The sequence below is a fragment of the Phocoena phocoena genome, chromosome 11, assembly GCF_963924675.1.
Source record: "Phocoena phocoena chromosome 11, mPhoPho1.1, whole genome shotgun sequence".
NCBI classification, from domain to species: domain Eukaryota; kingdom Metazoa; phylum Chordata; class Mammalia; order Artiodactyla; family Phocoenidae; genus Phocoena; species Phocoena phocoena.
In genome coordinates this window covers 61,925,620-62,063,985 of record NC_089229.1, presented here as the reverse complement: position 1 = coordinate 62,063,985, position 138,366 = coordinate 61,925,620, and the positions used below count along the sequence as shown (strand labels likewise).

Genomic DNA, 138,366 nt, shown 5'->3' with positions numbered 1-138,366 from the left:
GATGATAGGCTAGCTACGCCACGGCTCTCTGCCCGCGGGAGATGGGCGAGGGGATCTGGCAGAGGAAACGGCGTGCGTTCAAACGTCCCTCCTTGGGGCTACCTGAGTTCTGGCGTCCGCTAAGTAAGCGAGTCAGCACCCTACGGCGTGGGTGGAGCTTTGGCTCTAGTCTTATTGAACCCACACCCACACCCTGGCTGACTTACCTAAACGCTCCTAACAAGCGTTTGTTTGCTCGTGGAATACTGTCTCATTAAACTCACCTCTTAACGGGGTCAAGACTGCTTCAGTCCCACTTCCCTGGATAGTCTTTCTTTTTTTTTTTTTTGCGGTACGCGGGCCTCTCCCGTTGCGGAGAACGGGCTCCGGACGCGCAGGCTCAGCAGCCATGGCTCATGGGCCCAGCCGCTCCGCGGCATGTGGGAGACTCCCGGACCAGGGCACGAATCCGTGTCCCCTGCACCACCGGCAGGCGGTATCTCAACCACTGTGCCACCAGGGAATCCCTGTATCACATCTTATTTATCCATTCCTCTGTTGATGGACATTTAGGTTGCTTCCATGTCCTGGCTATTGTAAATAGTGCTGCAATGAACATTGGGGTGAATGTATCTTTTCAAATTATGGTTTTCTCCAGGTATATGCCCAGGAGTGGGATTGCTGGATCATATGGTAGTTATATTTTTAGTTTTTTAAGGAAACTCTATACTGTTCTCCATAATGGTTGTACCAATTTACATTCCCACCAACAGTGTAGGAGGGTTTCCTTTTCTCCACACACTCTCCAGTATTTATTGTTTGTAGATTTTTTGGTGATGGCCATTGTGACCGGTGTCAGGTGATACCTTACTGTAGTTTTAATTTGCATTTCTCTAATAATTAGTGATGTTGAGCATCTTTTCACGTGTGACTATCTAGTTTTAACTCTTCACATCTTCCTACACTCCAGACAGCAAGCCTTTGAGGCCCCGGTCTGGCTTTTTTGATGGACCCTGCAGTTAAGAGAAAAGGCATCTGAAGTATAGGGCAGTCTTTTGGGACTGAGCCCTTTACCTGTGGAATCTGATGCCATCTCTGGGTACGTAATGTCAGAATTGAACTGAGCTCTCAGACACACTGCTAGTGCCTGAGAAATGCTTTTTGGTGTGGGGAAGCCTGCACACACACCCATTGGAGTTGGGTTCGGGAGCCCAGAGGAACATCCCAGACTTGGGAATAGAAACTGCAGTCCCTCCACAAACCCACCCCTCTTCCTTTAAAGATTTCCTGGGCCAGTTTGCCAAGAACCACACTCAAACTGGTCTGAGCCAGTGGTAACAGCTTCCACTGACTCTTCTGCTGGGAGATTTTGGGAGATGCCTCTCTCCATTCAGGGCCAGTTGCGGCCCAGATTCCATTCACTCCCACACATCACAGTCCAAACCTTGCAGCGCTGATGCTGAAGCCTCTGTACCTGCTTTCTCCCAGTAGCTTGAAGTCAGGGACTCAGCTCCTATTGTTTCCTTGAAAGGGAGGGTACAAATGCGTTCAGTCACCTATCTGATATTTATCAAGCACCTGCTCTGTGCCCTTGGCCTCGGTCCTGAGGGGTTGCAGTCTAGTGTGGACAGACAATATTAGGGTTGTGAGATCTACGCAGAGGTAAGTGCTGGCTTCTGTGTCATTTTGGGCCTCATTATTTCAAGTGCTGTAAAGCTCCTCTGATCCCCAAGCCTGATGTCAGAGTCTTAGACATCTCTTGTCCCTTGGGTTGGGGAGGGGGGTGGAGCATGATCTAGAACCCAGCACAGTGCCTGGCCCAGGAATGCCGGTTGGGTGGAATCAAAGGTGATGCCTTGTCGTCACCAGTTTAGATTATGTAGCCCAGACCTCATCAGTACCGAGGAGGTGGAGGGGGGAGGAGGGAGGGTTGCAGGGGAACATGGCATGAACCCTACTCCTAGGAGGGAGAGACCCTTTTTACAGCCATGCTCTCCCAGCCCTGAGCTCAGGTGGCAGGCCTGCCCATAACATTTGCAGGCCTGGGGAAAAGCACAAAGGAAGACCCATTTACCATATATCTAAATTTTTATAAAGCATAATCAACCTAATTCTGACTGTTCTCGCCTCCTATCATGATAAGCATACCTTCATAATGACCGGGAAGGCCAGGTTTGAATTTGGACTTCTAAGACTCCTTGATGTTCTGTGCTAGAATGTGCCCCAGTCGTGGCACCCAGCCTGCAGCCTGCCTTCTCTTCCCCCTCGCAGCCCCCCCCTCACATTGCAAAGGGCTCTGTGTATATGTATCAGCATTCAGTCTGCACAGCCAAGCTCCATCCACCCAGCTTTCTGGCAAACAGCTGCCTCTTGGTCACCTCTTGGGCCAGGAGTGTATACACCAACAGCACAATCTATTATCAGGACCCAGGGAAGAGGGGCTAGAAAGTGGGCTTGGCAGGGAATTGTGGGATCCTAGGTATCAGGGGGTGATCTAGAAGGAAAAAGGGCACATCCCCGGGCTTCCCTGGTGGCGCAGTGGTTGAGAGTCCGCCTGCCGATGCAGGGGACACGGGTTCGGGCCCTGGTCCGGGAGGATCCCACATGCCGCGGAGCGGCTGGGCCCGTGAGCCATGGCCGCTGAGCCTGCGCGTCCGGAGCCTGTGCTCCGCAACGGGAGAGGCCACAACAGTGAGAGGCCCGCATACCGCAAAAAAAAAAAAAAAAAAAAAAAAAAAGGGCATATCCCCTTGACCCTGCACCCAATGAGGAGAGTCCCGGCTGGAGGGCCTGGGCGGGGAAGTAGGAGTTCAGGGCACTGATCCTCTTGCAATGGGATTTTCCCGGCCACAGACTCTGACAGCAAAGCCAGCTCCTCCCCTGGTCTCTGACACTGATTCCCTCACATCACCCTGAGAGGTAGAAGAGAAACAAGCAGACCAGTACAAAAGAAAAAATACTGTTTATTCCACACAACTACATCAAGTGCTTCTCCCCCATTCTCCCCTCCTGACCCCTCACTCCAGCTCTCAGCGGACTTTGTCCCACGTCTGGGATCAGTCAGAACCTCAGCGTCAGAGCCTGGCCTAGGAGACAGGAAGGGAATCTGGGCATCGGAAGGTGATTGGATTTCCAAGGACACAGAAATGTCAGGGTCTCTCATTCCAAAGTCAAATGGGTTCCTTAACCCATTGGACTGAATTCTTTCCCTGGACCCCACCTGGATAAAATGCCTTGATTAGTGCAGGGTCAAAGGCCCCAGCCAATTCATTAAGCCATAGAAAGTTTTGGTCTTTGAAACAATAACAAACAAAACACATGCAAACAGTTAAGCCATTTCTGCCCTTTCTCCTGCCTTTCCATGGTAAAGGAGCCACTGAGATCTGGCTGATAACCAGAAAGGTGCTTTCAAAACAAATTTGATATCAACTCCCTTCAGAACCTGATGCTACTCAAAACAAAAATATAAACAAAACAAAAAACCCACCTCAGGGCCACTGCTGCTCTCTGGGGGCCCTGTGGTAGGGGAAACAAGAGCAGAGATCAGGCCAGTGAGCTCTGGTTTGGGCACACTTCAGGGGCATCCTGTACCCCCCTGCCTGGGGAATTCAGCCTGCAAACATTCTGCCCCTGGACTTGTTCCTCTGAAAGACTCGTCATTCCAGCAGAGGAAAAAATGCTTTAGTTCTAGCCCAGCCTTGGGAAGACACATTTAGATGCGGGAGGAGCTAAGAAAGCATGGCCAGGTCTAATTTAGAGCAGCAGTGCATCAGCTTTTTCCCCCGCTGTGACACGGGACAGATGGTGTCCTCCTGCATATCCACTGCCACGGACACGCCCTGGGTTATATGCTACTCCCAGGGCACCAGCCACGACCCACTTGTCTCTCCCAAAAAAGAAAGCATCTGAACACAAGGGCTTGAGGGTAAAAACCCGTATCTGTCTAATTTATTGAACTATAAGTGATTGAATCCTTTACAAACTCTGGCACTACTTTATTCTTACTGAAAACTTGTTTACAACACCCCTCTCAAGTGAGCTCGTCATCTCATCGAGACAGGTTGATAACCCTGAACTTGAGTGCGGAGCCTTACCCTTGGAGACGTGGTCTCTCCCGGGAGGCTGGAGCAGACAAGGTGCCCACCTGCTTCCTCATCCTCCACCACACTCGAGCACGTTTCGTTGGTCAGGATGCAGTGGCGTGGGGTAGGCGGGAGCGGGCCATTGGACCCACAACTGCCTTCTCACTGGCAGAGCTACCAAGAGGCCGGCCACACTGGCTTTGTAGGGCCTGGGAGGGGGCAGCTGCAGGCAGGAAAGGAAACACAGCATGCCAGAGGAAGCGAGGCTAGGCTCTGCACCAGTGTCTGACAGAGGTGGTGATGAGCCCTCGCCTGGCAGTCACCTCTTCAGGGTTTACTGTAGAGACCTAGAGACCTGGCTCTGTAAGGAGAGGAGTTGTGAAAGGAGGGGGTGGCTCACCCGTGACTTGTGTGTGACCCTTTAAGTCTAGGCTACACAGCAAGTCTGGGCTCATCTCAGCAAACCTTGCAGTGCTCTCCTGATCCCCTACTGAACTCCAGGGGAGGCCCAGCCACAGTGAGGCTGGGAAACTCACTTAACAGCTCGGATGAGATGCCAACCCCCAATGTACCATAGCTACCCTCTCTGAAGGCAAAACCCAGCCTGCTCCAGGGGTATTCTTAGCTTAGAAGCGCACTGCGGGGATTGCTAACACAAACACGTGGTCTAAGACTCTGGACAAAGTTAGATTTCTCCTCCAGTATCCAAGACTTCAAGTTCCAAAGAAAATTAGAGTTAAGTCACTTTCCACAAAGAGACCTTCCAGGGCTGCCATCAGCTCTTTCTGGATCTTGGCTTTTTTTCCCCAGGGCCTTGCTGTCTGGCTTCTTGTTTAATTTGCTGCTTCTGAGAAGGGCCCAGGACTGGGGGTGGGGGGTGGGGGGGCGGTGAGTGTGAAGACAAGAGAGAGTCAGCATTCCTTTCCTCATTCCCCCCCACTCCCCCAGTGCCTGCTTAGCTGGGCCGGGGGATTTTCCAGGCTGCAAGCTCTCTTAACCACACCATTCTGATGTGGAGATGGCCAGGGACAGAGATCAGATTAAAATCTGGGCAGATGGCCTTATTTACTAAGTTCCCAACCTGCTATAGACCCAGGTCAACTCCAGGACAGCTAGAGTTCACTGTTGCTTCCTTCCAACATGATTTACAAAAGAAAAGATTCTGTTTTAGGGCAATTTTCTACCCTCCCAAAGGAACCAGGGAGAGATGAGGAGAAGAGATCACATGTTCTGGCCCCAGGGCTGTGGAAACCTTCTGACCTTGAGGTCGAGGCAGACATGGCATCTGACCTTCTGAGCAGCACATCACCCTTTTCAGAATTGTATGTGTTGGGTTCTTTCAGGGGACAGTGTACCTGCAGGCAGAGGGCGGGGGACGGGGGGGTGGGGTGTGAGGCTGTGTTTCTGCTGGACTAGCCACCGTACCTGCCAGAGGAGCAAAGGAGGAGGCAGAGTGGAAAGAGAATGCTGTCGGAAACAAGAGCTAATGGCCAGTGGTCCTCAGAGGCTGCTGCAGCCCTGCCCCAGAGAGGGGAGTTTCCGGTTCCCAACCAGAATTCACCCTTCAAAAACCACATTAGCAAAGTGCTTCTTCAAGTGACACCACAAATCCCCTCCCTTGGCGTGACCATGCCCAAGCCTGGAGGTCTCAGACGGGCCCCACTGCCCTCCCCAGGATGTGGACGATATGGGGAGGGGGAGGGGGCTGAAACACAGGCGCACCGTGTAGTCTCACGACCCAGGGCAAACACAGCCACGTGTGGCAGAATGACAGATGCCGCAGGGCGGTGGCTGCAGCCGGGTGCCAAGGGAAGGTACAAAGTGCTGGAACACAGGGCTGGGGGCTCAGCCCTAAGGGATCTGAAAGACATTCAGCTTGCTGGTGTTCTTGAGCGTCTGACGCCGGTTGCAGAACCAGACCCGCACGACCTCCCGGTCATAGTTGAGCTCCTTAGCAATCTCGGTGATCTCCTGGCCCGTGGGCAGTGGGTTCTTCTCGAAGTAGGCGTTAAGAGCCTCTATGGCCTGGGGGGTAAAGGAGGTGCGGCGCTTGCGTTTCTTGGAGGGCTCGCCTCCCACAAATTCCATCAGGTTCTGCTGGCCTTCCTGGTTCCGGAGTTCGGCTTCATTCAGCCACTTCTCCAGCACTGGCTTCAACTTCTGCGCACTCTTGGGCGTGATGTCCAGCTTCTCAAACCTGTAGGTGACCCAAGCCCAGGAAGGAACAGTGAGAGTGTCTTACTCCCCACACCGGGCGTGAGCGCTGTCCACAAGGGGCTGCTCCTCTTGGGGCCGGTGGGGCTGTGCTCAGTGTTCCCCTCACCACCCCCACTAAAACGCCCTGGCTCGGCCAAGCCCAGACTCCTCAGACTGTCCTGTATCCCAGGTCATAACAGGGAGACCATTCCCATGGCCTCGGTTCAGTAGTGCGATGATAACAGGGCAACTGCTTTAATGAGCACCATTCCAGAACTTTCATATCCAAATGGGTGAGGTCCTTTAAGGAGTCATCTTGAGAGGCCTCCAGAGATGCCAAACGGATGTCGTGAGTACTGTCCTCCTCCAACTGCAGCATCTCTAAGACAGAATACTCTTTCTGGCTGAGCCCCGATGTGACTACAGAATTCCCAACATGGCACGGTAGTCTAATAGTCACTCTAGTCTAATCTATATAATTGGCAGGCAGATGAAACCTTTTGGCCATCCCTGAACCGTGTGTTTTTTTCATGTTTGAAACCCTCGGCTATCCTGCATTTCTTTTCTTTGTTTGTTTGTTTGGTTCTGGCCATGTAACGTAGCTTGTGGGATCTTAGTTCCCCGAACAGGGATTGAACCTGGGACCCTAGCAGTGTCCTAACCACTAGACCGGCAGGGAATTCCCTACCCCTCCTTTGATACTGGCACCAGAACCAGTCTGTATGCTGCACCCAGAAAAATCAGCTACATCACTTTATAGTCATGCCTCAAAAGAGGGGGAGATGGGAGCACGATAGGGGTGATAGTGGGTCATCGTCGAGAACCAAGCCAGAACTGAAGTTCTCACTTTTGTGACTAATTTCATAAGCTGTTCTCCTGTCCCTCTAGGATTCCTAAATGGATTATGATCCTGGCTTTCCCATAAAAGACAATATAAAGGCTCAGGATTTGGGGCTAAACTTCAGAGGGCCCCCAGAAAGACTTTGGCTACTCGAGGTGTTCATGTCTACCCTTAGAACAGCTTTCCTTGTCCGGAAGAGGGCGGAAGCCAGGGAGAATATGGAAAAGGGCCGGATCACCTGGGCCCCTGTGAGTGCCCTGACAGTGTCCAAGGCAGCCTTACTCACCGGCAGATGGCTGACTGGCTGTAGGCTGGGCCTTCCGTCGCGGTCAGAGCCTGACCCACCTGGGTCTGCGTGAGGCCCAGGGATAGCCGCCGGATCTTAAAGTTCTTGGCAAACTCCCGGATCTCTTCTAAGTTGATCCCGTCCTCATCCAGACTCGGGGTATGTGGCTCTAGGCCAGAGGAAGGGGGCAGGGGTGTGTGTGAGACAGACAACCTTCACTGCTTACCTTGCCCATTGGCCTAGGCCGGTGCTGTAGTGAGGGATAAGGACATTTGACAAAAGACCTATGTACCCTTAAGACCCTCATCACCCCTGTCCCCAAGACATATAAAACTTGAGGGTAAGGGGCCAGGACCAACGTGTATAGAGGTAGAGGCCTATTTTCAAGTTCTTCCAGCTCTGTTGACCCTCCCCCATTCTCCCCAGCCTGGCCCCAAGCACACCTGTTGGCCATCCACATTCCTCAAATGCTGGGTGAGAGGCCATAGGGGAGACAGCCAATGGCTTGGCTTCTCAGAGAAGCAGCCAGACAGCTGGCTAAGCAACCTCCACCATCGTCATGCATAGAATCCAGCTCCACAGAATGAGAATAAGAAAGCCAGCTCCTGGCAATGGGCCTGTGCCCTTCCCCTGTGGACTCAAGGAAGTTTATTAAGGAGAACGTCATCTAATGAGGTCATCGTGTCCAAATAAATGCCTCTCCCCTTCTCCACAACCTCTCTAGAAGCCACTTACTGGACACCAGCTGGCTGACAGTAGGGGTCTCTGAGCAGGTGATCGGGATAGGAGCAGAGGCAGCTGGCTTGGCCGCTGGGGCTGGGCTGGCGATGACCACAGCTGGCTGGGGCATGGCTGCCGGGGGCTGGATGGGCTGCACCTGCGAGGAGAAGCGCCAACAAACCCCACTGCCCGCCTGCCTGTTTCCGGGGGGTGGAGTCTCTGGTGGGGCCAGAGGCAGGGCAAAAGTGGGCATGGAGGCACTTCCCTGGTGGAGCAGTGGTTAAGAACCCGGCTGCCAATGCAGGGGACACGGGTTTGAGCCCTGGTCCGGGAAGATCCCACATGCCGTGGAGCAACTAAGCCTGCGAGCCACACAACTACTGAGCCCGGGTGCCACAACTACTGAAGCCGCGCACCTACAGCCCGTGCCCCGCAACAAGAGAAGTCACCACAAGGAGAAGCCTGCGCACCGCAACGAAGAGTAGCCCCCGCTCGCCGCAACTAGAGAAAGCCCACACGCAGCAACGAAGACCCAACGCAGCCAAAAATAAATTAATTAATTAATTATTTTTAAAAAGTGGGCATGGAATCCTCACTCACCCAGCACACTCCTACCTGTGCCCCACCAAAAAGCAAGACTAGAAGCTACGCATTAGCACCCACCCAATGATAATGACCTCCAAAATAAGCACAGAACGTGCCCCACCAAGCTGGGGCGTTGTTGCTGCCTATGACCCGGGCAGGTCAGAGGCTCAGAAAGGTTCAGCACACCTGGTCAAAGCCCCAACAAGTGTCCGCCCTTGAGATAACTGCTCTCAAATCTCTGCCCTCAAAGGAGAAACCTCGGGGCTTCCCTGGTGGCGCAGTGGTTGAGAGTCCGCCTGCCGATGCAGGGTGTGCCCCGGTCCAGGAGGATCCCACATGCCACGGAGCGGCTGGGCCCGTGAGCCATGGCCGCCGAGCCTGCACGTCCGGAGCCTGTGCTCCGCAACGGGAGAGGCCACAACAGTGAGAGGCCCTCGTACTGCAAAAAAAAAAAAAAAAAAAAAAAAAAAAGGAGAAACCTAAACCTGATGCTAGAGCCTCCAGGCCCCAAATATCCATTAACAGGGAACTGGCAAATTACTCCTGAGACCTCTCTACATTAAGATACTGTGCAGCCATGACAAAGAATAAGGTTTCTCTCTTAACTGCTGCCATGCAAAGAGCTCTGAGTCACAGTGCTAAGGTGAAAGAAAAAAAGGTAAGGTGAAAAACAGTTTTTACGGAATAATTCCTTTAAAAAGACATGAATTACCCAGAAGAAAAAATCTTGAGGCATATAAAGCAGACTGTCAACAGAAATCATCTCTGGAAGTAGAGTTAGAAGGGATTTTTACCTTTTGACATCACACATAATGTTGGAATTTTTATAAATAACATGTATCGAATTTATAATCAGGAGAAACTATAAATATATGAAATTAGTATTTTTAGTATGATTCTTTTTTGTTTTGTTTTGTTTTTGCGGTATGTGGGCCTTTCACTGTTGTGGCCTCTCCCGTTGCAGAGCACAGGCTCCGGACGCGCAGGCTCAGCGGCCATGGCTCATGGGCCTAGCCGCTCCGTGGCATGTGGGATCTTCCCGGACCGGGGCACGAACCCGTGTCCCCTGCGTCATCGGTAGGCGGACTCTCAACCTCTGCGCCACCAGGGAAGCCCTAGTATGATTTTTTTAAAAGCTTCCTGAAAGTGCAGATTTCTTTAGGATGGGTCCTGTTCCCTGAATTCTACCTCCCGGTAGCTTCAAGTCATTCCCTCGTCATCCCCAGGGCCTTGTTCAGAGCTCCTTGTCTCTGGCTAGAATTGTTTAAGCTGTCTCCTAACAGGGACGATGACTCAAGTCTCACCACAGTCCAATTCTTGACTCCACCTGGATAACGGAGGGAATTTTTTAAATGCAAATCTAATCAGCCACTTCCCTGCTAAAAACCCTCCCGCGACTCCCCACTATCTAATATTAGTGATGACAATAAAAGCACCATTTTTCAAGTGCTCTCTGTGTACCAGAGTATAAACTGCCTTATGTGTAGTCTATCCTTTAACATTCATAACCTTGTGAAGTTGGTACTCTTATCACCTCCCTTTTATAGATGAGGCTAAGAGGTTATTCAATGAAGCTGGGAAGCTATATACCACTAACTTGTTAGGGATGTGAATTCTTGGACGCCACTCCAGACCTACTAAATCAGAGGCTCTGGGGTCGGGCCTGGGAATCTGCATCCCAGCAAGCCCTCCAGTTGGTTCTGCCGCACACTCACGTCTGAGAACCTCTGCTCTGGCACACTGTACTTCCTGCAGTTCTGTGGAGGTGGAACACCTCTCATCCAACTCATCCCTTTAGGGTAGTTCAGTGTCCTACTCTACGAAGCCTTGTCAAACTCCCCAGTCTGCGGAGAGCTCCCTTCTCCGGGTTCCCAAAGCACCTTATCCTGACCCTGTCACAGCCTTCGCCACGCTGACTTATAATTGTCTCTGATGCTGGGCTACCCAAGGTTAGGAAGGGCATCTTATTCAGCTCTACATCTTCAGCCCCTGGAATATAGTAGGCACTCAAAAACTGCTCCTAGAATGAATACATAAATGAATAATCAATGCCACAGTGCAGGGCGGAGGGGTGGAGGGATGAAGGGGTGAAGAGGGAGAGGGTACAGAACGAACCTCCCAGGGCCTTTCTAGCGATCTGTTCACCCTGGAGCTGACCGAGGCCCAGTTTACTTTGACCACCCCTGCCTGGCTTTCTCAGAGTGCTATTGACCTCTGAGGGCACATATACACATGCTCGGTGTGTGTAGGTAAGGGGTCAGGGGACGGTGGTGCTGCTTTCCCAGGCAGAGAATGCGTGGACTCGTGTGAACCTTCTACCCTGGAACCTCCCCCCGCTTTGGGGAGGTGCCCTGCTTTCCCAGGGGCTTCAGGAAATAGTGTCGTCCAGCTCACAGCCTGGAGGGAGGCCACCCATGCCAGACGGCACTGCCTGCCCCCATCCCCCAACCCAGCCCTTGTACCTCACTCTTAGCGGGGGACTCAGGAGTGCTTGGCTTCCGGACAGCCACGGGAGAAGGCAGAGGGCTGCTGGCCAGGGCTGCGATCACCTGGCCCTGGGCGTTCAACAACAGCTGGGGGGTCACAGCCTGGACCTGCAGGCTTTGGGCTGGTGCTGGGGCCGCCATGCTAGCCGAGTTCACTACCCACGGAAGTGTTCCAATAACCTGGGGGGAAACATAGGGACCCCAAGTGTGAGGGCAGCGTCCAGGTCCACCCCCAACCCAAATCCCCACATTGGCAGGAAGGGACTTAGACAAATCACTTAACCCCTCTGGGCCTGTTTCCTCACAAGAAAGTGAAGGATTCCCACTCTAGGGGCCGCTTCCTTTATTCTCTCTCCAGAGCCGTGGTGGGGCAGGAGTAGGTTTGCATGTGCATTCAGACAGATCTGGATGTGAATCCCTGCTCTGCCACATTTTAACGGTGTGGCTTAATTTCTCTGAACCTCAGCCTTCTCCCCTGTAAAACGGGAATAAAAATCTCCACCCAGTAGGTGTGTACTCAAAAAGAAGTGGGATAATGTATGAGAAAGCACCTAGCACAGAGGCTGGTCACAAAGTGAGTGTTCCGTAAACGAAAACCCCCAGCTAGAGTGAGTACCACCAGGGCTGGATGGGGGCTACGCCCCTGCCTGGCCTCAGCAGCAGCAGACAGCTGTCACACAAGAGGTATGAACAGCAGCTCGTCACCCTAGTTGAGTTCCCATGACCCTCAGCCCACGTCCTGCCCCTCGTCCACAGCCAGCATCTCCACCAGTCCCCACCCCTCAGCCTGGCTTTGACCACTTGCCTGTCCCTGAGCGTTGGTGAGGATCTGACTGCTGATCCCCGGCATGCTGGGAACGGCGTTGGCAATGACCGGAGTTGCAGTGAGGGAGCCCAGGATCTGGGTCTGTCCCCCGAGGGAAGCAGCACTGATCTGTGGGTGGAGGAAGAGCCTTGCTCAGAGGCGATGGGGCGAGAAAGAGCCCAAGGCAGAGGGAAGAGGGCCGAGGGTACTGGGGCAGGGGGGATGGATGCTGGGCAGAGGTAAATGTGGGCTGCAGGCCCAAGTCCACCAGCTGAACCGTGTCCAGGGCCAGGGGCTGCAGGGGGTGAGCAGGGAAGGGCGGGGTCGCAGTCATGGAGGAGTAACTCTGGCTGATCTTTCGGGCTAGCCCTGGGAGAGTAGAAAGGCCAGACTGGAGGGGCTGATGTGACTCTAGTCACATCGAACAGCCTCTAGCTCCACCTTAGCGACAGCTCACAAGTTTGCAATCCCCAGACATCGTCCCACCCTCCAAGGCTGGTCCAGTGGTTCAGGTGTTGGAGGATTTGCCCAGCCCTCTTGGCAGAGGTTGTCTGCTCTTGTCTGGGACGGATGGGCTGGCAGCTGCAGGGGAAGGCCTCAGAAGGAGCCCATCTGTGCCGAAGTGTTGCAAGAGAGCCGTGTTCAGGGGGCTGGTCCTCTACCTCCTTCCTCCCCCGAGGGAAGGGTCAGGTTCACCCTTGGCCAGAGATTCGGTCCATCCCCGTTTAGCCCCTGGTGAGGGCAGCAGCTTACGATTCCTGGGCTAAACGCGAAGCCTGCAGGCTGAACGGTGATCTGTGGGGGGCTGTCCACTGGCTTGGGGGTGGGGGCAGTCGCGGTGGCAGCAGTGGACTGCGGCAGAATGGCAGGTGTGGCGTGCAGCAGCGGCTGGGTATGGATCAGCGTCTGGGGCCGGGTGGGCGAGGAGGCCTGGGCCGGTGGGGCAGCTTGTACAGGTGCCGGGAGAGCGGCGTTCAGCACTGCAGCTGCTACGGAGCAAGGCAGAGACAGAGGTGCTCAAACGCCTAGCCGTAGCCCAGGGAGGCTCCAATCCCAAGGGATCTGGCACGAGAACGAGGGGGGGTTGGGGCAGGGGGGACAGGCAGCTGTGATTCACTTGATCTTGGCGGGGGCGGCACATGCCAACTTCTCTCATCCCCCCTCCCTTGGGCCTGGAGAGGAGTAGATTCAAAACCAGAAGTTGAATCTTCTTGCAGTCCTTCTCAGGAGGCTGGTCACGGGGTGAGTTCTGGCGTAGGGGGGAGGGGTAGTCTCAGACAGTTGGCTGAAGGAAGAGAGGCCTGCTGGGCCAGCATGGTGCCATGGCCTAGAGTCCCAAGGTGGTGCAGCAGCTCTGTGGCTGGGTGCCTGGGACACCAGATCCAGACTCCAGGGCTGTCGCCCTGGGAGGGCTGCGGGTTTGGAGTCCAACATGGCAAGCACGCGTGCAGGGATGGTAGTGTAAGGTGATGGGGAGCCTGGTGCAGTCCTGGGGAGAGTTGCCGTTACCTTGGAGACCGGCTAAAGGTGGCTTGAAAATTCCCCCCGTGGGAGAAGCAGCGGTCAGTCCTGGGAGGGCAGCCACGGTTGCTGTAGGAATTGTCCACACGGCCAGCCCCTGCTGACCAGCCACTTGACCTGCAATACTGATGGGGATAAGAAGAGGTTGAGTAACTGCCCCTGCTGGAACCATAACTCCTGTCAGAACTGTGGCTAAGTTTTCCTGAGTCAAGACCTGCAAAAGCAAACGAGATTTCAGAAAGAAAAGAAAAAATACAAAATCAACATCGACAGCGCAAACACTGGGTCTCTCAGACCCAGCTGAGCACACACAAAGCATTCTGAGGGCAGTGGGAAAAGGCCGCATGAGGGCGGGGAAGAGACAAGCCCTAGCTGGAGGCCCAACCCCGCCCGAGGGGGCACCTGGACTGGACTATACCGCCTTCAGAGAAGCAGCTCATATCAGGGACAAGGCCTAGCCCTGCTCAAGGGCCAGAAAGGGTCACAGGCCTCTCCCACCACGGTCTGGTGCCTCCCAAGCCTTCCCCGGGCCCTTGCCCACAGGACCAATGCTTTGTGGCCAGGAAGCAGGGGGCAGGGGCTGGTGGAACCAAGTGGTCAAGACCCACAGGGGCCTCCGGGAGGTTCTGATGGAGGACAATCCTGATGGATGCCTTGGAGAACTGTGCTTGCAGTGAAAGGTCACAGGGAGCTCAGCATGCCTGGAGGCCCCTGGAGACAGCTTCTCACTGAGCTGGGGCTGCCCCTGGCTCTAAATGAGGACCAAAAACCCATGAACTCTTCTAGGCATCCCCTAGAGGGGCTGACAAGGGTATTCACTCACTTAGTCATTAGATGACTTGAAGGAGTTAATGTAATCTCTATAATCCTTCCTGAATCCAAGGAGATTACCTGGCAAATGCAGATCTACTTTTCCCAGGGGGCCTGATCTGGGGCAGGGGAGAGACCAGGGGTACCTAGTAGGAGACTCCCTCCCTCAAGCCACAGCCCCTTCCCCATCCTGCCTCATGAAGTTCCCAGATCCCATGGCCAGCCCATGTTTGCTATCCCATGCCTTGCTCCTGCCCACTGCCCTCTGTCCAGCTCCCTGGGGTGGCCCTTACCTGGGGGGCAGCTTGTACAGCCAGTGGCGTCAGGGTCTGCGATGCCTGAGGCTGGCATGGGGCTTGGCTGAAGGTGGCAACGGCAGGGGCAGGGCTCGGAGGCATCCCCGGGAGTGACTTCACTTCAAGTGGCATTGGGACAAAGAGGGACAAGGAGTGAGCCTGGGTGAGTGTGACAACCCTCAGCCCTACACTGTATTTCTGCATAACCCGAGGCCAATCACTGGCCTTCCCTGGCCCACAGAGGCAGCTTCCCAAAAGCTACGGGTAGTGAGAATAGGAGGCTGGAGAACCCTGTGCCAGACCTGGAAAGTAGGCCACCCTCTTCTCAAAGGTGGATGAAGAAAATGCAGACCCAGGCACAGCTGGGTATCAGTCTCTCAGCTCCTGGCTCTGTAGGATGCTAGGACCTATCACATAATCAGTAGTGGAAAGGAACATGTGTCAGGGAGAGAAGGAGCTAGAATCAATGGGATCGACTGGCTCATCCAGCAACCGGATCATTGTTCAACCTTCAGGCTACTTTTTGGACGCAGGTGCTGGCTTGGGGAAGGGGCGGGACTCCTGTAGGGTGAAGTCTTGGAAGTGACATGTCTTGGATACACTCAGGATTAACGGGGCTCTCCAGGCCAGGCAGCTTTTCTTCTTGCCATTCCCTGAGGTCTGAAGTCTGGGTGAGCAGCTTCTAGGAAGTTCTAAAGGAACTTCCTATGCATTGGAGCTTTTCACCCAGGTGAGAGCTTCCTCTTGCCACCTGGATTTAGTTAGGTACTGGGACCCGTACCAGGAAACCTCTTTAAAGCCACACAACAATGCGGAGAGAGGTTATTATTTAATATATGGTGAGACATTAAAGAGAATCTAGGTGTTGTGTGTTTGACCAGATCAGTGGTTTCTTTTTTAATTTTTTTTTATACAGCAGGTTCTCATTAGTTATCCATTTTATACATATTAGTGTATATATGTCAATCCCGATCTCCCAATCATCACACCAGTGGCTTCTAAATACTGACTGGGTATAGGTTTCCAGGCCCTAGTCTAGGCCTACTGAGTCAGAACGTCCAGGAGTGGAGGCCAGGAACCTTTCATCTCTCTCTTTTTCTTTTAAGCTCCCTTGTGATACAGCACACAGACAAAGTGGGAACCACTGAACTAGATAACCTTCCAAGGCTGCATTCCCAGCCTGTGTTTTAATCTGGAAAGGCACCAACCTAACTAAGGACTAGACTGTTTACAGTATATAATTTAAAAATGCAGATTGCTTAAAGAATGAAAGAGACAAGCAACGACCACAAAAGCCTTATAAAATACTAAAGAAAACAAAATGGCAGATTTATCTCCACTGTGAAGGGGAGATACATTTCTAACTATTGAAAAAAAAAATCAGAGAAGGATAATCTGAACCTCTGGAAATTTAAAAAATATTTTGCTTGACAAAGTATAATGAAACCTAAAAAGGAAAGTGAGGAAATGGGAATGTGATAGACACGAGTGATGAAAGCTTACCATGTGTACAGTCATTTCATTAGGATATGCTATATTTCCAGAGTAGGACCATGGGCCCTAGAGTCTGCCTACATTTAGGGTTTTTGTAGCTTCCTGCTAGACTGCTTTTCAGGAAGACTGAACCAATGTACAGCGCCATCAACAATGTACCCGTTTCTCCACAGCACCACCCAATTTAGGTTTTATCACTGTTTATTTATTTTTCTGGCTTAATAGGCATAGGTGGTACCTCATAGCCAATTACTTTTTCCCTCATTGATGGCAAGGTTTTGTATTTTTCCGTGTGATGACTTCCTCCTATGTAAACAATCAGCTTCTCTTCAAAAGGAATTTGGGTGGACTACACCTCAAAGAAAAATTAAAATGAAAGGGCCATTCAAAGCAGCACTGTTTATGACAATGAAAAATCAGACAGTTTGATAACAGCCAAACCCAGAATCAGATGAGTGAATCTGTCAATAAAGGACATGGAATATGAAATAATATGGTGGTAAGTGTCATATGCTATTTAGCCTGCCCTCAGGGGCCACACCTATAAAAATGTGTAGGTGTGACAAGGTTTGGGTAATAATTTAGAGTGACACAAATCGCTAGATTCTTTTTTCATCCTGAAAGTTTCCTATTACTTAGTTTTATTTTGTTTTAAGAGGAAACACTTCTCAATATTGCATTACACAGAGACGTTCCATCAAAGCCACAGTTTAAGCTGGCAGCTCCTTAGGAGGTACCATCAACATACCACCCTTCCCTGCTTGACAATGACGGAAATCCCTTTATAAAGAAGACTTTGGCGAAAAGCTTAAGTATACAAACCTCTGGAAGAAGATACACACTACCATGAACACTCATGCTAAGGTGTAGATCACTGGTCTCTGATCAATTCCTGAGAGCAGGTTTTGGATAAGGAGCAGAATTAAGGCGCCAGAGATACGGAAGATGGATGAAAGGGTAAAAAAGGAAGTTAGGGCACTGTGGATAAACCGGGAAAGGGTGGCCGAGACGGAGAATCCTTGTCTTTCCTGTCTGCTCACCAGGGCACCGGCCCATGGAAGCAGGTGGTGGCCCATCCTGGCCTCAACAGGGAAGCAGAACATTTCCAGGCTAGGGGAAAATGATCACGTCTCTTGTCATTCCTTTACTCAAAAGGAGAAAAGATAACCCGGGTTACTAGGGTCCCAAATGGATCTGCACACTGATTTGCGAGTAGAACGAGGGAGGTGAGATCTGGCAGGGGTTTTGTTAAAGAGTTGCCTGTTCTCTTTGCTCTCTTCCTGTCTCCCCCTCTTGGCCCACACCCTCTCCCCCAACCACATCTCCAATCTAGGGAAGGGGCGAAGTTCAGCGGAAAGCAAGGGGAGATGAATCATGGCTTTCTGGGGGAATTGGCAAGAGAGGCCCCAGGCTTCCTGCAAAAGGTGTTAATAAGCTGTTAATGAGGAAAGTCAATGAAAGGGTGCCCTGTGCCCAGAGAGCAGTGCCTAGGACCAGCCCCAGCTTCCAGAACAGCCCAGGCGGTCTCACAGCTGTACTGCAGGGTCATTAGGGGAGACAGTGTGAGTCAATCAGCCATATACATTCCACATGCAGGAGAATCAAACTCATGCCCTGAAGTCATCTTTGGAGAATAAGAGCACAAATAAGCCCACCAGGCTAGACTCATGCCAGCCCAGCTGGGAGTGAGGGGCTGGGATTCTACAAGGCCCTCCCTAACACACACATCCTTAGTCCAAGGTGGGTATGATGGCCTCCCATCCCCAACTCCTGGCACCGCCCAGCTCTACCACAAAAGGTACTGATTTGGAAGGGCCGTCAGGATCCTGAAGGCTTAGTCCTCTCTGCCTTGAGCTTGAGGGTCTGGTTTAGACCTGGCAGCCCTCTCTGAGGTTAATTCAATCCCCTCACCCTGACCCATCCCAGTTTAGGTCTGTAAGTGACTGAAACCAGAGCTAAAGTTCCAGGGACAAGGAGTGGCCTAGGAGCTGACCAACAGTACAGACTGTGACCAGAGGCTGTCCAGTGGACAGGAAGAGAGTGAGACCCTAAAGCCACCTAGCCCGCTCCGGCTTCATGCTGGCTCTCCAGGGGGGAACACAGGAGGGAACTCAGGCGGAGCAATGCCACATGGGAGCAGGTAGCCTCATACCAGTTGCCTCTGCGGAGGAGTCTGGGTTGTCTGGCCCAGCTTCACCAGCAGCTTCACTGGCTTTGGTGGGGCCTCCGCTCTGGGAGCCCTCGGCGGCCACACCTTCCAGTGCTTTGCCCTCCTCCTCAGCAGGGATCTGGGCATCCACTCCAACCTCCAGAACTCGGATGGTCTCATGGCCTGACATCACGATGACCTGCAAACAGAGGACGGGGACACTGCTGGGGGGAGGGGCAGATCAGCCCTGGGGAACCGGAGCTCTAGGTATGGCTGAGGGAGAGAGGAGAGAGCATGTCAAGATGCAGACCTCCTGGCTCAAGGACTGTGTGCTCTGTGAGAATTCCAGAGCCTGGAGCAGACAGCAGCTCCCTGATTCCAGGGAAGGAGGTACTAGGAGAAAGTAGGCCCTGGTGACAGGGAGAAGGGCCTGACACAAGCTAGGAAAAGTCCCACAGAGCCAGACCACTTGGGGACATTTCTATTTGTTTCCTCTCTTGGATTCAGTTCAGGGAGTGGTAAATGGCCTCTCCCACAGCCTTGCAAGGTTGTCTTCTTGGCTGCTAGGATATTGGAGTGTGATTACGATGGCCCCTAACACCATATCCACAGCTTAAGCTGGGACAAGAAGCAAATCCCTCTTCACGTCCCTTGAGTTATTATAGGAGTGGAAAATGAATGCTCCACGATACTGAGTAACTTTTTAAGCTCATGGTTCTTTTATTTCCAAAACTCTGGGGTACGGGCCAAGATTTCCCTCCAAGCCAACTTCCTGAAGCGAGGGTCAGGAATCCTGAAGACGTGGCCTCTCGCTGGCCCTCCTGGACTGGAGCTTTGTACCCTGTGGGCCTGCAGCTCCAGTGTGCCTTCTGCTGTGGGCGTGCTCCGACCTGAAGCGGAGCCCCCATGCCCAGCAATGCAGGCAGCCCCTGGGCCTCCTCGGAACACTGGGTCCCCTTTCCTGCTGAAAGAGCCAGCACTCAGTGTTTTACCTCCAGCACTGACACGCTTCCAACTGGGCCATTCAAGAGTCAGGGACACCCGATACATTAAAAAGCTCTGTGTCAGGCCTTCCCTGAGCTCCCGCCTAGGCCTGAAGACACTCCCACAACACGCTCCTTAGGCCTGAAAACTGGATCCAGCCAGAGACTGCTGGAAAAAAGCAACACTGTGACCCATCAGGGGAGTAAGAGTGCAATAACCCCCCCAGCAGTTCCCTTTCTGACTCAGACTTGACCTGTGAAGGACTTTACTCCCATCACACTTTAAGAGAGGTTAGTTAGTCTTTTTTCTCCTTTTAAAAATTAAATAAGTCGGAAATTCCCTGGCGTCTCACTGCCAGGGACCTGGGTTCGATCCCTGGTTAGGGAACTAAGATTCCATAAGCCACGCTCTCAAAAGGAAAACAAAATTACATAAGTAATAAAAGGTCATTGCAAGAAAAGTTAGAAAATGATATATAAGCAAGAAAAAAAAATTAATTCCCTGATATCCAAATCTTTCCCCATGTTAACTTATACATATTTTCACATGTTAATTTCACTTTTTAAAGTCACAGCTTAAGTCCCCAAACCCAGCCCCTGAGAAATCCTAGCTGGCAACTACATCTGGATAGGTAAAGTGACGATCTGGACGGGTGTTTCTGGTAAGAAACAGATGAGGGGCTCTATGGAGTTTTCCTCCTTTCCCACACTCCTTGGTCCATTACCCTCACTCCCCCACCTCTTCCTGCCCCAGAAGATACCTGCTCATTGACAGTCAGAGATGAGTCTGGCCCGGCTCCAGGATCCATGGTCACTTGTCAGGGTGGGGTGGGGCTGGCCCACACCTACACATCCTGCAGGGTGAGATGGGATGGGAAAAGCAAAGGCTGATACGACATAGTCATAAAATTTCCATGCCATCTCAAAAAGTCAGAAGTAGAACGGAAGGAAGAGAGAGAAGCTAAGGTCTCCCAGGTATGTGTAGAAGTAAAGGAAATAGGATTCTAAGGATTTTAAAACTAAAGTGTCTCACTTCCTACAGCATCCTAGGAGAACCTACACTCAAGAGGAGCGAGTGTGACAAGAGGAAAGAGGGGGCCAGGCATCTTTCCCTGGGAGTTCCCCAGTCCAGTGGGAAAGAGCAGACCCAGTAGAACCCAAGGTGACTTTGACCCAGACTCTCAGAACCAGACACAAGTAAGGAGCACACTGGGTATCAGAGCATGTCTCAGGGGAGGGGTCTGAGTGGACTTCCTGGAAGAGATGGTAAAGACAGGAATAAATTAAAACAGTTGTCTCAAACGAATGTCTGATTATCACCTGGAACACATCAAAAATGCAGGACCCCCCCTACCCCGATTTCCCCAGACCAAACATCCCCAGAGTCTGATTTAGTAGGTGGGTGCCCCAAAATCAGCACTCAGGGGATTCTGTGGCAGTGGTCCGAGAACCACACTGGCCTTTAACATGGGAGGCAGGACAACATCCCAGATGGTGCAGCAGCTGCCACATGCAGTGAGACAGAGTGAAACAAGCCCTTGTGAGAAACAGGTGGTCTTGCTGGAGCCACAAACCACAGTCACAAGAAACAGAGGTAATAAAGGGGACAACTAGTTTTAGACACTGACATAGAAAAGAGTAAGTTCACCTCTACTCTGAGTGCCCGCTGTGCTAAGCGTTTTACGGAATACGAATTCACATTATTACTCACGCCAGCTGGGGGAAGGGAGCGTTAGCATCGCCATGTTATGGATGAGGACACTAAGCTCGGAGAAGTGTTCCGGATTCCTCACCTTCCTCTTCCTCTTCCTCTTCTACCCCTGGGTCCGCTTCGTTTGTTTTCCTTTTTTTTTTTTTTTTTTTTTTTTGTTATTTTATTAATTGAGGTAAAATTCACATAACAGCAAATTTACCGTTTTAACCATTTTAAAGTGTAGGACTCAATGGAATTCAGTACATTTACAATGTTGTGCCACGATCACCACTATTTAGTTCCAGAACATTTTCATCATCCAAAAGGAAATCCCATACCCATGAGCAGTCACTCCCTTCCCCTGCCAACCCCCAGCCCCTGGCAACCACGAATCTGCTTTGTCTCTGTGGATTTGCCTATTCCCAATATTTCATATAAATGGAATCATACAATATGGGGCCTTTTTGTGTCTGGCTTCTTTTCCTTTGCAGAAGGTTTTCAAGGTTCATCTGTGATGCAGCATGTATCAGTGCTTCATTTCTTTTCACAGAAAAGAACTGTGAAAAAATTCCATTGTATGGGCTCTCGCACTCTCTGGGGAAGGCGGAAGCACAGGTAAACCAAGATTTCACTTCCAAGATGGAAAGTCCATCAGGCTCAGCTGTGACTTTACCCAGCGCTCCACAGGTCTGTGCCAATCCATCACCTCCCCCACACGAATAGTTCAAGAAAACAATCTGTGAGTGAAACACTTAGAGAACGATTAAGGAAAACAAGATCTTCATTTAATTCCCATAATTAAATGGCGTGGTAAAGTGTCTTAAAGTCAAGAATGAAAAAAACAATCATTTTGACCCACCTCCTAGAGTAATGGAAATAAAACCAAAAATAAACAAATGGAACCTAATGAAACTTAAAAGCTTTTCCACAGCAAATGAAACTATAAACAAGATGAAAAGACAGCCCTCAGAATGGGAGAAAATATTTGCAAATGAATCAACAGACAAAGGATTAATCTCCAAAATATATAAACAGCCCATGCAGCTCAATATTAAAAAAACAAACAACCCAATCAAAAAATAGGCAGAAGACCTAAATAGACATTTCTCCAAAGAAGACATACAGATGGCCAAGAGACACATGAAAAGCTGCTCAACATCACTAATTATCAGAGAAATGCAAATCAAAACTACAATGAGGTATCACCTCACACCGGTTAGAATGGGCATCACCAGAAAATCTACAACAACAAATGCTGGAGATGGTGTGGAGAAAAGGGAACCCTCTTGCACTGTTGGTGGGAATGTAAATTTACACGGCCACTATAGAGAACAGTATGGAGGCTCCTTAAAAAACTAAAAATAGGGCTTCCCTTGTGGCACAGTGGTTAAGAATCTGCCTGCCAATGCAGGGGACACAGGTTCTAGCCCTGGTCCGGGAAGATCTCACATGCCTTGGAGCAACTAAGCCCGTGTGCCACAACTACCGAAGCCCGTGTGCCTAGAGCCTGTGCTCCGCAACAAGAGAAGCCACTGCTATGAGAAGCCCACGCACCGCAAAGAAGAGTAGCTCCTGCTCGCCACAACTAGAGAAAGCCTGTGTGCAGCAACAAAGACCCAACGCAGCCAAAAATAAAATAAATAAATTTAAAAAGAGTTCCACTATTAAAAAAAACAAACGAACAAAAAACTAAAAATAGAATTACCATATGACCCAGCAATCCCACTACTGGGCATATACCCAGAGAAAACCATAATTCAAAAAGACACATACACCCCAATGTTCATTGCAGCACTATTTACAATAGCCAGGTCATGGAAGCAACCTAAATGCCCATCGACTGATGAATGGATATAGAAGATGTGGTACATATATACACAATGGAATATTACTCAGCCATAAAAAGGAATGAAATTGCATCATTTGTAGAGACGTGGATGGACTTAGAGACTGTCATACAGAGTGAAGTAAGTCAGAAAGAGAAAAACAAATATCGCATATTAACGCATATATGTGGAACCTAGAAAAATGGTACAGATGAACTGGTTTGCAGGGCAGAAATAGAGACACAGATGTAGAGAACAAATGTATGGACACCAAGTGGGGAAAGTGTGGGGGGGGGGATGAAATGGGAGATTGGGATTGACATGGATACACTAATATGTATAAAATGGATAACTAATAAGAACCTGCTGTATAAAAATAAATAAATAAATAAAATTTTTAAAAATTCAGATCTTTTCAGAGAATCCATCATCTTTAGCAGAAGAAAACTGGAATTTCAAGAAAATTTTAAACACATAGTGAGGTAGAAGAAAATACACATTTGAAAAATACTTTTAAGAATATCGATGCAAGTGAATCTAAATCACTGGATACTGGGTCACGCAGAGGTCTCCAAAATGATTTTGTGAATGAGAATTCTTCCCAAACAAGGATTAAATGAAGAAAAAGCAAAATAGGTGGAGATTCAGGAGAAAGAAGACCTTCTTCACAGGCTAAAACTAGTCAAAATGAATCACTCAAAGAATGACCTGTCCCAGTTACAGCTGTTAATAAGGAAGTGAAGAAGTTGTAGGCAGGTGTTACTCTGTGAGCTGTAATCAACTATGTCTGAAAAGAACAAGAAACTGAGCCTCACCCATCTGATAGATCACTATGTATAAGATGATAAATTGCTACACTCTAACAGAAATGAAGAATTCGTACGAGTTTCATTCATATTTTTTTCTCCAGAGTATCTTTGAGAATGACAACATAATAAAAAAGATGCTTATATATTTTAAAGAGAAGGTATCAACCACTAGAGCTTAGAGAAAGGTATCCTGATGAAAGCCAATTTGGGAACTCTGTTATTATCTAAATATAAACCAAGTTCTAAAATGAAAATTCAGTATTTTGGATAAATTTGCTAAAGGAAACAACATTTAAATAAATATGAAAAATGTTAATAATGATTAAAAAATAATTTGGACAATCCTGGAAGTAGTTTTAATACATTGTTTTGTTTATTGTGGTAAAAAAAAAAAAGTTTTATTGTAAATGTTAAAAAACAGTCCAACCAGGTGAATGTCTAAACCAAAATGGGTCTAAAAATGCCTGCCTCTTTCATTTTATGACCCTTGTTTCCATCCATTTATCACATATTTCCATCTGGCTGGTCTAGTAGATAAACTCCTATGTCAAAAAAAATTCCAACGTATAGATATGCCATATTTTGTTTATCCATTCATCTGCTGATGGACGTTTGGGTTGCTTCTACCTTTTGGCTACTGTAAATAGGGCATCTATGAATCTTTGTGTAGAAGTTTTTGTTGCAACACCTGTTTTCAGTTTTGGGGTATATACCTAGGAGTGCAGTTGCTGGCTCACCCTAGGGGTTTTAGGGTTTCTACCCCAATGACTGTGGTAAATAGCACATCTGGATGGCCTCCTTTGAGCCCATGATGCCATGCAGTGCCCACAGCCTGACAGCAGTGAAGAGAGATGATCGACTGTCTGTTTTAAGAGAAGGGGCTCTTATGATCACCCCAGCAGTAGAACTCCAGTACACACATAGATCATGGTTAAAGCTGGGACAGGAAGCAGTGCCCAGATAGAGCCTCCTCCTTTGCCTTCTTTTTTTTTTTTTTTTAATTTTTAATTTATTTTTGGCTGCATTGGGTCTTCGTTGCTGCGCGCGGGCTTTCTCTAGTTGCGGCGAGCAGGGGATACACTTCCTTGTGGTGCACAGGCTTCTCATTGCGGTGGCTTCTCTTGTTGTGGAGCACGGGCTCTAGGCGTGTGAGCTTCAGTAGTTGTGGCTCGTGAGCTCTAAAGCGCAGCCTCAGTAGTTGTGGCGCACGGGTCTAGTTGCTCCGCGGCATGTGGGATCTTCCCGGATCAGGGCTTGAACCCGCGTCCCCTGCATTGGCAGGCGGATTCTTAACCACCGTGCCACCAAGGCAGTCCTGGGATTCAGACTTTTAACTCAGACTCATTTCTGTGCTTTTAATCACTTTACACTTAATGTGTCTGAGGTTTTCAAGGTGTAAAGTACCTTCTCATTATAATCATTTTTGGGGGTGGAGAGTACTCTGCGTGTATTGAAAGAATGGCTGGTTAAGCTGGAATGAGTTTTACTGGTATTCACGGGAAAGAAAGTCACATTTGTTATGGGAAATTACCTTTCAAATTTTTGACATAATCCTCTCCAGCAAGGTTGTTTGTTGACATCAGCATCTCCAGCTCTACACCATTTATATTTAAATTGTGCACCTACTTACCTCCTGCAGAGCTGCCATCTAAAAAGGCCACAAGGACAGGAAGCAGGAGATTAGTATAGATTGGTAGCTGGGGCTGAGCTGGATCATCCAGACAATGCTCCCAAGACGGTCTCACCCAGTCTGACAATCACCAAGTCTAACTCTCCAGCTTAGACCTCACCTGGGAACTTCAGACTCATATATCCAACTACCTGCTGATTGCTCACATCATCTCCTACTCAACATGTTCAAAACCAAACTCCTGATTTCTACCCCAGACCTGCTCCATCTGCCTGTAGCCTTCCCCATCTCAGCAAATGGCGGCTTCATCCTTCCACAGATGCTCAGGCCCCAAGCCTTGCCATCATCCTTGCCTTTTCTCTTACATCTACCTATACATCTAATAGTAACTCCTTCAAATCGTGTTGGCTGTCTTTTCCAGTGCGCCCAGAATCCCCCCACTTCTTATCACGACCACCATGGTCCATGCGGATGTAGTACCTGGTGTAGAGAAACACGAGACAGCCTCCCCTCCTGCTTGGCAAGCATCGTCTGCCTGGTTCTTAAATCGTGAGTCTCCAGGCAGGTTGCTAACCTCTTTCAGGTTTTCATTGTCTGATGGATTTTCTGCCTATCCTCCCGCCCTTCTCCATTTCTGGCCCCAGGACATAGATTTCCCTTCCTACCTGCTGAAAAATAATCATCATCAATAGTTTTTTGGTCCTGGGATAAACCATAATGGAAAGAATATGAAACAGAATGTGTATGTGTGTGTAACTGAGTCACTTTGCTGTACAACAGAAATTAACACAACATTGTAAATCAACTATACTTCAATTAAAAAATAAATTTAAAAAATAGTTTATTGGAACCCAGCCCCTTTAAAGTGAGCACTCTTTGGAGACAGACTTCTGGGTTCACCATCTCAGCTTTGATACTCACTAGCTGTGGGACTCGGGTGAGATGATTTAACCTCTCTGCCTCAGTTTCCTCATCTGTAAAAATGAGAGTAATAACACCTACTTCATAGGGCTATTATGAGGACTGAATGAATTAATGCATGTAAAAAGTTTAGATCCATCTCTGGCACATAGTAAGTGCTCAGAAGATGGTAGGTATTACAAAAATTTACATACATTATCTCAGTTAAATTTAGTATAGCAGTTAGGAACCTAGGTTCACCTCTCAGTTTCACCATTTCTTAGCTGTGAGGCCTTGGACAAGGACCTAGCCTCTCCATGCCTCAGTTACCATATTTGAAACGGGGATAGCTAGCGTTGTAGTAAATTGTATAAGGGTTCAATAAATGTTAACTGTTGTTATTCAGTTACGACACCAGCCCCATGAGACCGCAGAGCAAACACATAGTGAAGCTTGACCAATTGTGTCACTGTCTGCAGGTGGGCGGATTACTCTCTGTTTTTTCAGGGATAAATAATAAGAGAGCTTATCTTGGAATTATCGTACAAAGCACAAATAACAATTAGCTATTACGATCCCCATTTTTATTGATGAGAAAGTTGATCATCAAAGAGAGGTAAGGGCATAGGCTTAGGATAAAAACCTAAAACAAATCCCAGCTTGGTCAGGAAATAGCTGTGCCATCCTGGGCAAATGATTTAATCTCTTTGAAGTTTAATTTCCTTATCTTTAAAATGCTGATTAAATGGGCAAGACTTGTGGGGTTGTTAAGATGATGATATGAGATCTGTAAGTAACATGCTTAACATGGTATTCTTACTATGATTCTCATTTTTATCTACAGGAAGATGGAGGTTGAGAGAGGTCAGGTGACTTGCCCAAGGGCACAGAAGAGTCTGTGGCAGATTCAAACTTCAAGGCCACATCCACCTGCTCCAGATTCCTGTCCTCCTGACACCACACTAAGCCTCCATTCAGGACATGGGAGGAAGGCTGACGGGGGCTGCTCTGGCCCCCAAGGATCAGGACACACTGGAAAATGGAAGCTCTCAGTTCTGCTCCAGACTTAATTTATTAACTTCCCTCCCCACACCCCGATTCATGGACAGAGATAAATGACTTGCCAAGCTGTTGGTAGACTGGCTAGGCACACACATGGGCCAGAAGGGAAGGAAAGGGCAAAAGATAGGAGAGTCGTGAACAACCTTACTTCTCCTTTCCCAACCTACCATTTGTAATCTCACACATATATAGTCAAACAGTAAAGACTAGTTTAATAGGATAGATTTAGTTTCTGCCCCCATCCCCTTGTGCCCAAACTTGATTCACCCAGGCAGGGGGAAGGGAGGGGGCAAATGAAACGTGAACAATAACAAGTAGGTGTGTTCCCCCACTAGACTGTAAGGACCAAGAAGGCATATCCACTTATCATCATATCCCAGAGTCTAGTATAATTCCTGGTACACAACAGAGGTTAATGAATATGAGAGGAAAACATAAATTATGATGTCGGATCATATCATTTAGCCTGGTCATATTTCCTACCTCCTCCTCAAAACACACAGCCTATTTCAAATTTTGTGCCCTCATTCCCAATGCTAGGGCTGCTTAAAAACGATTTCAAAGTAGTATTAAGTTCTGGAGAACCCCAGTCACATTCGCCCCTTCCTAACGTGCCGGTCCAGCTCCTCATTCCCAAGCCTTCCGTCATTTGTCCAGTTTCTCCGGAGTCCCACTCCATCTGTGGCCTGACTGACCCTCATTTTGACACAGAAGGAGCTTGGGGTTTAAAGGCAGAAGACCCACATTGAGTACTGCTTCTCTTTCAGGTAACCCCTCAAAGCCTCAGTTTCGTTATCTATGAAATGGGGCTAAATTATAGTACCTACCCCATTGGCTATTGTTAAATCGATAACATTTATGGAAGGCTCTTAGAACAGGGCCTGGCACACAGCAAACACTATGTAATTGCTTTAAATTGAAGTAAAGCATGCATATAAAATGTTTTTAATTGTAAAGTGTTATAAAAAATGTGTAAGATTACTACTTTGACTTTATAGTGAGTAAATCTTTGGGAGGGGGGGATATGATCTTGTCCCAAGTTCCTTCATAATGCAGAGAATCCTTAGAGAAGCAAATTTCTTCTGATTCATTTCTTTTTTTTTTATTTTTTTGCGGTACGCGGGCCTCTTACTGCTGTGGCCTCTCCCGCTGCAGAGCACAGGCTCCAGACGCGCAGGCTCAGCGGCCATGGCTCACGGGCCCAGCCGCTCCGCGGCATGTGGGATCTTCCCGGACCGGGGCACGAACCCGTGTCCCCTGCATCGGCAGGCGGACTCCCAACCACTGTGCCACCAGGGAAGCCCTGACTCATTTCTTAATTGCTAGGTAGTAACTCCAAGAAGAGAATAGCCCATCTCTCTCTCTCTCTCACTCCCTCCCTCTCTCTCTCTCTCTCACACTCACACACACACACACACACACACACACACACACACACACAGTATCACTCTATATTATCTTGTTTGTTTTCACATTTATGATCTGCCTGTCCCCACCTCCACTCCCAAACTGGAATTAAAACTCCAAGACAGGGGAAGTTCTGTCTGTATTGTTCAGAACCGGCACAGAGTGGATATTTTTGTTGCACTAACGAACAAATGAATGAAGGTCTACCGCAGATATGCAAAGAAGTACCAGGTCACAGAAATACCACGCTGAGAACCAACCCGGACTTCAATCAAAATGGAATATACAGGGCTTCCCTGGTGGCGCAGTGGTTGAGAGTCTGTTTGCCGATGCAGGGGACACGGGTTCGTGCCCCGGTCCGGGAAGATCCCACAGGCCGAGGAGCGGCTGGGCCCGTGAGCCATGGCCGCTGAGCCTGCGCGTCCGGAGCCTGTGCTCCGCAGCGGGAGAGGCCACAGCAGTGAGAGGCCCGCGTACCGCAAAAAAAAAAAAAAAAAAAAAAAGGAATATACAAAATTATTCCTCAGAAGGCCCTGCTGGTCAATCGTGGCTGCCTTAGATTATCAAGAAAAGGGAGGTGGGATATTGTCTATGAACAATTGAAGACCAGCCTTTTACTTTTGGCACAAGGAATATGGAAGAGCAGATTCTAGCTCTCTGCAAAGAGCTTCTTTTCATTTGCCCACGAAGGCTGCCCGACCGCGTTTTATTTCCCCCCCACGCGCCCGCACACGAGGCTGTTCTGTGAAGATTTGAGGCTTCCAATGACAAATGAGTAGGGGATCCCAACACTAAAATGGAGGTTACAGGGCACCCTGGGGCTCCCCCGGCCTTGCCAGGTGAGAATGCCTAGGGAAGCACATATCAGGTCCATTATGATGACTATTTATTAATAATAATATTGTCACTAAATATTTATGAAGTGCTCATGATCAGCTATATGGTGACACTCCCACCACTCCGCCACCCTTCCAGCAGCACCCAGCTCCCTAACCCCAAGACCCACAGTCCTCTCGGTGCACTGTGGTTGGAGAGAATTGTGACAGGTAGCTCTGGCCGCCTCATTGACCTTAACTGCTGGGAACCCAGGCGTCCAGGTCCTCCAGTGGCGCGAGAATCCATTCGCGGTCGCCACGGGGTCTTGTAAAAACGTCCCCTTGGTCCGTACCCCACCTGGGCTCCAGGAGCAGAAATGGGGAGGGGCCAGGTCCAAGCTCCCCACGGGGTCCACCTGGCGGCTGCCCCCTCCTCTCCTCAGTCCAGACCAGCCCGCAGGCAAGCGAGGGCGCGGCCCCCGGGGTCTCCTGTCCACAGCAGGCGGCCGCTAGCCATCCCACTCCCAGAGCTCCCCGCCGCTCCGGCCCAGCATCCTGGAGCCGCGGCCCCGCGGCATTTTTTCTCTTTATCATAAATATATAAATTATGCTAATTACGGGCATTGCATATTAACCAAACCCGAAACCTCCCCTGCCCGGCCCCCTCCCCCTCCGTGCAAACCCCTCCCCGCCCCGGACCCCGCTACTTACCGGAGCCCGAGCCGCCTTCGCCCCGGGTGCCCGGCGTCCACCGATTAGAGATTCATCTCACAGCCCGAGCCAGGGGGCCGGGGGCCGGGGCCGGGGCAGCCGCCGCCCTCAGACAAAGAAGCCAGTGCGGTTTGGCTGGGCTCGGCTCGGCCCGGGAGCCGGTCTGGACCCGCCGCCGCCCCCGGGCCCCCAGCCCGGGCTGGGCAGAGCCGAAGGGGGCTCCGCGGGCTGCGCTGGGCGGAGAGGGGACGGGCGGGAAGCGAGAAGGGGGAGCGGTGTGGGGGGCGGTCAGGTATATATATATTTTTCTCCTCTCCCCCCCTTCCACGGCCCCCCCTCCTTTTTCTCCCCCCCCCCCCCCCCCCGCCTTTTTCCCTCCTTCTGCTACTTGGATTTTTTTAGCTGCTGCGTCATGAGCATAATTTATGCAAAGAGCTTTGCCGCATGCTGCACAGCGCGCGCCAGCCGCCGGGGGCGGCGGGCTGGGCGGGCCGGCGAGGAAGGGAGGGGAACTGGGGAGGCGAGAACGAGCGATTGGGGCGGGGAGCCGGGGGTCTCAGACCCTTGCCACCCCGGAGGCCCCAGAGGCTCACTCCCCGGACAGGAGTGGAAGGCCGGTGGGGCGGGTCACGCAACCCCCTCCGAGATGCCGCTTCAGGTCGTTCCATTTTGGAAGGTGCGGGAGTGGGTGCGGGAGCACGGGAGTCCGGACCGAGGACCCTGTGCCACATTCCCGTCAGCCTAAGATTGCGGCCGTGACTCCCAGCGGCCGCCTTTGCTCTCTGGGTTAGTCACTTGCCCTCCTCAACGTTGAAAGTCAAGACCATGTCCATTCCCAAGCCCCAGGCCGGGACCTCACTGCTAGAAAAGGGAGGGAACGCAGACATTGCTCAGCCAGGGCCTAACCAACCTTCTGAGCAGCTGTGCCCCAGCTCCATCTCACGGAGGGGACCCTGGGCCTGAAAGTTCCCTCACCCCCACCTCAAGAGCAGTTGTGGGCTGTCTTGACTAAAGACAGCTTTCCTGCTTTCTTGACCAAGTAGACTAGGAAATGTAAAATATAGACAAAGTTCTGTGGCACGGAGAAAAAACAAGTTTCTGCTTTGGTGGTGGTGATGGCGAGGAGGGTTTGGATTATTCAATAGAGGCTCTGGAAGGTATGGAAAGGGGAAGGAATAAGACGAGGCACCGTTTGGGGCTGAGGGCAGATGGATGGAGAAGTAGTTGACAAAGAAGCCTGTGCTGCGCCACGGGAGAGGCTACAACAGTGAGAGGCCCGAGTACCGCAAAAAAAATAAAAAGAAGAAGGAGTTGGAAGAACAAAGGGGAAGATAAAGAATGAGGGGAGGAGGGAGCACTGTAAATCCAGTAAGCTGTGGATCCCAACGTTGAGGCAGCCTGCCATCAGCCTGGGCTGCTTCCCCTTTGCCCCTTCACCCATTGCCACCGCTCCCCCCTTGTGATGAGCTAAGCATAGATGAGTTAGAGGTAGTGTGGGAATAGAGGTGGAGCCCTCAGCCCACTGTTGCTTAACGCCTCCTCCCATGGAAGGACACTGGGAGGGGAGAGGAGAAGAGAGCAGCCCCAGATGGTAGACCATCACTACACGCTTTTCCAGAACGTTACCTGCACCTGGCAGATTTATGAGTAACCAAACGGATTAGGAGTCAGAATATTTACGTTTTAGTCCCAACTCTTCCACTAGAAGTTCAGGCAGGTAGTTTAACTTCTTCATTACTTTTAAAATAAAGAGGGTAATACCTATAATCATTACTTCACAAAGTTAAGAAGTTTAATTGTGAGCCTGTATGTGAAGAAACTTTGGAAATATCTGTACAATAGTTTTAATCTGTTTTTTAGGCTCCGGACGCACAGGCTCAGCGGCCATGGCTCACGGGCCCAGCTGCTCTGTGGCATGTGGGATCTTCCCAGACTGGGGCACGAACACGTGTCCCCTACCTCGGCAGGCGGACTCTCAACCACTGCGCCACCAGGGAAGCCCCAGTTTTAATCTGTTTTAACTGGCCTTGTGAAACTAATACATGACATGGTATTATAGTTCTTGGGGGGTTTTGTTTGGTCTGTAGTCCCTATGGTCCTTCCTCTCAGACTGTAAATTCCTCAAGAGCACAGATTGTGACTTACTAACTTTCGGATTTCCTACTGCTCTTTATGTGAAGAAGAGGCTCAGTATTGTTATTGAATGTTGTCACATGAAGACAAAAACTCTTAGTCTATATGACTTGGTTTGGTGCTACACACAGATAAATGCTTTGGATGACATGAACATCAGGGATAGTATGAAGAAAGAAATGGATGTGATCAAAGGGGTTCATGGACACATACATCAAAATGTTAATTGTGGGGCTTCCCTGGTGGTGCAGTGGTTAAGAATCCTCCTGCCAATGCAGGGGACACAGGTTCGAGCCCTGGTCCAGGAAGATCCCACATGCCGTGTAGCAACTAAGCCCATGCGCCACATCTGTTGAGGCTGCGCTCTAGAGCTGGTGAGCCACAACTACTGAAGCCCGCGCACCTAGAGCCCATGCCCCGCAACAAGACAGCAAAGAGAAGCCCACGCGCCGCAACAAACAGTAGACCCCGCTCGCTCACCGCAACTAAGAAAGCCCACGCGTAGCAACGGAGACCCAACACAGCCAAAAGTAAATAAATTAATTTTTTTTAAATGTTAATTGTGGTTTTCTTTGGGAAAAGGAAGCCTTAATTTTATATTGTATACACTTCTGCTTAAATTTTTGATACTGAACATATACTACGTTTTTGTTTAAATTTTTTATTGGGGTATAACATGCACACAGCAAAGTACACAAATCTTAAATGTACATCTTGATGAATTATTTATATATATATAAAATATTATCTACATATATTACTTGCATACATCTACATATATAACAGATTACATACATTATTTATTATAATCATTATATTTTATTATATCACACACATATATATATTTTATAAATATATACAAAATCGGGCTTCCCAGGTGGCACAGTCGTTGGGAGTCCGCCTGCCGATGCAGGGGACACGAGTTCGTGCCCCGGTCCGGGAAGATCCCACATGCCGCGGAGTGGCTGGGCCCGTGAGCCATGGCCGCTGAGCCTGCGCGTACGGAGCCTGTGCTCCGCAACGGGAGAGGCCGCAGCGGTGAGAGGCCCGCGTACCACACACACACACACACACACACACACACACACACACAAAATATATATATATATATACACAAAATCACCACCCACAACATGATGTAGAGCATTTCCAACAGCTGAGAAGACTCCCCTGTGCTCCTTGTTAAGTAAACTTCCAGTTATCACCATAGCTTAATTTTGCTGGTTCTTGAACTTCATATAAATGGAATCAGACAGCATGTGTACTCTTTTGTGTCTGGCTTCTGTTACTCAGCATATGTTTTTGAGATTCACCCATGTTGTTGTGTCTAACAGTATTATTTGTTCTTTTTTATCGCTGCATATATTCCATTGTATAATTATACCACAGTTTATCCATTCTACTACTGATGGGCATTCGGGTTGTTTCTTTTTGTCTTTTATGAATAAAGCTGCTGTGAACATTCTTGCATAAGTCTTTTAGTGAATGTACGCACATATTTCTCCTGGGTAGATACTGAGGCGTGGGATTGCTAGGTTTGTGGTATATGTTTAACTTTTGTAGATACTGCTAAATACTTTTCCAAAATGTTTGAATCAATTTATATCCTTACTAGTAATGTATGAGAATTCTAGTTGTTCCACACCCTCACCAATACTTGCAATACAGTCTCTTTTTTTTGCAATATTGAAATACAAGATTTTTAGAATAAGTATATATTTTATAATCAGAAAAAAATGTCAACAGTACAAATATTTCCATGGCTGAGTTGGGAGAAGATGTCACTAATGACATTGCCATGCCAAAGAAAACTCGTGAACAGTATCCTCAGCCCAGCACATTTTCTTTTTTTCTCCTTCACTCCACTTCCCATGCCTCTGAGCCTACATTTATTCAACAAATATTTATTGTCTACTATGTGCCAAACACTGGGCTGGATGCTAAGTGTCCAGCGGTAAACAAAACAGACAGCTTTCTTGGAATTTATGGTCTTCCGGGGAAACAGATGTTAAACAAAAAATAAACACAGAAATATATCATTACACGTGATGATTAAGAAAACCAGAAGGTGATATGAGAGAGAATAACACTGGGGGCAGGGAAGGCCTCCCTGAGGAAGTCATATATAAGGCAAAGTTTAAAAGATGTAATAAGCAGGAGACCGAAGGAACAGCAGAGGCAATGAGGCAGGAATAAATTTGTTGTTCAAGAGACTGAAAGAGGATCAGTATGGCTGGAACACAGCAAGTGACAGGGGAGAATTGCACACAATGCAGTTGGAAAGATAGGCAGGGCCCAGATCAGGAAGGCCTGGCCATGTACACCTCCAATCTTTCCATTCAGTTGGGTCCTTTCTTTTTTTTTTTCATGGTACACGGTACTGGAGGGCCAACTGTGCTAGAAGGAGGAGACCTTTAAAATGGAGGAAAATGCTGACACTTGGGTTTCATATACATTATCTCATTTAACACAAAAAACTCTAGAAGTAAGCATTATCCCCATTTTACAAATGAGAAACTACAACCTAAAGGGGCTATCTTGCAGCAAATTACACAGCTAGTCAGTGACCACGATCAAATCTGAACCCAGATCTGTGGATTTGACTGAATTATAATATCTCCTCCTGGCTCCTGTGGCGAAGGAGGTTGGCAATCGTGGCAAACTGTCCATTTGTTATTCTCTATTCTATAGAACTTTGTTTTATTTGATGCCTTCAAGCCTATATTGCTTCTGTAGTTCACAGAAATAATAAAGGTATTAAAAAGAGAAAACAGGGGCTTCCCTGGGGGTGCAGTGCAAGAGAATCCACCTGCCAATGCAAGGGACATGGGTTCAAGCCCTGGTCCAGGAAGATCCCACATGCTGCCGATCAACTAAGCCCGTGTGCCATAACTACTGAGCCTGCATGCCGCAGCTACTGAAGCCTGTGTGCCTAGAGCCTGTGCTCCGCAGCAAGAGAAGCCACCACAGTAAGAAGCTGCACACCGCAATGAAGAGTAGCCCAGGCTCGCCGCAACTAGAGAAAGCCCGCGTGCAGCAATGAAAACCCAACACAGCCAAAATAAATAAATATTTTTAAATAAATAAATATATAATAAAAAGAGAAAACAATAAAATTAATGGTTCTTGGAAAACAATGTGAAATGCCTCTATCTTGGGAGTGGTGAGTTTTATCATCCAGAGGATTTAGGAAGACAGAGTATAAGGAACATGGAATATGGAAGAAAATGTAGGTTCCAGTCCTGGTCTGCTCACCAGCTGTTTGCCTTTAGATACGTCACTCAACCTCTCTGAGCCTCAGTTTTCTCATCTTGAAAATTATTCCTATCTCACTGACTTGGTGTGAAGGTCAAATAAGAAGATAAATGATAATACTTCTTGGGCTGTAGAAGGCAACCTGGATCTTAATATAAGTATTAAGTCTATCAGATTTGATGAAGCTATTCTTTTGCTGCAAGAAAGGGGACCCCCTATGGCCACTTCCCGGACACAGTTTCTGTGGAAGCAGGAGTCAGAGGCCTTTAGCCAAGTTAAATGAATGATGGTTGATCCTGCCAATTTATTTCCTACTCCAAGTTTTATTTCCTCTTATCTACACATCTACATGTCAGGAGTAAATTTTTTCCCCTACAATATCATTTTTTGATGGAAACTTCCAGACTTACTCAGATGGGAAAAAGGAGGGGGGGAGAATAAAAGCCCACATTTCTTCAGGATTTCAATCAACAACCTCATTTTCTTCTAACAGTTGAAGTGAACTTCTTATGAATAATGGATGATAACCTGATGAATATGCACACAGCCTATTATGCCTGTGAGGTTTGGTGAATAATTTATGAGCTAAAATGTTCCTCACCTTGTTACTGTACAAAAATTATGGAAAAAAACCCTTATTTACCCTTTGAGCTGGTAAGGTGATCTGTCAGAGTGACAGCAGCCCAGCAATAATTTTACATCATTGCTAAAATTAAAGTAAATAGAGTATATGCATTTCAGGGTGGGAAGTCTATAAAAAATGGAGCATGCCCAGCCACGCTCCTTGCCACATGCAAATTTTTCAGAACTCTGGCTTCTCACCTTAAAATAGCCCTGTATTGTTAACAGCACCTTTTCTTTGATGGCCCATTCTTCTCATAAGGACTTCAATATAACCAGTCAAGGTGGACAATAGCTTCCTTGTTTTAGGAAAGCTGAACGCTGGCTAACCACAAACTATTGACCTTGTAAAATTAAAGACATTAGAGATTTTTAAAAAAGAAAGTCCTAAAAGCTTTCAGAGAACAAGCAGATAAACACATGGCGGGCGGGGGGGGGGGGGGGGGTGGGGGGGGGTGGGGGGTGGGGTGGGGGGGGGTGGGGGGCGGGTGGAGGCTGGGCGGGACCCGGCCCAGAAGCACTTGAAAATGCTTTTGCATTGCTGTCTTTCCTCACAGCTGAGAGGTTTTTTCCCTGCTGACCAACCTGACTCCCTGCTGTATCATCCTTCAACTCACTCCCACCACCTGCCCAAGCCTCCTCCCCTTAGCAACAGCAGAGATGCCTTTAATCTGGTGATTGGAGGGGGGAGGGGCAAGATTAACTACGCGGTTAAGGAAGGTGTTTGGAAAAATACGCCTGGATCCTGGAGAAATGTGGTTGCTCCAGGGCAAGTTTTGAAGATTTGAAATTGGGTCAGTTCTCAAACCAGGTAAAACAGGATCCTAAGGATTATCTACTTAGATTCCAAGAGCTTTCTAGGAATAGAGTACAGGGCCAAGGGAGACTCTGTCAACAGAGCATCCCTGATATGCTAGGTGCTTGGAGGAGACTGGGTAAAAGAGGAAACATAAGGTCCTGTCCTATATCTGTTGGGTAAACCAATATATTCTCAGGAAACAGAATTAAAGGCCTATTAACTACAAATTATATAATGAAGTTATTGGAGCAAGGATGTAATTAAAATAATATTAATTAGAACAATTCGGTATTATTCAAGAAGACCTCTTGGACGGGATAAATCTTGAGTAGAGTTTGCAAAGAAAGGACGGACCCAGGGCTTCCCTGGTGGCGCAGTGGTTGAGAGTCTGCCTGCCGATGCAGGGAACACGGGTTCGTGCCCCAGTCCAGTAAGATCCCACATGCCGCGGAGCGGCTGGGCCCGTGAGCCATGGCCGCTGAGCCCTCCAGTTCTGCATCAGAGGATTCATCCAATCAAGGATTGAAAATATTTGGAAAATAAATTCCAGAAAGTCCCCAAAAGCAAAAGTTGAATTTGCCTCAAACCAGCAACTATCTGCATTGTATTTACAACAATTTACATAGCATTTACATTGTGTTAGGTGTTATAAGTAATCTAGAGATCATTTCAAGTTACACGTGAGAAAGTGCATAGGTTTTAGGCAAATACTATTTTACCATTTATGCAAATACCATCTTATGTAAGGGACCTGAGCATCCTCGGATTTTGGTATCTGTGAAGGGGAGGGGGTCCTGGAACCAATCCCCCGTGGATATGGAAGAAAGACTGTGCGTTTGGGGAAGTGGAATGGAAGGTAAGGCTTGCCGCATGCCTGTCCCCCAGGTCTTCCGCTTGACCCTCTGTTTCATTCTGTTTTCGGCCACTCATTTGGCTGCTAGTCACCTGGTATGGTCCCTCTGCATGAAATGCGGCTGTAGTCACAGTGGGGCACAGCTGTGAATTCTCCCCAACATGACTACACAAGGTTGTTCTTTACTGAAGAGTTAGGGAAAAACTAAAGAGAATTCCAAAGAATAGAGGAGAGCATTAAATTTTTTATTTTAACTTTCCCTGTAATCCAAGTGAAAACCAGCTGAGAAGTTCAGCTTCATTAGTTGTGGCATGCAGGCTCAGTAGTTGTGGCTCACGGGCTCTAGAGTGCAGGCTCAGTAGTTGTGGCGCACGGGCTTAGTTGCTCCGTGGCATGTAGGATCTTCCCGGACCGGGGCTAGAACCTGTGTCCACTACATTGGCAGGCGGATTCTTAACCACTGTGCCACCAGGGAAGCCCAAGGAGCATGGAGTCTTAACCACTGCGCCACCAGGGAAGTCCCAACTTCCCTGGTGCAGAAGCACTAAATGATTCTGATGCAGGTGGTTTGGGATTTCACACGGAGAAAAATTGCTCAAAACCCGAAAAGAAGAGACACTGCCCCAGGATTTACTAGGCTGCTGTAGCCACAGTGGAGCGAGGCCTTTACATTATCATGCAGAGCAGTGTTAGTGCCTCTTCTACAAAGGCTCTCCAGCAATAAGAAAGGAGGATCCGGGCTTCCCTGGTGGCGCAGTGGCTGAGAGTCCACCTGCCGATGCAGGGGACGCGGGCTCGTGCCCTGGTCCGGGAGGATCCCACATGCCGCAGAGCGGCTGGGCCTGTGAGCCATGGCCGCTGAGCCTGCGCGTCCGGAGCCCGTGCTCCGCAACGGGAGAGGCCACAACAGTGAGAGGCCCGCGTACCGCAAATAAAAAAAAAAAGAAAAGAAAGGAGGATCTATTTCTGAGTCATATATCTTGTAATCCTTGTTCCCTTAGTTACACAAAGACCGGCCAAAGTTTTGAAAAGGCTGCTTCAGAGCCTGATTGGATTCTTCCACAAACCTCTACACTCCCTCTTTGGGCTGGGGAATAGGAGGTCGTTTTGTTCTCTAGTTACACAAGTGAAGAGCCCAATACATAGTAGGTGTTCAATAAAGGTACATTAAAAAGCTCTAATCAGCCTAATTAACTGGGACTAGGAGACCCTGCAGGAGGAGGCGTGTCATTCTCTGAGTCCTCAGAGGACAGTTTATCCATCTCTACTGTAGCACTTACTGAGTTCTGCTGCAATTTTCTTTTCAGCATCCCTCTTGCCCAAACTCACTAAAAGAGTTCATTAGCCATCATCCTTGGCTATTCTCTCTCCTTCATCCCAACATTATTTTAAAAAACACCTTTATTAAGGCATAACTGACATACAATAAACTACACGTTTAAAGTGTACTATTTGATAAATGTTGACACTTGTACACACCCATAAAACCATAACTACAGTCAAGATAGTGAACACATCCATGACCCCCAAAAGCTTCCCAAAGTCCATCTCCTCCCTCCTGTTCCTCCCCATCTCTTTACACAGGCAACCAGGGCTCTGCTTTTTATCACTATGGTTTGTATTTTCCAAAATTTTATATAAATGGAATCCCTTAGTGTGCACTCTTCTTTTGTCTGGTTTCTTTCCCTCAGCATAACTGAGATTATCCATGTTGTTATGTGGACCCGTAGTTCATTCCTTTTTATTGTATAGCAACACCGCAATGTGTTTATCCATTGACCCGTTGATGGACATTTGTGTTGTTTCCAGTTTTTGGCTGTTACAAATAAAGCTGTAATAAATATCCATGGGTAAGCCTTTGTATGCCCATATTCTTTCATTTCTCTTGGGTTAATAGGAGTGGAAGGACTAGATCACATGGTATATATAACTTATTTTTTTTTTTGCGGTACGCGGGCCTCTCAGTGCTGTGGCCTCTCCCGTTGCGGAGCACAGGCTCCGTACGCGCAGGCTCAGCGGCCATGGCTCACGGGCCCAGCCGCTCCGCGGCATGTGGGATCTTCCCGGACCGGGGCACGAACCCGTGTCCCCTGCATCGGCAGGCGGACTCCCAACCACTGCGCCACCAGGGAAGCCCGGTATATATAACTTTTAAAGTCCTGTCATACTGTTTTCAAAGTGGTTGTACCATTTTACATTCTTATCAGCAGCGCCTGAGAATTCTAGTAGCTCCACATAGTCTCCAACACTTGAAACAGTCAGTCTTTTTAATGCTAACCATTTTAATAGGTGTGCCAACATTGTTTTAATGTTTTGAATTGGTAAGCATTCACATGGTTCAAAAATTAAAAAAAAAATTTTTAAGGTGTATAGTGAAAAGTCACTCCCACCTCTGTCTCCCCACCCTACCCAGTAACCACTTTTGTAGCTATCTTGTGTAATCTTCCAGAATTTCTTTACTCAAATACTAATGAATATAGTTTTCCTGCTCTTTTACACAAAAGGCATCAAGCTAAGCACATGGTTCTGAACCTTGCCTTGTTTTCATTTATGAAATATTTTGGAGAGCTTCCTCGTTCTTTGTTACAGCCATGCAGTGTTTAATTATATGGGTATACTAAGATTTATTTTACCAGTTCCCTATTGATGGATATATAGGTTATTTCTAATCTTTTGCTATTACAAACAATGCTGCAGTAAACAGCCTTATATACACAGTATTTCTCATGAATGCAAATATAACTGTAGGAATCATTCTTAGAAGTGGGGATGGTAATTTGTAATTTTGATAGACATTTGCCAAATCGGCCCTATAGGAGTTGTACTCCCACCGTCAATAAATTAAAGCGTCCGCTTATCCTCAGCCTCACAATTGAGGTTAGTAAATGTTTGGATTTTTGCCAATCTGATAATCGTATCTGTGTGGTTTTAATTTGCCTTCTTATTAAGAGTGAGGCTGAACATCTTTTCATGTTTAGAAGCCATTTGCATTTCCTTTTCTGTGAACTGTCTGTAAATGTCATTTGCTACTTTTTTTTTTTTATAAATTTGGTTAATTTTTTCCCCCAGTTTTATGGAGATATAATTGACATATATTACTATATAAGTTTAAGGTGTACAACAAAATGATTTGACTTACGTACATCATGAAATGATGACCACAGTAGGTTTAGTTAGCAGATATCCGTCATCTCATGCAGATACAAAATTTTAAAAAATAGAAAAAATGTTTTTCCTTGCGATGAGAACTCAGGATCCACGGTCTTAAGAACTTTCATTTATAACGTACAGCAGTGTTAATGCTCTGTATCATGTTACATTCCCTAGTACTTATTTATAACTGGAAGTCTGTACCTTTTGACTACCTTCATCTAACTCCCCCTCCTCCCAGCCACTTTTTCTAATGGTTGGCCATATACTTATTGATCTCCAGGAGCTATTAATATTTAGGGGAATTAGCCCTTTGTGATGTAAACTGCAAAATTTTTTTTTCCAATTTGTCATTTTTCTTTTGACTTTATGGAGTTTTCATCCCTGATATTAATCCTGTTTATTAACCCTGGACATTAATCCCAATATTAGTCCAGCTGTTTTGCCTAAATATTTCTGGAATCCCCCCACTTCTTTCTACCCAAATGCCACTTTCCTAGGCCAGTCTGCCATCATCAGTCACCTAAATTACTGCATTGTATCCTAACTGTGTCTCCCAGGCACACCTCAACTCTTGCCCCTTTCTAATCTATTTTACATTTGGTAGCCAGAAAGATATTTCTAAAATAAAAACATAATCATTAAAAAAAACAAACACATAATCATGTCACTTTTCTGCTGAAAACTCTTGGTGGCTAACTAGTGCCTGTAGGATAGACTCCATTATCTTAAGACAGAATCCTCCATGGGCACCAAGGCCCCCTGCATGGAAAGGCACCTGTTTACCTCTTCAGCTTCGTCTCTGACCAGTCCTCACCTCCCATTCCATGTACCGGCCATACTGAACTGTTGTCACATCCTCCCTCTCCATAAGCCCTCCCACTTGTAGGCCTTTGCATACACTGTTCCCTATTTGGGGACCCCTCTTCACTTGCTTGAATTCCACCCACCCTTCAGATTTCATCTCAGACATCACTGCCAGCATGACACCTTCCCTGATCACAGTAGAAAAGATTAGATACCTCACCCAGGTGTTCTCATAACACCCCATACTGTCCTTATGGCAGCATTAATCACGCTATATTTTGATTATCTGTTTACTTTTCTGTCTCATCCATTAGGTAGACTAAGTTCCATGAGGATAGGGACTAAGTGTGCTTCTTCACTATTGTTTCCCTCGTGTCTATTACAGGGTCTGGCACATAACAGGTGCTTGATAAACAGTTGTTAAATTAACTCAAGAAAGGATGTTTGATGACTTAATGACATCTTCATCTCATTGGGGGACCAAGGAGAATGAAGAAAACAGAAAGGCTTTTGACGCCTGTTCAAGAAAGTAGCCAGATGCCCCTTAATCCCACCTGCCAGAGAAAACAGTGGCTTGTAGCCCCTTCTTTTCTGTTGTTTATCTCATCGGGCTCCACCCTGGCTTTCAGGAGACCCTGGTCCCAGCGTGTTAAGTAAAATACCTAACATCCTGTAGAGGAGGCACTGGCCAATCTGAGGGCAGCTTGTCTTAGCTGGAGCTAGGTCCTGCAGGCTTCCTGGGTGTAAAGAGTTAACCCTTTAGGGACTTCCCTGGTGGCCCAGTGGTTAAGAATCTGCCTTCCAATGCAGGGGATGCGCATTCGATCTCTTGTTGGGGAACTAAGATTCCACATGCCGTGGGGCAACTAAGCCCGTGCACTCTAGAGCCCTCGTGCCACAACTAGAGAGCCTGCGCGCTGCAGCTACTGAGCCCGTGCACTCTTGAGCCCTCGTGCCACAACTAGAGAGAAGCCTAGGTGCAGCAACAAAAGATCCCGTATGCTGCAATGAAGATCCCGACACAGCTAAATTAATTAATTAAAAAACAATAAAAAAAAAGAGTTAACCCTTTAATTACTGGACCATGGAAAGGTCTGGGGAGGAGGGGTTTCAGTGGAGGACTGGAGCAGAGGAGGGTATTTGGGGAGAGGGCTTGGGCCAATGGCTGTTTACCATCCAGTAGAAGTATTTGTACTTTTATCTAGGGCCTGATCAGAATTTACAACCTGATTATCAGCTTGGCCTACTTCCCCTCTGCCTTCTCAGGCTCCTCTTTGCTTTTTTCCTTCCCTAAAACAGAGTCTAGATTTAGAGCCTGAGGTGACAAGAGGGTCATGAGAATTTTCTGGCAGATGATGAAATTGAGACCTTTGGGAGGCAGCAGATTAAAAACAATGTGAATAGATTAAACAATGTAAACATTAGAAACAAGGCTTGTAAAATCAAGCAAAGCTGTGTTTGAACACCTGGCTCTGCAGCTGTATAACTTAGTTCAGCTACTTAACCTCTCTGAAATACAGTCCGCTTGCCTGCACTTTTCCTTGGTCTGCTGTGGACACGAGGTGGATAATATCTGCAAGGATAGTGGTGCAGTATCTGATTTCTACATGACAAGGAGTAAGTGGGAGCTGAGGAGACGAGGACCAAAGTCAGTTAGTTGGTGACACAGTGAGGTCTGGAACTCGCATCCCTCTCCTACACTCTCACTGACGTGGGCTGCTATAGTCAACACAATTTCAGGGTCCCTAACTGAGGGCCCAGTAAGAGAAAAAAGGTAAGTTTCCTTTCTCAGGTTCACTCCTTTATTTTCTGAGGCCCAGAGCACAGGTTAGGATGGGTATAGGTTAATGACCTCTCCAGTTTTAGGCTTTAGGGTGGAATCAGTTTAGGATCTGACTTGTAAAAGTGAGGTTACAAGGAAGAAGATTTGACTGGTCTGACCTCCAAGGATGTTCATTCAAATTAACCAACTACTGCTTGTAAATTTCACGCTAAGAAAAATGCAAGGCCCTGAGGGTAAAAGTCCACTAAAAAAAAAAACCCAGTGTTTTTCAAACTGTGAGTCCTGACTTGTTACTAGGATGTGAAATCACAACCAGAATGGAAAAAAGGAAATAGGAGGAAATAGAAAATATGACAGTGCATTGTACACAGAAGGAGGTATCAGATCATAAAATTTTCAGTTACGTATATTTATAAATGCGTGTGTACTGGGTCATGATTTAAAGTGTATTACTGTCAATTTGGGTCCAAAAAGTTTGCAAGCCCCTTTACCAGAAGGTGAGATTCAGGAGGGCAAGAGCTTTGTTTTGTTTTAGAACAGTGCCTGGCATTGTAAGTGTTCTCTGAAGAACTGTTGAATGAGTGAATATCTAACACTGTGCCTGCCTTCAAGATTAGAGTCAGAAATACAGGAAAAGGTAAATATCATAGGCTTTAACATACTAATATTAATCTGAACTAAATAAACAATATGAATCTACTGAAAGGGAAGGAACCTAAAAGAACTCCAAATACAAATAGTCTTGGAAATTGGGCTTTTAGAGTATTTTAGCCATGATAGAGTGAAATGATAAGAACAAAACAAAACTGACTTGGGAACCTGGGAACCAGGATTCAAGACCTGACTTTGTAACCTGCTCACTGTGTGACTTAGGGCAAATCTCTTTAATCAATTCTCTCATTTGAAAAAAGGAATGATCAAACAAGCCCCGTCTGACACACAGGGCTGCTGTGAAGACCTGTGATGACCCCATAAAATCGTGCATTTTAAGGGTGCTCTGCAAACTGTAATAGGATACTGGAGAGAAAAACAAGGGATTGCTGAGTTGAAGTGAGTACAGCTCTTTTCAGTGGTTTAAGTCATTCATCAGCAAGTATTTATCAGGCTTCTAGTGTTTACTGAGGACTTTTCTTTCCAAAGCTTTCCCTTTTCAGATGCTTTTCTAATATTCTTCCTACAGTACAGAATGTAAACTCCATGAGGAAATAGTGTTGGGCTGTCTTGTTCAGCTCCATCTCTGTACTTGCACATAGCAAGCGCTCAGCAGATATCTTAAAATGGAGAACGGAAGGAAAAACTTAATTGCTGCCTTAAAGGATGGCACCTTTGCCCTTAAGAACAATTAAGTTAGAAGAGAAGTGATAACACGGAGAAAATACACGTAAGATGCCGTACTGGTGCCTGTAACAGGTACCAAAGGAAGGGCCGGGCCACAGGCACTGCTTGGCTACCACGAGTATGCCAGTTTAAGTGCTAGCTGCTGCGGGAGGGACACAACACAGCATACCCTTCTTTATGGTGAGAAAGCGACACAGAAATAAATACCGACTGTCTGCAGGACAGGCAGCGAAGATTCGAGTGAGGGGAACGCGTAATCGATAAATCAAGGGTTGGTGAGGGGAGCGTATCTCAGGCAGTTAGAGACGTTTGTAGAAATCTATGCCCCTTCGTGGAAAGACTGTCAAGGTGAGATGACCTTGAGGTGCTGTGCGTAGGTGGGAAAAGGTTCCGGAGAATAGTTTAATGGTACTGCCTCCGAGCGCCCAAGAGAGAGAAGTTCCTGTTTCGAGACAATACCTGTTATTTGGTTTTCTTCCAGTCGAAAGACAAGGGTAGGGGTTGGAGGACAAGACCCAGTGGGCGGGGCCAACACGAGCGGGCGGGATCACGTGGGCCCTCCCTCCAGCTACTGGAGGCCGGGCGAAGGGGCGGGGTTTCCGGTGGCAGCGGCATTCGGGCGTCGGGTGACGCTAGGCGGACAAATTGTCACGTGACACGGAAGTGACTACGAACAGGAAGAGGACGAAAAAAATAACCGTCCGCGACGCCGAGCCGAACCGGACCCGCAGCCACCATGAACAGCAAAGGCAAGGACAGGGGGCGGCTGAGGCCGCCGGGGGAAGTAATGCTGGCCCGGAGCGAGCGGGCCCGGAGCCCAGGGTCACTGGACGCCAGGCCTGGGGAGAGCTGCGCCGCGCTCCTGGGCCAGCTTCAGTGCCCGGGGCTGCGCCGGACGCCTTTGTCATTCTCGAACTACGGCTGCTCGCTCCCTCTTGGCCCTTTCCGCCTTAAACTCTGTGGCGCAGTTTGGAGCCGCGGGCTCGGGTTGGGGGGGGGCTGTGGGGGGGGGGGAGAAGGCTTGTCGAGATGGGCATCTGCAGGAGCAAATGGGGAGCTAGAGGTGAGATTTGGGTGGGCCAATGGAGAGCTGGCAGAGGCGGGGCGCCGCGCTCCGGAACCACAGGCAGGCCCCCGGGCTTAACTAGTGAAGTGCCGGCGCTGGTGACCGGGGCAGGCGGGCCCGACGGGTCTCTTTCCCCTTACCCTCGCTGGCGGCCAGAACGTCTCCTGGTTCCTGTGTCAGGACATTCCCCTCAACCCCCTCTCCGATCTCAAGGTTCACTTCCACCACTCACTTTATTTGGAAGTCGACCTTGAGTAGGAACCTGTGAGGTCGATGGGCACAACCACCGTTATTCATGAGGTCTTGGTCGGTTACAGCCAGATCTTTGGAGACCACCCAGAGTAGAGAGACAGGACACACTCTTGAAACATCAGCAAGAAGGGGTTCCCAGAGCTGCCCTGCATTCTGGAAGGATCTTGGGCCCAGCTAGACTTTCCCCTGACACCAGTCTTCTCCTGGAAAGAGCTTTTCCTGTCCAGTTAGAATCCAGCATCTTCAGTTATAAGGGTGCAAAGAGGATGCTTATTTTCTTGGCTCCAGGGATCAGGCCCTTCAGGGCAGTCGGTCTGTTTGCAAATCTCTTTCTGCTTGTTCCGGCTAGGCTACCCAGTATGCCCTGCCGTATTTTGGTGACTCTGTATTCTAGGCAACATGCATTGTTTTCTTGTCTTCCAGGTCAATATCCAACGCAGCCAACCTACCCGGTGCAGCCTCCTGGGAATCCTGTGTACCCTCAGACCTTGCATCTCCCTCAGGCTCCACCCTATACTGATGCTCCGCCTGCCTACTCAGAGGTGCTTCCAGTTTATTAGACTTTATTAATGGAATACTCTTGGATCACGTTTTCAGTCTTTAGCTAAGTCTGACTCCACACATTTATTTACTCTCCACAAACAGGAAAGAATGCTCACATGAATAATCTAAAACATTATATAGTTCAGCAATTTCTGTTGGGGTTGAGAATGCATTATCTGATTATTTTATGTTATTTGGCACAGGCTGAGGTTAAGAAGATGAGTTTGCGTTCCTTGAGCCTAACATTAGCTACAGCAGGAAGTGATCCAGGAGAATATTTAGTGGCAGTGGAAAGGCAACTTGTGTAACTCAGAGTGTAATCCGCACAAGGAGAATTAAGAATTGACTCATTAAAGAGATCTGAAATACAAATGTCTTAAAGTAACTAGTTGCCTTCTCTTCTGCCTCTTTTAGCTCTATCGTCCGAGCTTTGTGCACCCGGGGGCTGCCACGGTCCCCACCATGTCAGCTGCATTTCCTGGCGCCTCACTGTATCTTCCCATGGCCCAGTCTGTGGCTGTTGGACCTTTAGGTTCCACAATTCCCATGGCTTATTATCCAGTTGGTCCCATCTATCCACCTGGTTCAGCAGTGCTGGTGGAAGGAGGGTATGATGCAGGTGCCAGATTTGGAGCTGGTGCTACTGCTGGAAACATTCCTGTGAGTATGACTTTGTCACAAAAAACTCAACCCTTGTGTATTTTAACTTTCTGAAATGACTACATAGTTATCCTTTCATCATCCCTGGGTAATAGTTGCTGGTATTGGTGCAAGCACTGACGTCCAGTAGTCAGGCAGAAAGCACTGGAGGGGGCAGAACTGTGGCAAGTCAGTAGCATCTGGCACATTCACTGGTGTCTGAGTTAATCAGATTCCTTTGTTTTCCTGTCTTAGGAGTCCTGCCTGCTGCTTTTCCAGTTCACTTTTGGTACTGGTCTAGTAACAACTGCTCATTCATTCCATAAGCATTTACTTAATATTTGCCATCTGTATGGCATTGTGTTAGGAACCATGATGATTAAAGAAGTAGAATGCACAGTCCCCATTAGATTACATTTAGAAAGATACTGGGGCCTTTAGTTATGTCTCCTGCTTACTTCTCTTATGTATGGGAATTAGAGCCCAAATGGTCCTTGCTAGGACCATCTACTCAATAACCACAGGCTAGGGATGAGGTGAGAATGCTGTCATCAGGTACAGCTTTCAGATTATCCAGGGCCATTTGAAAACTGTTGGACCCTGTGACATAAGGCCCTGGACCTAGTACCCGCTCCCTGTATTTTAGAATGTGAGTAGGAGTGATTTTTTTTGCCCTGAAAATGCCTATAGGTCTGGACTACCCACACTCAGAAGGTATCCATAGGCTTTATCTTGGACCTGAAACCCTTTAAGTGAGTGGGTTTCCTGTTTATATCTTTGGGCTCACAGAGACTAGAGACCTGCTGTACCTGAATTGGTGGCATAGCTAGCTCTTTGAGATGCCATGGGTTAGCACACTGCCGTCTTCCTGACTGGTCCTCTTTCACCTTTGTCCACTTCCCTTCCACAGCTGCCCTGTGTCTAATCAACCTTGTCTTTTCCTTTCAGCCTCCTCCCCCTGGATGCCCTCCCAATGCTGCTCAGCTTGCAGTCATGCAGGGAGCCAATGTCCTTGTAACTCAGCGGAAGGGAAACTTCTTCATGGGTGGCTCAGATGGTGGCTACACTATCTGGTGAAGAACCAAGGCCGCCTCTGTGCCGGGAAAGACATCACATACCTTCAGCACTTCTCACAATGTAACTGCTTTAGTCATATTAACCTGAAGTTGCAGTTTAGACACATGTTGTTGGGGTGTCTTTCTGGTGCCCAAACTTTCAGGCACTTTTCAAACGTAATAAGGAACCACGTAATGGTAGCAGTACCGCCCTAAAGCATTTTGAGGTAGGGGAGGTATCCATTCATAAAATGAATGTGGGTAAAGCAGCCCTAAGGATCTTCCTTTAATTCCTCCGGAGTAATACTGTACCATACTGGTCTTTGCTTTTAGTAATAAAACATCAAATTAGGTTTGGAGGGAACTTTGATCTTCCTAAGAATTAAAGTTGCCAAATTATTCTGATTGGTCTTTAATCTCCTTTAAGTCTTTGATTTGTATTACTTGTTATAAATGAACTGCATTAGTTATCTGCCTTTTCCTTTCCGTCCTTTGCTCCACGTCCTACCCTCAACCCTCGTCTTCCATTCCTTCCCACCGATCTCCATTGAATCAATGGTGCAGGACAGAAAGCCAGTCAGACTAATTTCCTTCTCTCCTTGCACTTCTCCCCACCTGTCATCTTTTAACTAGTCTTTCACAAAGGATCCTCTGAAACCCCCTGTGCCCCAAGCACAGACCCCATTACTTCTGCTTTTGCGTCTCCTCAAGCAAAAGTGGAGGGTGCCTTTTGGACCCTCCTCGTAGGTTGTCTCTTCATACATGAACCAAATTTGCAAACCCAAATTTGCATTGGTGCCAGTAAAACTGAGCTTTGTTTTAACAAAGGATGCAAACTGTTTTGTAAACAGCAGTTTGTTTATAATTTGAGGGGCACGGAGGAGGATGCATTTAAAAGCCTGATGACTCTAGAGCCAAATTAAGGGGAGTTTTCAGATCAAAAATTGGTTACCATTTCTTGTCAGTGTCTGATGCAGCCACTCATGGCTCCCAAGAATTCCTGAGCTGGGTAAATGGGGTCATATCGTGAATGCCTCACTACTAAATGACTTGAGTCCAGTGAAATCTCATTAGGGTTAAGAATATTTCAGGGATCCTTAATATTTTGATTTTTGTTCTCTAAAATTGGATTTTATTTTATTTTATCTTATAATTTCAGTTCATCTAAATTTTGTGTTCTGTACATGTGATGTTTGACTGTACCATTGACTGTTATGGAAGTTCAGCGTTGTATGTCTCTCTCTACACTGTGGTGCACTTAACTTGTGGATTTTTTATACTAAAAATGTAGAATAAAGACTATTTTGAAGATTTGAATAAAGTGATGAAGTTGCATTACACCTCACTTCAAGGATTCTTTACTCAGCTTGTTTTTAGATCTCTTCTGTATATATCTTCTTTTATATCCCACCTAGAATTCAGATAAGTGCTGCTGTCATTCTGGTTTTTTAAATGAAGCCTTTCAACAAAATGCAGGAGTACAAGGCTAAGATTTGACCATTTTCATGAGTTCCATTCTAGATGTTTAACTTTTCTTCATTTTACTTCCTAAGCTCTTTCAGATTCTTATGAGCCTATTGTGCCAGAGGAATTCCGAACATAAACTTAGAAATAAGGGAACAGTTGATTCTAACTTGCCCTTAAGTTTGACTTGAGGATGATGTTTTTTAGTATTTAACAGTTTGTGTAAGTTCAGGATGACCTTCAGTTTTTCCAAAATCCTGTTGGAGAAATACTGAAAACTCCTGGAACCTAGGTTGCCAAGATTGATCCCTCAACTCTTGGGTCTCACCTTGGGTGGACCTGAGCTTGAACAATGGAGGCAATATATTTAAGACCTCGACAGAGATACAGCTTAATTCCAAAGTAAACAATACCTGAAGAGCTAGTGATTTCTACCAAAACAAACATTGTAACTTTTAAACATACCTCATTTTGAGACGAAGTTAGCTCCAAGAAGCCTCTCTGGGCTTGATATAAAGGGCACTGGTGGGAAAAGTGGTAGGTAGGTTGTTCCTGGTTCCCTCTGTGTGTACGCAGAATGGGTCTGGGAAATTCTGGCCCTTGCCAGGATGGAGGCTAAACAACTAATCCCCCAGGGTATGTTTCTAATGCCACTTCTAGGACAAACTTCCCAGGACCATCTTTGTTTCAAGACCCTGAGATTATTGTGGGAACTTCTGAAACTTCCCTGGGGCCCCCTTTGCTTGGGAGAGAACACAGGCAAAGGAGTTAAGTGAGCAAAAGAAACTGTCAAAGTTTAAGCAAAGATAAAGTGTAACGGTAGTTATTTCTTGCACATGAGAATCTGATTTCTGTATCAATGAAAGATTTTAATTCCGAGAAAAATAGCATAAGTCTGGCTTGCTGGGAATATGGAAAGGAAGGGCTCAGATTAAGGGATGTGGCACGTTCATCAGGAGAGAGGTCTCCACAGTCTCCTGCCCTCCTGGCCTGGCCTTTCACTGTGGTGTCCGGCCTCCGGGAAGAACTTCTATGGGACACTATTTCCACTTGGGCTGTCACTAGGTGACCAGGTATGGGACAGAGGAGCATCCAGTGACCCCCAACTCTCCCCCTTCCCTTCGACCTGTGAAAGAAGTGGAGACGGCTGGGCACATACTCCAGTGTTGCCTGGTACAGCTCAACCTCGGTGGTCAGCCAGAAGCACCGGCTGTATGACAAAGGCCTGGCTAGAGACGTCACGAGCAGCTTTCTTCGTGTCCCTGGTCCCTGGCGTCGGTGATGTTAGCACTTGTGCCTGTGTCCCAGAAGGAGCTCAGTTCTGCCCGTATCAATCGATGCTTCTCACTGGTTTCAGATAAAACTTCCACCTAATAATTTGTACGTTAGCACTGAAGCCTGGATAAGCTCCTTGGGGTCTGGGAACCATTAGATGAAATATTCCTCCTTCTCCCTGCCCTTGGCTGAGTTGCTCTCCATCTGGAGGACGGCGCCGGGCTCGCCTTCTGCAGAGCCTTCTGCAGGTTCGTAGGTGACGTAGCTGCCTTTGTTCTTGTACAGGTAAAAGAAGATCAAGATCACGACCGAGAGCAGGGTGAGGAAGACCACTGTGATAACAACTTGGAAAGGAGAGGGAAAATGCAGAGATGTTTCAGGATTGAGGACGTCTCAGTAACTCACAAGGTCCCCTGCATTAGACGATTCCCTCACTCTGGGTGAGGGTCCTCCTGCTGAAGTTAACTAGCGTCCACTTCCAAATCCATATTCTCCCACCAAGCCCGACTTCCTTGGTACATGATATCTGGAGTCTCTTTGTGCTTAGGGACACAAGGCTTTTGGTTTCTGACAAAACTGAACTGCCCTCTCAACTAGTTCCTGATGATTATGATAGAAACAGGAAGGAGGGAAACAGGAAATCACTTATCCCAACAGGAAGGGTTTTAAAATTCATAGCCTCGGGCTTCCCTGGTGGCGCAGTGGTTGAGAGTCCGCCTGCCGATGCAGGGGACGCGGGTTCGTGCCCCGGTCCGGGAAGATGCCACGTGCCGCAGAGCAGCTGGGCCCGTGAGCCAAGGCCGCTGAGCCTGCACGTCTGGAGCCTGTGCTCCGCAACGGGAGAGGCCACGACAGTGAGCGGCCCATGTACCGCAAAAAAAAAAAAAAATTCATAGCCTCCTGTAGGGGTTTCTGATCCCTCCCATCCTCTTTCTCACCCACTCAACAAGCTGCACACATCCTTATCCCTACCCCCATACTCAACTGTAGTGCCCATATGCACTGCAGCTATTTGTGGCCACCTCCCAACCTGTCATTTACCGGCAGTACCTCTACACGAAGCCTCTAAGAGTCTTTTATAACCTTGTGTGTGTGTGTGTGTGTGTGTAATATAACTTGCATGCCAAAACGAGCCCATTAATGGATTTGGTCTCTAATCTGTGGTGCTTTCCCACGTAGGGAAAATCCCGGTCTATCACATTGTCTCTGGAGCAACAGAGCCCCTGAGCTCAGAAGGTCCCTTGATTTGGCTCAGAGCCTGTTACCTGCAATGAGTGCTGTGCTGGCTTCAGCTTCTGGGGACAGGGCCTCAGTGGCCTGTAGGATTGGGGTGGCCATCAGTTCTTCTGGAAAATTTAGCAAAGTGGAAAAGGAAATGGGGTGAATTCTTTTGTTCTGAAACACATGTTTGTCCTTCAATTTCACTACCCCACCTTCTTCCCTATTCAGACTTTTATCATTTAACTCCTATAGGACATCTGTATAGAAAAACCTGGAGAATAGAGGAGAAAACAAACCACCACCAAAGACGATAAACATTTTGATGGATTTCTCTCTAACATAGTGGTTAAAGTATGGGCTCTAGAGCTGACTGACGAGGTTCCAATCTGAGCTCTTTTACTAGCTGTGTGATCATCAGAAAATTACCTAACCCCTCTGGGCATCAGCATCCTCATTAGGAAAATAGAGATAATAGTACCTACTTTATAGGGTTGTTGCGACATGTATTAAGTAATTCAATAAGGGTAAGCTATTATTAGGAATACATTTTTGCATAAATGGGATCAAATGATAAATGTATATACATGTATATACATTTATATTTATATTATATGCCACATGCATTTCTTCACTGTTTTTACAAACTCTTTGTAAACATTATTTTTTAATAATGAAATAATGCTCCTTCCCTTATTGAAACCCTTTTCTATGCTTCCAGAGTAAGCCCCGCAGTTTGAAAGGTTCTGAAATAAGGCCTCTCCTACCCTAAAATATATCCCATATCTCCTTCTGCTGTCGGTCTATCTGTCCTTCAGAGCCTGAAAGTCCCACTCCTAAAGTCACTACCCAGACTCCTAAGTGTCTCCAAAAGAAGTCAGGAAGCCCTTCCGTTCTCTCCTAGTTAGCATTTTAGTGTAGGGGTTTGAAAAGGTTAGTTACTGCAGGACAGAGGTATCCTGGGGAAAGCAGTCTGACTGACCCTAAAATCACCCACAGGAGGCATCCCAGTATTCATTCAATAAATAATAATAGCAGCACTCATTAACTCTCGACTCTCTGCCAGGTGTGTTCCAGGCACAGTGAGGGCAAGCGGAACACACATGGTCTACCTTCCCTGAGCTCAGCCTCCACCACAGCAAGTTCACAGTTAAGGACTGTGATACGTGTGGCCAAGGCAACATCTGGGAGCTTAGGAGGGCATGTGGCAGAGGGGCCTGAGCTAGTCTTCCAGCAGGAACAGCCTCCCCAGGAAGCAGGATTTGAGCTGGGGGCCGAAGCAGGGGTAGGAGTTTACAGAGTGAAAGGGGCGGGAGGTGGGGCACATTCTAGGCAGAGGGAAGAGCCTGGATCAAAGCTCTGAGATGAGAGGACCCATAGGCCAGTGTGGCCGGAGCACAGGGCGTGAGCCTGATTCCTGTCTCTCGCCTGACACCTTCAGTATTCCATCCAGGACAAGGGAAATTCAGTCACTAGCAGTGGTCTGGTGAGCCTGGGAGCAGTGCCAAGAGGGGTCAGTGGTGTTGAAAGACTTTCTCACACAGGCCAGGGGAGGCCTGTTGAACCGTCCTGGTCTTGCCACAGGAAAAGCAGATGTGGGCTGCCTGGATCACCACCCCGCTCCCAGGGCCAGGCCAAACCCTTCTCCACTCTTTCTTTAGGAGCGGTGATACAGTCAGCTACTTTGTGGCTTCGGGCAAATGGTTACATCTCCCGATTCATCCATCCATTCTCATCTGTAACCAGTAGGAACTATATTAACCAACTCTGCAGGGCTATTGCAAAGGCTAAATGAGAAAATGTGGAGGCAAGCATCATTAAAAGGGAAAGCTGCTCCAGGTTTGAATCCTGCCCCAGCATAGTCTCCTAGGTAACCTTGAGGAAGTTACCAAACCTCTCCGAGCCTCAGTTTCTCTCCCATGTGAAAAACAGGAGTGTGGTAGGCAGCTTCTAAGATGATTCCCACCTCCTGGTGCTTACATCCTTGTGAAAGCCCCTCTCCCCGTGTGTCGGCTGGACCCAGTGACTAGGTTCTAACAAACAGAATACAGCCAAAGTGATGGGCTGTCACTTCTGAGATTATACTGTGACTTCCATCAAAGACAAGCCCTGAAGTTTATCCACCTGATCACTGCTTCAGACTGCTGCCCCTCACCACGCACGCTTTCCTCCCCCAAATGTCCTGGGGCTGCACACCATCTTCCCACCATTGATCTAGAGTTCTATACAGCTGCTCTCAGTTTTGTCTCTCTTAAACATTTGAGAACTTAAGATACACAAAGCACCGAGAAGAATAATGTACGTACAGAAGCTTCAATAGAAAGATGAGTAAGATTCAGTTCAATCGATCAACAAGAATTTAGTTTGCACCTACCACGTGCCAGAGGCACTGTCATACATGCTGGGCAAGCAGCAGTGATGAGGCTCACCAAGGACCCAACCATGGAGTTGAATTTTAGTGAGGCTTCAGAGAACAGATATGTATGAGTCCTCGGAAAGGGAATCCGGGAGGGTAGATGATTCCTAGTTGGGAAATTCTGCAAATAATCCCAATTATAACAGCTGCCATTTGCTAAGTCCCTGCTTTGTGCTGGGCATTTCGTATACATAATTATTAATCCTTAGAATACCAACCACTTCACAGCAGGTGTTTTTATTTGCCCATGTGGACCCTGAGGCCCGGGAAGAGTTAAGTGACATCCCTCGTACTACACATGAAGGAACAGTGGATGCAGCCAAGATCTGAATCCAGGACTAGCCCCTCCAAAGCCCAAGGTATTTATACTAAGCCTTCCTACCACTGTCCTTCTCTTTTTTTTCCAATAGGGAAAACGAGGAAGAGGTAACAGAAGATAACTATGAGGCAGCACAACGAGCTTTCCAAAAGTGCGAGGTTTTAGAAGATGTGGACAGTTGCGGAAGAAACACCAGAGGAGCACCATCAAATACAGACCGCTGCATTACAAAGAGCTCTCCTTTGGTGTGAACTTGCTCACAGGCGACTGGCAGCAGGGAATATCAGAATGATATCAGTCACGTTGGTTCACATGCAACCTCAAGCTTTCTACAGCTCAAGAGTACATTTCATCAATAAGGACCTTAAGAAACATAAAATGCACTAGAAGTACCTTCCTTGGACGCAGTTATCAGTTGGTTTCCACTTACACTAAGCCATCTGGTGATGCAGTAAGTACAAATGAAGGAGGTACCAAAACAAATTACTTCTATACAAAAACATTAGAAGGCAGAGCCATGGAAGAAATTTACCTCTATATGAAATCTACCTCTACGAGAAAACATTAGAAGAAGGCAGATCCTACATCAGATTTTTATTTTTGACGAAAATAATCTCTGTTGAAAGTTAAGTCTCTCTGGAACCAACTTCTAAAAGGAGGAAGCACACTCCCCAGGGCACAGGGAGTCTAGGACAGACAGGGATCCAAGGTTCCATGTTGGTGGAGATTTAACTGCCAATATTTTAATTCAGACTGTTGTATTTTTAGGGTTCTCGTTACAAAGTTTCATAAGTTTTGACTGTTCTGTCCCAATTCTGTCTTTCCTGTAAGCCCATTTCCAGTAATGTGATTTCAGAATGTGAATCTTTTCGAAAAAGCACATAAAGGTTAAAAGCAGAAACTTAGAAGAATAGTGTCAGGAAGCTCTGTACAGCTCAAGGTGGCAAACACATTGGAAGGACAATTTAAAAAGTGTTATATTTGGAGCAAAAACAAGGAAATGGGCCAGGCTTGCTGCCTGGGCCCGAAGCTAAGAGGTAGGAGGTAACAGAGAAACTAGAACTCTCCCAGCCCGTTTTGCCTCTGTCTCCTATCAAAGGGAATGATTTCTGCACTGAAGGAGAGCAGGAGCCTTGGTGACGTGGGGAAGTGAGCTCAAGAGAAGGGACACAACCCAGAAAGCACCAAACTAATCTAAAAGGGATCCAGGTAAGTGACAGCCAAGGGCACCGAAAGAACATGTAAATGGGATCGCTATTGATGATACAGGAGCTTCTGAGAAAGACAGAGGGACCAGGAGCCTGAAGGGCCACAGAAAGAGGTGGATTCTGTAAACGACTGGTGAGACTGATACAGTTCCTCGGCAAAATTCTCGAACAAGTTACGAGGAACTGCTTTGGGGGTCTTGAACTTGAAACCACGAGCATTAAGAGTTAATGTGAGACCGCTGGGAGCAAGCTGGTTCAGACAAGTCACACAGCCTTTTTAGACTGAGGTTCTAGTTTCATAGACAGAGAAATTAAAAGGCCAATTCAACAAGTATTTACAGAGTGCGTACTTTGTGCCAGGGTCCGTTCAAGGCCCTGGGCGTAGATTAGTGAACACAACAAGCAAAAACTCATGCCTTCGCAGTTCCTTAAAAAACTACACAGAATTATCATATGATCCAGGAATTTTACTTCTGAAAGAAGTAAGAAATGAAAGCAGGAACTCAACACAGGTATTTGTACACCAATATTCACAGCAGCATTATTCACAATAACTAAAAAGTGAAACAACTCAAATGTCCATCAACAGATGAACAGATAGACAAAATATGGTATATATATATATATATATATATACACACACACACACACTGGAATATGATTCAGCCTTAAAAAGGAAGGACGTTCTGACACGTGCTATTAGGTGGATGAACTTTGAAGATGTCATGCTAACTGAAATAAGTCAGTCACAAAAGGACAAATATCGTATGATTCCACTTGTCTGAGGTACCTAGAATAGTCAAGTTCATAGAGACAGTGGTTATCAAGAGCTGGGAAGAGGGGAGAATGAGGAGGTATTGTTTAATGGCTACCAAGTTTCAGTTTGGGATGATGAGAAAGATCTAGAGAGGGATGGTGGTGATGGGTGCACAGCAATGTGAATGTACATAATGCCACTGAACTGTATCCTTTAAAATGGTAAATTTTAGGATTGGTTCAAGATGGTGGAGTAGAAGGACGTGCGCTCACTCCCTCTTGTGAGAGCACCGGAATCACAATTAACTGCTGGACAATCATCGACAGGAAGACACTGGAACTCACCAAGAAAGATACCCCACATCCAAAGACAAAGGAGAAGCTGCAATGAGACAGTAGGAGGGGCTCAATCACGATAAAATCAAATCCCATAACCGCTGGGTGGGTGACTCACAAACTGGACAACACTTATACCACAGAAGTCCACCCACTGGAGTGAAGGTTCTGAGCCCCACGGCAGGCTTCCTAACCTGGGGGTCCGGCAACGGGAGGAGGAATTCCCAGAGAATCAGGCTTTGAAGGCTAGTGGGATTTGATTGCAGGACTTTGACAGGACTGGGGAAAACAGAGGCTCCATTCCTGGGGGGCACACACAAAGTAGTGTGAGCACCAGGACCCAGGGGGAAGAAGCAGTGACCCCATAGAAGACTGAACCAGACTTACCTGCTAGTGTTGGAGGGTCTCCTGCAGAGGTGGGGAGTGGCTGTGGCTCACTGAGGGGACAAGGACACTGGCAGAAGTTCTGGGAAGTACTCCCTGGCATGAGCCATCCCGGAGTCTGCCATTAACCCCACCAAAGAGCCTGCAGCCTCCAGTGGTGGGTCACCTCAGGCCAAACTACCAACAGGGAGGGAACCCAGCCCCACCCATCAGCAGACAAGCAGATTAAAGTTTTACTGAGCTCTGCCCATCAGAGCAATACCCTGCTCTACCCACCACCAGTACCTCCCATCAGGAAGCTTGCACAAGCCTCTTAGATAGCCTCATCCACCAGAGGGCAGACAGCAGAAGCAAGAAGAACTACAATCCTGCAGCCTGTGGAACAAAAACCACATTCACAGAAAGACAGACAAAATGAAAAGGTAGAGGGATATGTACCAGTTGAAGGAAAAAGATAAAACCCCAGAAAAACAACTGAATGAAGTGGAGATAGGCAACCTTCCAGGTAAAGAATTCAGAATAATGATAGTGAAGATGATCCATGATCCAGGACCTTGGAAAAAGAATGTAGGCAAAGATCTACAAGATGCAAGAAATGTTTAACACAGACCTAGAAGAATTAAAGAACAAACAAACAAAGATGAACAATACAATAACTGAAATGAAAAATACACTAGAGGAATCAAGAGCAAAATAACTGAGGGAGAAGAACGGATAAGTGACGTGGAAGACAGAATGGTGGAATTCACTGCCATGGAACAGATTAAAGAAAAAAGAATGCAAAGAAATGAAGACAGCCTAAGAGACCTCTGGGACAGTATTAAACGCACCAACACTCGCCTTATAGGGGCCCCAGAAGGAGAAGATAGAGAGAAAGGACCCGAGAAAATATTTGAAGAGATTATGGTCGAAAACTTCCCTAACACGGGAAAGGAAATAGCCACTCAAGTCCAGGAGGCACAGAGAGTCCCAGGCAGGATAAACCCAAGGAGAAACAGGCCAAGACACTTTTTTTGTGATACACGGGCCTCTCACTGTTGTAGCCTCTCCCGTTGTGGAGCACAGGTTCCGGATGCGCAGGCTCAGCGGCCATGGCTCACGGGCCCAGCTGCTCTGCGGCATGTGGGACCTTCCCGGACCGGGACACGAACCCGCGTCCCCTGCATCAGCAGGCGGACTCTCAACCACTGCGCCACCAGGGAAGCCCGCCAAGACACATATTAATCAAATTGACAAGAATTAAAGACAAAGAAAAATTATTAAAAGCAACAAGGGAAAAACGACAAATAACATACAAGGGAACTCCCATAAGGTTAACAGCTGATTTCTCAGCAGAAACTCTACAAGCCAGAAGGGAGTGGCACGATATGTTTAAAGTGATGAAAGGGAAGAAGCTACAACCAAGATTATTCTACCCGGCAAGGATCTCATTCTGATTCAAAAGAGAAATCAAAAGCTTTACAGACAAGCAAAAGCTAAGAGAATTCAGCACCACTAAACCAGCTCTACAACAATGCTAAAGGAACTTCTCTAAGTGGGAAACACAAGAGAAGAAAAGGACCTACCGAAACAAAAGCATAACAATTAAGAAAATGGTAATAGGGGCTTCCCTGGTGGCACAGTGGTTGAGAGTCCACCTGCCGATGCAGGGGACACGGGTTCGTGCCCCGGTCTGGGAAGATCCCACATGCCGCGGAGCAGCTGGGCCCGTGAGCCATGGCCGCTGAGCCTGTGCATCCGGAGCCTGTGCTCTGCAACGGGAGAGGCCACAGCAGTGAGAGGCCCGCGTACCGCAAAAAAAACAAAAAAAACAACAAAAAAAGAAAATGGTAATAGGAACATACATATCGATAATTACCTTAAATGTGAATGGATTAAATGCTCCAACCAAAAGACACAGGCTCGCTGAATGGATACAAAAACAAGACCCATATATATGCTGTCTACAAGAGACCCACCTCAGACATAGGGACACATACAGACTGAAAGTGAGGGGATGGAAAAAGATATTCCATGCAAATGGAAATCAAAAGAAAGCTGGAGTAGCAGTACTCATATCAGATAAAATGACTTTAAAATAAAGACTGTTACAAGAGACAAGGAAGGACACTACATAATGATCAAGGGATCAATTCAAGAAGAAGATACAACAATTATAAATATATATGCACCCAACATAGGAGCACCTCAATACATAAGGCAACTGCTAACAGCTATAAAAGAGGAAATTGACAGTAACACAATAATAGTGGGGGACTTTAACACCCCAGTTACACCAATGGACAGAAAATTCAGACAGAAAATTAACAAGGAAACATAAGCTTTAAATGACACAATAGACCAGAAAGATTTAATTGACATTTACAGGACATTCCATCCGAAAACAGCAGATTACACTTTCTTCTCAAGTGCACATGGAACATTCTCCAGGATAGATCACATCTTGGGTTGCAAATCAAGCCTCAGTAAATTTAAGAAAATTGAAATCATATCAATCAGCTTTTCCGACCACAACACTATGGGATAGAAATAAATTACAGGGAAAAAAACGTAAAAAACTCAAACAAATGGAGGCTAAACAATACGTTACTAAATAACCAAGAGATCACTGAAGAAATCAGAGGAAATAAAAAAATACCTAGAGACAAATGACAATGAAAACATGACATTCCAAAACCTATGGGATGCAGCAAAAGCAGTTCTAAGAGGGAAGTTTATAGCAATACAATGCTACCTCAAGAAACACGAAAGGGCTTCCCTGGTGGTGCAGTGTTTGAGAGTCTGCCTGCTGATGCAGGGGACACGGGTTTGTGCCCCGGTCCAGGAAGATCCTGCATGCCACGGAGCAGCTGGGCCCATGAGCCATGGCCGCTGAGCCTGCACGTCTGGAGCCTGTGCTCCACAACGGGAGAGGCCACAACAGTGAGCGGCCCGTGTACCGCTAAAAAAAAAAAAAAAAAAAGAAACACGAAAAAACTCAAATAAACAGTCTAACTTTACACCTAAAGGAACTGGAGAAAGAAGAACAAACAAAACCCAAAGCTAGTAGAAGGAAAATCATAAAGATCAGAGCAGAAATAAATGAAATAGAAACAAAGAAAACAATAGCATAGATCAATAAAACTAAAAGGTGGTTCTTTGAGAAGATTAACAAAATTGATAACCTTTAGCAAGACTCATCAAGAAAAAGAGGGAGAGACTCATATCAATAAAATTAGAAATGAAAAAGAAGTTACAATGGACACTGCAGAAGTACAAAGTATCCTAAGAGACTACTACAAGCAACTCTATGCCCATAAAATGGACAATCTGGAAGAAACAGACAAATTCTTAGAAAGGTATAACCTTCCAAGACTGAACCAGGAAGAAATAGAAAATATGAATAGACCAATCACAAGTAATGAAATTGAAACTGTGATTAAAAATCTTCCAATAAACAAAAGTCCAGGACCAGATGGCTTCACAGGTGAATTCTATCAAACATTTAGAGAAGAGCTAACACCCTTCCTTCTTAAACTCTCCCAAAAAATTGCAGTGGAAGGAACACTCCCAAACTCATTCTATGAGGCCACCATCACCCTGATACCAAAACCAGACAAAGATACTACAAAAAACCAAAATTACAGACCAATATCACTGATGAATACAGATGCAAAAATCCTCAACAAAATACTAGTAAACAGAATCCAGCAACACATTAAAAGGATCATATACTATGATCAAGTGGGATTTATCCCAGGGACACAAGGATTCTTCAATATAAGCAATCCAATCAATGTGATACACCATATTAACAAATTGAAGAATAAAAACCATATGATCATCTCAATAGATGCAGAAAAAGCTTTTGACAAAATTCACCACCCATTTATGATAAAAACTCTCCAGAAAGTGGGCATAGAGGGAACCTACCTCAACATAATAAAGGCCATATATGACAAACCCACAGCAAACATCATTCTCAATGGTGAAAAGCTGAAAGCATTTCCTCTAAGTTCAGGAACAAGACAAGGATGTGCACTCTCACCACTATTATTCAACATAGTTTTGGAAGTTCTAGCCACAGCAATCAGAGAAGAAAAAGAAATAAAAGGAATAAAAATTGGAAAAGAAATAAAGCTGTCACTGTTTGCAGATGACATGATACTATACATAGACAATCCTAAAGATGCCACCAGAAAACTACTAGAGCTAATCAATCAATTTGGTACAGTTGCAGAATACAAAATTAATGCACAGAAATCTCTTGCATTCCTATACACTAACAATGAAAGATCAGAAAGAGAAATTAAGGAAAACATCCCATTCACCACTGTATCCAAAAGAATAAAATACCTAGTAATAAACCTACCTAAAGAGGTAAAAGACCTGTACTCAGAAAACTATAAGACACTGATGAAAGAAATCAAAGATGATACAAACAGATGGAGAGATACACCATGTTCTTGGATTGGAAGAATCAATATTGTGAAAATGACTACACTACCCAAAGCAATATACAGATTCAGTGCAATCCCTATCAAATTACCAATGGTATTTTTTACAGAACTAGAACAAAAAATCTTAAAATTTGTGTGGCAACACAAAAGACCCCAAATAGCCAAAGCAATCTTGAGGGAAAAAAAAACAGAGCTGGAGGAATCAGACTCCCTGACTTCACACTATACTACAAAGCTACAGTCATCAAGACAATATGGCACTGGCACAAAAACAGAAATATGGATGTTTGGAACAGGATAGAAGCCCAGAGATAGACCCACGCACCTATGGTCAACTAATCTATGACAAAGGAGGCAAGGATATACAATGGAGAAAAGAGAGTCTCTTCAATAAGTGGTACTGGGAAAACTGGACAGCTACTTGTAAAAGAATGAAATTAGAACCCTCCCTAACACCATACACAAAAATCGACTCAAAATGGATTAAAGACTTAAATGTAAGACTGGACACCATAAAACTCTTAGAGGAAAATATAGGAAGAACACTCTTTGACATAAATCACAGCAACATCTTTTTTGACCCACCTCCCGGAGTAATGGAAATAAAAACAAAAATAAACAAATGGGACCTGATGAAATTTAAAAGCTTTTGCACAGCAAAGGAAACTATAAACAAGATGAAAAGGCAATCCTCAGAATGGGAGAAAATATTTGCAAACTAATCAGTGGACAAAGGATTAATCTCCAAAAAATATAAAGGCTCATGCAGCTCAATATTAAAAAAAAGAACCCAATCAAAAAATGGGCAGAAGACCTAAATAGACATTTCTCCAAAGAAGATATACAGATGGCCAAGAGACACATGAAAAGCTGCTCAACATCACTAGTCATTAGAGGAATGCAAATCAAAACTACAATGAGGTATCACCTCACACCAGTTAGAATGGGCATCATCAGAAAATGTACAAACAACAAATGCTGGAGAGGGTGTGGAGAAAAGGGAACCCTCTTGCACTGCTGGTGGGAACGTAAATTGATATGGCCACTATGGAGAACAGTATGGAGGTTCCTTAAAAAACTAAAAATAGAATTACAATATGACCCAGCAATCCCACTACTGGGCATATACCCAGAGAAAACCGTAAATCAAAAAGAAACATGCAGGGGGTCTTCCCTGGTGGCGCTGTGGTTGACAGTCCGCCTGCCGATGCAGGGGACACGGGTTCGTGCCCTGGTCTGGGAAGATCCCACATGCCGCGGAGCGGCTAGGCCCGTAAGCCATGGCCGCTGAGCCTGCGCGTCCAGAGCCTGTGCTCCGCAACGGGAGAGGCCACAACAGTGAGAGGCCCGTGTACCGCAAAAAAAAAAAAAAAAGACACATGCACCACAACGTTCATTGCAGCAGTATTTACAATAGCCAGGTCATGGAAGCAACCTAAATGCCCATCGACAGACGAATGGATAAAGAAGATGTGGTACATATATACAATGGAATATTAGCCATAAAAAGGAACGAAATTGGGTCATTTGTAGAGACGTGGATGGACTTAGAGACTGTCATACAGAGTGAAGTAAGTCAGAAAGAGAAAATCAAATATCGTACATTAATGCATATATGTGGAATCCAGAAAAATGGTACAGAAGAACAGGTTTGCAGGGCAGAAATTGAGACACAGATGTAGAGAAGAAACGTATGGACACCAAGGTGGGAAAGCAGGGGGCGGGCATGTGGTGGTATGATGAATTGGGAGATTGGGATTGACATGTATACACTGATATGTATAAAATAGATAACTAATAAGAACCTGCTGTATAAAAAAATAAAAAATAAAATTCGAAAAAAATGCAATAAAAAAAGGTAAACTTTTTTTTTTTAGGGTGTTGAGGGTAGGAGTTTATTAATTAATTAATTTATTTTTGCTGTGTTGGGTCTTCGTTTCTGTGCGAGGGCTTTCTCTAGTTGTGGCAAGCGGGGGCCACTCTTCATCACGGTGCGCGGGCCTCTCACTATTGCGGCCTCTCCTGCTGCGGAGCACAGGCTCCAGACGCGCAGGCTTAGTAGTTGTGGCTCACGGGCCTAGTTGCTCCGCGGCATGTGGGATCCTCCCAGACCAGGGCTTGAACCCGTGTCCCCTGCATTAGCAGGCAGATTCTCAACCACTGCGCCACCAGGGAAGCCCCAAAAAAGGTAAATTTTATGTTATGTATAATTTTACCACAACTTAAAGAAAAAACATTTTGTCATACAATTTACATCGTGAGGGGGGAAGATGGACAATGGACAGGTTAAAGAAGTAAAAGATATACTATATTAGACATTGGTTAGTACCATACAGAAAATAAAATCAGGAAGGGGGATAAGGAGTTGGGATGTGGATAGGGGTGGTCAGGGAGTGTCCCTGATGAGGTGACTTGAGTAAAATAAACACCTATAGAAGGAGAGGGAGGCAGCCATGAGGAGATGTGGGAGAGGAACATTCCAGGCAGAGGGCAAGGTAGGGCCATCAAATAACATTGGAAAGCACCTGGGGCCGTCACAGGCTCAGCATGTTAAAGGTACATCATGGAGGTCACTTGGAAGGAGCAAGGGGGAGCGGAGGAGCAGGTGAAGTCGAGGGGGCTGTATCAGAGGGATGTTGAAGGTCATGGAAGGCCTTTGGCTTTTTCAGTGAGTGAGATGCAACCCTTTTAGAGGTTTTTGAGCAGAGACTGATTTACATTTCAACGGGGTGCTTCTCAAACTCTGCAGTGCATAAGAATCTCCTAGGGAGCTTGTTAAAATGCAGACTATAGGGGCTTCCCTGGTGGCGCAGTGGTTAAGAATCTGCCTGCCAATGAAGGGGACATTGGTTCGAGCCCTGGACCGGGAAGATCCCACATGCCGCAGAGCAACTAAGCCCGTGCGCCATGACAACTGAGCCTGCGCTCTAGAGCCCATGTGCCACAACTACTGAAGCCCGCACGCCTAGAGCCCATGCTCTGTAACAAGAGAAGCCACTGCAATGAGAAGCCTGCACACCACAACGAAGAGTAGGCCCCACTCACTGCAACTAGAGAAAGCCCGCACGTAGCAACAAAGACCCAACGCAGCCAAAAATTAAAAAAATTAAAAAAAATAAAATAAAATAGTGAAAAAAAAATACAGACTATGGTTCATTAAGTCTAGGGTGGGGCCTGAAATTCCAAAGACTGCCCTTTTGAAACACGGAGACCACCATGTTGTAAGGAAGACCAGTCTGGCTCACTGGAGGATAAGAGGCCACATGGAGGAAAACTGAGGCATCCCCAGCTCAGCCGACAGCCAGTACCAACTGGTAGACATGTGATGGAGGCCATTTTGGACCTTCTAGCCCAGTGGACCTTCCATCAGATTGCAGCTGCATGAGTGAGCAGGGGTGAAAACAGCAGAGGAGTGCCCAGCCAACTCCCAGAATGGTAAGAAATAATAAATCGCTGTTGTTTTAATTCACTAAGTGTTGACGTGGTTTGTTACACAGCAATAGGTAATTGAAACAGAAACAGAGTTTTAAAGGATCTCTTTGCGTGTGGACAACAGGCTGTGGGAAGGTAGAGACAGGAGAAGCAGATTATACCCAGCATGTGGACACAGCTGAATCCACCCAAAGGGGGGAGTCTTTTTCTAGTTTGCACAAAGGCACTGGCTGGGTCTAGCAGCAGTCCCGTGAGAAAGTGGTGGGATTCTGGAGACTTCTCGGGTGGTCCAGTGGTTGAGAATCCACCTTCCAATGCAGGGGATGTGGGTTTGATCCCTGGTCGGGGAACTAAGACCCCACATGCTGCGGGGCAATTACTGAGCCTGCATGCTGCAATGAAAGATCCCACACGCATCGATGAAGATCCCACATGCTGAGACGAAGATCCTGTGTGTCTCAACTGAGACCCGATGCAGCCAAATAAATGGATAAATAATTTTTTTTTTTTTTTTTAGAAGAAAGTGGTGGTATTCTGGATATATTCTGAAGTTAAGGCTGAGGATGTGGGGTGAAGTCACGGATAACACCAAGGTTTGGGGCCTGAGTAACTGGAGGAAGAGAAGGCCTGCTGTCACCTGAGATGCAAAGCCTGCAGGTGGAACAGGTTTAGAGGGGAAGATCCAGAGTTGAATTTTGGACATGATTGCAGACATCAAGACTGGAATTTGGGGGAATTCACTGGTGGTACAGTGGTTGGGACTGCGCTTTCACTGCTGAAGGCGTGGGTTCAATCCCTGGTCAGGGAACTAGGATCCCATGAGCTGTGTGGTGTGGAAAAAAAAAAAAAAAGATTGGAATTTGGGGAAGAGGTCTGGATTGGAGATTTTAAAAGTCAGCATCAACCATGAGACTGAATGAGATCACCAAGGGAGTAAGTACAGATAAAGAGGACCAAGGACTGAGCCCAGGGAGGAAACAGCAAAGGAAGCTGAGGAGTAGCAGCCAAAGAGGCCAAGTACAAGGACCACCAGGTTTTCCCACAGAGGTCATGAGTGACCTTGACAAGAAAAGCTTGGTGAAGTGCTAAGTATAAACCCCTGGTTTAGAGTGGGTTCAAGAAAAAGAGAAAGCAACTAAGTGTCAATTGACAGATGAATGGATACAGAAGATGTGGTATATATATACATACACATACACACACACACCCATGCATGCACGCACACACACAAACAAACACAATGGAATATTACTCAGCCATAAAAAAGGATGAAATAATGCCACTTGCAGCAAGATGGATGGACCTAGAGATTATCATACTAAGTGAAGTAAGCCAGACAAAGTCAAATATGATACAATATCGCTTATATGTGGAATATAAAAAAACAAAAAAAACCAAATGAACTTATTTATAAAACAGAAATAGATAGACATAGAAAACAAATTTATGGTTACCAAAGGGGAAAGGGGGGGTAGGGGTAAATTAGGAGCTTAAGATTAACAAATACACACTACTATCTATAAAATAGATAACCAACAAGGACCTACCATATAGCACAGGACACTAAACTCAGTATTTTGTAATAACCTATAAGGGAAAAGAACCTGAAAAAGAGTAGATATATACGTATACGTATAACTGAATCATTCTGCTGTACACCTGAAACTAACACAACATGTAAATCAATTATACTTCAATTAAAAAAAAGAAAGAAAGAAAAAAAGGGAAGGAGAGGCACTGAAGGCAGAATATAAACTTTTTTTTTCTGTAAAGTTGAGCAGGGAAATAGGGCTATAGCTGGAGCGGGAAGAGAGTTCAAGTTTTTTGTTTATTTTTGCTTTTTTTAGATGGGAGAAATGACAGCCTGTTTATGTACGGACAGGAATGACTCAGATGAGAGGGAACAATTGACGGCTGGAGCCATGTCCTTGAAGGGATGGGACCCAGTGCACAGATGAAGGGAGTGGCTGCAGACAGCAGAGATCGTTCATGACTAATGTGCACATGGGCACAGAGGTGGGCAGTAGGTACATGGGGGCAGTGGGAGCCTTTGGCAGTTCTCTTCTGAGAACTTTAATTTGCTCCAGGAAATAGAAGGCCGTGTCATCAACTGAGAGTAAGCATGGGGAGGGGGTTAGATGAGTTGAAGGTACTGCCTGAATAGCCAATGTCTCATCCCAGAACCGTGATAGAGTGTTTCCAATATCCCTGTGGAGTAACACAGCCTGGCTCTATTAAGGACTAAGTTGGGTAGGGACTTCCCTGGTGGTCCAGTGGTTAAGATTCCACCTTACAATGCAGGGGGCGCGGGTTCTATCCCTGGTTGGGGAACTAAGATCCTGCATGCTGTGCAATGTGGCCAAAAATAAAAAAAAAAAAAAAAAAAAAAAGGACTAAGTGGGGGGTGAGTAACTGGCCATCAGAGAATGGAGTGATGCCAGTCTAAACAGAGCTTCTTCTTCCACTGGGATTTGACCTTAATTCTTTTTTTTTTTTTTTTTTTGCGGTACGCGGGCCTCTCACTGCTGTGGCCTCTCCCGTTGCGGAGCACAGGCAGGCTCAGCGGCCATGGCTCACGGGCCCAGCTGCTCCGCGGCATGTGGGATCTTCCCAGACCGGGACACGAACCCATGTCCCCTGCATTAGCAGGCGGACTCTCAACCACTGCGCCACCAGGGAAGCCCCTGACCTTAATTCTTTTTGAATTGATATTATGATGTCAGACCATGCCAGGGCCAAATTAAGGCCTTTGTGTAATTCAAAATAAAAATACGGACTTCCCTGGTGGCACAGTGGTTAAGAATCCGTCTGCCAATGCAGGGGACACGGGTTCGAGCCTTGGTCTGGGAAGATTCCCACATGCCGCGAAGCAACTAAGCCCATGGGCCACAACTACTGAGCTTGTGCTCTGGAGCCCACGAGCCACAACTACTGGGCCCATGCACCACAACTACTGAAGCTTGCGCGCCTAGAGCCCGTGTTCCGCAGCGGGAGAAGCCACCGCAATGAGAAGCCTGCACACCACAATGAAGAGTAGCCCACCCCCTGTCTCAACTAGAGAAAGCTCGCGCGCAGCAACGAAAACCCAACACAGTCATAAATAAATAAATAAATAATATAAATAAATAAATTTATTTTAAAAAAAATAAATAAATAGGCTTCCCTGGTGGGGCAGTGGTTGAGAGTCCGCCTGCTGATGCAGGCGACACGGGTTTGTGCCCCGGTCCGGGAAGATCCCATATGCTGCAGAGCGGCTGGGCCCGTGAGCCATGGCCACTGAGAGCCTGTGCGTCCGGAGCCTGTGCTCCGCAACAGGAGAGGCCACAACAGTGAGAGGCCCGCGTACCGCAAAAACAAACAAATAAATAAATAAATAAAAATACTAAATCACAAGACAGATATAAGAAAGTCCAATAATACATTTTTCCTTTATGGTAACAACTCTTGGCTTTTTTGCTTGTTTTTAAAATATAGTGAGGGAATTCCCTGGCTGTCCAGTCGTTAGGACTCTGCGCTCTCACTGCCGAGGGCCCGGGTTCAATCCCTGGCCGGGGAACCAAGATCCCACAAGCCAGGCAGCACAGCCAAAAAAAAAAGTGAATATTAAATCCTTTGTGAGAGCTTTTGTTTTGGTGTTCTGCCTTATTGGTGCCTTCCACACAGGCTTAGTGTGGAAGGGTTTAATGTCCTTTGGGTAAATACAGACCCCAGTAGACCCAGGGAAGATTCAACAAATCTGTGAAGGACTCAAAGTTAGAGGGGCAACTAGTAAGCTGATAAAGAGATTTAAAATGACTGGAGAAATTGGCCAAACTGAACAAGATGAGAATTCAACATACACCTTGCTCTCAGGTCAGGGAAATCAACTACTCACAAATAATGGGGAAGCCACAGCTTAGCAGCATCTGTAAAAGACTTACAGTGGGATCACTAGAAATTCACCGACACTGGAAGGATAGAACCCAAAATGGCAGCAAGAGTGAGAGGAAGGTCGTAGAATTTTGGATGCTTTTTATTTTCTTTCTTTTCCTTTATCTTCCAAATTTCTTATGATGATAATGACTTTTATAATCATAAAATATTTAAAACTTGCTGCTATTTTAGGCACCATGAACATAAATGTGGTCTCTACAATGGCATCAACAGTGCAGCCCTACTCTGCACTATTCCTAGACCGCTGAGTTGCATCTGGGTGCCAGTATTGAGCTGAGCAGCCAACACAGTGAATGGCTTGGAAACAATATCAGATCAGGAAAGCCTGTAAGAGAAAGCTGAGTGAAAACTTAGTTGGGGATGGAGGGTTAGGACTTGAATGCTGTCTTTGAATATACCAACGATGACCTGTACAAGAGGACTAATGGCAGAAACTAATGGGAGATGGATGTCTTCCCCAGAGAACGGAGAGCAAAACTGGGCAGATGCTTCATGGGGAACTGGAGAGAGAGTTCCAGCACAGAACGGGTAGTTGAACTATCTGACCCTCAGGACCTTTCTCAGCCTTAATGTTAGAATTTTTATAAATTGAAAATGTTCTATCAGAATTCACTACAAAATCAAAATTTCAAACTGGTGAACTCTCAATGAAGTCTGTAGTTTAATTAACAGTATCGTACCAATGTTGGGACTTCCCTGGTGGTCCAGTGGGTAAGAAGACTCTGCACTCCCCATGCAGAGGTCCCGGGTTTGATCCCTGGTCGGGGAACTAGATCCCACATGCATGCCGCAACTAAGAGTCCTCATGCTGAAACTAAACATGCCACAATGAAGATCTTGCATGCCGCAACTAAGACCCAGTGCAGCCAAAATAAATATTTTAAAAATAAATAAATTAAAATAAAAAAGAATAATGCATTGAAAAAAAACCCAGTATCATACCAATGTTAATTTCCTGGTCTTCACAAATGTATTGTGGCCATCTCTATTGATGTCAAATGTACCAAATGACATTTGGGGAAACATGGCTGAAGGGTATACAAACTCTCTGTACTATTTTTGCAACTTTTCTATAAATCTAAAATTATTCCAAAATAAAATGTCTATTAAAAATAAAAAATTTAAAAGAATCTAAAAAGGAGTGGATATGTGTATATGTATAACTGATTTGCTTTACTGTACAGCATAAACTAATACAACATTGTAAATCAACTATAGTCCAATAAAAATTTTTAATAAATCAGGGGGGCTTCCCTGGTGGCGCAGTGGTTGAGAGTCTGCCTGCCGATGCAGGGGACATGGGTTCGTGCCCCGGTTCGGGAAGATCCCACATGCCGTAGAGCGGCTAGGCCTGTGAGCCATGGCCGCTGAGCCTGCACGTCCAGAGCCTGTGCTCCGCAACGGGAGAGGCCACAACAGTGAGAGGCCCTCGTACTGCAAAAAAAAAAAAAAAAAAAAATCAGGGACTTCCCTGGTGGTCCAGTGTGTAGGACTCCGTTCTTCCACTGCAAGGGGCATGGGTTCGATCCCTGGTCGGGGAACTAAGATCCTGCATGCCACGCAGCAAGGCCAAAAAAAAAAAAAAAAAAAAAAAAAAAATCAAGAATTTGAATTCTACTCCACACAGAAGAGCTTTACTCAGACTAAAAGTCACAGGGTGTCCAAGCTAATGAGCTGGAGCCCAAGAATTTGAATTCTACTCCACACAGAAGAGCTTTTCTCAGACTAAAAGTCACAGGGTGTCCGAGCTAATGAGCTGGAGCCTTCTGGCTTTAAGTATCAGAACGATAATCTATATTTGTGACTTAAAGTTTGCAAAACATACATTGTTTTATCTCTACCCCAAGAATGTGATGTAAGTAGGGTTGGTATTATCATTATGTACAAGCCAGAAAATTGAGGTAGCTCAGCAAGCTTCGTCAACCAGCCCACCGTCACTCAGTGGTTGGCCCAGCCAGGCTTTAAATCTATCTCCTCACTTCAAGGTTCTTTGCAACTTCTGGAACCATCCCTGCTCTGCCTCCAGCTAAACATTTTGTTGACCTGTCCACTGGGTTTGGTTCTCAGAGTTTTATTGCAGGATGGGTGTTCACTAAAGCACTGTTTGCAAGAGTGACACATATCTGAATGTCTATCAGCAGAGGAATGATTAAATAAATGACAGGTCATTCATTCTGGAAATAGTACACAGTTGTTAAAAAGAATGTGGCAGATCTGCAATTACTGGGACAGAATATATGGTTAGACGAAAAAAGCAAATTGCTAGGGCAGTATGTGTTATATGATTACATGTTTGTAAAAAAAAGTAAAGTAGGGCTTCCCTGGTGGCGCAGTGGTTAAGAATCCGCCTGCCAATGCCGGGGACACGGGTTCGAGCCCTAGTCCAGGAAGATCCCACATGCCGTGGAGCAACTAAGCCCGTGTGTCACAACTATTGAGCCTGCGCACCACAACTACTGAAGCCTGCGTGCCTAGAGAAAGCCCACGCGCAGCAATGAAGACCCAACGCAGCTGAAAATAAATCAATAAATTTTTTTAAAAAGTAAAATAAAATAGAATAGAACTATAAACATATATATATATACACACACACACATCGAAAAAGTCTAGAAGGTTATTCCCCGAGGGGCATGTAATGGCTTTGTAATGAAAGAACAACAACAATGAAGTAAACTAAGTTCAGGAAACGTGGCATACAAGGGGGGAAATGGTTTACAGCTTTCCCCCCATTATCTCCTGTTCCTACCCCATTTCTCTCCTGTCTCCTCTTCCAATCAAAGGAATAAGAATGTTACTTTGGGGACTTCCCTGGAAGTCCAGAGAGTAAGACTCCGTGCTCCCAATGCAGGGGGCCTGGGTTCGATCCCTGGTCAGGGAACTAGATCCCGCATGCATGCCTCAACTATGAGTCTGCATGCCGCAACTAATAAGTCTGCCCACCGCAACTAAAAGATCCTGCATGCCTCAATGAAGATCCCGTGTGCCACAACCAAGACCCAGCACAGCCTAAATAAATAAATAAGAAAGGCAATATACTAAGGAAAGAAGAAATATTAAAAAAAAAAAGAATGTTACTTTGCTCCTTCCCTTCTCAGGCTTAGAAAGACTGTAGCACGCATTTTCTTTAAGGAGGGAGGCCTGGGGCTGAGGACCACAAGATTTGAGATTTGAGGCTCCACCCAAATCCTAACCTACAGCAAATGAACTTCAAGATCTATCTGGCTCACTCACCTTTTTTTTTTTTTGTTAACCTAGATACCTGTTGGTTTGTTTGTGGCCCTTGTTCCTGGGCTAAATCTCTTATCACTGAGGCATCAGATCCTTTGCCACCTGAGTCTGACAACCTATTTATTTGCTCTAGCCCTGCCCAGCAAAGGGCGGCTCCCCCAATTCTCCTTTCCATGGGAACCCGCCCTGGAATCCTGCTCCCTTTCTCCTTCCTTCTCTTTCATGTGCCCCTGCCATGGGGTAGAGTGGCTGAGAGCAGTATACCATGACGGAAAGAATACAGGACTTGGCACAATACCCTGCCTCTGCCATTATTAGCTGCGTGACCTTGGGAGAATTTCCTAACCTCTGAAAATTTCTTAACTTCCCTGAACTTCAGTTTTTGCTTCTGTAAAATGAGAATGAAACGTGCTCACAGGGTTGTGATGAGGAATAAGCGAGAAGAACAACACTGAGCGTCTAACCTAGAGTGAGGACAACCTAGGATGTAGCTAGTGTGACTACATGGCAAGGGATGGGCTTTACCCAGTGGGGTGGGCGGAGCGGACAATGCCTATTCCACCCCACTCTCCTTCCAAGAGGGCAACTTATGCACTAGGCACAGCAAGCAACGCGCCTAGGGTCCACCGTACTTCTAGGGGCCCATGAAAATGTTTTTTAGTGATCTTAATTTCTTTTAAAATCAGAAGAAAAAATTGAATGTTTATGTCAAGGAAATTATAATATTGTTGTATCAATCAATTATAAATATAACCATTAATGATTTTATTGTATATTAATATTGTATTCTTCCTTATACCAACATAGTTGTAAAATACAATTCTTAACACATTACCTTTTTAAATGGAGGAATGGGCCCACAAAGGCAAAAGTGCCAAGGGCCCCTGAAAGTTCTAATGTGGCCCTCACTTTCAGCCCTCTTAAAGGATATCTCCTTCAGGAGATCTTTATAGATTGGGGCAAAGGGATGTGAGAGGGAGGTGGGGAAGAGACATGCAAGACCCTCAATGATCCCATTCTTCAAAGTACAAGCCCTCACCCTGTCTGTAATTTCTCCATTTCTGTCCCTGAACTTACATTTGCTTGGACCCAGTGGGTAGGGGACTATATCATATGTCCTAAAATACCACTCCACTCATGTCATTTGTTGGGTTGAAAATGTAAATACACGACTCAACAACAAAACCAGACAACTGAAAAATGGGCAAGGACTTGAATAGACATTTCTCCAAAAGATATACAATTGCCAATAAACACGTGAAAAGATGTTCAACGTCACTCATCATTAGGGAAATGTAAATCAAAACCACAATGAGACACTATTCACACCCATTAGGATGGCCACTATTAAAAATCAGAAAATAGGGCTTCCCTGGTGGCACAGTGGTTGGAAGTCCGCCTGCCGATGCAGGGGACACAGGTTCGTGCCCCAGTCCGGGAAGATCCCACATGCCGCGGAGCGGCTGGACCCGTGTGCCATGGCCGCTGAGCCTGCGCATCCGGAGCCTGTGCTCCACACCAGGAGAGGCCACAACAGTGAGAGGCCCGTGTACCGCAAAAAAAAAAAAAAAAAAAAAAAAAAAAAATCAGAAAATAACAAGTGTTGTCAAGGATGTGGAGAAATTGGAGCCCTATGCATTGCTGATAAGAATGTAAAATGGTATAGTTACCCTGGGAAACAGTATAGCAGTGCCTCAAAAAATTAAACAGAATTGCCACACTTCTGGGTATATACCCAAAAGAATTGAAAGCAGGGGTTCGAAGAGATATTTGTACACCAACGTTCAAGCAGCAGTATTCACAACAGCCAAAAGGTGGAAGCAACCCAAGTATCTATTGATGTATGAGTAGATAAACAAAGTGATATACATTATATACATATAATATTATTCAGCCTTAAAAAGGAAGGAAATTCTGACACATGCTACAAAATGGATGAGCCTCGGAAATGCTATGCTAGTGAAATAAGCCAGACATAAAAAGACAAATTTTGTATGATTACACGTATACTAGGTACCTAGTCAAATTTATACAGATAGAAAGTATAATGGTGGTAGCCAGGGGCTGTGGGGAAGGGGGAACGAGGAGTTATTATTTAATGGATACAGAGTTTCAGTTTGGGAAGATGAAAAAGTTCTGGAGATGGATGGTGGTAACAGTTGCACAGCAATGTGAATATCACTCAATATTTAATACCACTGAACTGTACACCAAAAAATAATCAAAATGGTTAACATTTATATTATGTTTATCTTACCACAAAATTTAAAAAAGAATGTATATAGTTCTGCTTTTGTCCAAGTCCTAATTTCTCAGCTGCCCAAGCAAGCATCATCTGTCTTCCCTACAGGAAGGTTTATTCTGTAGGTCCTCTGCCCTATCCCCCAGAATACCCTCCAAGGTAAGCACAGTCTCTGTAGTTTCAGAAGTGGCGGCACTACCTTTATGTGGAATCCCTGCTGCACCCCTCTTTGCCTGTATAAACCTTACCCATCCTTCAAGGGTAAGGGCTCCATCCCTTCCCCACTCATGAAGCCTGTACTAACTAATCTAGACGGCTGCCCATTTCTCCCTTTTCTTATCTCCAGCAGACAACTAAGGGTCTGAATTGTTACATCACCAGTCACAGAGGACACTGCCTTTGACTTCCCCTGGGGTTCTCACTCACCTGTTTCCACATCAGTAAAGCAGAGAATGTCTGTCCTAATGACAAATGAGACTGCATATGGAAACAAAGGTGTATAGGCCAACCAAGGTTTTGTTCCTCCCTTACCCTAATTAACATGTAATGAAAACAACCAATGAATATCTGATGGTTTGTCCAGCTCAGCTTGGTTATGAAATGAAAGGTAGGAATCCATTCTCATTCTCTTTTTTTTTTTTGGGAATCCATTCTTAACGTGAAGGGGAAAGAGGGGGATCCCTGACTAGGAAACAAGGGTAACAATAGTTCCAGGGAACCAGGGATTTTTGATGCTGGAGTGAATCATCAGAGGAGTGGAATTAGAAAGCAGGCAGAGGGACTTTCCTGGCGGTCCAGGGGTGAAGACTCTACACTTCCAAAGCAGGGGGCACCGTGGGTTCGATCCCTGGTGGGGGAACTAAGATCCCACGTGCCGCAGAATTCCTTTCTAGGAATAGGTGGGCTTTTCTAACAAGCACCCAGTAATAATAACCAATGTTACTGAGTCCTTGCTAGATATGAGACACTGTGCTAGGTGTTTTACATGGATTATCTCATTTAATCCTCACAAATAAGGTACCATTTCCCCCGTTTTACAAATGAGACTGGAGCTTAAAGGGTAGGTCACGAGGTCACAAAGCTCTAAGTAGTAGTACCAGGAATCGGTCCAGGTCCATGAAACTTCAGATTCAAACTGCACTAAAGTGTGCATGCTGGTTCCCTTCTGCTTCCTCCCAGGACCTTTTCTGGTGTGAGGCAGGTGGAGAGTAGTGGGAGTCTTCCCACCTGGGCAGAGGGCTCAGGGAATTCAAGGACTGGGCTGGGGTGGGGCAGTTTAAGTGGGAAAGGCCTTCACCTACCTCCTGGAGAAGGCGTGGTTGGGAGGCTAGTCATCTCAGCAGGTGGACGGGCACCTGCAGGGAGGTGCAGATCTGTAGGAAGAGGGACAAAGAGCGGGATGAGGTGGATGGGCCCATGCCTGGGGCAGAAGACGACTGGAAATCCCAGGAAAGCCTTTGGTGCCAGGTTTTCCTGAGTCCCTTCCCCAACTCTCCCCCCACCCCCACCCCCACCCCCGCCCTATTGAACGTCTATCCGGGGATCCTTTCACTGGGCCACCACATTTACCTAGGAGGTTTCTCAAGGCCTGAGAAAGTTAGGTAAATGTACGCAAATTAGCAGCGGACCCAGTTTCACCCAGGCGCGGTAACAGGTCCCCGGTTCTCTCCCAGCCCGCAGTCTGTGGGGAGCCGTCCACTAGGTGTCAGGAGAGCGCAGGGAGGTCAGGCCCCCGGCCCAGGCTCGGGGCCAGCGCGGGGGCAGCGGCAGGGCCAGGCCGGGGAGCCAGGCGCCGGGCACCGGAGGGAGGGTCGTCAGGCGCCCTCAGGCCCGCCCGAGACGGCCGGTTGTCGGGGCTCAGCCCTCCGCCCCCAGTGCCACCTCGGGCGTCCGCTGCAACGTCCGCGAGGTCCGCCGAGCCCCGCTAGCCGGGCCCCCGCGGCCGCCCACCACCGGCCCGGCCGAGACTCTGGCACCCTGGGGCCCTCGCCGCGTCCGCGGACGTCGGGGCTCGAGCCCGTGGCACCGCCCCCCGCGCCCCGACTCCGGTCCAGAGCCCTCCTGCGTTACCCGCGCCAGGCAGGGCTAGCTACGCTCCGAGGGCGGCCCGTCCCGGTCACCGGTTCCGAGCCGCCGCGACGGGAGGCTCCAGCCGAGGCCCGAGCTCGGCCGCTCTCGGTTTCAGTTGTTGACGCGGCCGCGGCGGCTGCAGCGTGAGTGTGGGCGACCGGGCTCGCCTGGCCCTTCGGCCCTGCCCGGGTCCCCACCTCCGCGTGCTCACCTTACCAGTCGGACGGGCTTCAGGGGAAGGGCAGGCGCCGCGCGTCCGGCTCAACTCGACGGGGGCGGGAACCGCAGACACCGCGGAGACCCGCCGGGGACCGAGACCTGAGGGAGCAGCGCAAAGACGCTCAGAGTTGGTTGCCGAGGCCGGCCGGGGGCGGGGGGCCGGGGGGGGGGGGGGCGGCCGACTGGGTGGGACAGGAAAAGAGGAGAGAAACCGCCCTCTGCAGGTTCCCTCTGCCCGCCGGGCCGCCTCAGCTCCCGCGGGAGGAAAGGCTGCTTTTCCTTCTCCGATTGTCACTTTACTCTCCATCCGGAGCCGCTTCCTCCCCCCGCCTGCCTCGAGGCACCGGAGGGCACGGGATCAGAGTGAGCCCGGAGCTAATGGGATCTGTCCGCTTTCCCCGCCATCGACGTTATTTGAATTTTCAGCAAATGTGGAAAATTACATTTACTTGCGTTTGCATATCACTTACGTAAATAGGTCTGTATCCAGAAGCTTGGAACATAAGCTAACTTAGTGGGCACACCCCGCGCCAGGGAGCGGGGTGTGAGGTGGGGAGAGGAACGTTGCCCCATTCGGATCTTCCTTGCCCGAATTCATCTGAGGCAGTGTAGTGTAGAGGTTAAGAGCGTTGTGGACTTTGGACTCAAAACAGTCCCAGCCCCGCCGCTTCTTAGCTGTGTGACTTTGGGCAAATTACTTAACATCTCTAAAAGCTGTTCCCTCGTCCCTGAAAAGGGGGACTGAAAAATCATGCCATTTCATAGCGTGGTTCTAGCACCTGGGAAGCACATCAATTTAACTACTAATTAATGCCATACTTTAGTCACCTCCTGACTCGCTTCTTTCTGGCAGGAAATGTTCCCAAATTAATGAGGAACTCAATGAGTAAGGATGTAAAGTATAAACACAGGCTCTGGAATCTGCCCTGCTGTGTGATCTTAGACAGTTTTGTTTCATTTATCTGGGGCAGTATCTACTGTGGGGATGGAATGAGTTAATATTGATACATTTAAAGCATTAGAAGCTTACCTGGCACACAGTAAGTGCTCAGTAAATGTTATCTTGGCTTCCTGTTTAGGGTTAGAACTCTTGTGGTTATTCTGTCTTCCCTCCCAGTGATACAAGACTTCCCTGCTTCTTATTCCTGGGAGGCAGTCTCTAGGTTTGGGAATCAATATTTATATAGATCGATAGAGACAGGAATTGTGCATGTTCATTTGGGAGACAAAGACTGAAAGAGTCTCAGAGAATGGGGGCACAGGGTGAGAAAAAAAGCAAAGAAAGAAAGATAGAAAAGAAGGGAGGGAGGGAGGGAGGAAGGAAGGAAGAAAGGAAAGAAAGAAAAGAAAGAAAGCACAGTTGCTTTCATTCCTAAAGATGTTATGTGGTTGGAAAAAAAATAAAAACAGAAAAAACAGAGTAAATTGACTAAATTCATTTACTTGAATATATTTTTAAAGGCATAGCAGTTATCAGTGAGGAAGAAGAAAGCCCACGTGTGGGAAAACTACCAATCCAATCAAGGAAGGCAAAGAAAGTAACACGTAGGCAAGGTGGATGTAAGTTAATAAAAAGGTAAGGCTGGCCAGTCCTCAGATAAAAGAATACCCAAGAGAAAAGGGAATTCAAATCCTAACGGTTAAGTTGCAAAGGTGGACAACTGCTTGCATTTATTGACAAGCTGACCATGAATTCCAAGAAAAGTTGAGATTTTTCTTGTTATCTGGGTCAGTCTCCCGCGTGGCATATTCCTTTATGTCTGAAGATTGTTAAGAACCAGACTCTCATAGGCCATCCAGCCCAACTGAATACTGATTTGCTGCGTTACTTTTACAATTTAATTTGATGGCTAATAGTCTCTCACAAGCATCTTTTTTGTTTAAAATATAACCTTAAAAGTTTTGCTGGTACTTGATTTTAACCCTGTAGGCACATGCTATTGATTTTGAAAGTGTAAACATGCAGAAAAACAGGATCCAATATGTACATGCTCAGCACCCAACTTAGCATAAAATAAGCAATGCTGTAAGCAGCATGTACTCTGCTCTTTGGAGTGTCCCGTATATCCTGGATGTGCGCTGTTCCTAGTACTCTCTGGATATCTTACCTAATCTGTCAGTACTGTCCTTCACATTGCTGGAAGGCGGGGACTGGGTGATGTTCTTGCAATTAATTCTAGATAGAGATGCATACAGAGATGATGAATGAAGCCTCAAGTGGTGGTGAGCTACCAGTGTTCTCCAAGGATTAAATGCTAACCTTCAGAAACTGGAACAGCCATCCTTGTGTTAACAGACCTCCAGGGGCCTCAGGGCAGGGGATAAGAGATATTCATCTCTGCCCAATTTTATCATCTTTCAGCCCAGTCTTGCACTGCTGCCAGGATGGCAGTCTTCTAAGTCCTAGTCTAATAAGTTCTGTTAATGCACTACCATTGGACCAACCACAACTTTACTATTTTGTAAATTAAACAATCTGGTCCCTAGCTGGGACTATCTACCCTAGATAAGCAAAATTATTACTCATGCCCAGCTTACTGGCCCTTTTCCCTATCTTCCTGGAGCCTCCGGTAGGGCCATATGCAAATGAAGTGTCAGTCTCACAGTTTAGTCAAATTTTCCACTTCATTTGTGCCTCTTTTGTAGCAGTTACCTTGAGTGCTTAACTCCGCACCACCAGACCATAAGTCCCCAGAAGTACTCTCTGGCACACTCTCCAAAGAGGATGTTTCCTAGGAGATGAGGGCCAGGGAAAGCCTGGTAAAGAAAAGGCTCGAACTGGGTTTTGCCTTGGGAGGGGTACTCTAAGCAGGTCCTGGAGGACCTTGGACAGCCGGGAGCCTGTATCCCTAGCGTATCCCCAACCCTTCCATTAGCTCTGAGTATCACTGCCAGCAGTAACTGAGTGCCACGGGAGTGGGATGCCTTCTAGGAAAGGAATTAAAATACAGGCAGTAGGGCTTTTATAGGGGGATATGCAACCTCCTCTCCATTACAGCAGTAGAGATCCTTTGAAAGTTTTTAAATGGAAGAGTAATAGGATTAGATCTTAGAAAAATGACTCCTAAATACAAATATGCATTACCAGCTCCCTAAGGGACATGTCTACTGAAAAGTCACGCAAGTTCTCAAGCTCTTTGTACCAATGTTTGTGTGGGACACCCAATAAACTGCCCATAAAGGGTACAATTTGATCAGTTCTGACACAGGTATACACATTAAACTATCACCATAATCAAAATTAGGAACATTTCTATCATCCCAAAAGCTTCCTTGCGCTTCTTCGTAATCCCCACTCCCTACTCCCACCCCGTATCACCACCACCACCACTGGTCTTCCTGTCACTGTAGACCCTAACATGCCTCCCCCCAAACTGGGCCAGTCAGATTCTTTCTCCAGGGAATCTGCATCTGGAAAGGACACAGTGGCAGGAGGCAGCTGAAGCTGAGTCTTCCAATGACAGCTGCCTGGAGGGGCAGTCCACACGCTCCTGCTACAGACATCCGAGGGTTCTTTCTGCAGCCTGGTTGTTTTCAGTTCTATGAGCTGCGTAATATCCTTCCAACATATCCTTTACTGCTTAACTGTGTCAGTTTGTTGCTTGCAACGAGAAAACTCACATATAATGCACTTCCTCCTACAGTCACCACTTCAGGAAATGGCACCACCAAATTCTAGTCTCTCACGCCTAACCTAGAATAATTCCTTAAAACTTCAGTCTTCATCACGTCTCCTCTCACTCATTGCTAAGTCCGGCCCGTCTGCTCCCTGCTCAGTATTCTGTCTCTATAACGTTCTTACTTTTTTTCCTCATCATTATTTCTCTAGTACCTAGTACAGTGCTTGGCAGAGTACTCAATGAATTCTTGCTGAATGACTGAATGAACAGTGACATCATCCATCACCCCCAGAAACAAAAGCAAAGATGGAGGAGTGAGTGCTTGCATATGTGTGCATGTTTATCAGGGTGGCAGGACTTCAAAGTTAGTTTTTAATCTTTTCACAGAAGCACATGATAGGACTTGAATCCAAGACTTCTGACTCCAACTTCCATACCATTTCCATTATACTTTGTATCTATACCATATATCCTTTCCCTTCGCTTGGAGTTCTCTTTCTTCTTTCATCCTGCTCAGATCCTTATTTACACTAAGTACCAAACTGTAGGCACTCGATACAGCTCTAAAATATAAACCCTTTCTAAGAATATTTGCTTATTAACCAAAGGGTGGGGGCGGGGTCAGGCAATAAAGCATCTAGATTGAGGAGAGGAGCCTGTGGCCCCTGGTATCATCAAAGAGTTCTAGCCAGGAGGTAGGGTGAGCTGGGGGTCAGGGATGTGACTAAAGCTTTCTGACCTGGGGTAGAGTCAATAACCTTGCCTAAGTGAAGAATAGTTTGCTGGGCTGGAACAACTTCCTGTGTCAAACAAAAAATCCATACATCATCAGAATAATACTTTATTTAACAATCTGAAAATATGTTCTTTTGGTTTTAAGTCTTGCAAAATGAGTGGTAACTCAAAGATCTGTTCATGGGCTTCCCTGGTGGCGCAGTGGTTGAGAGTCTGCCTGCCGATGCAGGGGACACAGGTTCGTGCCCCAATCCGGGAAGATCCCACATGCCACGGAGCGGCTGGGCCAGTGAGCCATGGCCGCTGAGCCTGCGCGTCCGAAGCCTGTGCTCCGCAACGGGAGAGGCTACAACAGTGAGAGGCCCGCGTACCGCAAAAAAAAAAAAAAAAAGATCTGTTCACTATTCTCTGAGTATGTGTGGTTATATGCCTGTGGGTGGACAAATGTCTATGTCTACAGATGCTTTTGCTTTTTATAGTCATTTTAGCCCCACTTCATTAGTATATAAAGTCTTATTATTCTAACAATGCTAAAACCTGAGTTAAATATTCCAAGTCTAACAGTCTCTTCTCCCAAGACTGCCTCCCTCCCTCCCCTAAGTCTGCTCCTCAGCTTCCATTAATGCTAGGTCTTCAGAGACCGCCAGCATTCATAGTTTGAGAAACCAGAAATGAATGCCGGATCTTAAGTCCCTCTGACTTATATCCTCTAGCTGAGGGGCCTTTCTGGGGAGGTGTGTGTGGGGAGGTCTTGGCAGTTCCTCTTCAGAGTTGTGCATTTTGAATGGTAGACACCTAGAAAGGAAACATGATTGCATTAGATGCTGACCTACCCTCCCACTAACCAATTAATAAGGGGGGGGGGCTGTGAAAACTCCATTTTCTTGTCCTGAATTATATTTCATGTCATGCACTGGCCTGTATGGAGGTGGGGGCAATGTGAAACTGGCTGTTAGGATTATTGTAAAGACTTGTTGCAGATACTGTTCATTCTGTCATTTACCATCTCTTTATGAGGATTCGCAGAAGAGATTTCCTTTTCATCTTAGCAGCAGTTGTTCTCCTAAGGAATGGGCATCATAAATTGCGTGAACTGATCAGGTTTTTCCTCTTCTTCTTGGATGTGAGTCTGGAACCAATTTTGTGGTCCATCCTTAGTAAGTCTATTTTATAGAATGCACGTTTGTACTCGCCTAGGTCATGGCTCCATTTTATTTAGTCATTTATTAGTCACTCTCACTAATACACTTCTGAGTTACTTTACTACATTTCATGTGGGTGCCTGTATTTACTTTTTGTATGCCTTTTGTAGCTCTTAACTCCTTTTTGAAGTAAGTTCAGGTATAACTAAATAAATTCTTAGGAGATAGGGCTATGGGGAGAGGTCAGGAGGTTCAAAGCCAGTTGGGAAATGGGCACAAAGGAACCACAAAGTGCGGTCACTCTTGGTTCTTCTGGCTCCCACCTGCTTGACTTTTCCCTAAGGATACTGTTCACTGCTGGGTTCCCCTCACAGCCCACAGCGAGGATGCCAGCCTGTAGCCAAGCATCTGTCCATCCGCAATCCCAGTCTCACCACCCCTCCTGTTGTCTGCATATCTGGACTCCTTACCTCTTCTTGAGGCTCGGGTGCTACGACGCTGCTCTCTTCTGGAACCTCAGAGACATGAAGCTGAAGACCTTGGTTCTACAAAAAGAAGAGTTCTGCCAGTGAGACGTGTCTCAACCTCCCAGTCTCTCAGCTTAGAAGGGTCTTTTGTGCCTTACACTTCATAAGGGTCATAGATAATACTAGGGGCAATCATACAATGTTGTTTCACTACAGCCTGAAAGCAACAGGGAAGGCTTTACTGCCATCCTCCCTCATATCAATAAACCAAGATTTGAAGGGTGAAATGACTTGCTGGGACAGGAAGCCAGGTCTTCAGATTCCAGAGTTGTTTCCGTGATTTGTGTGACATGGCATTTATACGTGTAGCTAGGTGAGACTCTGTAAGTGTATAAATATAGGTCTTAAAACCACTACCTATGACTTTTAGGCTAATCCCCCTCAAGAATACACGGCAGTTCTCACACTTAGATGATCCTCACCCACGGCAGTTAGGAGAGGCAAGCGGGAGGATGGTTTCCTTGGGAAAAGGTCTAGGTTCTGAGATGGGAGCCCAAGGTGTGGAAAAAGCCGTGTCTGGTAACTACTAAGCCAGGGGAAGACCTTGGCACTCTAAGGTTTAGAATGAACTTTTTAAAAAAGAAATTTATTTAACACACTATAAAATTCACCTTTTAAAGTAGAACCGATTTCTAACAGTATGACAGCCACTTGAAATTCTGTGATTTCTCCTTTCAGGAAAATTTCCGTCTTCGTACTCCCTCTGCTGATTCTAGGCCATGAACTACCTCAAAGGTAATACTATTAATACCTCCAAGAAAGTTATCAAAATCTTCATTTTCTCTCAGGTGAGTCAAATGCTGAGCAAGAACAGATTTTCTCACAGTTATCTTTTATTTATTTAGTTAGTTTTTGCGTTACGTGGTCCTCTCACTGTTGTGGCCTCTCCCGTTGCGGAGCACAGGCTCCGGATGCGCAGGCTCAGCGGCCATGGCTCACGGGCCCAGCTGCTCCGCGGCATGTGGGATCTTCCCGGACCGGGGCACGAACCCGTGTCCGCTGCATCGGCAGGCAGACTCTCAACCACTGTGCCACCAGGGAAGCCCCAACATTTTTTTTTTTTTGGTCACAGTTATCTTTTTATTTACCCATTTTTATATGTGGTATGTCCATAATTCTGCTTGAGAGAAAATATGATTTATGATGCAGCTGTGAGGGAGATGAACAAATCTTATAGGACACAGGCTTCAGAGGATTGATAATACTGATACACTAGGATCTAAGATGCTCTATTGCTTAATTCCATAGGAAAAATATGTCTCCTTAGCCAATGATCAATGCAATCCCACAGGAGAGGCTGGGAGTAAATCTCAAATATAAGGAGGTAGGGCTTCCCTGGTGGCGCAGTGGTTGAGAGTCCGCCTGCCGATGCAGGGGACACGGGTTCGTGCCCCGGTCCGGGAGGATCCCACATGCCGTGGAGCGGCTGGGCCCGTGAGCCATGGCCGCTGAGCCTGCGTACCTGGAGCCTGTGCTCTGCAACAGGAGAGGCCACAACAGTGAGAGGACCACGTAACGCAAAAAAAAAAAAAATAATAAATAAGGAGGTAACCTCAGGGGAAGGAAGTTGTGTCCTGTACCTCATTTCCAAGGAGGACAGTGTTACTAGCCTGTTCCTCCAAATAGACAGCATCTTGGTTCCCATAATCCCTTCAGTAAAATTACTCCAAGAATGCAAACTGGCTTTATTATTCACCCGAGCCAAACAGGTCATTTGATTGTTGTCTCTATACTAAAATCATGTAACATATTACAGTTAAATTTAAATTAATTTTGGATTTTCCATAGAGTTGAGTTGCTCTTTTCAGTGGAGAAGTGGCTATACTCTTCATCTACGCAAAGTCCCACATTTATCTTGGGCTTATTCACTATCCACATGCCCTGCATATCTCTCACTCAGTGTAGCTACCTCAGACCGGAAACCAGCCAAGCGAAGGTTCTATATTATGCTCTGTTAGGACCTTCAGTACCTCACGTGAATCAAGACTGGGGGCATAATACTGTTGATGACTCAGATTTTAGTATCTCACGGGAGTCAACTGAGATAAGTCTATTGTCCTCTTGTCTTCTACCTTCCTTGCCTTGCCAGACATCACACCCTTGTTCCCTCTGTCCATGTTAATTCCTCTCAGACAGCAGGAGGCTCCCGAGATAGCCTGGTCAACCTTCAGGTAGGCATATTCAGTAGTAGGGTGGTATGATCTGAGGGGTAACCAGACATCTCACACTCTCAGATATCCACATGTCTCATGCCCTGGCCTCCTTCATTGCCCAGATGTCACCTTCTCTGACCACTCTGTTTAAAGCTGCAATTCAGCCCCCACTCCCTATGCCTCGCCCTGCTTAACTTTTCTCCCTAACTCATATCACCACTAAACTGTAATTTTACTTACTTATTCTGTTTCTCATCTATCTCCCCCTCCACTAAAATGTAAGCAGCTGGAAGGCAGAGAATTTTGTGTTTTGTTCACTGTAATACCCCACTTCCTAGAAAAGTGCCTGGCACATAGTAGGGGTTTAATGAGTGATTGTGGAATGAATGAATGAATCTGGGTGCCACCTAGTCAGATGCTGCCCCATAATCCTCTCTATAATGCACCTGACAGGGAACCATATAGCCTTAGCTTTGAACACCAAGGAAGGGGAACTAGTTTTCAAGGTGGCCCAGTCCATTTTGGTTTTTGGATGCCCCTCGTGCCCCCTTTCCTCTGTTCTCCCATACCACTTCTTAGAGCTAATTGCTAAAAGTTCCTCTTATATTGATCCAAAATGTACTTAAAAAACCAAAAACACTTTACACGCAGGGCCTTTTTCTGTCCTCAGGAGTCTTATAGAACAAGTCAGATCTCTCCTCTATATGACAGACTTCCATGTAATCTGAATAGAATATGACTGGATTTCCAGATCCTTCACGGAATTGGTTGCTCTCCAGAGGGTCTGTGTCTCTATTTCAACAGAATCCTTTTCTCATCCATATTTTCACCTTTCAAAAGACCATCCCTTTTGCTTTACCTTCCTTTTGTGAGTTCCTTCTTCTAGGCTTCTCTCATCAAACAAGATATACCTTGGAAATTTGCTGATGCCATTTTGCTTGGGGTCTATTCACCATAATCACAAGTATGACAAAGTGAAGTGAGACCTTCCTCCCTCTCCCACATTAAAAAAAGGAAAGATCAGGATCCAGTTGGGAACTCCCAGAACTTGGAGCAAAAGAAAGAAATTAGTAAGACTCTTCTTATATTAGAGATAAGCCCTTTGCAGCAGTCAATTACCCTGGGAGTACAGTTCGCTAAGTTAGATGCTATGAAGATGTGCAATCTCCAGAACCAAAAAAGGTGTCCAAGAGTATCCTTGAAGCTGTAATATAATGACATAAAGTCTTATCTACTGTGGGGCAACCTGACCATAGTAAAAATAATCTACATGGAGGTTATAAAAGGGAATAAAGACTCAGCCAGATCCATTCTCACCTGACAGATCATCAAGGTTGGGGCAGTACAAAGTTCTTCTGGGTTCAGATTATCGGTGTTTTCCTTTTCTCCGACCTCAGGAGTTCTTGCCGGCTTCTCTGGTGGCTGTGGATCAAGAGAGGCCTCTAAGGAGGCCCTAGGACTTGGAGTCTCAGCCCCCAAGGAGGCCCTAGGGCTGGTGGGTGAACTCGGTTCAGAGGCTGTAGGGGTGGAGGGCATGTTCCCTAAGGAGGACCTGGGGCTGGGAGTGGCTCTGGGTGGAGGAGGCCTACCGGGCGGTGCTGAGGCCCTCTGCATAGAGGCTCTCTTTGGCTGTTCAGATCCTTCGCTTGAGGTGCGGGTTCGGAGGACTACTTCTGGGAAAGGTGCGGCCTGCTCTGAAGGGATCAGAGCTCTGCCTGGTGATGGAGCTGGGGAGCAAGGGAGAATTTCCTCCTGGGACTCTCCACCCTCAACGGTGGGTGAGGGCTGGGGCTGGGAGGGGCCGTTGAAAGCTAGCAGAGCCTCTTCCTCCTCAGAGGAGCTCGCTTCAGCCTCCTCCTCTATTTCCTTGTCTGTTAAGGGCTCTTTTTTAATCTCGGAGTTGTCTTCTCCCTGGGCTGGATCAGATGCCAGCTCTTCCTCACTTGCTGAGGTGGAGTCCTTCTCACTCTTCAAGGAAAGTGCAGAGGGACTGGTAGGTGAGGTAAGAGGGCTGGAGACTGTAGATGTTCGAACTGGAGGAGAGATGACTAGAGAGCGTCTGCTGCTGCTAAAAAAGTAAGGGCATTTAGATTCAGAAGAGCTAAAAACTGGAAGTAACCTAAATCCCCAAATAAATGATACATTCACATAATAATAAAACAGAATAAAGCAATTTAAAATGGTATTGGAAAGTCTGTATAATTTGTAGTAATGCTTATATTACAAAGTGAATTGGAAAAAGGCTATAAAATTTTATCCATATCATGATCTTGATTATCTAAAAATATATAAAGAAAAAGAAACTGGAAAAAACTCAGCAATATATTAACAAAGTATTTTGGGGAAAAGAGTCACGCGTGATATACAGCTGATCCTCATGGATTCTGTATTTGCAAATGCACTTACCACCTGAAATTTATTTATAACCTCAAAATCAACACTCATGGTTCCTTTGCAGTCATTCACAGACACGTGCCAGCTGTGAAGAATGAGTGCCTGACCAGTACTTTCCCAGCTGAGGTCTAACAAGGCAAGCCTCTGCCTTCCTGTTTTAGCTCTCTTACTGTAAATATGTCCTGTTTGCCAGGTTTTCGGTTGTGCTTTTTGTTGGTGATTTTGCTGCTTAAAATGGCCTCCAAGTATAGTGCTGAAGTACTGTTGGAGAGGAGAAAGTCTGTGATGTGCCTTACAGAGAAAATACATGTTAGATAAGCGTCATTCAGGCATAGTGCTGGTGGCTGTGAGTTCAATAGGAATGAATCAACAATATGTACTAAATGAGGTGTATTTAAACAAAAACGCACACAAGAAAGGTTATGTATTGATCAACTGATGACAATGTTAGGACCAGGGGCTCACAGGAAACTAACCCTGTGTTTCCCCTAGGAGCAATGGTTCAGTATTCACTAATTCAGTGCTCATGGTGACTTAGAACAAAACTACCATGAACGGGGCTTCCCCGGTGGTGCAGTGGTTGAGAGTCTGCCTGCTGATGCAGGGGATACGGGTTCATGCCCCGGTATGGGAAAATCCCACATGCCGCGGAGCAGCTGGGCCCGTGAGCCACGGCCGCTGGGCCTGTGCATCCGGAGCCTGCGTTTCCGGAGCCTGTGCTCCGCAACGAGAGAGGCCGCAACAGTGAGAGGCCCGTGTACCGCAAAAAAAAAAAAAAAAAAAAAACTACCACGAACAATGAAAACTGACTATAACATTTATCGGGTATGCTGGATACTGTGCTGAGTGCTTCTACAGCAACATCAGCTTGACTCCTACTCACCTCCTCAAGGGCCTCCCACGTACCAGCCACTAACTGACTAAGCAACTCACAAATATTTCCTTGACATGTACCAACTATGTGCTGTGTCCTGGGTTCAAGAATGGGAGACGGTGATAGGAAGAGAAAGAGAAAAACTTAGTTCCAGCCCTGTGGGAGTTTCTGACATGAGATAAGCTAAGTGATATAAGGTTCTTTCTAGCATTAGCATTCTATGGGTCAGCAGGTTTAGAAGGCCCAGGATATAGCAAGAAAAGACTAGATTTCCCTACAAGGTTCTAGGACATCTTGGTGTAAATGATGGTAAGTTTCAGATGAATGGACACTTAGAGAGAACTCTGGTTTTCAATGCAGGGAAGAGGAGAAAAAGAGTTTTTGGAGTAAAAGGGAAGTCTATATTGGCCTGTTAGTGATTCTTTTTAACAGTCTGTAACTAACTGCTAAATGAGGAATAGAAACAACAAACTGAGACTCCCATTCTTCCTGCAAATCTCAAGCTCAGTTTCACCACCTCCTCAAAGCCTTCCCTGACCATCTATCTGCACACTGCAATCACTTAACTCTTTGAATTCCTACTGGTTTCCTCAGGCCCTTAGTATGTGCAATCTTATATTGTTCCTTGTTTCCTTAGGCACATTTTGTGTCCTTCCAACTTTTTTTTTTATAAATTTATTTATTTATTTGTGGCTGCACTGGGTCTTTGTTGCTGACCACGGGCTTTCTCTAGCTGCGGCAAGTGGGGGCCACTCTTCACTGTCGTGCACGGACTTCTCAATGCGGTGGCTTCTCTTGCTGCAGAGCATGGGCTCTAGGCGCACGGGCTTCAGTAGTTGCAGCACATGGGCTTCAGTCGTTGTGGCTCGCAGGCTTAGTTGCTCCATAGCACGTGGGAAGTTCCTGGACCCGGGATCGAACCCGTGTCCCCTGCATTGGCAGGCGGATTCTTAACCACTGCGCCACCAGGGAAGTCCCCCTTCCAACTTTTGTAAATCACTTCAGGAGAAAGACAAGTCACCTATGTCCTCAGATACCTAACTCTCAGCATAAAACCTTGTGTATAGAAGGAACTTAATAAAACTTCTTAAACAAAAGCATCAGAATAAGAAAATGATCACATTCTGAGGGACCAGTGAATTGCTTACATTTACCTGCATAAAGAATGCATGAAGGCAACAGACACACCACATACACACACACAGAAAAGCAAGCCATAACAGGTTAAGAAAAGATATTTGCGGGATTTCCCTGGTGGTCCAGTGGGTAGGACTCCACGCTCCCAGTGCAGGGGACCCGGGTTCGATCCCTGGTTGGGGAATTAGATCCCACATGCATGCCACAACTAAGAAGTCCCCATGCAGCAACTAAGAGCCCGCATACCGCAACTAAGAGCCCTCATGCCGCAATGAAGATCCCACATGCCGCAACTAAGACCCGCAGCAGCTGAAATAAATAAATATTAAAAAAAAAAAGAAGAAAGAAAAGATATTTGCAGTATATATCATTAAAGGATTAATATCCAGAATATACAAAAAACCCCATCTCATGTAAATCAGTTTTTTAAAAAGGGTAAACAATCCAAATGAAAAATGTGAAGAAAGGATAAACATGAAAGTCACACAAAAGGAACCTTAAAAGGCCACTAATACGAAAAGATGTTCAAGCTAACCAGCCACTGTGGAGACGTAATTAAAACTGCAAAAATTCCATTTCATACCCATTACCTTAGAAAAATTAAGAAGTCTGACAATGTCACATGTAGCAAGAATATGGAGCAATGAGGGCTTTTATTCACTTCCGGTGAGTTGTAAATTGGAACAATCACTCTGGAGAGCAATCTGGCAATGGTAATATCTAGTAAGGCTGAAGAAACCCAAATGCACAGACCCTATGACTCAGCAATTCGACTCCCAGTATGCATCCTAAAGAAACTCTTGATAATATTCACAAGGAGAAATGTGAAACGCGTTCACTGCATTATCTGTAACAGCATAAACCTATAAGACAACCCAAATGTCCACTAGCAGTTCAGAGAAATAAACTGTGAACTAGCCATACAATAGCATCCATAACAATTATGAAAAGGAAAGATCAGAGCTGGCAACATGTAGCAACAAGGATAAGTTATCTCACAAACAATACTAAGAAAACAAAAGTAGTTGCAAAAGAACACATAGAGTATAATTCTATTTAAATAAATTTTTAAACCATGCAAAATAATATTTTCTATGTGTGCATATATATGTATATAATAAAAGTAAAAAGACATGCATGGTAATAATAAATACTAAATTTAAGACAGTGGTTACACTTGGTGGGGGACAGGAAGAGAAAGTGAGTGGGGAAGGGACACTGGGAGATTTAATTATATATATATAATAGTTGATTTCTTTTCTTTTTTTTTGGCTGTACCACGCGGCATACAGGATCTTAGTTCCCCGACCAGGGATCGAACCCGTGCCCCCTGCATTGGGAGTGCAAAGTCTTAACCACTGGACCACCAGGGAAGTCCCAATAGTTGATTTCTTAAATTTGGTGGTGGGTATATGACTCTTTGTTGCATTATTCTTTATACATTTAGTTACCACTAAAATATTTCGTAAAAATACTTTATATAGGGGTGTAGCACCAACAAAAAACAATATTATGTACATGAACAGAAAGGAAAGGTCAGGATTTGGGATTGGAGGTGAGAGTGTTGAATGTGTTCACACACAGGACAAACCAAGCAGAAATGAGTGTCAGAAGTGGCTCACCTTGAGAGTCCCTTCACCACAAAGACTTTGTCGGAATGTTGCTTCTCCAGTTTGCTCATCACCTCGTACAGATTGTGGTTCAGCTGGAGTAAGCAAGAGAGAAGGAGATGCTAGCCACGTGGGAACCTGAGACTGGCATATCCCTTCTCTCCCCAAAATAAAACCTTCCTACCCTTGATAAAATTCCTTATCCCTTTTGCACTAGTGTCCAGGGTCCTGTCCCACTACCCCTTCTTCCTTTACTATGTCTAAAGTTCTGCCTCTTCCATCAGACTGGCAGCTCTCTCAAGGCTGGGGTCCCTGGTATTTGATGTTGATTTGAGGTTCTAGCATCTCTCAGGTGATCCAGGGAATGAAAACTCATTGTAATATTAACTAGGCAAATCATAATTTAGCCAAAGAAACTGTGGAGAGGAACGTATGTGGATGTGGATGTGAATATAATTAATATTTTAACAGCAAAGAGTCTTGGAATCGCAGGACTAGAAGTGACCCTGTGAGGTCATGTTCTGTGGCTGCCTGTCATTGAATAGGACTGGCCCTATTTAAGATGAACTACCTGAGAAACTGACCTGTGCCTAAACACTGCCCTCTCTGCTCCCCAGCAACAGAAGATGGAGATTTAACTTGGTTCCCCACTTCAGCTGTTCCTTCCATAAGTCTAATCTCTTTTATGCATCTAAAGCCCATTTGGACACCATTATTCAGTTGTTAATGGAGATGGAGAGGGCCCTCTGACATTATATAAACACGTGGGGTTTTTTTTTTTCATTTTCTTCAGTGTATTCAAAACAAACAAAAACTCAGTACACTAGAAATAGGGAAGAATTTCTGTTAACTTATGAAGGGTATTTACAAACATCCTAAAGCAAACATCATACCTAGAAATGAAACACTGAAAAATTTCCCCTGAAACTGGAAACAAGACAAGAACGTCCACTATCACCACTTCATTCTGCGTTTTTTGTTATTTATATTTGTGGGGGTTTTCCCATGTAATTATTGATCATTTAGGTTTCTAGCTCTTACCTCACTCTGTTAGGTTGTCAGTAATTTGGTTTCCCTTTGCTAAAATCTCCTATGAAGATTTATCAATTTCTCCTTATAGGACCTTTCAGCTTTTTATACTATGTATTTTTTAACATCTTTATTGAGATATAATTCACATTTAAAATATATAATTCATCCTTTTTAAGTTAAAGATGTGCTTTAATATGTTCAACACAGTCCATCAAGTGCTATTATTTCATCATGAGAAAGAAGTAAAAATTTGTGATGCCCATATGGATATCTAATGAGGTTATGTAAATTAGAGCGACCTTCATATTTATTAGAAAAACCCTCCTAGATGTCTAAATTGGCCGGATGTTTCTCACCTTGCTCATTTCCCTGTAGAAGACGTCTCTCAAGTTGGAAATGTTTTGGAAGATGGTCACATAACAGCCAATACGACTATCAAGAGGCAAAACAACAAACACGTAAAGGTAAGTGTTGGTAAAGGAAGTCTTTGAAGTACAAGGTAGGAGCGTAAGCCAAAGCCACCGCCGGCTCCGCACAGAAAAGCACCCCACAGCCTAGGCTCAGGACGTTCTAGGATCTGGATCCATCAGAGCCAGGCCAGGGGTACAACTGACTCTCAGGAGTGGGAAGGCCAGAGGAGACATGACCAGCCTGGGCTGACACCAAAGTACAACAGATCTCTATGAAAGAAGTTATCTGATTCAGGCTCTTTAGGTTCTGAAGTAGATATGAGAGTGCTTTGAAGAATTTTTAAAGTGCCGTATAAATATAAGGCCATACAATTATAATTATTATAGTAAGTATTCTTTCTCAGTATACAATACTTGGACTTCTATGAAGCTGTATGTACATTAATGGAATTCTACCGTAAATAAATTGGGGAAGTTTACATTTAAAGAAACTATTAAATTTCAATCCTGTTTAAATTAGGAATCACATAATTAATGTTTTAGAATACATGTAGTCATTAAAAAGGCTCCCTCATTCATAGACTAATATAAAATGACAATATAAAATACTCTGACTACAATTGCTTTAAAGCATATCTTTTTTCTTTCTTTTTTTTTTTTTTTGGCTGCGTTGGGTCCTCGTTGCTGTGCGTGGGCTTTCTCTAGTTGCGGCGAGCAGGAGCTACTCTTCTTTGCGGTGCGCGGGCTTCTCACTGCGGTGGTTTCTCTTGTTGTGGAGCACAGGCTGTAGGGCACGTGGGCTTCAGCAGTTGTGGCACACGGGCTCAGTAGCTGTGGCTCGCAGGCTCTAGAGCGCAGGCTCAGTAGTTGTGGCACACGGGCTTAGTTGCTCCACGGCATGTGGGATCTTCCTGGACCAGGGCTTGAACCCGTGTACCCTCCATCGGCAGGCGGATTCTTAACCACTGCGCCACCAGGAAGTCCCTTAAAGCATATCTTGTACAATGAAAAGGAAATAGGATACAAATAGAGCTTCTGTTCAGATTCCTCTTCCAATGTGGAAAATTTACATCTAAAACATTTTTACCTACTGTGAAGCAGAGACATCTTCATTAATGGAAATACTCATGCCATGGTGTATCTTCTACATGAATCTGGATGTTCACTAACCAAACTTGTTTAAAACAATACACACTCGAGCAGAAAACCAGATACTCCTAGTATGCATGATGACAGCATTTTACTTGCCAAGATCTCTCCTATCCAAGAAGCATCTTATCTTTAAACCCGGAAAAGCTGGTAGGGCAGGGATGGTTATCTCTGTATTGCAGACAAAGAAACCAGGGTCGAGAGAGAAAGGTGGCTTGCCTAATATCACACAGCAAGTTACGAGCAGGGCTGAGGCTACATCCCACTCTTGGACCAGGGCTCTTTTCATGAGGACATGTTTGGGCTGCCAGGTGGCCTGGGACTCCACTGGCCCGAGGGCCCAGCCCTTTCCTGAATCTCAACCATTACCTATTATAAAGAACAGGCAGCTCCTCTAGTAGTTCCTGGTTCAGATCTTCAAATACAACCTGGGCTTTGTTGAACTCTTCCTCTGCCTAGGTGGTAAAAGAGACAGGACAATTCCCCTCATTCCTGAACCCAAAGCTAGAGGCTGCTTCCCTTATTCTCTGCATGCTTTCAGGGACGGGGCTTACTTGGAACCATGCCTCCCCTTCCCCAGACCTATGTCCTCCCCAGCCTCAAGTCTCTGCCCATCCTTAGAGCATCAGTGTCAGAGGGGACAGGATTTCCTTCAGGACACCGGAGGCTGAATTTATCGTTTCCTAAACCCAGCTTGGCCCAGCCACTTGCCACCATCATGGGGAGAGGGAGGGCAGGGAGTTTTTACCAGGCTCTTCTTTACCTTGGCAGTCTTGGCCTCATCTTTCTTCTTGGCATTCTGTACTGCCTCCAGGTGGTGTCGGGCACTGTCATAGTCCACGAGTTTCCGGCCCCGTTTGGCAATTCTTTCCTAACCCAGAGTCAAGAGAGAGGGCCTTGATACTCACTTTTCGGTGGCCAGGATGTGGGTAACAGAGTATCAAACAGAGAAGCCAGATTCCTGTCCTAGTATCAAATTTTACTCTCTAACAGGGTTTTGTGCCAAAGGGATCTCCCTCATTATCTGGAAAGAATGGGAATTCTCAGGGGGAGAGAGAGTAGAGGGCAATTCTCCAGAGCACCTGGAAGCCTGCACTGAATTTTAATATATCCTGTGAACCCACTAGAAACTGGTTCAGCATCCGGAAGAAATGGCCTTGAGAATCCTACTAAATTGAAAGTCAGGAGTTTTGGGTTTTACTCCCAATGCTGCCATTTATTAGCCTTGTCACCTAGGGCAAGGCACACCTCTTCTGGAGCCTCAGTGGCCTCATCTGCCCTATAGTGTTATCTTAAAGATCAAATGCTGAATATAAAGGGCTTTGAAAAGCCTAAAGCATAATACAAATAGTAAATTATCATGAGCACTGAGAGAAGTTTACTCAATCTCATCCCAACTACAAATTATACCAGGGAGAGGCAAACAATGTTAATGGCTTTGTCTTGTTCTCTCAACCACAGAATTTGAAAGGATCTTGGTGATTATCTAATCCAACTTCCTATTCAATACACAAAGCTTCTCTACGATATCCAAGATAAGAAGTAGTTCGACTTCTTCCTGAACAGAGAATAGAGAACTCACTATCTCACAGTATATTTCATTTCTTTTTTGGAAAGCTTTAGCTATGAGAAATTTAAGTGAGGCTTCCTTTAATTTCTTCCTATGTTAATCCAAAACCAGCACAGTGCCCAACAGAGTAGACGTTTAATAAATATGAGTTGAATGAATTCTAATTCTACTTTCTGGAACAGTTTAGAACAGGTTGAATTCCTCTTTTATCTAATAGACTTTCAAGTATTTGAAGATAATTATTATAACTCCTCCAAGTTCCCTCTTCTCTACAATAAACGTCTATAGTCCCACCAACTGTTTCTCACAACAAAATGGGATGCCCTGACCTGGATCTAATTCAAAGCCAGCCCAAATCTAGTTCACTGAAATCTAAGTCTAAATGTAACCTTCACACTACCTCTAACCCTCCTCCCTAACCTCTTGTCTAACCCTCAACTTTCAATCTTTTTCCTAACCTATCCAACTTCATTCCTAACCATGGGCTCTAACTCTGCTTATACTTTTAACCCAACATGTTTTCTAACTTATATGGGCCACCCATAACCCATCTTTGATTCTGTAAATCAATTACCTTAATCTCGCTGAATTGGGCTACATAGTTTTCCATAGTCCTCAAAGCCTGGTCAGCTAGTTTCTCTTCATAGTCTTCCCAAAGGAGATCATTATTCTGTGGGATAGAGGCAGAGGGGAGAGGTGAGGGCTCCACTTCTCAACAGCAACTGCATTCCAGGGAAATACCCAAATTCTTCCTGCAACAAACTTCCTTTTTGGAGCACTGATATTTTTAGAATATCATTTTGGATTCTGGGGAAGAGTCAGATGAAGAAACAGCCCTTCCCCAAGGAACTGCCGTGTAAGAGACTGGACATGCATTCAAGGGATTAAGAACAGGAACCGATGGTCGAGAGTCTTGGACTCTAGAGCTTGAAGGATAGGGAAGTTTGGGAGCAAATAACTGCATGAAATTCGTTTTCAAAAACAACCCATTGGTTTTGTGTGGGTAAAACTTCCTAAGTTTTTAAAGAGAGGAAGAGGGTAAAAAACAGGAATCCACAGATTACAGAAAACTTGTTTTTAACTTCATTTACTATTTTCCTGTTGCAGCTTTTTCCTACCACCTGTAATCACAGCCATACAAATGAACAGTGTGAACTGGCTCTTCGTTTTCCTATTTGCTTGGACAGAGAAGCTGGGGTGAGGTTGAGATGAGGGTAGAGTGAGTGTTGAAGAGCTGTAAAGCCCAGAATACTCTTACCGCTACGATGGCCTTCAGCTCCTCATGACCATCCCACTTGCTGCTGTAGATCTCCTGCAGGGTTTCTGACACTCTCTTTGAACTTTCATGCATCACTGAAAGGAGGGAACTCAGTCCTACCATCAAGTAGTTTGGTATAAGCATATGGGTGACAGACAAGTCAGTGGCTCCACTCCAAAAGGACAAACTCAGAAGGTTTGGGTTATCAGTCAGACAAGCTGGATGGGGCTGGGATAGGAAAAGTTACTCTTCCTCGGCCCACAAAGATCCAGGAGTCAGCCACAGGTAAGTGACGAAAAGCCTGAGTACGGTTGTTGTTTCTTTCCCATCCCCCAGACCTCTTAGTAGCTGCATAAACGCCCTCTGGATCCCCCTGTGCTCCCTGATACCCACCTTTGACTGCACTGAGGAAGTTCTTCAGGTCCTTGTATAGCTTGTGGCCTTCTGCCTGAAAGGGATCAATGCCTCTGATGACTAAAGAGATATATTTGGAAAGATGCTCCAGAAGTCAAAGCTGAAAAGTAGGTTAAAAGCAGAAAGCAATCCTGGAATTTCTTCAAACATTTGCAATTGTTATATATTAGCCTCTACTTTCTTTACCAAGAAGTTGTTGGTTATCTCTCTTGGGGCAAATTTTAAGTTGGGAAATTGCTCCCATTGCACTGGCATGTCTTCTTTCCTCTGTTTGTTCTCCCTTCCAGTGAACTAGAACCCATAGTTCCTCTGTTGGAACTTGAGTCCTATGTGACACTATATACATGATCCTCTGATGTACACCTTCCTCTCTGGGAAGAAAAACTGCCACCATTTTCTATAGACACCAGGCCCTCTTCTTCTCTGCAGCCTCACACAGGCCATTCCTCTTCTCCCATGCACTTCATTTTTTTATTTTTCCTGTTTTATATGTTTTAATCAATAACACTCTTTATCAGGCCTAATTATAGGCAGGTCTTAGGAAAATTTAGGTTCACCATCATGAAACTAAATTGTGTCATCTCTAGGAAGATTTTGACCAATGTATAGGTTTTTTAATTAACTTTTATTGGAGTATACCTGATCTACAATGTTCTATCAGTTTGCACTTCATTTTTTAACAGCTCTATTAGAACTTCTGCCCACTGGTCTTAGGTTGGCCTTCTGTATCTGGAGCAGGCTAATTTCTCTTGCACACAGGTTTGAAGATGTCTTTCACGTGGCTTGCACCGAGTCCTCTTTTTCAGAGGCTTCCTCAATTGTTCCTCACGGTGTTGTCTAAAGCCCATTCCCATTCTGGTCTCTCTCCTCTATGTGAACTCTAGTTTCCAGTTGGGTGAGAAGGAATTTTGAGGCCAGGCTGTTGACATTGGAGCTTGACTACAGGAGCGTGAGACTGGACTGAAAGGTGCAGCCCACATCAAGGGTATCGTACAGGGCCAGGCCTACGGACTAGGACAGTGATCCTCACACCAGTTCAGATGATTTGAGCCAAGATCCATTTTGCAGTACATGATAAGAATACTCGTGAACTTGTTCACTTGTTTTATTTGCTTATGCTCATTATAGGTAGGCTATTGAGCATACCAAAAGTATAAAAAATTTATGAGAGAAAAGCTGAAAATTCAGAAAATTCTATCTAATAACTTAATTTTTTAATCTGTGCAATTCTTTGAGGGAAAAATCATTATTATTTAATTTTAGCAGCCGAAAACCCAGGTCTACTTGGTCAAGTAAACAAAGGAAACTGGATTAATTATTTTATCCATCTTCTTGCCTCCAGAGCTCACCTCTGAGCCAGTCCAAACTCTTGACCATACCTCAGGTTAAAAGTCCTTTTCAAAAAAAAAAAAAGTCCTTTTCAAGAGGCTGAATGCCAGGGCTTAAGGGACACGAAGACACAGTCTCAAGGGAATCTAAGGCGCTGTCAAAGGGGTAGGAGAAGAACTGGGATCATAAGGTGTGTTATAGCAAATGAGGAACAAGACAGCATCCTCTGATGACTGAAGAAGGACCAGATACTTCAGAGAGGTTAGAATGCATGAAGAATCAGTAAATCACTGAACTTGGTAACTGGAGGTCACTGGTGACCTTGAGAAAGTGCTTTCAACAGCATGATAGAGACAGATTCAGTCAGTTAACAAAATTCAGAAACACTCAGCATTCACCAGGAAAGATGTCTCACTTCCTCTTTGCTTTTCATTCACAGAAAAAAAAGTTTAAACAGTCTAACATGTTAAATGTACATAACAGCTTTTAAACATGGATATGGTAGGTAGGTATAACTTTGAGAGTTTTGAAAATGTGACAACCATGGTTTGAAAGAGTTTTGGGGATTATAAAAGTTAACAAGGATTTTAATTTCTTTCTTGAAAGAAAACAACATGGATCCAACTTTTTACTTCACCATGAAGATTTGGTCTCCAAAATACTTGTTTGAATAACAAAAGCTGTTAATCGATCTTGCATAATTTCTTTTTTTTTTTTTTTTTTTTTTTGCGGTACGCGGGCCTCTCACTGTTGTGGCCTCTCCTCTCCTGTTGCGGAGCACAGGCTCCGGACGCGCAGGCTCAGCGCACGGGCCCAGCTGCTCTGCAGCATGTGGGATCTTCCCGGGCCGGGGCACGAACCCGTGTCCCCTGCATCAGCAGGCGGACTCTCAACCACTGCGCCACCAGGGAAGCCCAATCTTGCATAATTTCTACAAATGAAATTCTTAATTTTTTTTATCCCACTAGATATTATATGGCCTGAAAAATCAGATCAGTGATCAAGGCTACCATGTATGGTGGTACAGGTTGTATGTACACTGTTCAAAACTAAGGGTACTATTTATACCACAGTCCGTGTTTTAGAATCAAGTCTTTTGGTCAAAGTTCTTCTTTTCTGCTCCTGCTGTTTCCTTTGAGAGGAGAGAGAGAGAGAGGAGAGAGAGAGGAGAGAGAGAGGAGAGAGAGAGAGAGAGAGAGAGAGAGAGAGAGAGGGAGAGGGAGATGGTGGTGGTAGTGGTAGTAGAGGGTGGGGTGGTGGGATAGCACCTGTGTCATTTTATTCCTTTGACCTGAAATGTCTCCAGGCTGAATAATCCCAGCATCTTTCTTCTCTCCTGACAGATGTGACTCTCACAGTCTTAGCTTTCCACTGGTCTGGGAGTCAAAAACTTGTTTCTACTACCAACTAGCAAGTGATTCCACTTTTCTGGCTTTAATTCCCTCATCTGTAAATACCAAGTAAGACTAGCTCTAAATGTTACGATTTTATCACTTCTGCTCTCTAAGTCCTTGCAAAATTCTTGGCAGTATCATAAGGAGTCTGTGTTAGTCCTTCCCATCCCTTATATTGATACAAAGTCCCAGCCCTCAGTTAATGAATCACTCACTCTGGAAGTGTGTCCTAAGCACTCAGGTAGCAGAGCTACCTCCTAAGAGACTGGGGTTCTGAGGATGGAGAAGAAGTGCCTATCCTGGGGTTCCCAACTTGCTAGAGAAAAATGGACTCAGAATCCCAAACACTCAGCAAAATAAGAGCATGACCAACCCTGAGCAAGTGCTGACAGTTCTTGATCTAATAGAGGTCCAGAAGGGAAAGATGAAGCTCGATTGTTAGATGTGATTTTAAAGGCAATGAACTGGAAGCAGCTGTCACTACCAGAAATAAGAGATTAAAGTGTTGCTTTACGAAAATAATTCTTTCCCATTGGCTTGGCCAAAAAGTTTGCTCGGGTTTTTCCATAAGATGTTATGGAAAAATCAACCCAATATGTGTTTTGAGGAAAGGGAAAGGGGGAAGCAAGCAGAGCCCTCAAAGAAAAATTACTTATGGAAATCTGATTAAGAACCTAGGCAAGTGTCAAGGCCTTGAAATCTGACTGGGATGTTTGGAAGTGTTATTTATTTATTAATAAAAAGTTTACCTACAGGTGCTACCTGGTGGCACAGTGGTTAAGAATCCGCCTGCCAATGCAGGGGACATGGGTTCGATCCCTGATCCAGGAAGATCCCACATGCCGCGGAGCAACTAAGCCCGTGCGCCACAACTACTGAGCCTGTGCTCGAGAGCCCGCAAGCCACAACTACTGAACCCGTGTGCCACAACTACTGAAGCCCACGCACCTAGAGCCCACGCACCTAGAGCTCCACAACAAGAGAAGCCACCGCAGTGAGAAGCCCGCACACCGCAATGAAGAGTAGCCCCCACTCGCCACAACTAGAGAAAACCCGTGCACAGAAAGGAAGACCCACTGCAGCCAAAAATAAATAAGTTGAAAAAAAAAAAAGTTTACCTACAAACTGGTTGCAGGTGAAAGGTAGGGCACATGACCAACTGGTCCAACTTCTGGAATTCTTCAATTTCCTTGACTTTGTCCTTTTTCCTCTCGTTCATCTTAGACACCTAGGTCCAGCTTCAGACCTGACTTTTTTCGCTGTCTTTCTCCTTAAACTGTGAGAGCCTTGAGAACAGGCATGTTGTCTTATTCAAGTTGAAGTCCCAGCATCTAGCACAGTGCCTGGCATACAGCAGGTACTTATAAAATGTTTGTTAAATAAACTTCCCAAGCATGTTCAAACACCAGTTACTATGTGTATCATTCTCTCAGGAGAAAAGTTTTTCCTTATTCCTAGCCTAACTCCATTTCATTTCTCAAATTATTTCCCTGCTCAAGTGGTGTTTAGTTGGTAGGCTCACATAGGGAATTCTGAGGGGGTTGTCCCACCTGATCCTCTTATTCTTCTTCTTGTTTTTTTTTTTAATTTTTATTTTTGGCTGTGTTGGGTCTTTGCTGCTGTGCACGGGCTTTTCTCCAGTTGCGGCGAGCACGGGCTTCTCATTGCGGTGGCTTCTCTTGTTGAGGGGCGTGGGCTCCAGTAGTTGCGGCACACAGGCTCAGTAGTTGTGGCCTGTGGGATCTAGAGCGCAGGCTCAGTAGCTGTGGAGCACAGGCTTAGTGGCTCCACGGCATGAGGGATCTTCCCGGACCAGGGCTTGAACCCATGTCCCCTGCATTGGCAGGCGGATTCTTTTTTTTGTGGTACGCGGGCCTCCCACTGCTGTGGCCTCTCCCGCCGCGGAGCACAGGCTCCGGACGTGCAGGCCCAGCGGCCACGGCTCACAGGCCCAGTCGCTCCGCGGCACGTGGGATCCTCCCGGACCGGGGCACGAACCCACGTCCCCTGCATCGGCAGGCAGACTCCCAACCACTGCGCCACCAGGGAAGCCCCCTCTTCTTGATGGCCCTTCCTTCATCTCCTACCCTTTCTACCCACACATCTGCCATTGTAGGTCTATCCTATAAGGTAGAGAAAGGACTGAGGGACAGAATGGGCCAAGAGTCAGAAACCTTTCAAAGCAGGTGTCAACTTACTGATTCCTATCCTGGAGTTGGAAGTAGAACAGTAACTGGAGTTGTGAAGAGGCCCAGGGTGGCCTCCTTGTGAGGTAGAGGAGAAAAAGCACAGGGTTTAAGTTAGAATCCTAGTTCTGCAGCTCTTACGGTATATTATCTTGATTATATTACTTCCCTCTCAATCAGATCCTATTTCCCTTTGATGGAGTTAGACTAGATCAGTGGTTGTTGCCAAATGCTGTTCTCAGACTAGCTGCTACATAATAAACATAGAAAGCTTAATGTAAAACACAGATTCTCTAGTTAATGATCACCTATGGTTAATACCACACAAAAAAGGAGATGACCAGATATTATGTGCCTCCAGATGGAAGACTATAATACCTATGATAACAAGTATTCTTGCCTCCAAAACAAACAAAAACAAAAATCTGAATCTCATCAAGCCTCTAAATCTAACTATTAATTTACAGAAAATACGAGACAGAGTAACATGTTAAACAATACCATAGAGATGCAATCAGCAAAATTTAGAGACTGCAGGAAACTGCAGGAAAACAGCCTAGTAACATCAATAAATAAACTGCAAAAAGGAGAGATTAGAAACCTACAGATTAAGAGATTTATTAAACATGGCAACAAATTGCTGATTTAAACAAATTGTTTAAAAAATGACACAATTAGAGGAGTGTGAACACTGAATATTTTATGATATTAAAAAATTATTGCTGATTTTTAAGATATTACTAAAATGTATGTTTTAGCTGGATATTTAATCTGAAATATCTGAAAATATATTTGTATTAAATTAAGTGAAAAAGTCAAGTTACAGGCCTTCCCTGGTGGCGCAGTGGTTTAGAGTCCGCCTGCTGATGCAGGGGACACAGGTTCGTGCCCCGGTCCGGGAAAATCCCACATGCCGTGGAGCGGCTGGGCCCGTGAGCCATGGCCGCAGAGCCTGTGCTCCACAATGGGAGAGGCCACAACAGTGAGAGGCCCGCGTACCACACACAAAAAAAGTCAAGTTACAAAACCATAAGAATGGAACAGTCTCACTTGTAAACCTATTTATTTGTTGTAGATATATTTAGAGATCATACACATACATAGCAAAGTAATTGTAAGCATAAAAAAACAACAGTAGTTGTAGCATGGGAGGTGTGAAATCATTATTTTTAATTCACTTTTTTCTTGATATACTTTTTTTTTTTTTTGGCCATGCGGCTTGTGGGATTTTAGTTCCCCAACCAGGGACTGAACCCAGGCCCTGGGCTATGAGAGCACAGCGTCCTAACCACTAGATCACGAGGGAATTCCCTCTTGAAATACCTTCTGATTTGTTGTAATGATTAAATGTTTTATAGAAAAATATTTTTAGGTGTGATAATGATTTTGTGGTTATAGTTTAAGTCCTTATCTGTAGAAACTGATAATGAAATTTTTATAGATAAAATGATATCTAGAATCTGCTTCATAATGATCAAGGATGGGGAAAGTGGGTAAAGACATAGATGAAACAAGATTCCCAAGAGTTGATAAATTATTGAAGTTGGGTAATGGGTACCTGTGGATTCATTATACAGGTTTTTCTATCTTAGTATATACTTGAAATCTTCCATTAAAACAAGTTTAAAATATAGATTCCCAAGCCCTACTACCAGAGATGTTGCATTATTTCTCAAATGATCCTGATACAGTCAACTACTGAATTAGATTATAGCTAATATCCTTTTAATATAATTTTTTAAAAATAAATTTATTTTTTGGCTGCATTGGGTCTTCATTGCTGCACATGGGCTTTCTCTAGTTGCGGCGAGCAGGGGCTACTCTTTGTTGCATGCGCGGGCTTCTCAATGCAGTGTCTTCTCTTATTGCAAAACATGGACCCTAGGCGCACAGGCTTCAGCAGTTGCAGCATGCGGGCTCAGTTGCTGTGGCACACGGGCTCAGTAGTTGTGGCTCGCGGGCTCTAGAAAGCAACCTCGGTGGTTGTGGCACATGGGCTTAGTTGCTCCGCAGCATGTGGGATCTTCCCGGACCAGGGCTTGAACCCATGTCCCCCATATCAGCAGGTGGATTCTTAACCGCTGCACCACCAGGGAAGTCCCTAATATAATTTTAAAGAATTATTTTCCATATAATTCTTATATCATACCATAAAGAATTTGACTGGTCTTTGGCCCTGGTTTCTGAGAAGTCACTTATAAATCCTTGGCATTTTGTTATTCATGGTGGGCCTCTCAGATCATACCTGTGTCCATGCTAAACAAATGACTCAGGAATGGTGGCTGGTCAGGTGGGAAAGGTGAACCAAGTGATTAGAGGGTTGGGGCTTTCATACAGGTGATATCAGTATGACCTCCAGAAAGGAGGGAAGTTAGAGATTAAGTTCAATCACACGGCCTATGAATGATTCACTATGTAATGAAATCACAATAAAAACTCTAGACACCTGAAGTTTAGGTGAGCTTCCCTGGTTGGTAATCCTACATCAACATGCTGGGAAGGTGACGTGTCTTGAGAACACAGAAGCTTCATGTTTGGGATCCTCCCAGACCTCCCCCTGTGTGTCTCTTCATTTGGCTGGTCCTGATTTGTACCCTTTATAATAAAACTGTAATTAAGTAGAGCACTTTGCTGAGTTCTATGAGTCATTCTAGTGAATTACAGAAGATGAGTGGTCGGTAGGAACCCCCAAATTTGTAGCCAGTTTGTCAAAAGTGCAGGTGGCCTGGGAACTTTGGAGGTTTACAGATGGTGTCTGAAGTGAGGTAGTCTAGTGGCGGACTATGCCCTCAACCTGTGAAATTTGAACTAATTCTGGGTATTTAGTGTCAGAATTGCATTGCAACTGGATATTCATTTAAGTTAATAACTAACTCCCTTCTATTATAAAGAGGGGATCTAATTTCCAGGACTCATGTCAGAATTAAATGAGATAAATGTGATGCCTGGCACACAGAGATGGAAAGTCAATACCCTAAACCTCTGTAATCCACTTCTTTTCCCCCCTTTTTAAAAAATGAGCCACAAGTTTATTCTATAATTTTTCTGTAACAGGTAATGAATTCTGCAGAAAAATGCAAACATCACCTTTATTGTTAATATTTACATTTGGTTCTATAAACAAACTTGGCAAAAAAAAAGTAAGAATTTTTATACAAATTTTAAAAATTTCAATATGATCTTCATCACTTCTGAAAGCTATTTAAGTCAAAAGCCAGTAAATATACAGGTTGAAAGGGAAGAGAAAAACATTGACAACAGATTATTTGAATTTCCCTCTTCCCAAGTATCTAAAATATCACATATACCACTGTTTTCAGCATAGCTTGTGAAATCTAAAAATTCTGACTTCACTAGTCTGAAATAAATTCAGTAGAGATTGTAGTGGTGAACTACAGATTGTTTTCTTCTTGTGTAGTAAGAAGTTCAGTTCTCTTCTTATCAAACTCCACATTTGGTTCCAGATTTTTTTTTCTTCCTTATAATATTTTCACTCTCCAGTGGATTTTACCAGAAGGTAAACTACCTGTATTCTTGATGTCACATTCACTGGATTCCTAGGAGGACTCTGGAATGGAGTCTTTCCCTGAATTGTTAGATGTTCCTGTAAACTGTTTATTGCTAACAGACTAGAATCATGACCAAATACTGAATGAAGGTCCTTTTCCTTCAGATCCTGTGCTGGAAAATGCAAAGCATCTGACTTTTCGTTTTGGTTGAGATGCACTCTTATCCATATTGAAATTAGAAACGTATATACATGTCTGTGGCCTACATGGATAGTGATATACCCTTACTTCTAAGTCATTTTCATGTATAATTAATTTCTGTTCAGAAATGCCAGGAATGCATTCCTGCTCATTTTTATGTGGAGGTAGATGTGTAAAATTTTCTTTTATGTCATTTTCGGCTGGATTTAAAATGGAACATTTATTAGATGTTTTCTCATCAAGCCCTCTCAATTCACTGGAAAAGTAGGGAATATGTTCTGAAATAAACACATTTTGTTCAGGTTCCTGGGTTTCTTTATACAGGAAACTCTGCTCAATCACTTGTACGTTATTTTCCCTGAAGTCTGAGATGTATGTTGCGATTCTAGCTTTTCTTTATATTCAGGCTTTTTCAGGACAGTTGCAGTAATAGGAGAAATGGATCTAATACTGTATTTTATTCTTCTAGGCATGTCCCTTTCATATTCCACAAAATCAAAACTAACTTAGATACAATACCATCAACAATTTGATAGTGATTACTCTGTGCAAAGTTTCTGTGCTGCTCACTTAGAATATGTGGCTCATATCTTCTACCTTTACAAAAGGCTTTTTGAGTCTACTTGTTCTTGCTTTTTGTGGGCCAATACCTATTCTTTTCCCCACATCGCTTACAGAAGTGCTTGATTTCTTGAGTAAATACTTTCTTTTATTCAATATAGCGTCTAATGTCATCAATATGAAGAATTTTTACTCCCCATGACAAGGCATTTGATAATATACTATTTGAAGGAAAAAAATCACGGTCATTTCTAGCTTTTTCGACCACTAATTTTCCTCTGATCAAACACACTGAATCTGGAGACTCAAATGAACTTCCATCATGGCTAGAATAAGGTGAAGTGGTTTCTGCACTATACACAAATTCAGGGCTTGGTACACGAGAAATTTGTCCTTTTTATTTGAAATAAGATAACTGATATCTTTACTGAGAAATTCTTCAACTCGCCGTCCCAGATCCTTAATGTCCTTTGGCAGTTTTTCAGATACAGTGACAGAAGGTAAGTCAATGTAAAATACTTTTCCCCAAAGTGGCTTACTTTTGGATTTTCCTGGTTTGTTATCAGTTTTCAGAGTTTAAAGACGGCTATTTTTTTCATTTTTGACATGAACTCCACCCTGGAAATGTCCTTTGCTGTAGATCCTCATGGCTCTGTAGTTCATGGCAGACACCTGGCATTCACATGCTGGGTCTGGAGAGGGTGTCACGTCCAGCAGTTCTGGAAACACGGCTCTCCAAGGCCCGCTGACTGGCCAGCTGCCTCTCCCCTTTTGCAGGCCACCAACTGTTGTCCACTTCTTTTTTTTTTAATGTTACTATACATGAATTATATATTTTTTCTTGTTCCAATTGCATGTGTACTATAGAATTTTCAGAGTTGGCTGCAGTGACCTGTTATCCACTTTTTAAAGTAAGTTTTCTACATAAAATTACCCATAACATCCAGTGAAGGCAGAAGGAACAGTGAGAACAGGAGGTTTGGGTGAGAATGACAGGTAAAAGATGGAGGTATTGTTTTAGAATAAATGGCTTTGGTGAGGTAGATGTGGTGGACAAAGAGGCAACAAAACATGGGGCCACTGAGATGAGAAGACCCTTAGGGTGGGAGAGAAACAGCCTAGGGAAGACAGTAAGCCAGAAACTAAGGTTCCAGGGACTTGTTTTGATTTTGTCTAAGGACCTGGTGATGTCACTGTACCCTGGGGGAACCACCAAGAGAAAAGAAGAACACTCGTCTGTCCCCCTAAACCCAGAGTGAACAGGAACAGGAAAGGTAATTTTCTGTGGTCCCCAGGAGAAGGACAAGCAGCAGATCACCCTGTGGCCCTTACTCCTGGGGGAGGATGGGTTACTAGGGATGCTTGCTGATTTGCAGAACCTGCTGTTCTGCCACTCGGCCCTCATATCTTCTTTCTTCCTCCAAGCTTCCCTTTCCCACCCTCCAGATTACCTGTTGTTGGTAGAAGTTATTGGCATTTTGTTCAAACCGTTCATCTTTGGTTTCCACAGTTTTCCCCAACTTCTGCAGTACCTGGGGATATAAATCAGAGAGGTCCACACTGTTATACTCAAGTCTCTCTTAACTGTTGGCCTCATTTGACCCTGGCTTCTCTCAGAGTCTCAGATGCAACTTAAGGGATGTACTCACATCAGCCCAACAGAATTAGAAATATAGCATGTTGCTGAAAAATCAATCATGCTTTATGGTTCTTCTCAAATTGGGGTACTCCTGGGGATATGAAGCAGTGTACAAGGGGGTATATATAAAGACCAGAATAAATAAGGTATATGTTCCTGGAATGAAATTGTTATTTACAGTGGTTTTCGGCATGGGGGAAAGTATTATATTAAAATAAGAATTAATTAGAAGAATGTAAAATGTGCATGGTTTTTAAAGATAAAACATGAGCCTTGAAGATATTTTTTTACTTGAGAGACCCTCTTCCAGCCATAGCAGCAGATTCCTTTAGATAGATGAGGTCAGAGAGGCGAGCAGGAGACTCTCTTCTTCTGAAGGCCCTTGTGGAAAACTTTGAGAAGCCCTGATATAATGCATTTGAAACTCAGCTAGAAGTGAGGGCTGTCCATATTGATCTCCTCTCCCCTGGGACCGGGAGAGCCAACCATCATACTTATCTGAGTGCTGATGCAAAGGACATGGAAATGAGAAAGGCACAGCTCCTGCTATCATAGGGGACACTCACTTATAACAAGGAAGACCCTGACTCTTGTATCTGTAACCCCATTTTGGAAGGAGGCACCACCATCCCCCAGACCCAAGTCAGAATCAGGAGTTGCCCTCAACTACTTCTCTCACTTCCTTCATGGAATCCCTCACCATCTGGAAACCATCCCATGATTTCCAGTCTCACTGCCATAGCTTTACTCCAGGCCTTCACTGTTTTCCACCTGGCCTGGTCTATCATGCTGCTGCTTAAAACCTTCTGATGATTCTCCATTCATCTGCTCAACAGATTTTTATTAAATGCCCAATATGGGACTTCCCTGGTGGCACAGGGGTTAAGAATCCACCTGCCGGGCTTCCCTGGTGGCGCAGTGGTTGAGAGTCCGCCTGCCGATGCAGGGGACCCGGGTTCGTGCCCCGGTCCGGGAAGATCCCACGTGCTGTGGAGCGGCTGGGCCCGTGAGCCATGGCCGCTGAGCCTGCGCGTCCGGAGCCTGTGCTCCGCAATGGGAGAGGCCACAACAGTGAGAGGCCTGCGTACCACAAAAAAAAAAAAAAAAAGAATCCACCTGCCAACGCAGGGGACACGGGTTTGATCCCTGGTCTGGGAAGATCCCGCATGTCGCAGAGCAACTAAAGCCCGCACGCCCTAGAGCCCGTGCTCCGCAACAAGAGAAGCCACCGCAATGAGAATCCTGCACGCTGCGATGAAGAGTAGCCCCCGCTCGCCGCAACTAGGGAAAGCCCATGCGTAGCAACGAAGACTCAACGCAGCCAAAAAAAAGTATCTACAAGTTATAGTTCTAACTCTAGCATACATATGGGTCTCAATGATCTGACCCTTCATTGAGCCTCAGCTCTCAGCATTCCTTCTTCCTACCGGTCTCTCTCTCTCACACTTCTTTAGTTTTCTAATAAGCCAAACTGCTGCTTGCTGTAGATGCTGTTATTTACAGTGGTTTTCGGCATGGGGGAGAGTATTATATTAAATAAACCCATAACCCAATGCCCTCTTTCCAGAATGCTCTTCCTCACCTTATCGTCAGCCAACTATCTAAAAAGACCTGATTCATACTCTATATCCTTTGTGACACTTAATCACATCTACTTTATCCCATTAATCAAGCTAAATGGCTCCCTCCTAAGCAGTTACAACTTCTGTACCTGTGTACACTTTTGTTACTGGTTTTTGTTTTTGTTTTTTTGTTTCTTTTGGCCATGTTGCCCTGCTTGCGGTGTATTTTAGTTCCCCAACCAGGGACTGAACTCGGGCCCCAGCAGTGAAAGCGCTGAGTTCTAACCACTGGACCACCAGAGAATTCCCCTATTACTATTTTATTATTTGCATTTATCTATGTCTCCTTCTAAACTGTGAGCTCCTTGAGGATTGGGCACTTGCCTTATCTGTATTTCTCAGTATCCAGCAAATAGATACTTAATACTTACAACAGGAAGAAGAGTGAGACTGATACAGGAGGGAACCAATGGACTGGGCCTTGAATTAAGATTTTACTAGGGACTTACCCGGTGGCGCAGTGGATAAGACTCTGCGCTCCCAATGCAGGGGGCCAGGGTTCGATCCCTGTTTAGGGAACTAGATCCCACATGCATGCTGCAACTAAGAGTTTGCATGCCACAACTAAGGGGCCTGCAGACTGCAACTAAGGAGCAAGCAAGCCGCAACCAAGGAGACCGTCTGCTGCAACTAAGAGCCGGTGCAACCAAATATTAAAAAAAGAAAAGATTTTGCTAGACTGAAATAAAGTAAAAAGGGTGAGGATAGAAAGAGGATTTCAGGCAAAGACAACATCAGCAAAGTCACAGGAGTATGCAAATTCATGGCAGTTTCATGAGATGGTTCAGCATGACTGGTTTAGGGTGTGTTATGGGGAGTGATGGGTAAGGAAACTAGAAAGGGAGATTGGAGTCTCATTGCGAAGGACTCTGAATCTTATGAAAGAGCGCCCAGGTCTTGGGTGTGAGACCGGCTCTATGTAGACTCTGACTAAGGTGTCTCCATTCTTAATCCTGGGGCTAACATCTCTCATTTCTGGAGCTCTCTCTATGGTGGTTAAGCTCAAGGTTGCTGGAGTGAGACAGATATATGCCCCTATCTTGGCTTTTCCACTTACTGGCTATAAGCCTTTGGGCAAATCACTTCAACTCTAGAGCCTCAGTTTACAGAACTCCCTTTCCCCCACTAAGATAATAATATCTCCTGGAGTTGTTGGGAGAATTAAATGATATTATACACATAAATTGCTTTCACAGTGCTGCCCTATGGTAAGTACTTAATACAAATATTACCATTGTGTCTAGTTCCACTCCCTTCCCTGTAAATACCTGTCTTTATTTCCTTTTCAGTTTAGCCATATGTGTTTGTCTGTGTCTCTCTACTCCACCTCACTTGACAGCCAGCCCTGGGTGTGCAGAGTCGCTCATCTTCCCAGGCTCCACCCTCTGCCCCCAACCAAACACTGTCCTCTACCAGAAAGTTGCAACACCACCTTGTTTAGTGGTAATGGCAGCTCTCACTTCCTTCCTGCCACCCCTCCCTTCCTTTGACTGGGGCTTGGTTCTCCTGCTGGGGGGGCGGGGAGGGGTGCTGAAAAGAGAGAGGTGTCAATTCAGTCTAGAGTCAATGTGGCACACCCTGGAGCAGACCAATATCCCCAAACCCCAGAAGGCTCAAGGCAAAAAGGCTTGGAGGGTGTGGGAGTGTGTGTGTTGAGGGAACACTCCCACCTTCAACTCTGAAACTGAAAAGATGAGTATGATCACCCTGAAAACATAAGCCAATGCCCTGGGCCCAAAGTATCTGTTGTCTTAAGCAAGAGGGCCATGTGTCAGGGCACCTACACTATGTTGTAGATGTTCCTCCTCAACTAGAGTTCCTTGAGGAAGGAGGATGTAGGGATGCTCTACAGATGTTTGTTGAAAGAATTAATAATTCTACCTTTGGATTATTTACTAATGAAAGCTCATATAATGCCAATCCTTAAAGTCCTGCACTGAGAATTTCACCCCAGTTTGCCTGGCCTAGCAGATGAGAAGTTAGAATACAGATTATTTAAAGAGAAAGAGCAGGGACAAGAGAGAAAGTAAATGTGGCAAAATGTTAACACTTGGTGAAACAGGTGAAGAATATTCCAGTGTTCATTGACCTATTTTAATTTTTGTGTAGGTTGGGGTGGAAGTATAAAGCTTAAAAAAAAAAATCACTGCAGACATGTTTTATATTTTAGTTAATTCTGTCAATTGGAGTAATTTGAAGAGGGGTTGGATATTAGACATTATGGAATTTTGTTAGAAAATTTTTTCTTAGATGTGATGATACTGGCAGTTATGTAAAAAACCCTTATTTTCAAGATATATTCTAAAGTAGGCTCTCCTTAATATGGCCCTAATATATTTTCCAGCCTTTCCTCCCACCACTCCCTGAGCTCCAGCTCAGCTGCATTTTTCCCTATTCCGCCTAAAAGGATTTCCAGATTCCACGCCTTGCTCACGCTGGCATTCTTCAGCTGGACTGCTCTCTCACCACTTGCCTGAGGAACTACTCATCAGCCATAATTCCTATCTCAAATTCAGCCTTCACTACAAAACCTCCCTCTATTCTCAATTCTTCTGTCCTCTGAATTTCCCACGGACAAGCAGATCTCTCAGGTCACTTATTTTACTTTAAACAAACAAACAAACAACAACAAAAGAACCCCCAACTAGACTGTAAGCTTCTAGCAGGCAAGAATGCCTCTTGCTTATCTCTAAATTCCCTCCGGGGTCCAGCCCAGTATCTCAGACAAAGGAGTTTCTCTGTAAATATTGCTGATTGAACCCTCTGGGATACAAGCTGAGTAAAAGTCAACAGATGAAAAGACCAACAAAGGAGTGGTAAACAATGAATGCCCTTTCTTGGGGGAGATCTGAGAAGTCTGCCACAGAGAAATCACAAACAGATGGTGAAAGTATTAGTTTGAAACGTGAAGATGTATCATACTGTAAAAACACAATAAAGCCAGACTCCTGTTGAGTCTGAGTAGAAACTGGAAAATAAAACAAGAATGCTTCATCTCCATTGTGTTTAACAGTCACCAGACCTTCACTCCTAGGTTTGCTCCTTCGAGATCAGCAGGAAGTGGGCAGGCACAGGAGGAAGTGGGGAGACACAGATGTTAGAGTGGTTTTTCAGGAAACTTGTAAAGAGAGCAGCCTGCGATTGGGATCCTAAGGCAGGACACCTGAGTTTCAGTGATAATTCTGCCACTTGCCAATCTCTTTTGAGACTCATTTCCTCATTTCTAAAGTTGGGATACTAATAGCATGCTTAAAGAGTTGAAAAGATGAAGTGAGATCATATCACAAGAATGTGGGCTCCATAAAGGGAGATATCATGTCCTTATATTCCTGTGCTTTGTCCATAGCAGGCACTTGATATGTGACACGAGTTGTTACATATTACTCAGATGATTACAGTCAACTGCTTATGGTAAAACTGCAGTGTCCCAGTGAGTCCTTTCTTTTGACGATAACATTCTCCCTCTTTATCTTGCCTTCAATAACTTCCCAAGACTCAAAAACTCTGGCAGGCTGAGCTGAGCTCTTTCTCCCAAACCTAGGCCATTCCCATTCTATCCAGGCAATATCCACTACCCCTAGGGTGCCAGCGGTACAGCTCGAAGTTCAATGTCTGCCTTTGTGTCTAAGTCTGGGTTCAGAGTATCTCTCTGTTTTCTGCAACAACCTGGGAGTTCCTCAGGGCAGATTTGAGTTTGCTCCTCTCTCTGCTTTCTCAGGGTTCAGACTAGGAAGAAAGAACAGGGTGTACCTGGGCAGCTGGTTCTCTTTTTGGGAAATACTTGATTCTGAGGTTTGAGGCGCCCTCTCCCCTTCTCACTTTGGTGTCCTCACCAAACTGAGTTTCCAAATCACTGAACATCAATTCTCATTTTACAGATGCAGAATCTGAAGCTCAGAGCAGGGATGTTATTTACCTGAGGCTTCGGAGCCCATGCTAAAAAAGGAAAGAAATCTTAAAGCAAGGGCGTAGTGTCGATAGGCTAGATGAGGACAGGTGAAAGAGTGAGGTAAAATCAATTGCTGTGTCTTTTAAACGTAACTATCATCCACGAGTTTTTGGTCTTCGGCGATTTCTTTTCGTTTTTCCAACCCATAGAGTGGCTGGCCTTCTCTTCTCTAGTAGCTGGCCTTCTCTTCTCTAGTACCTCCTTTTCCTCCACAAACCACTTCTAACTAGACCTTCCCACAGGCTCTGATCACTATCAGATTCGTAACTAGACAGCCTTTGGAGAGACTGAAACCATGATCGAGGTGAAGTTAGGATAAAGTAACAAAGTCTAGCCACACAAAAATCTTTTCCTTTTCCTCTGCTCTTTCACATGACCCCAGCTTCCTCAGACAGAGACCGGGGGAAAAAACACACACATTCCCCCTACCCTTCCACTGTGAGCCTCTTGAACATAGGCACTACATCTATATTCCATCAATTCTCTGTTGATAATCCCACTTGGGAGAGCTGGCTGCCTTTACTCCTTCCCAGCACTCAAGCTAGTGCTCCGCTTTTGGAAGATGATACAAATATTTAAATTCTTAAGCACATGGTGTTCATTCAAATGCTTCTAAGACCACAAAGTCTTAGAAAACCAAAATTCTCTCCCAGGTCCTTATCGCTCTCTCCCTCTGGTTCTTCTTCTAGCCTATTCATTTACCCATACCATCTCACCTACCAGAGTGTTGGTGGGTGGAGAGCAGGGGTTCAGGTTAGAAGCAAAGAAAATACTCTGAACGGGTAGAAACAGTAATGCCACTGAAGTGTGTGGAGCAGCGTCCACACCATCTCCGTAGGTGGGCAAGTTATAGACGGACGTACAGACAGCCTACCTAGATGGAGCAGGGCCACCCACAGCTAACCGAGGATACAATGCAAAAAGAAGTGCTCTTTCCCCACCCTGAACAGGGTTACTCTCCAACGCCAAAGCGAGGCCCAGGAAGACGGCCTTCTGCTTACATCAGCTTAAGCAACACCCCGCGGCCAGGCCGGGTCAGGTACTGAGGCAATTGGGCAGAATTCCTCTAGTCCTCCTGGACTCCCGGTCCCAGCTAACGGGTGATGCTCGCTGGCAGGCCAGCTGGTCAGTACTGTCTTATGACTCTGGGAAATGACCCTCTTTGAACCTTCAATTTCATCATCTGTAAAAAATACCACCTTCGCTGGGTTGCGAGGCCAAAATTTGCTACACAGCAGTCACCAACGTTAGTTCCTTTCTTTCCCCTTTTCTGGGTCAGCTTGGGCGTTGTTTAAGGTTCCTGAGAGAGGCCGTGGGAACCGTCTCCCAGCTTCCCCCATCCCTGCCCAAGACCGGGCAAGGCTCTGCTTTCTCTCAAATCTGCCTGTTTCAATGGAAACCCAGTCCCCGCTCGCGTTTCCCGAGGTCAATCGGATACCCCTGAGGGCGGCCCAGCCTCCCGGCCCAGAGCGCCCTGCACGCCCAGGTCGCCCCGTTGAGTCTCGGCCTCGGCTCCCGGCTGCCTACCTTCTCCTGGGCCCTGCTGAACTTCTTCTGCACCTGCTTGGCGAAGAGGCCGGCAGCGCCGCTTGCCCTGCCCTCAGCCATCCTGCCAGCTCCCCAGGGGCAGCAGGCCCTGGCCCGGAGCCCTGTGGTTTTCTCTGGGCCCCTGAGGAGGAAGCGAGGTTCCCGGCATGCCGCGCATCCGGTCGGGCGGGCGGGCCTCGCGACGCACACCCCGCCCCGCCGCCGCCTCGGGCTCACCCTGGGCTGCCCGAGGCTGCCTGAGGCCCAGGGCGCCTGGCCCTCACGGAGACCCTTGCAAGGCCCACTCGAGGCCCAGCCGGTGGCGCCCCGGGGCCCTCCCCCGAAGCCCATCCGGCTCCTGGGTGCGGCCCGGGGAGGGGCCAATGGGGCACCTGTGGGGCTCTGGCGGGGGCTGGGCCTGCGCCTGTTCCCAGGAGGCGGGAAAGGCGGGCCTGCCCTCAGGCGGCGCTCCAAACCCTCTGGCCCTGAGATAGAGGAACACCAGCCCCGTTGAAGAGTTTGCAAACGTGCGCCAAGACTCAGTGTTCCCCAAGAGCCAATTAGCTGTAACCGATTAGCGGGGGTGTGTGTCGGGGGGGATAACTGAAACAAGGGGGTAGAAAATACTGTGATTTCCACTCAGCAAGAGGGTTGTATAAGGGACTTCTCTGGTGGCGCAGTGGTTGAGAGTCCGCCTGTCAAAGCAGGGTACACGAGTTCGAGCCCGGGTTTGAGCACTGGACCGGGAAGATCCCACATGCTGCGGAGCAACTAAACCCGTGCGCCACAACTACTGAGCCTGCTCTCTAGAGCTGGTGAGCCACAACAACTGAGCCCCATGTGCCACAACAACTGAAGTCCGTGCTCCACAGCAAGAGAAGGCACCGCAATGAGAAGCCCATGCACCGCAAGGAAGAGTAGATCCCGCTCAATGCTCTAGAGAAAGCCTGAGCGCAGCAATGAAGACCCAACACAGCCAAAAATAAATAAATAAAAAGAATGTTGTATGGGAAAACGGGTTTGACTTACATGGGTATGTGTACTGGGTCACCAAGTAAAGTTTCTTACTCCAGGGTGCAGTTTTTAAAGATGGAAACCCTCTACCAGAGAGGAGGTTGGCTCTGTCAACTGGAAAAAAAAAAAAAAGCACAATCTAAAAGTTGAGAATTACGTTTTATTTGGCGGACAAAACCGAGGACTTAAGCCTGGGACACGGCCTCTCAAGTAGCTCTGAGAGACTGCCGGGAAGAGGTAAGGGAGGAGCCAGGATATATAGGAGTTTTTGCAACTAAGACCAGGTTGTCAGAACATCAAAAGATTATGGTTAATTAAAGAAAACCAGATATCTCAAGTTAAGGAATTTGGCACTTTTCTATTTGTGGGAAGATGCAAGAGTCTGGGCTCACTGAAATCACTCCTTTGATATGCACCTCAGCTATCTGGGGCCAGTACCCTGTGTTTTCTCATCCTGAGTCTCCTCAGGGTAAACTGTTGGGGCTGGGGGTGGCTTCAGTGGCTGATGGCTTGATGGTCAGCATCCTGTTTCTCTCCTGAGTTCCCTCAGGGCTCACCACTGGGGGAGGGGGTGCTGTAGTGTGATGGCTTGATGGCTGCAACATCCTTTGTTTACTGATATGGCAGGCAACATTCTTTCACTCACAGCTCTAAACCTAGATCTGGTAGGGTAGGCTGAGCAAAGGGGACAGAACTCCAGATCTGGACTTGAAAGGGAGGAACAACTGAGCTAGAAGTAGAAACAAGTATGCTTAGGAAAGGAGAGGACCTTTATTGAAAAAAGGCTGAGGATGAGGGTATGGAAGCCTGTGCTGGGGGTGGGGAGCAGATTTTTCTAGCTGGAGGAACTAGTACAGTGTACTAGATGGAGAGAGGATATCAATTGTGTAACTTGGGGTGGGACTGCTCAGATTATAACAGTTTCTTCTCTAGGTAGAAGGTCTCCAAATGAGTTACTCCCTGGGACTTCCCTGGTGGCACAGTGGTTAAGAATCCCACTGCCAACGCAGGGGACGGGTTCGAGCCATGATCCGGGAAGATCCCACGTGCCGCGGAGCAACTAAGCCCATACGCCACAACCACTGAGCCCATGCCACAACTACTGAAGCCCACACGCCACAACAAGAGAAGCCACCGCAATGAGAAGACTGCGTGCCGCAACGAAGAGTAGCCCCTGCTCGTCGCAACTAGAGAAAGCCTGCACGCAGCAACGAAGACCCAAAGCAGCCAAAAATAAATAAATTAATTAATTAAAAAAAACCCTCAACTTAATCTCTAATGCAGAGAGGACCACATTTAAAAAAAAAAAGAAAGAAAAAGAAAAGAAAGTAACTCCCTGACATGTTTGAGGGGATAGCTGGAAATTAGGACTCTGGGTTTGGAGGAACTGCTTACTCAAGGATTTTATAGTACAAGTAAAATTCCCCGAAAGAAAGGAAGAGGGACAAAATACACTTCCTAAGGACTGGCGAGGGAAGCTGGAGGTCTGAGACAAAATTGGAGGGCCTTCTCTGCTATTGTTTTTCAGGTCATTCCCCCAGAAAGGCATATTGCACTCAGGGTCAACCATGTGACAGGCATTGCTGGGTGTTGGGGAAGCCAAGAATAAATTTTAAAAATGTGATCCCTGGGCTTTCCTGGTGGCGCAGTGGTTGGGAGTCCGCCTGCCGATGCAGGGGACACGGGTTTGTGCCCTGGTCTGGGAAGATCCCACATGCCGCAGAGCGGCTGGGCCCGTGAGCCATGGCCGCTGAGCCTGCGCGTCCGGAGCCTGTGCTCCGCAACGGGAGAGGCCACAACAGTGAGAAGCCCGCGTACTGCAAATAAATAAATAAATAAATAAATAAAATGTGATCCCTGACTTCAAGATGCTTAATGTCTGGACGTTGAGGTAGGTTGTTAATCAGATGTTTATAATGTTATGTGCTTAATTCATTTCTAGAAATGGATACAAAAATTTCAGGTAATAGGTCATTAGGGTTTATTCCGTTATAACGCTAGCTGTGGGGATGGTCTAGAAGAGGCAAAGTGAGGAAAATGGAAGGACTTCACGTTGGGTGGGGAGGAGTGGGGGCAAGTGGGAGGACTGTGGTACTGTGGGAACACTGAGGAGAGATGGCGATGACAACAGGTGTGTCACTAGCAGAAGGAGGCTGACACCTGGGTCACTGTCAGCAATCCTCAGCAGTGTAGCCCAGCCACTGCTTCCTAAGAAACCGTCTTCAGCGCCAATCCCTTGGGAACTGAAATTGGTCGTCACCAAATCATATAGTATTATTAGAGCAGGAAACATCTTTAGAAGTTAACTAGGTAGGGAAACTGAGTAACAGAAAGGGTTGGTGACTTGCCCAAGGTTACCCAGTTCCTCAGTGGCAGAAGTGAGCTGGGAATAAAGGTGTCCTGTCTAGCCCAGCTTCTTTTGGTGTATACACTGTTCTAGAGGCCTCTGCTGACACAGCAGCCTATAAATTGCAAGACTGGTCTTAGCCAGTTTCTCCTGCTATAATGTTAACTCTCCCGGTACCTCTTGTCTGGTCCTCAGTGATGGCTATGAAAAGCTACTTTTCACCCTCTTAGCCTTCTCCTTTCAGTTCCCTCTTCACTCTATCACAGGCCACTCTAACAGACTGAGCCCTGGCCAGGATAGGACAGAATTATCAGCTTCCCAGTTCTCTGTGGTTTATAGAACCCCGGATCTGGTTGCTTATTTTTGTCCAGCCTTGAAGTGCTGACTCATACTTAGTTTGAGACCACATATTATTTTCCCCTCAACCCTTTCCTTTCTTTGTTCCTTATCTTCTTTTCTCCTTTTTTCTATTCTTTCCTCTCTGTCTCCTTTCTAATGTGTCACTTACGTTGTCTGCTGGCATCTGACCTACTACCTAATCCTGTACTCCTATCTTTAATATATCCTTGTAGTTGCCATGACTCAGAACCTTGGGGTGAGCATTGTTCTAGGCACTGAAGGGAGAAACAAAAGAAGGACAAGCCTACAGTCTACTTGGGAGAGTCAGGGCACATTTCGTCACTCAGGAACATTTTAAAGCCCTCTGTGCCTTTGAATATAGCAAATATGTTTGGGAGGAGGGACAGATGGGCAGATTAATGGATGAGTAGGTCCTAACATAATCCAAAGAGGACAATGTAAGACCACTCTCACTTGGCTTAGTTTGTGAACTGATAGAGATGGCAGCAAATGGAAGAGCGAGCCCAGAAATGTGGTGAAATCCAACTCAGGCCCTATAACTGCATTTCCACTAGAGGGCTTAATTACAAATAAAAAGACACAGGGGGCTTCCCTGGTGGCGCAGTGGTTGGGAGTCCGCCTGCTGATGTAGGGGACATGGGTTCGTGCCCCGGTCCGGGAAGATCCCACATGCCGTGGGGCGGCTGGGCCCGTGAGCCATGGCCGCTGAGCCTGTGCGTCCGGAGCCTGTGCTCCGCAACGGGAGAGGCCACAACAGTGAGAGGCCCACGTACCGCAAAAAAAAAAAAGACACAGGGTAATATATATATTCAATTTTATTTGCATTTCTGCATCTGGCTCAGTAGTCTGTTAGAATGGTTTTTCCTGGATGGCCTCAAGTCCTGCTGTGGATCGAAGAATCATCTTGGGAAGGCCGTTGGACACAAGAAAATGTTCAGTTGTTGGCAGTGACCTGAATGAAAAACCGGTTATATCCAATCAGTAACTTCTGCCTACCTCCTTTCTTTTCCCTTCAGGGCTCCCAGTTGAGCACGGCCCTGTACTGGGTTTATGGGGGCGGCGGGGGCAGGAAGTAGTTCTCAGCTGTGTCAGGACAATTCAATGTTATAGGCACATACTCAAGACTTAGTGTCAAGGGCAGACCTTGAACCGGTTGTGAGTCAAGGTTCATGCCACAAGACTCCAGAATGTGTTTGAAGACTGGAGGGTATAGGTGGGATAGCTGTGAGGCTCTACCACCAGGTCAGTGTAGGTATAGTCTCACCTAACCCTCAAGCATTGTTTAAGGTGGTAAAACCTCTTGGCAAAGGGTAGAGCAAATTCTCATGATGCCCTTAGAAAGAACTGGTGGAGGAGAAGGTTAGTGCCTCTTCCCTCGCCCAGGAGAGGGAAGCCATTTTCCCCTTGGCTTTGACTTTGGACAGCACTGGTATGTACCTGGTTCAGATCTGCTGTTGCCACCACCCACCTTACCCTAAGCAGTAAACAATACAATGAAGCATTCTTAGTGGGTATGTGAAGTGGAACTCAGGACGGCAACGTTATCGAGCGAAAGTACACTATGGAGGAAGGGAAAGGAGTAAACATTTGAATGCGGTGAGGAAGAGGATGGCTTCCCCTGCTTAACTTTTGCTCCCCAACCCAGCCAGTGCTTGGGTCTCCAGGTAACCCTATTTCAAACCATCATTTGAGAGGACTCACGTTATTTATCCAAGAGATGTAAGCAGAGACCCGAGTGAAGACTGTGGGCTTCCTGGAGACATTACAGCCCAGGCTGGACACGAAGCTGGTCACACCGTGGACAGTGTACTGGCCATTCACCAAGCAATGAAGGGGACCCCCAGAATCACCCTGTGGAGAGGAGAAGCAGTGTCCTAAAACTCCAGATCTTTTGATCTTTGGGCCTTTGTTTCTGCTTCCACCCACCCACCCCCATCTCTGTACAATCCTGTATTGTTTAAAAGCTCCAATTAAGATCCCCACTTTCGGGGTTTCCCCGGTGGCGCAGTGGTTGAGAGTCCGCCTGCCGATGCAGGGGACGCAGGTTCGCGCCCCGGTCCGGGAGGATCCCACATGCCGCGGAGCGGCTGGGCCCGTGAGCCATGGCCGCTGAGCCTGCGCGTCCGGAGCCTGTGCTCCGCAGTGGGAGGGGCCACAGCAGTGAGAGGCCCGCGTACAGCAAAAAAAAAAAAAAAAAAAAAAAAAAATCCCCACTTCCTTCATATCCCCTCAATCAAGATGAACCTCCTCTTCCTTTCTAAACGACCATAGCACTTCTTCCTTTCTTTTGTAGCACTCATGTCATGTTCTGCCTTGTGTTTTGGTTTCATAATTTGTTTCTATCTCCCACGCTTATCTGTGAGCTTCTTGAGACAGGAACTGCATCTTACTGATGTTTTCCTCTCCACAATGCTAGCATAGAACTTTGAACATCTTAGGCTCAATAGCTGTTACCGACTTAAATTGAACCTGGGGTGAGGGGAATAAGTTGTTCTAATGATTTATTTATCCCCAGCATTCAGACCAACGGGTCTAATTAGACTTAGCCTTTAGACACAGGGTAGGTAGTCAAAACATGTTAAACTAAACTGGCGTAAAGAGAAGAGAAAGTGAGGTATTGGGTAGTGGTTACGTGCTCGGGCTTAGAATCAGACAAACTGGAGTTTACAGGCTGTGACCTTGATGCTCGTTTCCTTACTCAGTTCCCAGAATGTCAGTTCTCTGATTCCAGACATAAAATTGGAAGATATTTCTTTGGATAATCTGACCAGCACAAGAGGGAAGATCTAAAGATACTAACATTGGAAGTCCCCCAATGAAATGGCCTAGCCAGATCCCCTGACAAAGCAGTTCACTATAGATGAACACCACCTAAGGCTCAGAGCTACCTATCAGCTCTTCACTGTCCGACTCTGAAATAAGAGCATATGGTCAAGGATGACCAAACATCTGAAGAAAGCCTCAATTATAAAGATAAAGGGGCTTCCCTGGTGGCGCAGTGGTTAAGGATCGCCTGCCAATGCAGGGGACACATGTTCGAGCCCTGGTCCAGGAAGATCCCACATGCCGCAGTGCAACTAAGCCTGTGTGCCACAACTACTCAGCCTGCGCTCTAGAGCCCCTGAGCCACAACTACCAAAGCCCGCACGCCTAGAGCCCGTGCTCCACAAGAGAAGCCACTGCAATGAGAAGCCCGCGCACCGCAACAGAGAGTAGCCCCCGCTCATGGCAACTAGAGAAAGCCCTCGCGCAGCAACAAAGAACCAATGCAGGCAAAAATAAAATAAATTTAAAAATAAATAAATAAAAATTTTAAACCTCCTTATTTAAAAAAATAAATAAATAAAGATCAAAACAAAGAGAAAGAAATAAAAAATGAAGGCAACCAAGATTATGCAGGGAGAAGAATATAAACAACAAAACTATGATTAATATTGCATCCATGATACAAGAACAGCAAGCTATTAGAGCATTCAGAAAACAAAAAGAGCCTTTGGAAATTATGATAGTAGAAATGAAAGACTGGGTTAGGAGATAAAGCGGACAAAATGTATAGAGAGAAAATATGAAAATAAGAGGACCAATTTAGGAGGTAGATGTGTGAATAATGGAAATTCTAGAAAGAGAAAATAAAAATGGAGGGGAGGAAATGATCAATAAATAAACATTTTCAGAAGCAAAGATCTGGAGTTTCCAGAATGAAGAAACCCACTAAGTGTCCCTCAGAATGAATGCAGATAGACCCATACCAAGATACAGAACAAGAGAAGATAAAATAGGTCACTTATAAATTAGTGGAGAGTTTGGGGCTAAACTGGTGATACATTGAGTATACATTATGCAACTTTAAAAAGACAATTATTAACCCCAGGGAAAACAAAATTATGCAGGGAATAGCATTTTACATAATCATAATAAATACTAAATGTTAATTTAACCAAAATTATTTGGGGAGGTTGTGGGTGCAGATAGAAAAGTTCATGCTGGGGGCAAGTATATATGTGTAAAAGGAAGAGAGGTTGCACATCTTGCATAATGCCTGAGCTGAAAAATTTAGTGGCAATATAAGTATATGCTTTTAGAGAGGTGGAAGTAGACACTGAAAGAAATCAGCTGAAGAGTTGAAAGTGGTCCCCTCTAGGGAGGGAGAGCTTGAGGTGGTAGGAAGAACACTATGACTGTTCTTTCCCACTATCAGGCCTCATAGTTTTATTGGCCACCTTAAGCAGTTTAATACACATAGCTTCAATAAAAATTAAAACTTAAAAAAAGAAGAACTAGGGAAAGAGACCAAAAGTTCAAATTGCGGATAACTTTTAAAAAGGAAATAGCTGTACCCCATCCCAACTACGTTTAGGAAAAGAAGATGCTTCCTTTAGACTATTGTACTCAATACAAAACAAAACAGTTTAAATATCTTCCACTCAAATTCTAATAGGGGTTTGATAGTATTTCTAAGCTAGAGGAATGGAAGGTAATTGAATTGTATATCATACGATTTTCTTATGCTAATTGACCTGAAAAGAAACAAAGACTGTAGCGATGGGGGGGGTGGCTGAGGATATTAGGGCAGAAGGAAGAGCTGGGAAAGAGCTCGGTGGGAGACGGTGGATTGAGGTGAGAGGGGCTTAGTGAATCCACTCTGAGGAAAAGGGCTGGGACCCAGAAATCTGAAAGCCCAGAAAACAAAGACACAATATTTGGGAAATTCCAGTGGGAAGAGACCTGGCGACATAATCGCTTCAGAGAATTGCCTATCTGGAGTGGCAGCAAGAAGAAAAGTACTCTAGTTTTTCAGAGTTCAAGGCCTTGAGAGAGAGCAGAGGAAAGTGAATTAAACTCTGAAAGGTTAAACCTTAAGAGGTTATAGGTGAAGGTGGCTGGTGAGGACCTGTAAGAGCTTGACTTATGTGTTCATCTTTTTTTTTTTTTTTTTTTTGCCCCAACTTGCAGATAGGGTTCCCAGGATATAGGACTTTTAAGTTTTGACACTGGTGTGGACAAAAAAATGTTGCCTGCCATGTCAGTAAACAAAGAATTTTGCCTTCCATTCTGGGAAACAATGAATGTTGCCCACCATCAAGCCACCAGCCACTGCAGCCACCTTCTACATCCTGAGGGGATTTCAGGATGGAGAAAAATGATACTGGCCCTAGGTAGTTACCATGCATATCAAAGGAATGATTTCTGTAAGCCCAGACTCTTGCATCTTCCCATACACAGAAAAACACTAAAATCATTCACTTGAAATGTCTGTTTCTTGTTATTAGCAGTAATCTTTGATGGTTGTCTCCATGATTTTTTTTCAGCAAAAACTCTAATATATCCTGGATCGTTCCCTTACCTCTTTGGAACAGTTGCTCAGAGCTGTCTGAGAGGCTGTCTCCCGGGCTATAGTCCTTAGTAAGATCACTGAATAAAACATAACTCAACTTCTAGGCTGTGCGGTTTTGTTTTGTTTTCATTTGACACTGGGGAAGTCCTGGGAAAATTGGGATGAGTTGCTCACCTTACTTCCGTAGTTCTAAGTGCTCACAAAAAAAAAACCCTTTAGGGACTTCCCTGGTGGTCCAGTGGTTGGGACTTAGCCTTCCAGTGCGGGGGCAGGGGTGTGGGTTCGATCCCTTGTTGGGGAGCCAGGACCTCACATGCCCTGCGGCCAAAGGGCCAAAACATAAAACAAAAGCAATATTGTAACAAACTCAGTGACGACTTTAAAAATGGTCCACATCAAAAAAAAAAAATCTTTAAAACAAACACACAAAAACCCCTTTAATCTTTGATTCTACTATTTCAGCCAGCCTACCAGCCTCCTTCTCCACCTAGCTTAGAGCTTGCATTTGATCTACAATCTTGTCTTTATGTCCCAATAATGCATGAAAACCCAGCCCTGGATTAATCCATTCCCTACAACTAGATCTTTGAATGGAGTGAATCATATATCCATTATGATTATTGCATGGTCTCCAACCTCAGCCTATATCAGTAACATCATGGAGGCCAGTCTTTCTAAACCCATTCACCTTAATCAGTCCAGACACAAACAACCCTTGTCCCTTCATTTTCAGCATTTAATCTGACTCCTGGTTCATGAGTAAATAGAAGCAAGATTGCAGAACACCTGCCAACTTCCAGCTACCCAGCCTGCATTCTCTTTTATGTCCATGCACATTTTTGTGTCCCTCTTCTGTTCAAGGCCAGCTCCACCTGTGCTCTTGGTTCATCTCTTCCTTCTCCTCCGGGATCTTGTGTCATCCATTTTTTCCCTCTCTCCAACTCTACAGGATCCTTTCCTCTCTGCCCAGAAACACACTTAATTTTCTTCCCTCTTAAAAGATCCACCCCCTCCATGACTGTCATCCTCCTTAAAGCTACCAGACTTGTAAAATTCCTCACTTTCATCCAAGATTCTTGAAAGAGTATTCTACTTTCTTTGCTATGTTTCTTTCTTTCTTTCTTTTAAATTGGAGTATAATTGCTTTACAATGATGAGTTAGTTTCTGCTGTACAACGAAGTGAATCAGCTATATGTATACATATATTCCCTCCCTCTTGGACCTCCCTCCCCCCCATCCCACCCATCTAGGTCATCACAGAGCACTGGGTTGAGCTCCCTGTGTTATAGAGCAGGTTCCCACTAGCTATCTATTTTACACAGGGTAGTGCATTTATGTCAAACCTAATCTACCAATTCATCCCACCCACCCCTTCCCTGCCCCCTGCCCCATGTCCACACGTCTGCGTCTCTATTCCTCCTCTGCAAATAGGTTCATCTGTACCATTTTTCTAGATTCCACATATATGTGTTAATATACGATATTTGTTTTTCTCTTTCTGACTTACTTCGCCCTGTATGACAGACTCTAGGTCCATCCACATCTCTACAAATGACCCAGTGTTGCCTCTTCATTCCTTACCCTTCAATCAAGCTTCTGCCCTCACCACTCCACTGAAACTGTTCTAGCTGTAGTTACCAGTGACCCGCCAACTGCGGAAGTAGCAACTTTCAGTTATCCGCCATGGCTCCTGGCTGCAATGCATACTATGTGATGATCTATCAGAATTTCCTGAGATTTTGTGAAACCTTTATTTACTATGCTTTTCTCTTATCTCTTTTTTAGATCCTTACGGGTTCTTTGTCCTCCAACTATCTCTGAAGCACTCAAATATTTATGTTATCACAGTTCTTCCCCCCAGCTCACTGCTTTTTGTTTTTTTTTTCCCTCATTCTACCACTTTTCCCTGGGGGAGGTGGGGATGGGGGGGTGGGGGACTTTGGGGGATCTCATTTCCCGTTAAGCCTTTCTCTAGCCTAGCTTTCTCCTTCAGGCTCCACTCTCTTTATATATAGTTTCTTACCAGTTAACTATAACTGAATGTCCCACTGGGATCTCAGACTCAACTTGTCAGACTCAGCCTTCCCTCCAAAATCCTATAAATATTGTCTCATAGAGGCAACCAACACCTCCCCCAAATCACTTAAATCAGATGCCTGGAAGTCATTCTTGATCCTCCTTCCTCCTCTCCACTGCCCTAATTCGGGCCCTCAGATTTCTTGCCTAGATAATTGCAAGAGTCTCCTAAGCAGTCTCCCTGCTAATTTTGCTCTCTTCAAAAACACGCTTAGGGTTTCCCTGGTGGCGCGGTGGTTGGGGGTCCGCCTGCCGATGCAGGGGACACGGGTTCGTGCCCCGGTTTGGGAAGATCCCACGTGCTGCGGAGCGGCTGGGCCCATGAGCCATGGCTGCTGAGCCTGCGCGTCCGGAGCCTGTGCTCCGCAATGGGAGAGGCCACAGCAGTGAGAGACCCGCGTACTGCAAAAAAAACCCCAAAAAACATGCTTACCTTGTCATCAGAGAGTGCTTCTAAAAGGCAAATCTGATCATGCTGTTCTCCGGTTTAGAACTCTTCAATGGTTTCCCAGTGCCTAAGATAAAGGTTCATGCCTCCCAAGCATGACATTTGAAGGCCTAAGTCGTGTGGCTCCTACCTGTCTCCAGTGTCATCTCCTGACATTCCCTAGTATGGTAATAGTTTATGTTCTAGCTCAGAGGTCAGCAAACTTTTTCTGTAAAGAGCCAAAGAGTAAATATCTCAGGCTTTGCAGACCAGTCTCTCTTGCAACTGTTCAACTCCGTGAAAGCAGCCATAAACAATATGTAATGAACAAGTAAGGCTGTATACCAATAAAAGTTTTTTTTAACGAACACTGAAATTTTATATTTTTCATGTGCCATGACATATTATTCCTTTCTTAATTTGTTCCCAACCATTAAAAAATGTGAAAAACATTCTTAGCTCATGGACCACGTAATAACAGGCAGCAAGCTGGGCTTGGAGGCTGTGGGCCCTGACCTCTGCTCTAACGGTAGGGAATGCCCTATAATTCTCTGTGTTCTAGGTTCTTGGGCCATGCCTTTCTTCATGTTCCCTCTCTCTGAATATCTTTTCCTCTTTTTTTGCCTGGCTTTCTCCTATTTAAGCTTTATGACTCAGTACAGACTCTAGTTTCTCAGGGAAGGCAAGTCTTCTCCGACACCAACAGGCAGAGATAAGTACCAATCTTTTGAACTCCCATATCACCCTATACATACTAACCACATTGTATTACAATGTTCTGTTCTATGTCTGCTCTTCCCATTCTTCCACTAGACACTGTGTTTATATTTATCTTTGTATCTTTCGTATCTTTCATACAAAGATGAATCAAACACAGTGCCTAGTATTTAGCAGATGATCAAGAATATTTGTTGAACTGCATTAAGAAATCTGCAAACTTATGGTCACCAGAGGATAAGGGTGGGGGAGGGATAAACTGGGAGATTGGGATTGACATATACACACTACTATATATAAAATAGATAACTAATAAGAACTTGCTGTATAGCACAGGGAACTCTACTCAGTACCCTGTAATGGCTTATATGGGAAAAGAATCTAAAAAAAAAGAGTGGATAAATGTATATGTATAACTGATTCACTTTGCTGTACACCTGAAACTAACACATTGTAAATCAACTATACGCCAATAAAAATTAAAAAAAAAAAAGAAATCTGTAAGATGGTGCATTGGTGATTGATCTTGTCTAAACAGAAGATGATTTATATATATACTATTATAAAACTATTTTGTGCACTTTCCCCTACCATATTCACCTGTATACATTCTGCTATCAATAATACTGGGTCAAAAGGGTGGTGGTGGAAGAGCTATAAGAAAAATTGGGGTTGATGGGAGGGGAGCTAACTTATACACAGTTACAACCACCACTCCAGGCCTAGCCCCATGGCAGCCATTAAAAATCTAGGGCACAGGGGCTTCCCTGGTGGTGCAGTGGTTAACAATCTGCCTGTCAATGCAGGGGACACAGGTTCGAGCCCTGGTCCGGGAAGATCCCACATGCCGCAGAGCAACTAAGCCCGTGAGCCACAACTACTGAAGCCCACGCGCCTAGAGCCTGTGTTCCGCAACAAGAGAAGCCCATGCACTACAAGAAGAGTAGCCTCCACTCGCTGCAACTAGAGAAAGCCCACACATAGCAACAAAGACCCAACGCAGCCAAAAAAATTTATTAAAAAAAAAAATCTAGGGCACAAATAACTTCTAAAGAACACTCACATATACCAACACACAAACTTTTGAGGTGGGAGAGGGCAACAGGCAAGATGAATTTTAAGGTTCCTTTAAACTTGGAGATTCTGTGAATATAGACATAGTAGCACAGAATCATTCTCCTTCAGATGCTAGAATACAAAGTTTAGTCTGTACATAGGGGTGGGAGTAGGTGTGAAATAGGGAGTAAAAGGTGGGGGATGGGAAACAGAGAGGGGAGAGACCTGGGGTGAGACTTCTGACACTTCCCGCCTGTGTTCACCTGGCATCCAGAGTGAACTCCGTCTCCTCCAGCGCACACCATGGTATTCTTCACGGTGGAGCCCCAGTAAGAGGAGCTGGAGCAGGTGGTGTAGTCCACGGTGGGCAGGTAAGCCTGCTGCAGGGTCTGGGCCAGCTTCCCATTGGCTGAACAGGACACACAGCATTGGAGGTCAGCCCCAGATGCTATCCAGGGAAAAAAAACCTTCCACACCCGGCTAAACCTTCCCAAGCTCTGATGAAAGCTGAGGTCAGGGCAAGTTCCTTTTCTCTGCCCATTGCATGTCATAGATCCTCCTTTTGTCTCTCTTTATATAAAAGCTACAGGCACCTTCCTTTAAGGAGTCATCCTTGACTACTGTTCCCAGGTTCCAAACCACTAATCCTATGCCTGCTTTTTTTTTTTCTTCATCTCATGGATACCTTAATTAAGTAACTAGAATGGTCTTATTTGTTAATAACTTATCTGTCCTGCTCCCTCCTTACACTGTAAACCCTGTGAAGCAGAACTGGGACTATGCACCCTTGTTTCCATTTCTTAAGAGCTTTCCTTTATCTGCAATTTTTTTTTTTTTTTTTTGCATACGCAGGCCTCTCAACTGTCGTGGCCTCTCCCGTTGCGGAGCACAGGCTCCGGACGTGCAGGCTCATTGGCCACGGCTCACGGGCCCAGCCGCTCTGCGGCATGTGGGATCCTCCCGGACCGGGGCACGAACCCGTGTCCCGTGATTCGGCAGGCGGACTCTCAACCACTGCGCCACCAGGGAAGCCCTATCTGCATTTTTTGACTTTTCAAAGCCTTTGCACATGAATTACTTCTTTGGATACTTACAACAATCCTTTCATGTTATATATAGACCAGGAAATTGAACTACAATGACATTGAGTGAACTGGGAGCAGAGCTGGATTAGAAGCATGTGTCTCTCTCAGCCCCAGGTTTCCCCAGTAGACTGGCTGCTCCCAGCAAGGCCTTGCCTCCCCTCCAGAGCTCAGATCCTGTCTGATGGCTGACAGCCTTCTGTGCCAGGCCTGCTGTCTCTACCCTTGTTAACTATCTCTGCTCATAGCCTCTCCCACCTTTCCATGTCATCTAATGACTTTTCCTTCCAGAAATCTTCCCATGATTGACCGGAAGAAGCTGAGGCCTCCTCTGCCTTGACTCCTCTAGACCTGCAGCCACCTCTGGCTCATTCGCTCCAGCCCACAGCCTATAGACTGTCTATGAAGGCAGCACAATGGTGTCATGACCACCAAGGCGGAAGCCAGGATACCTGCCTTCTGGCCCCAGCTAACTAGTTACTAACTAGTCATGTGATTTTTTTTTTTTTTAATATTTATTTATCGGGCTTCCCTGGTGGCGCAGTGGTTGAGAGTCCGCCTGCCGATGCAGGGGATGCGGGTTCGTGCCCCGGTCCGGGAAGATCCCACATGCTGCAGAGCGGCTGGGCCCGTGACCCATGGCTGCTGAGCCTGTGCGTCTGGAGCCTGTGCTCCGCAACGGGAGAGGCCACAACAGTGAGAGGCCCGCGTACTAGTAAAAAAAAAAAATTATTTATTTGGCTGTGCTGGGTCTCACTTGTAGCACACGGGATCTTTGTTGCTGTGTGAGAGATCTTCTTTGCGGCATGAGGCATCTTTTAGTTACGGCATGCGGTATCTTTTAGTTGCGGCATGCGTCATCTTTTAGTTGCAGCATACAGGCTCTTAGTTGTGCCGTGCCCGATCTATGTTCCCTGACTAGGGATCGAACCTGGCCCCCTGCCATGGGAGCGCAGAGTCTTAACCGCTGGACCACCAGGGAATTCCCTGGTCATGTGATCTTGAACAAGGTCTTTAATTTCTTTCTTTCTTTTTTTTTTTTTTTAAGGTCTTTAATTTCTTTGGGCCTCAGTTTCCTTATGTATAAAATGAGAGGCTGGTAACAAAATACTCTCTGAGGTAAGGTGTCTATCTTTTTTTTTTTGGTTATAAGAATCTGAGAATTTCTGACTTGACTATTCCATGGCTTGTTCTTAGCTTGATTTCATGAACCAGTTATTTTATCTCTGGTTCCTGGTCTTTGGCTCTGAACACCTAGGACCACAGAAAAAGTGCCCCCAGAAGCTCAGCTACCTAATCAAGATCCATGTGGTGGATGGTGCCAATGTAGGCGACTTACTCATGGTCCTGCCCCAACCTGTGATGTAGCAGGGGCTGTTGTTAGTCAGGATGGTTCCCTCCTTTGGCAGAACACCCAGCTGGACATAGCTGTTGAGGGTAACGTTCTGGGCCAGGCGCAGCAGGGCGATGTCATAGCTGCGGGAGGAAAGGAGACCGCTCGCTTGCAGGACCAGGCCTTCCTTTAAGTCAGCATAGGGACAAGCCCTCCCTAAGCCTTGTGTGCCCATGGAATTGGAAACCAATGACTTCGAAGAAGGAGGGGACTGACTCTCCACGACTCAAATTTGAGGAACTACGCATTTGGATTGTAGGATATTCTACGTTTAACAGCAGCCCCTGCTGGTGAGGTCTCAGCATTGTCGCCTAGCTCTGGTCTGCAACCCAGGGGGGAAGTGGAGCTCGCTTCTTTCAGTTGTGAATGGGGACTCAGAAAGGAGCAGAGTGCTTTGATCTTCGTAGCAGAGAAGAGTTCTCAGAGGAGAAAGATGTCAAATGCTCTGCAGAAATATCCAAATTACTTGAACCCACGCTATAGAATTGGCTACCATCTTAACTACTTCCTTTCTAAAAGTTTACAGCTCAGTCTTCCAGGAGTTTTCTCATTGTGAGGTTCATTTTAAGAAATCTACTTTTGCTGATGGAGTCTATTCCATAAAATGAATAATAACTAACAATAAAAACGGGAACATTAAACTCTGCAGATGAGATTCAGGGGATCCAATCACGCAAACCAGCGTAGATCAAACAAATCCCCAAAGATCTTCAGACATTCTCAAGTCCTCCAACATCTTAATTCTCAGAGTCCTCCTGGATGAAGGCGAAGGAAGCCAAGACCCCATGGCTGGCCAGTCAGCCCTCCACCTCCCAGCCCCAGGTCAGCCCCGCCTTGCCCCTACCCTGCGGCCACATTATTGCTGTTCCAGTGGGGATGCACCTCGATCCTCTGCACACTCACGTACTGCTCGGTGCCATCGTTCTGGCTCAGGTTGTGGTCTCCAACCACCACACGGAAGCTCATTTGTCTGGAGGGAGAGAGGGAAGCCCTGAGTGATCCTTCTTTTTCCCCTCTTAGAGAAAAGCTGGGAAGCCATCTTACATCTCATTTTCAGGACAGGAATCCATCTTATCTGGCCCAGGCAGTGGAAGGATGGAAGACCCTGGAAGATGAGGAAGTAACCAACCCTCTCATCCCCAATTTGGTAACCTGTGGAAGTGACAGAAACTACCATCAACTTCATGTTCCCAATTTACTAAGCTAAACATCGGAGGCTGAATATCTCATAACTTGGGAGAGGTGTGGTGAGCATAAATGAAATAATGGCTCTCAGCCCATAGAGGGATTTCGAGGGACATATAAACTTCTAGACCAGTAGCAGTAGTTCTTTTGTTCTTAAAATTTTTTTGGCCACACCGCATGGCATGCGGGATCTTAGTAACCCCCCGACCAGGGATTGAACGCGTGCCCCCTGCATTGGAAGCATGGAGCCTTAACCACTGGAAGTCCTAGACCAGTGGTTCTTAAAGCATGGTCCCTGTACCAGCAGCATCAATATAACCTGGAAACTTGTTAGAAATGCAGATTATCAGGCCCCAACCTGGACCTTCCTATCAGAAACTCTACTGGGCTGGGCCCAGCAATCCGCGCCCTGCAGGTGATTCTGATCCATGCTCAAATTTAAGAACCACTCGATAAACATGAAAAAATGGTTACCAGTCAGGCGTTGACTAGGCACTTAAATATTTACCTACCTAATTCTCACAATAATTCTACAAAGTAGGTAGAGATAAGGGAGGGAGAGCTTGGAGAGCTAAGTAAGCCATCCAAGTTCACATAACTAGAAGAAGCTGGGACAGGAGGTGAACCTGAGTTTGCCTGACATTATAGTTTGTACTTTCCATTATATCCTACTATCTCCCCGCAGGCCGCCCAACACCTCCTTAAAGTCTTGCCCTGAGCAGTCAAACATACATATTCCTCCAGAAGGACCAGACTCTTCCCCTCCCAGGGGCTCAGAAAAGCTGGTCTTTGTTTTTCTCACTTGTCCACACAGTGAGCAGCTGTCATCACCCAGTTCCGTCTGATGAGGGTCCCTCCACAGATGTGAAACCAGGAACCTCCAGACTGGTACTGGAGGGAAATCTAGATGGGGAGAGAAGAAAAGAGGGATAGGTTGGTGATTCTTGAAAGGCATTGACCCCAGCCATGTGTTACCTCCTTAAACTCCTGCCATACCTCAAAACATCCTCCAACTTTCTGGGCTAGAGATGGCGAATTGTTTTCATTTGACCTTTTGCTATTGGGGCTACCTGGAGTAGTGGTGAAAAGGGGCGTGTAGATGCCCCTGGGACCAGCAGAAAAGGGTGTTCTGTCGTTTGGTGATGTTTGCTGTGTACATGGAAGGGGGAGTAAAGACATACACACACAGTGCATTCAGCATCGTTACCCTATATTATTGCAAAGGGCCAGGAACCCAGGTCCTTCTACCTCCATTCCCTCTTGGGAAGGAAATGTAGCCATGGAATTGCTCCATCACCTAAGCCACAAACTTAGGTCCCCAGAACTCCCCTCCGAAGTTTTGAAGATACACCCTGTCCCCTCTCCCCAGCAGATACTTAGAAACACCACCGGAGTATTCATTTTTATCAGCTCACGCCTCCTCCTTCATTGCCTCATATCACACAATAGCTCTACCCCTGAAAATTGGGGCACAAACTTCTGTAAATTGAATGTAATTCTAATCGCAGTGATTTCTCTCAAAGTATGGCTATTCACTAGTGAATTTGCCAGTTTTACACTTTTAGAATTGCTTAAATCACAGCCTAGCTGCCCTATTTTGAAAGTGGAAACTCTTTAAATAGCCAAATGAGCAACGTGCTCCATTTGGGGGCAGAGGTGTGTTTGCAGGTGTGACACGAATTGCGTGGAGTGGGGTGTGTGTGTGTGTGTGTATGTGTGAAGGTGTGTAGAGTCTGAGGTGTGGGTCTGGCACACAGTCTTGCTAGTGTGGCACAAGAGGTATTGCTGGGAGTGTAAATGTGGTTTGTGTTTGGGTGTATGCCTGGGAGAGTGAGTGTGGTTGGTGTTTAAATCCTTTCCTCCAAGCCTTTTGCACTTAGAAAAAAATTCCTAAGCCTCGTCCCATTCATCTTTTAAAGCTAGAATCCAGGCGGTTGGAGAGCTTCCTGTTGATAAGGATATACACAAACATACATAATATTGCATATCAGGACACGGGCAACTCTTATTTCGTTGGCAGTCTGGGGCTGTGAAGGAACACCCACCTGAGAGGGCCAAGAATGCCTCCGGGCCTCAGTCCCTCCAACTACCCGGGCGTTGGTTTCTGGAAAGTCCTGGGCACTATGTCCTTTGTGGGGCAGAAGAAAAGTGAGTGATGACTAAGCATGGGGTCAGCTCAGGGTGGGAGGGCGGGTGGCAGTTGTGCTTTGTCTGCAAACTCACAGTTCCTCCCTAGCAAATGAGGGGCCCGGCTGTGAGTTCTCTGAGCCCCTTTTGAAAGCAGATAAGTCTAAGTGCCTTCTGCTTTTCTGCTTCCCCTACGTGTCCCCAGAACTTTGGCATGTTACAAGGACCCATCTCACATTGCCGTGCCAGGCCCCAGAGGTTCCTCATGGTCTCAGCCTTGCTTAGGGTCACCCCTTGGCCTGAGGTGACTCCCCGCTCCCTACCCCCCACCCCTGACCCCACCCTCCCCCTCCCACACACAGCGCTTTGGCGGGATTCTCCAGGGGGCAGGGACAGCAGTGCACATGCCACCAGATGCCCGCTGAGGATGTCTTCCTGTCAGTGGGGTTGGTGGGGAAGCCCAGGGCTCTGGAAGAGGCTTCTCTCTGCTTCATGGCTCAGGGGCCTTTCAAGCAGAGGCCCCCGACCTTTTCTATCATGGGCTCCAGGAGAATAAAGTTTTCGCTAGACTCACAGGCAGGGTCTCCTTCCCATCCTGGGACAGAGAGCAGACCTGGGCTTAAGGAAAGCTTTCCAACCCTCCTGCTCAATCGCCCTCCTACAGAACTCCAGCCAGATGACCCACTTACCGTGAAGGACCAGTGTGGTGAACACCAGCAAGCGTAGCATGTTGCTAGCAAGTAGACCACTGCCCCCTGGCCACGAACCGAGCCCTCTTTAATCTCCGCTTATCAGCAGCTTTGCTGACCTTCCTGTCAACTGGCAGGGCCAGTTGGAAGGCAGGGAAAGTCACAGGTGATAATGGAAACACAAATGAAAAGGTTTCTTTTTAAGTAAAAGAATTTGTCTATGAACAAAGACAGAACAAGGTCAGGGCTGAATTAATCACCTCTTTCAGCTGAAAAGCATCCAACTAAGTCTTTTTCAGAAATAAGATGGAACAGCACAGTGAGATCAGCTCGGTGCTTTGTGACCGCCTGGAGGGGTGGGATAGGGAGGGTGGGAGGGAGGGAGGGAGGGAGACGCAAGAGGGAAGAGATATGGGAACATATGTATAACTGATACACTTTGTTATAAGGCAGAAACTAACACACCATTGTAAAGCAATTATACTCCAATAAATATGTTAAAAAAATATATTAAAAAAAAGAAATTAGGTGGAGAGCCAGGACTGGCATTTCCCTTGGCATGCTCCACTTGCTCGTAGCCTGCCACCGTCTCACTGCCCTCGGGGGCACTGTCAGTGCAGAGACCTACCCTGTGCACCAGGGGCTGGAGGCATGGGGGGCTGGAGGAGAGAAGTGTGCAAGGAGAGCAAGAAGAAAGAAGAGACAGCAAAGAGGGAAATGGCACGTGCCCCCAGGACGCAGACAGTGGTGTAGATGCAAGGAGACAAAAGCAGAGTAGCTGCAGTGGAGAGAATTCTGATGGAAGAGGGTACTAGTGAAACCGTGCACCACAGGTTGGGACTTGAACCCACGCGGCTGGGCCTCGAACCCGGCCAAAACCCACAGTCTGCCAACTGAGATCACACACCTGGTTTCAGGACTTAATGAAGCTCAGGTTCTTGATGTCTTATTGCAGAAAGGATTCAGTGAGAGATAAAGTGATAGGTAAGAAGTGGATTTATTTAGAGAGAAACACACTCCACAGACAGAGCGTGGGCCTTCTCGGAAGGCGAGAAAGGCCCCAGAGTATGGGGTTGTCAGTTTTTATAGGAGTGGGTAATTTCATAGGCTAATAAGTAGGAGGAGTATTCCAACGATTTTAGGAAGGGGCGGGGATTTCCAGGAATTGGGCCACCGCCCACTTTTTGATCCTTCAGGTTGGTCTTGGAACTGTCATGGCACCTGTGGGTGTGTCATTTAGCTTGATGTGTTACAGTGAGCGTATACTGAGGCTCAAGGTCTAGTGGAGGTCGACTTGTCTGCCGTCTTGGACCCATTTGGTTCTAATAAGTATATGTCGTGTCCTCTGGGCTATGTCATTCTTTCAAAGGTTGTGCTCTGCCCCCTTCCCTCCTGCTTCACTAGGAAACAGGTTTGGGGAGACTCATCTGGAGAGCAGATAAAAGAGAGCTCCCAGAGAAGGAGAGCGTCGGTGAGAAGAGGGAGCCCTCAGGATAGGGAGCTAGTCTGCGTGCTATGAGGGTGGAGAGCAGGGCAGGAGTGTCCTGCAGGATATGAGAGGCTCTGGCCATCGGAGTCAGGAGAGGGGGACGGAGGGAGGTGCCGCGGTCCTTGTGGTGGGCAGAGAACTTTGGGTTGGGAGGTCCCAGAGCAAGGACTGTGGGTGGAGCTGCGACTTAGGCTGAGAGAAGCCAGAAGCCCAGGGGGAGGCAGGCAGGAAAGTATGTCAGTTCACCTGGGGGCTTTTGTTGCCTAGACACTCCAGAATTCAAGTTTCAAGCCTGCAGGTGTGGGAGAGGCCTGGAAAAGGCTGAGGAAGGAGTTCTGTACAGACGGTCACCTTTTCAGGTCCTTGAGCTGCGGGGGTGGGGAGGTGGGTGGGGTGGGGAGGGTGATGGGTGGGAATTGCACTTAGGGCTCCCTCTCCAGCCCCACCCCCAACATTCTAACCCAAAGGAGACCCCGGGGGTGGCGGGGGGAGAGTTGAGCTGGCTAGGGAATCCGGGCCTCCTTTGTCATTCTCCACCCGCCCCCCCCCACCCCCACCCCCGTGGCCTCCTCTGGAGAATAGGGAGACAGCTCTAGCCCCCAGGATCAGGAGTCCAAGGGGAGGCTCAAGGGCCTCTTAAAGGTTACCCCTCCACATCACAGACTCCAAAGTGAGCCCTTGAGCGCAGGGTCAATATCACATCCATCGCTGCACCCTTGGCGAAGCCTTATCTGTATTTGCTTAAAAACCAAACTGTTTAGGATTGCACTTAATGCTCCCAAGCCATTGAGTAATCTACACACCCAGCCTCATCTCCCACGCTGGTCAGACCCTTTTCCTCCTCTTAGGGTGAGGTGTAGAGGAGGGCTTTGGCTTTCATTCTGAGGCACTGCGTATTTTCCAAGAGGAATGTATCCTTTTGAAATAAACACGGGCACAAAAATAAATGTACAACCATGTGGGTTCTAGTGTAGTCTGTCACCAAACTTTGTGTAGTTTGTCATAAAGTTTGTTGCAAAATTGGGAAAAACCCAAGTATTCATCAATAGGGGAAGGTTAGAGAAATTGGGTTTAATCATATTAAGGAATACTACCCAGCTTTAAAAAAAAATTTATTTATTTGGTTTTAATTTTGGTTGCATTGGGTCTTCTTTGCTGCGTGTGGGCTTTCTCTAGTTGCGGTGAGCGGGGTCTACTCTTCGTTGCAGTATGCGGGCTTCTCACTGCCGTGGCTTCTCTTGTTGTGGAGCATGGGCTCTAGGAGCACGGCCTTCCGTAGTTGTGGCTCGCGGGCTCTAGAGCGCAGGCTCAGTAGTTGTGGCGCACAGGCTTTGTTGCTGCGCGGCATGTGGGATCTTCCCGGACCAGGGATCGAACCACCAGGGCTTCACCACCAAGGAATCCCATACTATCCAGCTTTTAAAAAGAATGAGTTAGACTTAAATGACCTGACATGAAAAGATGTCCTTGGTATATTAAATGAAGACATCAAGTTCCAAACAATATGGTACTCTGTGTGTGTGTCTTTATATATTATGTATATTCATAGAAAAAGGGTATAGAAAGTTTATACCTGGAAATTATTACTTTTCTAGAAGTTATTACTTCTAGAGAATGAATCAACGGGTATGGCAGTGTCGTGAGGATCAATTTCACTTTTTCTTTTTTCGTAATTTTTCGGCCATATCGCATGGCTTGCAGGATCTCAGTTCCCCAACCAGGGATCTAACCCGTGTCCCCTGCATTGGAGGTGAGGAGTCTTAACCGCTGGACTGCCAGGGAAGTCCCTTATTTTTGTAATTAAAAA

At 46.1% G+C, this 138,366-nt stretch overlaps 5 protein-coding genes and 3 pseudogenes across 9 annotated transcripts; 2 read left to right on the top strand and 6 right to left on the bottom strand.

Moving 5' to 3' along the window:
• Nucleotides 1-5,912: 5,912 nt before the first annotated feature.
• On the bottom strand, nt 5,913-20,042 carry POU6F1 (POU class 6 homeobox 1). Its single transcript, XM_065888048.1, has 10 exons — nt 19,995-20,042; nt 18,254-18,449; nt 14,605-14,726; nt 13,490-13,715; nt 12,734-12,969; nt 11,981-12,109; nt 11,152-11,355; nt 8,120-8,261; nt 7,385-7,553; nt 5,913-6,258 (listed from the first exon to the last, which is right to left on the bottom strand). The coding sequence occupies exons 1-10, from the start codon at nt 20,040-20,042 to the stop codon at nt 5,913-5,915; spliced, it is 1,818 nt and encodes a 605-aa protein (XP_065744120.1).
• A 1,493-nt stretch (nt 20,043-21,535) lies between these two features.
• Nucleotides 21,536-23,673, top strand: LOC136131388 (swi5-dependent recombination DNA repair protein 1 homolog pseudogene; annotated as a pseudogene).
• A 21,823-nt stretch (nt 23,674-45,496) lies between these two features.
• DAZAP2 (DAZ associated protein 2) lies at nt 45,497-49,697 on the top strand. 5 transcript variants are annotated; one of them, XM_065887023.1, is made up of 5 exons: nt 45,562-45,574; nt 46,567-46,685; nt 47,101-47,159; nt 47,226-47,346; nt 48,274-48,402. In XM_065887023.1, the coding sequence occupies exons 1-5, from the start codon at nt 45,562-45,564 to the stop codon at nt 48,400-48,402; spliced, it is 441 nt and encodes a 146-aa protein (XP_065743095.1). The 5 variants fall into 5 exon arrangements, with proteins under 5 accessions (XP_065743094.1, XP_065743095.1, XP_065743093.1 ...); XM_065887022.1 differs by having other exon boundaries at nt 45,497-45,574; nt 47,101-47,346; nt 48,274-49,697; XM_065887021.1 differs by having other exon boundaries at nt 47,101-47,269; nt 48,274-48,596.
• Nucleotides 49,698-51,272: 1,575 nt separating this feature from the next.
• Nucleotides 51,273-76,365, bottom strand: SMAGP (small cell adhesion glycoprotein). Its single transcript, XM_065888172.1, has 3 exons — nt 76,332-76,365; nt 52,385-52,465; nt 51,273-51,463 (listed from the first exon to the last, which is right to left on the bottom strand). Exons 1-3 carry the CDS (start codon nt 76,363-76,365, stop codon nt 51,273-51,275), a joined length of 306 nt encoding a protein of 101 aa, XP_065744244.1.
• Nucleotides 76,366-82,439: 6,074 nt separating this feature from the next.
• Nucleotides 82,440-115,383, bottom strand: BIN2 (bridging integrator 2). The gene is made up of 12 exons (XM_065887187.1): nt 115,262-115,383; nt 107,976-108,056; nt 97,324-97,378; nt 96,931-97,025; nt 96,247-96,342; nt 94,866-94,973; nt 94,472-94,557; nt 92,900-92,975; nt 91,524-91,606; nt 86,814-87,564; nt 83,287-83,361; nt 82,440-82,469 (listed from the first exon to the last, which is right to left on the bottom strand). The coding sequence occupies exons 1-12, from the start codon at nt 115,340-115,342 to the stop codon at nt 82,440-82,442; spliced, it is 1,617 nt and encodes a 538-aa protein (XP_065743259.1). The 5' UTR covers nt 115,343-115,383.
• LOC136130666 (protein DBF4 homolog A-like) lies at nt 105,461-105,990 on the bottom strand (annotated as a pseudogene).
• LOC136130665 (protein DBF4 homolog A pseudogene) lies at nt 106,534-107,187 on the bottom strand (annotated as a pseudogene).
• Nucleotides 115,384-119,781: 4,398 nt separating the features above from the next.
• CELA1 (chymotrypsin like elastase 1) lies at nt 119,782-135,190 on the bottom strand. Its single transcript, XM_065888437.1, has 8 exons — nt 135,071-135,190; nt 134,300-134,382; nt 133,057-133,157; nt 131,914-132,039; nt 131,016-131,152; nt 128,858-129,003; nt 120,684-120,833; nt 119,782-119,934 (listed from the first exon to the last, which is right to left on the bottom strand). The coding sequence occupies exons 1-8, from the start codon at nt 135,108-135,110 to the stop codon at nt 119,917-119,919; spliced, it is 801 nt and encodes a 266-aa protein (XP_065744509.1). The 5' UTR covers nt 135,111-135,190; the 3' UTR covers nt 119,782-119,916.
• Between the last annotated feature and the right edge of the window lie 3,176 nt (nt 135,191-138,366).

What these genes read in the sequence shown, in the direction of transcription:
- POU6F1 (XM_065888048.1), bottom strand. Translation starts at nt 20,042, where the DNA reads ATGGATCCTGGAGCCGGGCCAGACTCATCTCTGACTGTCAATGAGCAG. An exon ending in TCACCAACGCTCAGGGACAG is followed by an intron (nt 11,356 to 11,980) that starts GCAAGTGGTCAA and finishes GTTTCCCCCCAG; the next exon opens with GTTATTGGAACACTTCCGTG. An exon ending in AGTCCCCCGCTAAGAGTGAG is followed by an intron (nt 8,262 to 11,151) that starts GTACAAGGGCTG and finishes TTCTCCTCGCAG; the next exon opens with GTGCAGCCCATCCAGCCCCC.
- DAZAP2 (XM_065887021.1), top strand. An exon ending in CTCCGCCTGCCTACTCAGAG is followed by an intron (nt 46,686 to 47,100) that starts GTGCTTCCAGTT and finishes TGCCTCTTTTAG; the next exon opens with CTCTATCGTCCGAGCTTTGT. An exon ending in TGGTCCCATCTATCCACCTG is followed by an intron (nt 47,270 to 48,273) that starts GTTCAGCAGTGC and finishes TTTTCCTTTCAG; the next exon opens with CCTCCTCCCCCTGGATGCCC.
- SMAGP (XM_065888172.1), bottom strand. Translation starts at nt 76,365, where the DNA reads ATGACTAGCCTCCCAACCACGCCTTCTCCAGGAG. An exon ending in AACCACGCCTTCTCCAGGAG is followed by an intron (nt 52,466 to 76,331) that starts GTAGGTGAAGGC and finishes TAAATTTTCCAG; the next exon opens with AAGAACTGATGGCCACCCCA. An exon ending in CAGCACAGCACTCATTGCAG is followed by an intron (nt 51,464 to 52,384) that starts GTAACAGGCTCT and finishes CTCCTTTCCAAG; the next exon opens with TTGTTATCACAGTGGTCTTC.
- BIN2 (XM_065887187.1), bottom strand. Translation starts at nt 115,342, where the DNA reads ATGGCTGAGGGCAGGGCAAGCGGCGCTGCCGGCCTCTTCGCCAAGCAG. An exon ending in ATAACTTCTACCAACAACAG is followed by an intron (nt 97,379 to 107,975) that starts GTAATCTGGAGG and finishes GATCCCTTTCAG; the next exon opens with GCAGAAGGCCACAAGCTATA. An exon ending in GTGGTGAAGGGACTCTCAAG is followed by an intron (nt 87,565 to 91,523) that starts GTGAGCCACTTC and finishes TTACTTTTTTAG; the next exon opens with CAGCAGCAGACGCTCTCTAG.
- CELA1 (XM_065888437.1), bottom strand. Translation starts at nt 135,110, where the DNA reads ATGCTACGCTTGCTGGTGTTCACCACACTGGTCCTTCACG. An exon ending in CACCACACTGGTCCTTCACG is followed by an intron (nt 134,383 to 135,070) that starts GTAAGTGGGTCA and finishes TGCCCCACAAAG; the next exon opens with GACATAGTGCCCAGGACTTT. An exon ending in GCTGCTCACTGTGTGGACAA is followed by an intron (nt 132,040 to 133,056) that starts GTGAGAAAAACA and finishes CTCTCCCTCCAG; the next exon opens with ACAAATGAGCTTCCGTGTGG.